The sequence below is a fragment of the Sciurus vulgaris genome (assembly GCF_902686455.1).
Source record: "Sciurus vulgaris genome assembly, chromosome: 16".
NCBI lineage: Eukaryota > Metazoa > Chordata > Mammalia > Rodentia > Sciuridae > Sciurus > Sciurus vulgaris.
The window spans coordinates 8,262,259-8,406,437 of NC_136477.1; the positions used below are offsets into that span (position 1 = coordinate 8,262,259).

At 39.9% G+C, this 144,179-nt stretch overlaps 4 protein-coding genes and 2 pseudogenes across 6 annotated transcripts in view; 5 read left to right on the forward strand and 1 right to left on the reverse strand.

Annotated features, from left to right (window-relative positions):
• Positions 1–11,063: 11,063 nt before the first annotated feature.
• On the forward strand, positions 11,064–11,993 carry LOC306646149 (olfactory receptor 7E24-like; annotated as a pseudogene). The gene has a single exon. The product of its transcript is annotated as an olfactory receptor 7E24-like (transcript).
• Positions 11,994–41,821: 29,828 nt separating this feature from the next.
• On the forward strand, positions 41,822–42,742 carry LOC306646384 (olfactory receptor 7E178-like; the record flags this gene model as incomplete). Its single annotated transcript, XM_079115033.1, has 1 exon — positions 41,822–42,742. The coding sequence occupies exon 1, from the start codon at positions 41,936–41,938 to the stop codon at positions 42,740–42,742; it is 807 nt and encodes a 268-aa protein (XP_078971159.1). The 5' UTR covers positions 41,822–41,935.
• Positions 42,743–49,464: 6,722 nt separating this feature from the next.
• LOC306646385 (olfactory receptor 7E178-like) lies at positions 49,465–55,163 on the forward strand (the record flags this gene model as incomplete). Its single annotated transcript, XM_079115034.1, has 2 exons — positions 49,465–49,597; positions 54,215–55,163. Exons 1-2 carry the CDS (start codon positions 49,569–49,571, stop codon positions 55,161–55,163), a joined length of 978 nt encoding a protein of 325 aa, XP_078971160.1. The 5' UTR covers positions 49,465–49,568.
• A 29,502-nt stretch (positions 55,164–84,665) lies between these two features.
• Positions 84,666–99,301, forward strand: LOC306646386 (uncharacterized protein). Its single transcript, XM_079115035.1, is given in 5 exon segments — positions 84,666–85,545; positions 85,716–85,808; positions 95,410–95,489; positions 97,290–97,556; positions 97,560–99,301. Coding segments are annotated over 5 exon segments (2,004 nt in total). The 5' UTR covers positions 84,666–84,680; the 3' UTR covers positions 98,259–99,301.
• A 4,828-nt stretch (positions 99,302–104,129) lies between these two features.
• LOC306646192 (olfactory receptor 7E24-like) lies at positions 104,130–105,041 on the forward strand (the record flags this gene model as incomplete). The annotated part of the gene is made up of 1 exon (XM_079114645.1): positions 104,130–105,041. The coding sequence occupies exon 1, from the start codon at positions 104,154–104,156 to the stop codon at positions 105,039–105,041; it is 888 nt and encodes a 295-aa protein (XP_078970771.1). The 5' UTR covers positions 104,130–104,153.
• A 28,091-nt stretch (positions 105,042–133,132) lies between these two features.
• Positions 133,133–144,179, reverse strand: part of LOC306646107 (olfactory receptor 7E24-like) — a 69,668-nt pseudogene continuing 58,621 nt past the window's right edge. The window contains exon 2 of the transcript in view: positions 133,133–134,767. The product of the transcript in view is annotated as an olfactory receptor 7E24-like (transcript). The remainder of the gene's footprint in view (positions 134,768–144,179) is intronic.

The following is a 144,179-nucleotide window of genomic DNA, read 5'->3' on the forward strand; positions in this document are numbered from 1 at the left end:
CTCTGGGGCACAGGGAGAGTTTGTGATCTGAGACCTTTGAGGATTCTACTGCTGTGAATGCCCTTTACTCAGAGACCACCAGGAGAACAATCTATAGTTAAAACAAATGGGGTTTATTTTGGCAGTGTGTCATGGGAGAGCACACCCCATGGGGACTCATGGTGCATCTTAGTTAAGAGGGCATTAGAAAGTCCCTATGACAGGATTTGGGGCTCTTTCTTTCATGATTCAGGAATGATTCTGTATAAGTGGGTTATATCAGTTCCTTGGGCCCCCTGTAATTGACAGTACCATAAATTCATAGCTAAGAAGTTCAGCAATTTCATCTTTTGTTTCTGGAGGCTGGGAGTATGAATTCAAAGTGTCAGCAGGGCTAAATTCTTCTAAAGATTCTAGGGAAAAAGTCCCTTCCTGTCCTCTTCCTAGCTTCGGGTGGTTGCTGGCAGCACTTGGTGTTCCTTGGTTTATAGATGGATCACTCAGTCCTCCACATCATCATCTCTTCCTGTGTTCCTATATCGTCTCTCTAATAGGAATGCTAGTCATTGGATTTAGTGCTCACTGTAATCCTAATAACCTCATTTGGACTTAACTTTTGTTTACAAAGACTGTTTTTCTATAAACTTACCTACATACCTACCTTTTCCCTTCTTCACTTTATTTACTCTTACAGCAGTTTCAGGTTTGCAGCAAAATTTACTAGAAGGTAGAGAGATTTCCATATAAACCTGTGTAGCCTCTTCCACTCTGAACACCACCAGAGTAAATTCGTTACAATAAACAAACCTACACTGACATATCATCATCACCTAGAGTCCATAGGATATGTCACTTGTGTGGTGTATCTTCTTTGGGTTTTGGGCCAATGCATTATAACATGTACCCACCATTGGTACATGTGGTATCCTTCAGAGTAATTTCATAGCTCTAAAAATCCTCTGTGCTCTACCTTTTTTAATCATTCATGCCCCTTAACCCTTTGGGAGCCTCTGATGTATAAATTCTCTCTAGTTTCATCTTTTGCAGGAAATCACAGAGTTGAAACTATATAGCATGCAACTTTTCAGATTGACTTCTTTCACTTAATAATATGCATTTATTTATTTATTTATTGGGGTACCGGGGATTGAACTCAGGGGCACTCGACCACTGAGCCACATCCACAGCCCTATTTTGTATTTTATTTAGAGACAGGTTCTCACTGAGTTGCTTAGTGTCTCACTTTTACTGAGGCTGGCTTTAAACTCACCATCCTTCTGCCTGAGCCTCCTGAGCCACTGGGATTACAAGCATATGCTACTGGGCCTGGCTACAATATGCATGTAAATTTCCTTCATGTCTTTTCATGACTTGATAGCTGATTTCTTTCTAGTGCTTAGTAATATCCCACAATCAGGATTTGCCACTGTTTATTTATTCATTCATCTACTGGTGACATCCTGATTGCTTCTACATTTGGGCAGTTATGAATACAGCTGTCAAAACATTCATGTGCAACTTTTGGGTGGATGTAAGTTTTCCACTCCTCTGGGTGGATTTTAAGTGGTACAGTTCCGTTGTTGGAAGGTGTGGTAAGAATATGTTTAATTTATAAGAAACCACCAAACTGTCTTCCAAAGTGGATGTCCCTTTTTGCCTCCCCACCAGCAACGAATGGGAGGGAGTTCCATGCTTGCCAGTATTTGGCATTGTCATTGTTGTGAATCTGGGCCATTCGAATAGATGTACAGTGGTATCTCATTGTATGAAATTGCATTTTCCTTATTCTTTATGATGCAGAACATGTTTTTACATACTTATTTGCCATTTGTGCATCTTCTTGGTGGGGTGTGTGTTTAAGTTCTTCAGCCAAAGTTTTTTTTTTTTTTTTTAAATAATTTTTATTTTTACAGACACATTTTGATTCATTGTATCCCAACCAAAGTTTTTATGAGGTTGTTTTCTTACTGTAGAGATTCAGAGTTGATTGTGTATTTTGGAAAAGTCCCTTATCAAATAAGTCTCGGAATTGTTTCTTCCATTCTGTGGCTTCTCTTTCCATTTTCTTGAAAATCTTTCACAAAGATTAAATTTTAATTTTGATGAAGTCTGATGTATCAATTTTTGTTCAAGACTCATTTATTTAGGGCATTTTGGCATTGTATCTAAAATGTCTTTGCCAAGCCAAGGTCAACTAGATTTTTCATACTATTTTCTAGGAATTATCTAGATGACATTTGTGTCATTTTGGGATGAAATTTGTGAAGATTTCACTTTGTTTACATGTGTGTTTCCAGTTATTCCAGCATAATTATAGGGAACCTATAATTTAAAAAAAATTGCCTTTGCTCCTTTGTCAAAGATCAGTAGACTGTACAGTTATCCTTTGGTACCCATAGGAAATTGGTTCTAAGACCCTCTCAGAGACCAACATCTGTGTGTGCACTGATTTCTTATTTAAAATGGCATGTGTTTGCATGCAAATTATTCATATTCTCCTATATACTTTAAATAATTTCTAGATGACTTCCAAAAGCTAGTACAATAGAAATATGTTAATATTGTTATACTGTGCTAATTAGCTAATGGTGACAAGGAAAAAAGTCTGTTCCTGTTCAGTGCACATGGCAAGTTGTCCCCCTAATATTTTCTGCTCATGATTGATTGAGTTCGTGGAACAGAAGCCAACTGAATTTGTGTGGATTTGTCTCTTGCCTTTCTATTCTGTTCCATCAATGTATTTGGACATGAATGGGGGTGCACAGTGTTCAACCTGAATATAAGTAGTCACTTTAGCTTGTATCTGGTAGAAAACAGAGGCTAATAGAGGTACGTATGAGTATTTTGTGAGGAGTATAGTGCCCTTTTTTTTTTTTTTTGTCTGCCCTTAGGTAGAATAAAGAAGTAGCCTATTTTGTTGTATTCTGGAAAAGTTTGTCCAGAGTTGTTATTCTGAGAATATTTATTCTCATCAGGAGAAAAATATCCTGGCTGTGTCTGACAAGTTTATGATATTGATACTCATGTGTAAATGTCAGATCAGTTAGGCACATCAGAGGCTGCTTTGATCTCCCCATCTCTGCTTTTTCTTTTCTTTTATTTTATCTTTTTTTTTTTTTTAATTAATTGTAGATAGACATGATATATGTAAGGGATCCCATGAAAACCACGCCGGACATGGGAAACCACATAAGTGAGTTTATTGAGCAAACAAAGTGTCTCCCTGCAGGGTAAGAGAGAAAATGAGAGGAAAAGAAAGGGAATGAGAAAGGGTGCATGTTAGAGAGAGTGGAAAAGTGAGGAGGATAGAGAAAGTGAGTAGGAGAGAGGGAAGCATGAGAAAAGATGGGGTAGCTACCGTGAAACAGTCGAATTCTGCCAGGCTAAAAGGGGACCAATAACTGAGAAGGATACTTGCAAGCTGACTGACTAACCAATAGCTAACTAGGATGTTCTCAGACTGACAGTAGTTGGGTGGCGGGGAAATGACTGCAATGGAAAGAGGGGGGAGCAGCTTCATACATTACATTCCCCCGTTTCTGTTTTTATAAGAAAATCTTTTGCTCTCCAGTTCTTTCTGAAGCCTTCTCTCCCCTTCCTGCCTAAGTGACTGGGGCTGGTTTTGCAGGTGAGATGTAAAAAGTCCATTCTCCTTCCTGACCTCCAAAGGCAGATGGTTTTCATGGTCTTCAATATCTTTATTTATTATTTTTATGTGGTGCTGAGGATCGAACCCAGTGCCTTGCACATGCATGGCAAATGGTGGAGCCCTCTCTGAGAACTTTCAGCTAAGTTGACAGGGTGAAAACATATGCAACTCACTGAAAATGTGCCTTTCATTGTTAAAAGTCATATGGTGGAGAATATCTATGAATTCACTGAAGAAAATCAAAGTGGACAAATCTGCTAAAGAGAACTACTGAAGTCAAATCCTTTGAATGCCATTGAAGCCAGAATTGGGGATAGGCAGTTAGTGTAGAAATAGAAGATCTTGTCAAATCAAGGAAAATGGAGGTCAAGAAAGCCATCTGCCTCTGGAAGTTGGAGACTGCCCCTGGGAGAATGTAATGTCAAGGATCTCCAGAGCCCATTGATTACCAAATTTACCTGTCCTTGTGAAGGACTACAGGCAGGAAACTGCTAATTAGTGCCCCCTGGGTCCTTACCTGCCTGAATCACTTTGGCCCTCCCCCTGCCATCTGCTGCTCACCATTTTGGCTGTCACCAGCAATTACTGGGCCTAGTCACATAGGAAGGACAGATAAGGGGGGGGGGAGAGAACAGAACAAAGGAGACCCTAACCCATACAAGATGTAGGGCAAGCTCACTTCTTGGGACATGTTCTAGAACATCAGCCATGGCCCCCTTCTCCTCTCGGGAGAGCGCCTGGAGAGGTCTCTGGCTGCCATGCCCTGGTCCCAGAGGCTGCTTGCAGGCCGGAGTTCACCGCTGGCTTGTGGACTTGTGGCTGGACTGTGTGGAAAGGCTATCACTCGGCGGTCGGCTCCGAGAAGCTAGCCTGGATAGGCGCTTCCCGCCGGAGGGGGCCCGGCGGTGGGCTGCTTGGGGGAAATCCCTGGCTGCCCTGTCCTGGTCCCTGAAGCAACCTGCGGGCAGGAACTCGCCTCCCTGGTTCAGGGAACTGAAGCTTAGTTCTGTGCAGAAGGGCTCTCACTGGGGGGCCTGCTCCGAGATGCTGGAGAATTTGGCCCTGTGGACGTTTTTTCTTAAAATAGGAAACATATCTTCAATTGTCCACTTATCTTAAATGAGTAGGCTATTTTACTGTGAATATGGACTTGTTGAGTGTCTGTAAGTTACATAAATTCAGTTGCAAGTGAATGACAGAGAAGCCAATAATGAAAGAGTTTCAGAAATATCTAGATGGTCAAAAATGAGAGATATTAGTAAAGGTATATGGATTTCAAGTATGAATGCTTGTGAATTCTTGAGTTCAAAATATAAAACAATGTTGAATGCTTGATTGTTTCATTTTTGCAATTCTCTTTTCTTTGCAAAAGGTGTGCAAGCAATATATAACTACAAAACCTAGCATGTGTCTCAGAATTCCATCTCCTGGGACTCTCAGAGGATATAGAGGGGCAGTGTGTCCCCTTGGAGAATTTTGTTCATGTACCTGGTCATTCTTCTTGGGAATCAGCTCCTCATCCTGGCGGTCAACTATGACTCCCACCTCCAAACCCCCATGTATAATTTCTCTCCAACCTGTCCTTGGCTGATGTTAGTGTCATCTCCACTACGGTTCAGGATGATTGTGGATCTCCAATATTACATCACAGACTCCTTGGCAGGCCGCCTGACACAGATCTCTCTCTCTCTCTTTCAGACCAGGGATTGAAACCCAGGCATGTTTAACCATTGAGCTACATACCCAGGCCACATTATATTTTTTAGACACAGGGTCCTGCTGAGTTACTCAGGGCCTCACTAAGCTGCTCAGGCTGGTTCTGCACCCCTCAGTCTACTCCTGAGTCACTGCACTGCAAGCACAGGATGTCTTTCTCTCTCTCTCTCTCTCTCTCTCTCTCTCTCTCTCCCTTCTTTGTCTCTCTCTCTCTCTCTGTCTTTTTTTTTTAATTAGAGAAGATTTGCATCTGATCGTGGTGAACTATGACCAGATGCCTCCATCTGTTACCCCCAATTACCCAGTCATCAGGAACCCTCACTCTATGGTTTCCTAATTTTTATGTACAATTTAGTTAGCCTCCTGGGTCTCTGCTGCACAATTGGCAGGCTTTACAACTTATCTCCTTCCTGGCTATGGAAATTTCTAGATTCTTCTGTTTCTCAAGTTAAGTTGTCCTGTTTGTCAACATCACCAGACACTAGTCATGTATTTTGTTGGTGGTGCAATTGTTTTAGTTGTTGGGTGTTTTTATTTTGTTGTTGTTCTTGGTTTTTTTTTTTTTTTAAGAATTTTTTTCTCTTATTATAGAGTATTCAAGTAATCTGAGAATCCCACTATCAGGTGAGATGAATAAGGTCTTATCTACCTGTGGATCTCAGTTGTCTATTGTCTGCTTATTTTATTGAACAAGTCTTGAAATGCATCTAGTTCAGCTGCATCACATTCTCCCAGAAAAAATTTGGTGGCTTCAGTGATGAATCCCTTCACCTAATTCCAAGGAACTGGGACATAAAACATGCCTGAGGAGGCATCACAGCAGAACAGTTCAATCTCAGGCTGTGTGACTTCCATTTCTAATGTAATGTAGGACATTAAAGTAGAAACTGAACATCTAGAATTATAAATCCTGCTTCCTTGGTCACATTGCTTTTTTAATATAAAGACCTTAATTTCCCTCAGTGGTGGTATCTAAGGTTAGGTTGGGAGAAATAGAAGTTTTTTAAATGCATACCAAACTTGGATTGAACAGATGAAAAATTTGTGAAGATGGTTGTTAGTGATGGTTGTATGATTATGTAAATGTAACTAATGTCATCAACTATGAACTTAACAATGGTTAAAAAGGTAACCATTGTTTTGCTTTTATATTTTACCAAACGAAAGTGGAAGTAAGAGAAAATGAAAAAAACCTAAATAAACTATATGAAGAGTGCACAGGATCTCTCTCCTGAGTATACGAAGAGCAGAGGAAGTTTTGGTAGACATTAATATTTCTCTTCTCTCTCTACTAAGATTAGGAAGTCCCTAGAGATTATGAAAGCATGGACCAATTTGACTAATTTTAGGTCTATGCACAGAGCTTCCAAGGTCATTTGTTAGTAAATAATGAGCCAGTGCTCCAGTCATTCAGTGTGTGCCAAGTCCAGTGGGCTCCATGCCTGTGTCTCCTCTCAATTGCTGTCTGCATGTGGAAGCTCCTACCTTACACTGTACTCATCCGAATCCTGAGGAAAGGCTGAGGTATCACTGGGCTGCAAGCAGAGACGGGTATTGGATTTGCAGTTCTTCATCACAACCTAGCAGAGAAGCAGCATGACCCTGTAAGTGCTGAGGGAGGGGATGGGTGGTAGAAGGACAATGGGAAGCATTGTGCCTCATCAAGTGGACATCATGATGATTTGTGCAGCCAGATGGTGTGATACCAATGCTCAAATTTTTAACTGTAAGATCTATGGAATTTGTGTTCTTGGTTTTAGTGGGGTGTTTCCCATAAATCTTATTCAACATTGTGCTTTCTTTCCACACTGGTCGGCTTCCAAGAGACATCTCACCATTGAGAGCAGTAAAGATTCTCTCTGAACTCCAAAATGCATGAGAAAGTGATGATAATGAGAAGGAAGTGACAGCAATCCCCATATCTTGGATCATTATGAGGGCTTCCTTAATGTGCAGCTTGGAGCTTTGTGGTCTATATGTCTTATTTTACTTCATCTATATGATCTCCTTGAATGTATAGGTTATTATAGTCCAAGAAAGGGAAAGAGCACAGCATTTTGTGTACCTTGTGCCAACTCGTTAGGAAGCAAAGTGTAACGCCTGGTTTAACTGGGCTGGCTAAGTATGGACACAGGGAATTTTGGTAGGAGAATCCTGAAAGGTTGTCCCCTTGGCCACACAACTAAGCACTTTGCTCTACAGTCTCTCTGTGAATACTTTTTGCTCACTGTGTTCTTCTCTTTGGGGGCTTCAGGTAGACCCCAGGGCAGAGCAGTGGTTTTCACCTCCACATCAATGATAGAAAGAGTGGCTAAGATTGCATGCTCAGGAGAGAGAAAGCAGGCATAGACCAGATATGGTTCACTAAACTGGCCATAATCAGTGTGGCTTCAGCATACTTGAAGATTCCCTGTCTGCACTTTTGTCCCTTTCAGGAATGTCCCATAAACCAGAGGCAAATAGCTCATGCTCCTGTCTATGTTATGGACGCATAACGCCTGCAATTCCAATCAGCAGATTCTACAACATCTTTAATGATTCAAAGACAATGGCAGAGATTTTCATGGGTTCCAAAAAGGAAATGAGGCAGACAGAGAAGGGACAGGCAAACCTTGTGTTTGTGCTGAAATATTTTTAAAGTTTCACATGATTCCAGGCTCTTGGTGCCCTTTACATTTGCATTAATCAGTAAACCTACTATTTGCACAACAATTGAATTATTTAATTTAAGACACCATAAACAACACATTTGTATTAATTTCTAGTCTTCCCTTAGGTGCCACATGTGCTATTGAGTGGGGTTTTATTCTCACTGTGCCTGATGTAGAATAAACACAGAAGTGCACAGATTTATACACATTCCACTCAGAGAAGCAGGTTAAACTCATGGGAATAAAATTTTCCTTCACCTTTCCTGTCTCAAGGTTCTGCCTCCTCTACTGTATCAATGGAAATATTATTACTATGCAAGATGAAATTTGTTTATGACTAGTCATGGAAGAATTATTACCAGATAGCCTCCAGGGATGTTTTGGTAGAAAGAATAAGAAGATAAGAAGAGATTGCAGCCAGGGGTGAGGGTGGTGTTGCACACACATAATCCCAGTGGCTCAGATGCTGGGGCAGGAAGACACCAAATTCATGGTCAGTTCCAGCAGGCCCTAAGAAACTTAGTGAGACCCCCATCTCTAAATAAAAAACCAAAAGCACTGGGGATGTGGCTCACTGGTACAATCCCTGATGTCAGAAAAAAAAAAAAAATTTAAAAGAGGAGGCAGACAATAATGATGAATTTTTTAAATTGGGACAACAAATATAGGTGCTTAATAGTAAACTGATTATGGATAATTTGTTGGAAATTGAACATCAATCCTCCATCCACATATTATGTGGAAATTCTTACCTGTGAGCTATGGAGAGAGGCACAAAAATTTAGAAAGGATTGTTGTAATAATAAATGAAAATTAAGCATAAATTACCCTCAGGTAATGCTGTACACAGCTAAAGCAATTTGATTAAATATGCATACGTAGACTGGAAATCACAGGTCAATGTAAATCAGTGTATTACAGGGCCAATTAGTGTTGTACTGTAGGATATTTATATGACTTCAAGGACTTTTTAGGTAAATGTTTTAAAATACTGTTTATGGATACAGAAGTCCATACTGACACGGGAATTCTGAAAGGAAGTTATAGCCACCAAATTCATGTCAGTAATTGCCTAGGGGGGACAGGTGTGCAGGAGAATAGAGTCATGCAGTGAGAGTAAACACTCAAAGATACTGGGTAATAATTCCAATCAATAAAATATTGATTATGAGGCAATATTGTGTTTGCATTTTCAAATTAGTTTTCAGATTTATTGACAGTAATAACTAGTACCATCAGTGCATCATTTCTAAGTGCCAGGAAATATTCTATCCACTGGTTCTCAACCTTGGTATAAGAAAAAATCCACCAGAAGTTCACTTGCAGGTTGCAAACAATCTGGATTTGCTTTGAGGTCAGAGTATCTGGGTAATTTGAATATCCACAGGTAAACATACTGGTGAATATTTCAATATATTGATGAACAATTTAAGACATTTTTAATATTTAAAAAATCATGTAAAGTAGGCCATTATTGTCCCCAGATGATAGATGACAAAACTCAGGTGCTTTTTCACATTGTTCCCTGAAATTTCTCCTTTGCATTGTTTCCTGATTAAATCATTAGTCAGCAAGAGCTTGACAAAACAATGAGCCCAAGTTTCCTTCAGGAGCTGATGTAAGAAAATGCCAACCCTTGTATCAGAAAAGATTGATTTAAAATCCTTTAAGTATCTGGATGCTGTGGAGCATACCTCTAATCCTAGAGACTTGAAATGTTGAGGCAGGAGGATGGCAAATTTGAAGCCAGCCTCAGCAATTTAGTGAGTCACTGAGCAACTGAATGTGACCCTGTGAAAAAATAAAAAATAAAAAAAGGGGCTGGGGGATATGGCTCCATGTGAAAGTGCACCTTGTTTTGATACCTGGACCAAAAAGAAAAACAAAAACAAAAACAAAACAACAAAAAAAAAAAACTGAATTGTACCTAAGAAGGATGGGACTCAAATCGGAACTTTCCCTGGTTCAAAAGTCCTCAGCTATAAATAAAGAGCCTTTATATTCAGAAAAACAATGAAACAATATTACTAGATATTACAAAAGGGGAAAAAAATTAAAGAGCAAAGAACTGTCTTCCATTACAGATAGTTTACTGAGGTTGAATGGATTTCGTAGAGGTAAACCTGGATAAAATTTGAATATTCAAAAGTGTTTCTTAAGGTTCCATGCTTTTAATCATAAACAGGTGAGGTGTACACTAATGTCACATTTGTGGTCATTGATGTTACATAGCTATAGCATTTCAATAAACCATATATTCCATATTTGAAGAGCACCAAAGCCAACGTTAGAAGGTATATGTTAAAAGTTTTTTGAAAGACAGACAATATTTCACTGAGTTCTACATTCAAAAGGGAGAATTCAGAACACCCAAGAATGATGAAAAACTCCTTGGAACTATTTGGAGCATATTTATTTTGTGAACTTTAAACTTTTAACTTAGTATTTAGATAATGCTAGGACTGCATTTATAAACACTCAAATCAAGGAAAATTGTAATACACTCCTAGAATAATGAATAATGTACACTTGACTGCTTCTCCATTTCCTTTAATTAGAATGACTTTTTTTTTTTTTTTTTTTTTTTTTTGTTAAAGGGAAGAGATATTTCTTAGCCTCTATTTGTTTTTCTTAAAAGAATGGGCTGTTGAGTTTGTAGCTCAGTGGGAGAGAGCTTGCCTGACCCATGTGAGGCCCCTGTTTCGATCCTTAGCACCACATAAAAATAAATAAATAAAATAAGGTATATGTAAAAAAGAATGTACTGTAATTCACTGTGATCATGGATTTGATTCCTCCATATTCTTTGTCTTATAACATTGTTCAGTTGAGGGCCTTTGAAGTAGGTGTTATATAAAGAGGTGAAGAGCAAATAAAAATAAAAATTCAAAGACATTTGTGTTTGCTCAATGTGAGTAATAGTGCTGAATATTTATGATACTGAAATGTGAATAATTTACTTGTGAATATTTTAATTCAAAGTATGCAGAGTGATGGACTGCCTTTTTCTTTTCTTTTTTTTCCCACTTTTCCAACCTTCTTTTCTTTTGCAAAAGTGTCCAAGCAACATGGACCTACACAATTTAACAGAAGTCTCAGAATTCCATCTCCTGGGACTCTCTGAGGATCCAGAACTGCAGCCCATTCTCTTTGGACTGTTCTGTCCATGTACCTGGTCACAGTGCTTGGGAACCTGCTCATCATCCTGGCTGTCAGCTCTGACTCCCACCTCCACACCCCCATGTACTTCTTCCTCTCCACTCTGTCTTTATCTGATATTGGTTTTATCTCTACCACAGTCCCAAAGATGGTTGTGGACATTCTAACTCATAGTAGAGTCATCTCCTATGGGGGCTGTCTGACACAGATGTCTGCTTTTCTTACTTTTGGATGTATGGATGATCTGCTTCTTGGTGTGATGGCCTATGACCGGTATGTGGCCATCTGTCACCCCCTGCATTACTTTGTCATCATGAAACCTCGCTTCTGTAGCTCCTTAGTATTGCTGTCTACTTTAGCTAGCCTTTTGGAAGCCCTCCTGCATATTGTGATTGTGTTACAACTTACCTGCTTCAAGGATGTAGACATTTTTCAACTTCTTCTGTGACCCTTCTCAGCTTCTCAACCTTTCCTCGTATGACACCTTTGCCAGCAACATCATTATGTATTTGGGTGCTGCTGTCTTTGGATTTTTTCCAATCTCAGGAATTCTTTTCTCTTATTATAAAATTGTTTCCTCCATTCTGAGGATCCCGTCACCAGGTGGGAAGTACAAAGCCTTCTCCACCTGTGGGTCTCACCTGGCAGTTGTTTGCTTATATTTTGGAACAGCAATTGGAGCATATCTGGGTACATCAGTGTCATCTTCTCCCAGTAAGAGTGCAGTGGCCTCGGTGATGTACATAGTGGTTGCCCCTATGTTGAACCCCTTCATCTACAGCCTGAGGAACCGATACATTAAAAGCACTCTGCTTAGGCTCCACAGCAGGACAATCTAGTCTCAGAATTAATGCCTCAATTTGGAATAGAGGCTGGAAAAGGCAGCAAAACTAATCATCAAGGTTGATAAACCCTGCCTCCTTGGTCACACTTCTTGTATAGGGTAATGGATTTAATTTCTCATCAGATTTTATAGTAGAATTGCCAGGTTGTAGGGAGAAATGGGAAAATTTAAACTAGTACCAAAGTTTCCATTCAAAAGATGAAGTTTCTAAAGATGAATGATACTGATGGTAATAAAATAACATGAATTAATTGATGCCACTGAGTTTTGCACCTAAGAAGGGTCAAGATGGGAATTTTTTGCTATGTTTATTTGAGCAGACAAAACAATGGGGAAAAAAAGCTGATGGATATTTATTAAAAAAAATCAAGGAAGAAAACTGAGGTGAATAATGTGAATAGTACATAGGCGTTCTTCCTGATAGAGGGAAGTATGAAAACCTTTGTGAACCTTCATTTCTCTTCTTCCTCCATAATATTAGGCAGTCCTTAGAGTTTGTGATAACATGGACCAAGTTGACTAATTATGACCTGTGTGCAGTGAGCCTCCAAAGTCATAAATAGTCAATATTTATCTTGTGCATCTAGCCTTCATTTGATGAGTCCAAAAAAGTGGCTCCATACCTGTTTTCTTCTTCCATAGTTTTCTACGCTGTGAAGGTTTTATCTGACACTATTCCCATCCGTTCTGAGGACAGAGCATCGATCCTGCACCCTCAGATGGAGAATCCATCACCATACCTGTAATGTACAAAGCTGCTCCCCCCAACCTTTCCGGTGCAGCCATTTTCCCCGCCTCCCAACCACTTGTCAATCTGTGAATATCCTAGCTAGCTATTGGTTCATCAGTCAGCTTGCAAGTATCCTTCTCTGATATTGGTCCCCTGTCAGCCCAGCGAATTCAATTGCTTTACTGTGGCTACCCCACCATCTTTCCTCATCTTTCTCTCCTACTCACTTTTTCTGGCAAAAATATAGCATTTAAGAAAAACAAAATCCTAGAAGAAAAATGGTAATGGTCATTAATTATAGCATCTCATCCTTCTGTCTAACCTCCCTCCCTTTCTCTATCCTCCTGGCCTTCACACTCTCTCTAGCGTGCACCCTTTCTCTTTCCTTTCTCTTTTCCTCTCATTTTCTCTCTTACCCGGCAGGAAGACACTCTATTTGCTTAATAAATTCCCTTATGTGATTTCCCGTGTCCGGCGTGGTTTCCGTGGGATCCCTTACAATACCAGAGTGCACTGCAAAGCTCCACCTTCGAATATGTTACCAAGTCTTGATTTTATTACTGACTTGTAAACTTGAATTTAAAATGTAACTCATTACATGCACCAGTGGATAGACTTCTCCATCTCTGATAAATGAAAAGAGCTTTATAATGTTGAAAACTTTCTGATGGTTGGGGAACAAGGAAAAAGTATAGCACATCAGATCCTGTTATAGTTTGGCCCATGTGTTGAAGGCTTGGTCTTGTCTGAGTGCCTTAATGAGAGACTTGGAACTTTTAGGAGGTGGGGCCTATTGGAAGAAAGTTGCTGAAGAGGACATAGGAATCTGGTGTCTTTCTCTCTCTTTGCTTCCCAGCTACCTTGAAGTGGGAAGCTACTCCCCATGCACTCTTGCCATGACACTGTGCTGCCCCAGGCCCAAATCAATGGAGTCCATGGGAATGGACTAAAACTCCAAAACCATGAGCCAAAACAAACTTTAAACCTTATAAGGTTTTAAAAATTTTTTTTTATTTTTACAGACTGCATTTTGATTCATTGTACACAAATGGGGTACATCTTTTCATTTCTATGGTTGTGCTTGATGTAGATTCACACCATTTGTGTAATCATACATGTACATAGGGTAAGGATGTCTGTTGCATTCCACCATTTTTCATACCCCCCTCCTCCCTCTAATTTCCCGCTATGTAATATAAAGTTCCTCCATTATTCTCTCACTCCTGATCCCCACCCCCATTATATATCATCACCCACTTATCAGGGAAAACATTCAACCTTTGCTTTTTTGAGATTGAGTTATTTCACGTAGCATGATATTCTCCAATACATCCATTTATCTGCAAATGCCATAATACTCTTCTTCTTTATGGCTGAATAATATTCCATTGTGTATTTATCTCAGGTATTTTGTTAGTGGTTGAAAGCTGACTCACACAGACCCAGAGATCAACCTGTTGAATTTTGAATCCTCTCAGTTCCACTTATTATTTGCATGATAGAGGGAAGTTTGTTGGTTGTCCATATTCAGCCTTGGCATCTGGGTTGATTTCTAGGTGATACATACACAAGCACCAGTAAGGATTAAGCAAAGTGGCACCTCTATGTGATGAATGTAGAAGGGAAAATAAAATTTAGATACGATTATAAAATCATGATAAGGTAACCTTCAAACCAAGAGCAGCACTAAGCTGCATCTCCCTGAGTCTCACATGCAGAGACATGAACAGTTTTGGGGACTTGGGGGTGGGTACTCCAGACCCCATTGCAAGGCTGACGCTGATGCAGGTCAAAGCTCTAGTCTGTAGCAGGGTCACACAGACCTCTGCCTAATGCTGGGGAAGGTCTAGGGCTCCATGTGGGGCTCTGGTCTCTACACAGAGCCATTGTTCTCCACCCAGTGTGGCACCTCACAGGTCAAAGGCCTGTGCTGGCTTTCATGCCCAGGTCCCCTGCAGGGGGCCCTTGCTCACTGATCTTAATCAGTGATGCCTGAGGTTGGGAGAGGGATTTGGAGGCAGTCTCTGCTGAAGGGCTAGCATAGTTTCAGTAGGTGGGCCCATGGTTTGTATGACAGTGGGGGGGTCTGACTACAACTCCACCTCCCTATCTTCTTCAATGCATCTTTTCTTTTTCTGATGCTGTTAAGCAAGAGCTAGTGTCCCCAGCTCTTTGAAACTGCTTTGGTGCATATACAGCTATTCAATTCACTGTACCTGTGAGGAGACAATCTCTGGAGGATCCTGGCCAACATTGTGGCCTGCACCTCCGGAGGACCTGTTCTTCTCTCTACCCTAATTCCCTGGGAACACTAGTGCTTCTTGATCCCTGGCGGGTAGCACTGGAGGCTCTGTCCTCCAGTGGCCTCCGTGGCAGCCCCACTCCAAGACCCAGCTCCCCAGGCCCCTGACCCTTCCCAGGCCCCTGACCCTTATGCCCTGTCAGCTCAGGACAGAGGCAGAAGTGCGTCTCTGGCACGCGCTCAGGGCCCTCACCTCCCGAGCCGCTCCTCAGTCGTCCTCCCGCTGTGCCCGCCTGTCCCCACCTGGTTCGGGAGGGAGGTGGGGCGCATCCCGGGCTGGTCCAGCCGCCCGGTTCTCCCCCAGCCGCGGGCCCCCGAGCCTCGTCGGCTCCGCCCACCGAGGGTCGGTCCGGATGACCACAGCGGGGACCCCGCGCTACGCCCATGTCCGCGGCTCCTGCGGGCTGGAGCTGGCGCGCCCCGCCGCGTTCCCGTCTCCACCGCAGAGGCCTCGGGGCGTCGGGCCGGGTCTCCGCTGCTCTGCGGATCCGGGCTGAGCCGGCCCGCCCGCCCCTGGTCGCCCGCCCCTGGTCGCCCGCGGAGAGCTCGGGTCTGACAGCCCCACCGCGGGCCTGCTCCGCGGGTCGCATTCAGGTACAGGAGCCACTGATTTTTAAATGTGCCAACCCGCCTTGTGGCAGGTGCATTTCCTCCTTGATAAAGTGACGCCTTTGAGCCGCGTGTCTGTGGGCGCTTTAACTCGCGGGAAAGTGCGCACCTGCCAGCTTCCACTTTTCCTCTCCGTTCCTCCTACTTCCCTCTTCAGTTGCTTTGCTGCGCTGGTGAGGCTTTGGAGTTCAGTGGAGAGTGGCGTTCAGGGTACATCCTGGCCTCCTTCTGATATCGGAGAACTGATCTGCCTTTTCACTATTATTAGGACGTTTGCTGTACACGCTTGTATTTTAGTCCTAATGAGACTTTTCCCTTCTAGTCCTCTAGTAGGCTAAATTATCACCACCCATGGGTATTGACACAGTCAATGTATCTTGTCTGAGGGAATGAGCCAAATCATCTTTTTCTATTTATGTCGTGAATGAATCAGATTGGATTTTTAAGCATCCTTGATTCCCAGGATGAAATGAATTTGGTTATGATTTATACTTAATTGTTCATTTCTCAAGTGTACTGATATTTTTATATTATTTGCACTTTGTGTATGAGATCTTGTTTCAGGTTGTACTCTTTTGGTCCTGGAAATACTCAGGAAAACAGTACCCCTACCCAACGTTGGGTTTATGAATTTCTTCCTTAATTGGTGAAACTTCCTGTAAAGGAATTTGCAACTTCTGTTTTCTTTGTGGGCATACATTAACCTGTTTGTTTGTTTGTTTTTTAATAACTGGTTACAACAAGGAATTTGTGTTTCTTTTAGATCATTGCTGGAAAATTGTAGTGCTTTCTAGAAATTCATTGATTACTTGCATTTCATGTCTATTTAATTTTTTATTCTTGCAGTGTATTGGCATCAGCTGCTGCCATTATTCTGTCCTCAACACCCCATTTTTCAACCCAGATCGTCAGTCTGCAAACATCCTAGCCAGCTATTGGTCTGCTTGTCAGCCTGGGGCAAAATTTGACTACTTAAGAACAGCTCCACCACCATTCTCTTTCCCTTGCTCTTGCATGTGCTCTTTTGTACTCTCTCTTTTCTCTCTCTCTCTCTTTTTTTTTGTTTATTTTTCATAGCTTTAATTTTTTAAATCTTTCAAATATATATGGATTATGTTTCCAAATATATGAATTCTGTCATTAACAAGAACTGACATCAATATGCAAAAAAAAAACTAGTTAATCAAAACTGCAACTAAAGATGCAAAACAAGTTCATGAAAATGAAATATAAGTGTTTTTTCTTTTTTTAACACTGGCAGAAGTTTATTGTTACATCTTTTTTTGGGGGCGTTTCTTTTTATTATTGTAAACAAATGGGATACATGTTTCTCTGTTCTCTCTCTCTTTAATATCTCTCTCACACTCTCTCTCTCTCTCTCTCGCTCTCTCTCTCTCTCACACACACACACACACACACACACACACCCTCACACCCTGCGGGTAGACACTCTGCCTGTCCACTTAATAAAATCTCTTGCTTGAGTTCCCAGGTCCGAAATGGTTTCTGGGTGCTTTCACAATGTATATAATTATGATTCATTCTTAGAACTATCATTTTGTTCTATTCTCTGTTGCTCAAAATTCCTGAGTTTGCCGTGTTATTAATTTTTCAAAGGATATTTCTTTAGATTTTCTGATTGTTAGGTTTTTTATACATTACTAATTTTGTCCTATTTCCTTTCTAAACTTTTATGCTGTTCTTTTTCCACCTCCTGAACCAATGGTTAGTTATTCCACGAATACTAATTTTTTTGTTCTCCTGGAAGTTGAAGCTCATACATGTATGCACTAAACCAGCTATGGATGTCTAGTTATTTTAATTTTCTGCTTCTACCCTGCAACATAAACAGTCCTGAGTCACTATATATAAATATGTGTCTCCTCAACCCTATACTGTGAGGTATTTCTATGGAGCATATACCACAACTTGATATGTTTTGTTTAACTATCTTCCCCCCAAAGATTTTAACATTCATGTTAAAATTTCTGTTCACTCTTCTATTTTATTCAGTGCTTCATTTCCCATGACTCTGTTTAGGGAAGTCAGGGTAAGTATGACTAAAATAAATATGAAATGAAGGAAGAGGAGATAAGGGCCTTGAGGGAAACATCCTGGCCTGAGACCTAGAACTTGGGGGAAGGAGTACAGAGAGGGCATATTTGAATGGAGTCTCTCAGTCTTCTCTCCAGAGTGCCCAATGGGATTTTGGGTCAAATGCCAGTAATACTAAGGAGTAATGGGTATAATAATAGCAACTAAATTGTAAGAAATGTTCAGAAATGTGCTCATTGGACATTTAGACTTTAAAAACAAATAGCCTTGCATTCATACCCTGCTGTAGCAACTTTGTAATGGGGTAACACGTGCATGTGGTTAATAATACTCCTCAACTCTAAACTGGTGGTCAAAATAGCTGATTTGCAGTGTTTCAATAAGAAATAATTAGCCTCAGGTGTAGACATCTCTGCACATTGACTCACATATCAGCATTACTCCAATGGCTTCTTTTATTATAAATTAGTAAAGAGTGTTAAAAATGTTTTATTGAGTTCTAAATACACTTCTTGTTCACTGCGGAAGGAACTGTTGAATTTTCATTGTTTGAAATGTGTGAAACAGCACATATCACTATTAGGAATGACACAAATCATTCCTCCTGCTACTAGTATACTGTCCAGGGAAACTTAGCATGTGAATCACATTAAAGCAGGAGTCTTTGCTACATCCGTATGGAATTCTGTGAACTGATGGTCACAAACTAGGTTTGAGAGGAACTGTGCAGTTCACTGGTGTGGAGGTGGTCAAAGGCAGTGTTGGAATGCTTGCTAGCTGGCCAGGGGCAGCTGAAATAGATGTGTGTGAAACTTGTAGAAGCCTGTCGTATAAATCAGTGTTTTCTTCAACTTGAAATAGGGAGGAGACATTCTTAGGGTTGAAGGCACTTGCTTAACAAATTTTATGCTTTTTGTTGTCATGGAGAAATTGACAGCCAAATTTTTTTAGACATCAGTTAACTTAATGTCGCTTTTAATCTCTATGATCAGCAAAGACAGGAGCACCCTTTTCTGGCTCTAAGGGAGAGGTAAGGTTATGTTGCCTTCATGTGTTTGCTTGGGCATCCTGGGTGTGTGTGCTTGGGTTTTCAGGGGAGTTGTGACATTGATGTACTGCAGCGCACAGGCACAGGGGCGTGGGGATTGTGGGGCGGTCTGGATTCCAGTGTCAGCTATTGCCTTTCCTGTAACTTCTCCACATCACGGAAGAAGAAAGAATAGCTGCTAAACCTCAGAAAGCAGTGATACAGGTAAGCCAAAGGCAATAATTCTCCAGAAGAATATTTCCATTCAACTAGGTGCCCTAGGTGCTTTTGAGCACAAGTTAGCAATCTGTTTCTTATTGGAAAGTATTTTAGGTTTTGAGGGCCATAGAGTTTCTGTTGTAAGGAAACTTTCATACAAAATCATCTATAGAGAGTACATAAACAAATGTTTTATTACGTTCCACTACTTCATTTACACAGGCAGGTGGCAGGCTGAGTTGGGTTCCTGTACTATAGTTTACTGAGTCCTCATCTAGAATACAAGAAACATGGCCAACTGTGGGGCTGGCATGGAAGAGGCACTTGTTTAGGGTTCTGGGCCTCTCAGGTTTGTGAGGAAAAAAAATGAGAAAAGTGCCTTTTCCCTCAGTATGTGGCAGGATGCTATCTCCAGCGAGAGAATCAGTGTTGTTCATGTTGTGATGATCACTATGATGGAAATAAGGTAGCAATATTATGGGGCGCAACTTAAGAACAGACCGATCACCACTGAGAAGTCCAAATTTGAGAGTCTTTATTAAGTTGGCTGGCTGACTGTCTCACACAATGCCCCCAAAAATGGCTATTGGGAAAACAGCCCTGATCACAGGGTTGTAGGGGTTCTTATACCAAAAATCACATCAATCATAAGTGTCTGTTGCTATGATTCACAATTGCAAACTAACATCATGAGATCATCGACAGGGGGAAGTGCATCAAACTGATCCTTACCTAGGTACAAACTAAAGATTGGTTGCTACAAACTAACATCATGAGATCATCAACAGAGGGAGAAGTGGGTCAAACTGACCCTTACCTAGGTGCAAACTAAAGAATGGTTGCTAACATCCACACAATTACCATTTACATGGTACATTGGTTAAGAGCAATAGAAGTCAAAGGAGAGCAATTTTTACTACATAGGAGTTGCCATTGTATATTATTAAACATATCATGCTAAGTAACTGATGATGAGCACAGAGGCAGGGTGTTCCCATGGGATAAACTTATTTCCTATATAACATGGAGTTTCAGAGCAAAATGGAGTCTGTTTAGTCATTTCCCTTAGAGTCTGGCCTATAACATTCTCATGGAGCCAGATCTGTCAGCCCATCACATTTGGAGCCAGATCTGTCAGCCCATCACATCAAGTGATTGTTTCTGTAACAAGGAAATTGACAGTGTCAGTGTGGAAATTATTTCATTTTAGTGCATTTCTCTCATTTCCGTCGTGTGCTGTGGACTGTTCTGGACCATTGCAGAACTGCACTGGATCACCATCTGTGATGATGGTCAGTATATGGTTGATTTTAGACCAATGTCCTTGGCATAGAGCTCCTGAAACCCGTGTGGCCTGCCTGAAGTGGTAAGAGTAACTTCGCATGCTAATAAGATTGGTAGAGCCTAAATAGCCTTGGGATGGTTGTTCTGGAAAGAGGCAGGTGTGATTGAAGAGATGGGACTTTTCACCCCACCCCCATCTCCAGAGGTGGGAGAGGACCTGTGGTTTAAGTTCATCACCAGTTGGTCAGCTGTTGAATCAGTTACACCTACTAGTGCAGCCTCCATAATATCCCAGTAAGAGTGGGTTTGGATGGTAGAACATGTGGAGGTTCCTGGGGAATGGTACCCCAGTAGGCATGGAAAGTCTGTACCGCTTCCTACCCACCTTGCTCTCTATCCATCCCTTCATCTGACTATTTCCGTGTACTTTGTAATACGCTTTATAATAAACATATAAATATAAGGAAACTTGTCTTGAATTCTGTGAGCTGTTCCAGTTGATTAATCAAACTCAAGGAAGGCTAATGGAAGCCTTGATTTTTAGCCACTTGATCAGAAGTATAGGTGACAACCCACTATTTGTGATTGACTTCTGAACTGGCCATTCTGTGGGACTGAGTCACCAACCTGTGGTGTGATACCATCGTTAGCTAGACAGTGTGATTATTTAATTGAATTGTAAGATAACCAGTTACTAAATCCCACACACATCGTATCAGAAGTGTTTTGTGCTGTGGGGAAAAACTGTGTAAGAGTGACTGTGTGATCTCATTACTATAAACTGCAAAGAGAGGAATTTGATGGTTTAGGATTATAAAGGTTATGAATCAGGATTCATTCAGTCACTAAGTATATGTGGGTGGAAAGGGAAAGAGATCCGCTGACTGGGTCCTAACATAGATTCTGGGAGACCACAGAGTCTTCTGAACTTCTCTGAATTGATTCTCAGGTCCCCAGTGCTGTCAGCCTCACCTATCCTCTTGCACACACTGGAGGAGTTGTACCTGTCTGAACAGAATTTGTGGCATCTTTTAGGACTTGGTGACCTTTGAGGATGTGGCTGTGAACTTCACCCAGCAGGAGTGGGCTTTGCTGGATCTTGCTCAGAGGAGACTCTACAGAGATGTGATGCTGGAAACCTTCCAGAGCCTGGCCTCACTAGGTAAGATGGGCAACATTAGTTCACATAGGGTTTAGGAAACAATTTATCTCACTGGTTGACCTTGTTCCAGGATTTGGGCTGAGGAATGGGCGTGTGTTGGTAAATAAGACAGACGTGGTCACAGACTGCAGGGTGCTTACAGTCTGGAGGCTTCGTCATGAAAATGAACCTCAGTATATTAAACTTGCTTTTTCTTTTTCTTATGGTTGAAAGCTTTAAGATGTATTAAGTGTTGTTAGTGTGGACATTCAGGGGTCACTCTGGGGCACAGGGAGAGTTTGTGATCTGAGACCTTTGAGGATTCTACTGCTGTGAATGCCCTTTACTCAGAGACCACCAGGAGAACATCTATAGTTAAACAAATGGGGTTTATTTTGCAGTGTGTCATGGGAGAGCACACCCCATGGGGACTCATGGTGCATCTTAGTAAGAGGGCATTAGAAAGTCCCTATGACAGGATTTGGGCTTTTCTTTCATGATTCAGGAATGATTCTGTATAAGTGGGTTATATCAGTTCCTTGGGCCCCCTGTAATGAAGTACCATAAATTCATAGCTAAGAAGTTCAGCAATTTAATCTTTTGTTTCTGGAGGCTGGGAGTATGAATTCAAAGTGTCAGCAGGGCTAAATTCTTTCTAAAGATTCTAGGGAAAAAGTCCCTTCCTGTCTCTTCCTAGCTTCGGGTGGTTGCTGGCAGCACTTGGTGTTCCTTGGTTTATAGATGGATCACTCAGTCTCCACATCCATCATCTTCTTCCTGTGTTCCTATATCTCTCTCCTAATAGGAATGCTAGTCATTGGATTTAGTGCTCACTGTAATCCTAATAACCTCATTTGGACTTAACTTTTATTTACAAAGACTGTTTTTCTATAAACTTACCTACATACCTACCTTCCTTCCCTTCTTCACTTTATTTACTCTTACAGCAGTTTCAGGTTTGCAGCAAAATTTACTAGAAGGTAGAGAGATTTCCATATAAACCTGTGTAGCCTCTTCCACTCTGAACATCCACCACCAGAATGGTAAATTCGTTACAATAAACAAACCTACACTGACATATCATCATCACCTAGAGTCCATAGGATATGTCACTTGTGTGGTGTATCTTCTTTGGGTTTTGGGCCAATGCATTATAACATGTACCCACCATTGGTACATGTGGTATCCTTCAGAGTAATTTCATAGCTCTAAAAATCCTCTGTGCTCTACCTTTTTTAATCATTCATGCCCCTTAACCCTTTGGGAGCCTCTGATGTATAAATTCTCTCTAGTTTCATCTTTTGCAGGAAATCACAGAGTTGAAACTATATAGCATGCAACTTTTTCAGATTGACTTCTTTCACTTAATAATATGCATTTATTTATTTATTTATTAGGGGTACCGGGGATTGAACTCAGGGGCACTCGACCACTGAGCCACATCCACAGCCCTATTTTGTATTTTATTTAGAGACAGGTTCTCACTGAGTTGCTTAGTGTCTCACTTTTACTGAGGCTGGCTTTAAACTCACCATCCTTCTGCCTGAGCCTCCTGAGCCACTGGGATTACAAGCATATGCTACTGGGCCTGGCTACAATATGCATGTAAATTTCCTTCATGTCTTTTCATGACTTGATAGCTGATTTCTTTCTAGTGCTTAGTAATATCCCACAATCAGGATTTGCCACTGTTTATTTATTCATTCATCTACTGGTGACATCCTGATTGCTTCTACATTTGGGCAGTTATGAATACAGCTGTCATAAACATTCATGTGCAACTTTTTGGGTGGATGTAAGTTTTCCACTCCTCTGGGTGGATTTTAAGTGGTACAGTTCCGTTGTTGGAAGGTGTGGTAAGAATATGTTTAATTTATAAGAAACCACCAAACTGTCTTCCAAAGTGGATGTCCCTTTTTGCCTCCCCACCAGCAACGAATGGGAGGGAGTTCCATGCTTGCCAGTATTTGGCATTGTCATTGTTGTGAATCTGGGCCATTCGAATAGATGTACAGTGGTATCTCATTGTATGAAATTGCATTTTCCTTATTCTTTATGATGCAGAACATGTTTTTACATACTTATTTGCCATTTGTGCATCTTCTTTGGTGGGGTGTGTGTTTAAGTTCTTCAGCCAAAGTTTTTTTTTTTTTTTTTAAATAATTTTTATTTTTACAGACACATTTTGATTCATTGTATCCCAACCAAAGTTTTTATGAGGTTGTTTTCTTACTGTAGAGATTCAGAGTTGATTGTGTATTTTGGAAAAGTCCCTTATCAAATAAGTCTCGGAATTGTTTCTTCCATTCTGTGGCTTCTCTTTCCATTTTCTTGAAAATCTTTCACAAAGATTAAATTTTAATTTTGATGAAGTCTGATGTATCAATTTTTGTTTCAAGACTCATTTATTTAGGGCATTTTGGCATTGTATCTAAAATGTCTTTGCCAAGCCAAGGTCAACTAGATTTTTCATACTATTTTCTAGGAATTATCTAGATGACATTTGTGTCATTTTGGGATGAAATTTGTGAAGATTTCACTTTGTTTACATGTGTGTTTCCAGTTATTCCAGCATAATTTATAGGGAACCTATAATTTAAAAAAAATTGCCTTTGCTCCTTTGTCAAAGATCAGTAGACTGTACAGTTATCCTTTGGTACCCATAGGAAATTGGTTCTAAGACCCTCTCAGAGACCAACATCTGTGTGTGCACTGATTTCTTATTTAAAATGGCATTGTGTTTGCATGCAAATTATTCATATTCTCCTATATACTTTAAATAATTTCTAGATGACTTCCAAAAGCTAGTACAATAGAAATATGTTAATACTTGTTATACTGTGCTAATTAGCTAATGGTGACAAGGAAAAAAGTCTGTTCCTGTTCAGTGCACATGGCAAGTTGTCCCCCTAATATTTTCTGCTCATGATTGATTGAGTTCGTGGACACAGAAGCCAACTGAATTTGTGTGGATTTGTCTCTTGCCTTTCTATTCTGTTCCATCAATGTATTTGGACATGAATGGGGGTGCACAGTGTTCAACCTGAATATAAGTAGTCACTTTAGCTTGTATCTGGTAGAAAACAGAGGCTAATGAGGTACTGAGTATTTTGTGAGGAGTATAGTGCCCTTTTTTTTTTTTTTTGTCTGCCCTTAGGTAGAATAAAGAAGTAGCCTATTTTGTTGTATTCTGGAAAAGTTTGTCCAGAGTTGTTATTCTGAGAATATTTATTCTCATCAGGAGAACAAAATATCCTGGCTGTGTCTGACAAGTTTATGATATTGATACTCATGTGTAAATGTCAGATCAGTTAGGCACATCAGAGGCTGCTTTGATCTCCCCATCTCTGCTTTTTCTTTTCTTTTATTTTATCTTTTTTTTTTTTTTTAATTAATTGTAGATAGACATGATATATGTAAGGGATCCCATGAAAACCACGCCGGACATGGGAAACCACATAAGTGAGTTTATTGAGCAAACAAAGTGTCTCCCTGCAGGGTAAGAGAGAAAATGAGAGGAAAAGAAAGGGAATGAGAAAGGGTGCATGTTAGAGAGAGTGGAAAAGTGAGGAGGATAGAGAAAGTGAGTAGGAGAGAGGGAAGCATGAGAAAAGATGGCGGGGTAGCTACCGTGAAACAGTCGAATTCTGCCAGGCTAAAAGGGGACCAATAACTGAGAAGGATACTTGCAAGCTGACTGACTAACCAATAGCTAACTAGGATGTTCTCAGACTGACAGTAGTTGGGTGGCGGGGAAATGACTGCAATGGAAAGAGGGGGGAGCAGCTTCATACATTACATTCCCCCGTTTCTGTTTTTATAAGAAAATCTTTTGCTCTCCAGTTCTTTCTGAAGCCTTCTCTCCCCTTCCTGCCTAAGTGACTGGGGCTGGTTTTGCAGGTGAGATGTAAAAAGTCCATTCTCCTTCCTGACCTCCAAAGGCAGATGGTTTTCATGGTCTTCAATATCTTTATTTATTTATTTTTATGTGGTGCTGAGGATCGAACCCAGTGCCTTGCACATGCATGGCAAATGGTGGAGCCCTCTCTGAGAACTTTCAGCTAAGTTGACAGGGTGAAACATATGCAACTCACTGAAAATGTGCCTTTCATTGTTAAAAGTCATATGGTGGAGAATATCTATGAATTCACTGAAGAAAATCAAAGTGGACAAATCTGCTAAAGAGAACTACTGAAGTCAAATCCTTTGAATGCCATTGAAGCCAGAATTGGGGATAGGCAGTTAGTGTAGAAATAGAAGATCTTGTCAAATCAAGGAAAATGGAGGTCAAGAAAGCCATCTGCCTCTGGAAGTTGGAGACTGCCCCTGGGAGAATGGAATGTCAAGGATCTCCAGAGCCCATTGATTACCAAATTTACCTGTCCTTGTGAAGGACTACAGGCAGGAAACTGCTAATTAGTGCCCCCTGGGTCCTTACCTGCCTGAATCACTTTGGCCCTCCCCCTGCCATCTGCTGCTCACCATTTTGGCTGTCACCAGCAATTACTGGGCCTAGTCACATAGGAAGGACAGATAAGGGGGGGGGGGGAGAGAACAGAACAAAGGAGACCCTAACCCATACAAGATGTAGGGCAAGCTCACTTCTTGGGACATGTTCTAGAACATCAGCCATGGCCCCCTTCTCCCTCTCGGGAGAGTCTATAGTATTACATTTCAATAAAACCTGCTTAATAAGCTTGCCTTGGTGTGCTTCTGTGATGTTATCCTTCAACTCCTGAGGAAGCAGAACTTGTCACTGGTAAACAGCTGTATCACCATGAGTGTGGAAGGCCTTCCTGTCCCATTCATCCTTTAAGAATCACAAAAGATCTCATGCTGGAAACAAACCTTATCAGTGTAAGGAATGTGGGAAAGCCTTCCATTTTCTTGCTTGTTTTAAGAAGCATGTGAAAACTCCCACTGAAGAGAAACCATATGAATGTAAGGTGTGTATGAAAGCCTTTAGTTGCTTCTCCTTGTTCAAGGCACACATGAAGATTCACAGTGAAAAGGCAAACTATGAATGTAAGGAATGTGGAAAGATCTTCAGTAGTTCTTCATACTGAAAGAATGGACATTTTTTTAAGCTGTCTGTTTTATCTCAACTCCCTAAGGTTTCCCTCCCAGTAATGGGAACAAAGCCCTTAAAGCTGTTCTCTGTTCCCAAACAGAGAGTAAAAGAGTAAATTGAGCCTGATAGCCAGATAGTGCTCAAACAGTAGGATTACCAGAAACTATTGACCAGAATCTACACCTGTTGTAAAACATTGTGAAACATGTTGTATGTTATCAGCAAACCCAGACCCCCTTTGAAATTTCCCGGCAGCTTTGTCCCCCTTTTCCCTTTCATGTGTGACCCCTCCCGATGTGTGGTTTCTGCCTTTATAAACCTACAAGATTTTCTGCTAGGGACTCGACTCCTGGAGTTGGGTCCCAGCGCGCTGGAATAAACACCTCTTGCGGTTTGCATCAAGTGACGCCTCCTGTGGTTGATTGGGGTTGCCGTGGATCCATGGGACAGAGTTGGGGTTTCCTTTTTGGGGGCCTTACATTTGGGGGCTCGTCCGGGATAAGATGGCCCCCCTCATCCGCGGAGTCGACCTTGGAGGTAAGAAGGGGTACCCCGAAGTTGTCTGTCTTTGTCTTGTGTTTTGTTAGTTGGTCTGGTTCTGTGAACATGCTTTCGGTTTCGGTGGCAGCCGTTCGGTGACTCGTGAGAGTGGCCAAACAGTGGCCGGTAGACGTGCCTGGGGGGCCACAGGTTGCAGCCCTGGGGGACGCCCTAAGGGTGGAAGGAGAGCCAGGGATGCCTGGTAGTCTCCGTCGGTAAGGGCGCTGATGGGGTTCAATTGGTGGATCAGAGATTGGCGCCCGTCTGTATCTGGTTCTGTTGTGTGTTTGTGGCGGAGGTGGAGGAAGGGTTGGAACAACTGCGGGGTTCTCGGCCCGGGCTACTCTCGGGTGGACCCCAAAGGTTCCTTCTCTGGACTCCGCCTCCCGACAGCCCTGAAGGGTAACTTAGCAAAGTAGCTTCAGTCTCAAAAATAATGAAAAAATAAAGTCTCATAATTCTCTTTAACATCCAACCTGTCCTGATGAGATGGCTAAAATGCCTTAGACACAAAGTTTCTGTTAAAACCTGTTAGATCCTTCCAGATCTCAGTCCAGGCTTGCATTGAAATATAAATAAAAGAAGCCTAAAGGCTCAGTAGGAGACCGGTCTCAAACCCAGGGAAAGAAAAGGTAAAAAGAGTCTTTAAAACTCCAGCAAAGTAAATTTTATGGTACTTTACTAAAGTAATTAATGGCTGTATGATATTTTTTCCAGGACTCTTGGTTTTTTTTAATTATATGTTTTTTTTTGAGCTCAAAACATGACCTATAAAGTTACAAGGCCTTGATTTTGTGTTATTTGTATGTTGTGCTGTCTGATGTCATGTTTTGTCTGTATCAAAACTGAGTGCTCCTAAAATTAAGATTTAAAAATGGATCCAGATACTTTTAATTCACATGATTTAAAAAAGTTTAAATTGGGTAAACTAATAAAAGCAAAATATCTTTGAAAATAACTCACAAGTCTCTAGGTGGTCAAGCTAATAAAATATTGATGTTAATAAAGTGTCTAGTATCAATTGTTTCTAGGACTTTTCTTCAATAGGAAAGAGACAGCAAATACTGTACAGGACACTTGTCTGATATCTTGGTTTTTCACAGAATAAGTGAATTAGAGTTAACATGTATGGGATTACTCTAATGTGTTTGTAGAGACATCTGATTAATTTACAAAGTTAAAATGCTAATTGTTAAATAACATCAAGTACTTTTAACTCCTTAAATTCCATGGGGTATCATACTTAAACATTATTGGTGTTTTCATAGGTTGGTAAATAAAAGGGTTTAAACTTGCTTTGTGTCATCACTAAACTAAAAACAAGGTTACTAAGAGTTATGTCCTAACAAGTGCAATTCTATATACAAAGGGTCCCAAAAGTTTCAACTGTGTTTCAATTAGAGTACTATAAACAACAGAATATTTAATCTTATTAAAATAGAGTAATTTATCTAAATTCAGAAATTTCATAAGAGTTGTTTCAGAATGTGAACAAAAAGGGGTCAACGAATAGGAAAGAGAAAATAAAAGGTTCTGGGTATGGAAATATATTTAGTAAAAGGAAAAAGGAAATGTTTCTGGGTAAGAAAGTGCTTGTGTGATGAAATACATGAGGGTCTAAGTAAGTGCTAAGAAAGTCTGTGTAAGTAAAGGGCAAGTTTCAACAAGTTTGTGTGTAACTAAGTTGGTTATATGTATGTGAGACAGCTAAAAGTATTGAAGGTTTTTCCTAAGGTGAAATACTAACGTTCTGATATAAACCAAAGTTTAATCTATATGGTAGAATGACATGTTAAAATGACAAGGATTTGAAACACTAATCTACTCTTAACTTTGTGTCTATTAAGTTTATTCTTTAGAACAATTAGTCTTAAAAATTGGGGTGTATACAATTATGGTTAAACAACTATTATAGAGTATTGTACTTTGTTACAGAGTATACATTTCTCTTTAAAAACTCAATTTGGTAAGATAAAAGTGTCAAGGTAATTGTGAAATGGTCACTAGTTTTATATTAAATGTGTTCATATTTTTCAGGACCACAAGTTTTTAAAGCAAGGAATTTATTAAGCTCTGCTATCCTCCAGATTAAACTTGTCTGTAATGGTAATCTTAAACTTATAAAGAGTAAATTTTATTGGGGATTTATTTCTATCATTTAATGTTCTATTATAGGACCTGCTATCAATAGGGTATGTGTAAAATTTGTTACTTTTTACACTGGGATAAAGAATTTCAAATGTAAATGTATTTCTAAACATTAGAGTCTGATTTGTTTAAAGGTTAATATTGTGAAACATGAAAGAAACATGAAAACATTTTACCATTTAATCACAAAAGGAAAGTTAAAAGCTCTCTCAGCCTTTCTTTGATTCATGTTTTAGATACTATGTTAAATTGTGTTAATTATAAAGTTTATATAGACTCAGGAAACAGTATATGTAAACTATTTAATGATATTTAAGGAAGAAGCAAAGATCAACATCAGAATTAGAACACTTAAGATCTGTAAAGAGCCCTGCCTTACCTGAGATAAGGCTCTGCCTCCCACCTTACTGCATGTTAGAGTGACTCCAAAATAAGTCAGACTTCAGCTTATTTAAAGTTATAGTCAAAAGATTGGTTCTTGTTGTAAAAGTACTGTGATCTCAAATAGGGGATAGAATGTAGTTCTCAATCAAAATTCAAGATAGCTATTATACAAGCTGAATATATTTTTACTCTTGCTAATTTCATTTTGTAAAACTGTTACCTGTTAATGTTTTGCAGAAGTAGCTGCTCCAAGAACACACAACCTAGGTAACTTATGATACTAAGCCATCACCTATAGAATAGATAGTGGTAACTTCCAGTACTAATGCAGACTCCAGTTAGACTTTATGACTGGTGAGACTGGCTTGCTGGATAATTAAGATCAAACTTAGAGATTGGAGTTAAATACAGAGGTCAAGAAAAGTCCATATTTGGGTCTTGCCCTCAACATTAGCCTGAACCCAGGGAATAAGAGGAGTTCTCTAAGGAGCGTTGCAACTCTGGGTCACACAACCTCCTGATCAAGGAGATTGTTGAGACTAGTGGATGAAAAATTATCCAGTGCATCTGCTGCAGAGGAGGGTCATGGAAAAGGGGAAACATCCCTTGATGCTTCTAAAGGAAGTCACCTCATCAAGAGACCCTGCCTAATCAAAGTCACTGGTGGAGCTAAGGAGCCGCTCTTAAGTTCTGTACGAGTGACCCCTGTGGGAACTCAGCTGACTCTTTAACAAGACAGGAATCAGGGCAATTTGACCAGCTTGATCTTAGATACCCAGCAAAACAGTTAAAACCAAAATATAGCGATTCTTGAGCATTTAAAGGAAATAATAATTAAATGTAACTTAAGATGTACACTTGTATTAGCCCACTAGAATAAAGGCTGGAAGCTACAAATGAAAGAAAGATTCTTCAGCAAATGTGCCTGATAACTATCAAGAGAAACTGCCAGAGTCAGAAGTTTTTAGTCAGCTTAAGACCTTCCTAAGCTACACACGTAGACTTAATCTATGTTTGCTAGTATGATTATCTATTCCTAAGTAACAGAAGTATAGAGATCTCTAGTAAACACAGGTTATACCAATAAAGGGATATTTTACAAAATCAGATGACATTAAGTAGCTTAACTATATTTTCTGGGGACATCTATGACAATGTTAAAGTCCCCAAATAAAGGCCTTGTTCTCTCCAGCCTTTGCTAGGCCTAGTTATGGGAACAATTTCTCAGTTCTTCCACCTCCTGGTGAGAGATTAACTTCTGTCATTTTCATGATACTCAGTGGCATATTTCAGATGCTGCAACATTTACTTTGTACTAATCTCATTTCAGTACTCATGTCTTTTTGTTCTTCTATCATAGAAGCACCCACCCCCAGATGACTTTACAACCTGCTCTACCCCAACCAGGCTTCTTCCTGGGACCCCTTGATTGACCCGATTTTTAGAAAAGGAACTCCAAGCTGCTTGCCCCACGCCACCCACTTCCAGCTCGAAGAAGCTAGAGCAGTCATCAACCTCCTTCCCCAGCAGCATGGAGTTCCTGAGATTAGAGGGGGAAATGAAGCCAGAATTGGGAACAGGTTGTTAGTGTAGATATAGGGGATCGGGTCAAATCGAGGAAATGGCCATAAAATCATCTGCCTCTGGAAGTTGGAGACTGCCCCTGGAAGAATGGAATGTCAAGGATCTCCGGAGCCCATTGATTACCAAATTTACCTACCTTTATCATGGACTGTTTATCAAGGACTGCAAACAAGGTGCTGCTAATTGGTGGCCTGCCCCCTGGGCTCTTGCCTGCCTGAAATCGCCTAGTCACCTTCATCAGGGAAAGAGTAAGTGCTGTATAGGTACTAATGCTCAGGCAACAATACCAGTCCCTCCGCCAAGGAAATAGCTTTGGAGAAGAGTATATAGAGACAGAAGTTCCATGATTAGAACTTACCAGAAAAGAAAATGGGAAAATGAAAGAATGGACATTTTTTTAAGCTGTCTGTTTTATCTCAACTCCCTAAGGTTTCCCTCCTAGTAATGGGAACAAAGCCCTTAAAGCTGTTCCAGGAAACAGCCCCAAACAGACAGTAAAAGAGTAAATTGAGCCTGATAGCCAGATAGTGCTCAAACAGTAGGATTACCAGAAACTATTGACCAGAATCTACTCCCTGTTGTAAAACATTGTGAAACATGTTGTATGTTATCAGCAAACCCAGACCCCCTTTGAAATTTCCTGGCAGCTTTGTCCTCCTTTTCCCTTTCATGTGCGACCCCTCCCGATGTATGGTTTCTGCCTTTATAAACCTACAAGATTTTCTGCTAGGGACTCGACTCCTGGAGTTGGGTCCCAGCGCGCTGGAATAAACACCTCTTGCGGTTTGCATCAAGTGACGCCTCCTGCGGTTGATTGGGGTTGCCGTGGATCCATGGGACAGAGTTGGGGTTTCCTTTTTGGGGGCCTTACAATACCTCACAGAACACGGAAGAATTCACAGTGGAGAAAAGCCCTATGAATGTAAGGAATGTGGGAAGGCCTTTAGCTCCTCCTCTCATCTTATAATACATCTAAGAATTCACACTGGAGAGAAGCCTTATGAATGTAAAGAGTGTGGGAAAGCCTTCAGTGAATCCTCAAAACTCACTGTACAAGTGAGGACACACACTGGAGAGAAACCTTATAAATGTAAGGAATGTGGGAAAGCCTGCAAGTGCCCCTCCACCCTAAGCATCCACATGAGAAAACACACTGGAGAGAAACCCTATGAATGTCTGGAAAGTGGAAAAGCCTTCTACCTTCCCACTTCCCTGAACACACATGTGAAAAATCAAAGTGGAGAGAAACCCTATGAATGTCAGGATTGTGGGAAGGCATTTCGACATTCTTCATACCTTACTGAACATGCAAGAATGCACACTGGAGAAAAACCCTTTGAATGTCTGGAGTGTGGAAAAGCCTTCAGCTGTCCCTCATCCTTTCAAAGGCATGTGAGAAGCCACACTGGACAGAAACCATATGAATGTAAGGACTGTGAAAAGCCTTTATTTGTGCAGCTTACCTTCAAAGGCATAGATATATATGTTCGTTAATAGTCTTTTGACCATGTAATTTTGTTTTTCATATGCGGGCAGAAGAGAGTGTTTGTTTTCTAAGAGAACCTACAGTTTTGGGGAATATCAGATTTTAATTTCAAAGAGTATCATATGTAATAATTTCAGCATAAATTCATAGGTACAAATGTCTTGAAAGAGGAAGGTCTCATCTGACATGTTATTTTCATGTTTTCTTCTTTATCTGTGCTTATGGCTAGAGTTTAGATTCAATGTTTTGAGTTAAAACATTATGTTGTGTTCACTTGGGTATGTCTATGGACTACTTCCCAGAAACATGTCTCTGTCCAGTTCCAGGTTAGAGTCGTCCTAAAAAAGAGGTTGCATGTGGTTTGGAAAGCTTAAGGGAAGGATCCCTATTATCTGTTTTTCAGGGCCATGAGACAGATGTATGAGGACCTGGCTGGTTCCAGTTTCCAGCTTATTTTCAGGAATATTAAACCAATTGATCCATACTTGCCCCAAAATGAACAGTAAGTGCTTGACTTCAGTCTCCTCAGAGGCAGCAGCACATTGACATTTCCATAAACTCCTCTAATGATCCCAGTAGGATGTGTAGTTGGGGTCCAGGTTCCTGGTGTCTTGAACTAAGAATTCAGCAAGCCATGAAGAAGTAACAGGCAGAGCACAGATGTAATAACGCTATGGAAGCATAGTGAAAGCAACACTCTAGCTAGGCAGTGATTTAAGACCCCTGTGGCGGGCAAGGCTTATCTTGCATGCTGTGCCTCAGTCCCCTCTGTTCTCAGACCTGATTAAAGACCTCGACCTGTTTGTTCCCATTGGTTACTTTGTTTTTGTCTAATTAGAATATGGAACCTGTGCTGGGACTTGCCATGGTGATAAACCCTCAATGGAGGGAATTGTCATGGTAATGGGACTCAATGTAAACAGGGACATGATGACTCATGCCCCTTTCTTGTATTCCAACAGGCATTTTTCTTTTATCCTGCTGCTACCATCTTGATGTCCCTAAACTCCTTGTATTATGGAAGAAGTGTAGTAACAAAGGAAGAAGGGAATCCAGTCAGAAAAGTATGAGAGACTACTGTTCTTTTTTCTTTAAGTCAAGACATATTACACTCTTTTTGTATAGTTGTGTGTGTGGGTGTATTCATAGATTCATTCAACCAAAATAGCTAAGGTTTATTGAATGATTACTCTGTATCAGACACTATTAGAAGCACTATTGCTATGATTCATTTAATGTTCACAAAATGTCTCAAGGGAATGCTGTCATTATCTACATTTTATTAAAAATGAGGCAGAGAAACTAAGGAGCTTGCCTAATGTCACACAGCTAGGGATTTCCCAAATCTGCTTGGATTTATAATTCTCTCTTTAAATAATCACAATATTATACAAGAGTAATTTGTGGAAATAGTATCTATGATTCATAGAAAATCCTTATACTCTGACTTAAAGTACAATTTGGAAAAGTAAGTTGTAGTAGCCAACATTTGTTACATATTTATTTTAGTCAGCTATTTTGCTGCTGTGACTAAATGATCTGACCAGCACAATTATAGAGGATGAAAGGTTTATTTGAGGGCTCACAGTTTCAGAAGTCTTAGTCCATAGAAGGCTGGCTCCATTCCTCTGGACTCAAGGTGAGGCAGAACATCATGGAGGAAGAGCATGGCAGAGGGAAGCAGCCCACATCATCAGGATGAAGACAGAGAGAAAGAGTCTCCACTCTCCAGATACAAAATATATACCCCAAAACCAAACCCAATTCCCACCTCCTGCAGCCATACCCCACCACTTCAATTAATCCCATCATACATTAATTCACTGATTGGGTTAAGACTCTTATAACCCAAACATTTCTCCTCTGAACCTTCCTACTTTGGGGAGACATCTCACATGTGAGCTTTTGGGGTACACCTCACATCCAAGCCGTAACAATATTTATGCATCAGACACTTACATATCATTCTATATATTTTTCATTTTATTTAGTCCTCACCACAAACACTGAAAGATGAGGACTACTATTCCCTGTGTGTGTGTGTGTGTGTGTGTGTGTGTGTGTGTGTGTGTGAGAGAGAGAGAGAGAGAGAGAGAGAGAGATATGCTGGGATTGACCCAAGGGACTTGTGCATGCAAGGCGAGCACTCTACCAACTGAGCTGTATCCAAAGCCCCATATTTTTAAAAACAGAAACAGAGTCACGGAATGAATAGAGAACTATCCCTGTAAAGGTGGAGCAGAATGGGCAACCATCTATCTGATTCAGGCGTATCCGCCTTTCACCCCTTAGCTATGTTTCCATCAAGATCAGCAAGATCTGAGAGACTACTCTGCTAACCGGTATAGTCCTGGTACTTGATCCTGGAAAAGATTTCCCTAAGAGGGCAAGAGACCATTCCAGTCACCAGCTAAGGCATCTCCCAGTGGTCTCTTGCAGTTCTAATTGACATTGGGAGAATGACCAAGTCCCATCTATTCTGGGACACTGGCTGGATTGTGTGTCTGTATTTTTACAAGGTTAAATCAGTCACTGACATGTTAATTCATCAAGGTCATGTTCCCTAGTGAGAGCTGTCAGTTGGTCACCAGACTTTCCTACAGGGGTAACCATTTCTGAGGCTTCAAAACACTATCACATGGGTTGATTATTACTAATTGATTAATACACTATGTGGAGAGGACTGGAAAGAAATATCCCTGACTGTCCATGGTGACTGCCTCTGAGTGGTAGGGCCGGGGCTGGTGTGGGAAAGGAGCACAGCGTGATGAAAGGGAATGTGCTTTAGCATCAAACCTGGACTCAATCCTGTGTCAACAAGTTATGGCGCCTTTGTTAAGTCGATTCACCTCTGACCCTCAGATATTCCTAACAACAGATGGTGATTAATTGCACTTAACTTCCAAGTAGGGCTACAAAAAGAAAAAAAGATGTCCAGTTAAATTAGAACTTCAGGCAAATACTTCATATATAGTATTCAGAACATAACTATACTAAGAAATTATTCATTGTTTATCCAAAATTCAATTTTTTATTTTTATTTTATTTTTATTTTTTTATTTTTTTGGGTGCTGGGGATTGAACCCAGGGCCTTGTGCTTACGAGGCAAGCACTCTACCAACTGAGCTATCTCCCCAGCCCCCAAAATTCAATTTTTTAAACAGAGATATTAGAGTTACCTGACAAAGGTTTAAAAGAAGGCATTCTATAAATGCTTCAACAGACAACTATCAACATGCTTCAATCCAATGGTAAAATAAAATGTTGCAACCAAAATTCAATTTTAAATGGGCATCTTGTCATCTCTTTTTGTAAATAAAATTTTATTAAAGCAGTCATTCTCATTTGGGTACCTGCTATGTTTCCTTTTGTACCATAATGATAGAGTTGAGTAGTTGCAAAAAAGAGCATAGCCTACCAGGCCAACAATATTTACTATAAAGCTCTTTATAGTGAAAAAACCTTGGTGACCCCTTCCCAACATAATTGAGTTAATAATTGTTTTATTTATAGGATAATTGTAGGAAGAAAATTGATTCTATGTAAAGTGCTTGGACAGTGTCTGGTATTTAGGAAAGCATTAACACGTGAAAGTTAGAGTCATCATACGTGTTACAATTTAGATTTAAATGTCCTCCAAAGGCCATATGCTAAAGCTTGGTCTCTACCCCTTGGTGCTGTTGGGAAGGGCTGTTTAGGAGGCGGGGCCTAGTGGAAGTGTGGTAGTTCACTGGGGGCCCTGGACGGGAGTGTGACTGGTCACAACCCCTCCTCTCTTTGCTTCCTAGCCCACACTTCCCCACACGCACCCGTCATGACATTTTGTCTAGCCATGCGCCCAAAAGCAATGGAGTCGAGTGGCCACGGACTGAACCTCTGAAACCATACGCCAAAACGAACTCTTTCATCCTTAGAAGTTGTTTATCTTAGGCATTTTGTCACAGCCTTGGAAAGCTTACTAAAACAATATTAATAGGTCAAAGAAGAAAATCATACAAAGTTTTTAGAGATGCTAAAATGGCATTTGGCAAATTAAATTTGAGATTGAAATTTTTGATAGAATAGAAAACGTACATTTTAAACCAACAGCCAGCATCAGGTTTACTAGTAGAACCCTAGAATAATTTTCATCATAGTAAGCATTTATGTTTCTAGAAGAGGTAGCTTGTGTATTTGGACATAAATAAAGTAAGGGCAACAAGCCCCACAATGATGAATATATCAGATAATACAATTCTACTAAAAAAAAGGCTAGAAAAATTCTTAGAATAAAGAACAGCACTAGGTAACATAAATCCTTTAACCATTTGAAATAGGTCAATAAATTAATTATTATAAATGAAGCCAATGATGACATTCAAATCAGCAATAAAAATTGCCAAGGGATGACCCCCACAAGACATGAGAAGGGCTTCTGCTAACAGAAGCATGAAGCTTTTCTTGAAGACATAAATATGTTTAAATACAGAAATGTTTGCAGGTTCTAGAAGGAAAAGTGTTAATCAAGAGGCTAATATTTCTAATATTTTTAAATCATCAGTGCAAATGCAGTGAACCAAAATCACAACTGAATTCTTAACAGAAAATAATATAATCTTTATGGGGAGAGTCTTCCTTTTGGATACGTGACTAGAGGAGGTCAAGTGAACTTCCCCTGGGAAAGAGTAGGGCCCAGAAATCACTGAGCTAGACCAAGGACACCCACTTTCTCCTGTGGTTTCCACAAGACTGTGGTGTTTGCAGGGAATGCAGCACAGGGACCTGTTTGCCTAATAATGATCTCTGTGCATTGCACTCTCAATGTTGCACAACTGAAACCACCAGCCTGTCTCCAGCCCCCTGACTGCTGGTCCCCATCCAGAGGGCTCCACACCTGTGTGCCTTCCCAGAGTTGTAACTTTCATCAGGGGGCTCCTGCCTGAGGTTGCTTTCCTGCCTTCCTGAGCAGAGCCCTGGCTTCCATTGCTTTTGGGGCAGAAGAGAAGCAGTGAATCAGCATCCTTGGTCATGCCCCAGCACAGAGGCAGCCCCATCCAGTGAGTGCTATGGGAGAGGCTGGATGCAGCAGGGACTGCTGGACAGTGTTTCCTGAGTCAGGACAAATGGGCAGTTGGGGATCATTAAACGGGAGGACTATGGAATGCAAAGTTTGAGCTTGCAGGTCTATAAAGTTTTATGTTCTTGATTCTGATGAGAATATGGGAACTCTCCTTCAGGGTTTCACTTTCCACCCACGCTGGTCCAGCTCCTGTAGGTGTATTCCCATGACAGCAGGAAATAGTTCTTCCTAATCTATCCCCTGAGCACCCAGCGTGGTCATGATGATGGTAAGGAGAGGATGAGGACGGCACGTCCACCAGCACGCACTGAAGGCTCCCTCAGTGCCAGACCCAGAGCTGAGGTTCTATGTAACTCGCTTCATTTCATCTGCATAGTCACCTCCCCAAAAGAGGAATGCACACTATCATCATTTTACAGGTGCAGAAAGGAGCACAGCATTTAAAACTTGCACTAGATCTTAGGATCAAATTAGGCTAAATACAGGTTTGAACCTAGGCATCCATGCTCCAGACACAAAGCACCTGGCAACTCTTCTCTCCTGACATCCCACCAGCCTTCACTTCCCAGGTCACTCCAGGTAGAGACACCTGCTCACTGCACTCTTCCCAGTGGGAGGGGCTTCTGACTGACCTCTGCAGAGACCAGTGGGTCTGCTTGCTGCATCAGCTCTAGGAAGGGTGGCTGGGCTCAAAGCAGGCATCACAGAAAGGTCAGATCTCTCTTGTCCTTGCTCCTAGATTTTGTTCGCCTGTCAGTTCCACCTTCATTGCCATAATTCAGCTACTCTCCATCTCTAAGGAGATATGAAATCAGGGTGTTGTGTTGCATTTCTAGTCAGGAAACTGAAATTAGTTAAAATATGTATTTTAGATGGGTGTTTGGTTAAGACCTCTGTACCTGTGTTAAAGTTTATAAAGTGTTAGAGAAAGAGCAAAGAAGTTTAGGATATAAATTTCTGAGGCCAACAGTTTCATCCCATGTCCTCCAATTATTTCTCGTGTGATCTGGAGCAAGCCTTTACTGTCTCTGAACCTGAGTATGTCAGTCAATCTCTTGGATTCCACTGCATTGTTACAAGGATGAAACAGAACACGCAAACTACTTTGGTCATTAAACATGATGGGGCATATAGAAAGGGCAAGATGCATTTTTGATATTATCCTTAGCAGGATACCTTTATACCATTTCATGAGAATATCCTGTGATCTTAAGCTAGAGGTTTCCTAAGATTCCAGAAAGAACATTTTATTTGTGCCCTGATGCAAGTAGGCCTTGCATTCAAAGAGAAATGACTGAATCTCATTCATTTCTGATTCCCTGGAGTCTGCAGCGTAAGCAACCAAAACTAAAACAAGAAAATCTATTTAAAAATGACTGGGCTCTTCCTTCATTTTCAGGAACACAACATGCACAATATTTTCCTTCCTCACTTCTGTCAGGATGTCCTTCCCGTAGGATGAGAAAAGAAGATACATTAGGGTTTATTGTTTTATGGAAAGGGATTTCTATCAACCCATTATCTTCCTACTAGAAACTCTCTATATTTTAGCTTTTAAAAGTTGCAGAGATTTTTCAAATAATAAAACAAATTACCAAGAAAGAGAAGAAGATAAATCTTACTTCAGATACTGATATATCTTTTAGGACTTCCCATCATTCCGTGCTCAAATTCTCTGGGACAAAAAAAAAAAAAAAAAAATGTGTTATCTCTCTGCCATATAATCAAGTAAAAGAACATCAAAACTGTATTGGATTGGATTGGATTTCATTGGTATAGGTGGAATAAATCCAAATAATAATTCAAATTCTGATTATAAAATGATGGACAAATGTTTGAGTTCCACTTCCTTTAGGTGCCTACCTCTGTAGAGATGAGTTTTATTCTCCCCATTACCAGATCAGAAAAGCTAGGAGAGAGAGTGGAGAGCTTTACACATACTTCACAGTGAGTGTTAGAAGATGTAGGACTCAGACCTGGGTCTACTGATTCTACTCTTAGGACTCTTTCACTCTTATAAAATTCATTTTTTTTTCCTGTGTAACCTATTTTGTCACAGATGGGCAAACCATGGCAGAACCATTGGTTCTTTCTTTTGGGATTCATCAAGTTCATTTGTGGACTCAGGGAAGAATCCAGTGGTGTATAGCGTATTATAACATGAATATTGTGGATTTAATGCTTTCCTATGAACCATAATGCATTTTGCAGCTAAGCAGAAACCTGAGATATGGAAATGTTATTCCCAATATAAGATGAGAATTTTTTTGCATGGAGTTACAAAAGATTGATTATTATAGGATAGACTTCAGGAATATTTCTCATTCAATATCTTAATAAGAGAATGTAGTTGATAGTAACTTTTTTTTGTATTTTGAAAACAAATGTAGACAATAAGTAGCAAAACTGAACATGCACTGGGTTTTACAACTCACACAACTATCCTCTGTGCACATATCATACACAAATTCTCACTTGTGTGATGAGAGAGAAGCATAAGAATTTTCATAGGGTTATTGTAATTAGAAACAAGTCCAATCTTCAGGTAATATGCATTAGTAAAAGTTATATCTACATGTGTATATTTTATAGAAAGACTTCAACTCAATGTTGTAGTAAATAGGAATGTGTAAGATGCAATATCTATATAGTGACATAATAGTTACATAAATTTTCAGGAAAACTTGTATATACATAAATCAATTCTAACATTATAGAATCACAGACAGAAAATACATTTACCAAATTCAGGATTTATTGCATTTGGGGGACAGATGTACAGAGCAACTGAATTATTCATGGATACAAGAAAACACAAATTTTATTGGAAATATCTCAAATCTCCATAAAATAGTAATTCTTAAGCAAATGTTATATGTTTATATTTTTAATACAGTAGTGGGTATTAATTATAGTTATGATAGAAAACATTAATGAAGCATTTTTCTAGTACATGGTAATATTATAAGACACTGATTCTTGACCCAGGCCCACCAAGAACTTTACATGTGGAGATCATGATTTAATTGGTTCTATGCTATGGCAGAGCATCAGTGTATTTTAACTGATAAATAAAATGATCAACTAGGATTGATAACCACTGATCTAAGCACTTTATATGTTTCATTTCATCTAATTTCATAAGCACACCACTGTAAGTTCAACTATAATCTTCATTTTACAATGTGGACACTCCCCAGGTGTTTGTTACATTGGCCTGTTTCTGTTTTTTTCTTTTGTATTTTCCCCCAAATTAAATCATACTCTGAAACACCAAGAGAAATGAGGACTATAGTTGCTCTCAGGGAACTGGTGAAAGAGAATTGAAATTCCAGTATTAGGAAAAATTGAAATGAACAGCTGTTAACTATGCATAGGAAAGTTGGATGTCAGGCCTGGATTTGGGGTACGCATGACCCTAAATTCCTCAATTGTCAGCAGGAGGGTTGAATTTGAATTGGACCCAACACTTGTAAATGTTTAGGAATAGTAATTCATGTAAGTTTGAACCTGATCATCCGATCACTCCATACTATATACACATATCTTAGTATTACTCTATAACCCCAAAATATGTGACTATAATTTGTCAATGAGTTAAAAAAATATATATATTTAAGTACTTTGACCAAGCCACCATGAAATGAGTGAGCATTTATTTCCATAAGGGAACAAAGTCAAGAAACCAAAAATGATGAAAATCTGTGAAGATAATTGGTACAAAAATGTTTTCTGATTCTGAACACTTGGCTTTAATTTAGAATTGAGATACTGTAATTTTAACAATTATAGAGGTTATTGATATTCTGTTATCTATTTTTGCATTGGATTTAAACAAAATAAAACTGCTTCTTACATTTTTAAAAATTAGAAAGAACTTTTAAAACATCATAGGAAAATTTTCCATATTTTCTTAAGAGACTATTTTAATGTGATCAAGATTTATCTCTACTGTTTTGTTTTTGCTTTTCAAACAACTTAATCAAGTATCTCAAAAAATAGGTGTGTATAGAAAGATAAATAACACAAAAATCAATGATCAAAGGGTTCTAAGATGTTTGAGCTTGTCCCAACTAAGAAATATTGCTGAGGACTTTACTAGTGAATTGCTTTCATTGAAAGTTACACAGTGCTTGTTGCTTGTTTGCTCATTTGCTTTTTCCAACATTTTTCTTATTTTCAAAAGGTGTCCAAGTAAAACAGAACCACAAAATGTAACACATTTCTCAGAATTTTTCCTCCTGGAACTCTCAGAAGATACAGACCTGCAGTCCATCCTCTTTGGACTGTTCCTGTCCATGTACATGGTCACAGTGCTTGGGAACCTGCTCATCATCCTGGCTGTCAGCTCTGACTCCCACCTCCACACCCCCATGTACTTCTTCCTCTCCAACCTCTCATTGGTTGACATCTGTTTTATCTCCACCATAGTCCCCAAGATGATCATAAACATCCAAACTCACAACAGAGCCATCTCCTATGTAGGCTGCCTGACACAGATGTCTCTTTTTCTCATTTTTGGAAGTGTGGATGATCTGCTTCTGGCTGTGATGGCCTATGACTGGTACGTGGCCATCTGTCACCCGCTGCATTATCCAGTCATTATGAACCCTTGCCTCTGTGGCTTCTTAGTTGTGATGTCCTTTTTGCTTAGTCTTTTGGAATCCCAACTGCACAATTTGATTGTTTTACAATTTACCCACATCAAGGATGTGGAAATTTCTAATTTCTTTTGTGACCCCTCTCAGCTCCTTAATCTTGACTGTTCTGAAACCTTTACCAAAAACATAGTCCTGTGTTTTGCAGGTGCTGTATTTGGTTTTCTTCCTATCTCAGGGATTCTCTTCTCTTACTGTAAAATTGTTTCCTCCATTCTGAGAGTCTCATCATCAGATGGGAAGTACAAAGCCTTCTCCACCTGTGGGTCCCACCTGTCAGTTGTTTGCTTATTTTATGGGACTGGCCTTGGGGTGTACCTCAGTTCAGGTGTCTCAGTTTCTCCCAGAAAGGGTGCAGTGGCCTCAGTAGTATACACTGTGGTCACCCCCATGCTCAACCCTTTCATATACAGCCTGAGAAACAGGGACATCAAGAGGGGTGTGTAGCAAGCCCTCAGAAAAGCCATTTAATCTCAGGCCCTGTGCCCTCCATTTGCAGTGTGAATTGAAAAGGCAGCAAAACCAAGCTTCTACCCCTGCAAATCTCACCTCTTTCATCTCACCATTTTGTGCCTCTCATGGGTTTCATCCCTCTCTATATTTCATATTTAAGTAATGCTTTTATGATCCATCTTTAGTGAGACTGTGGGAGTGGACTCCATCCTTTGTACACCTGAATCCCTGCATTCCTGTATCCTATCATATCTATGAAGCCTTCTGGAAGTTCTTTTTAATGATACAGGCATGTCAGAAAGATGAACAATGTTTTATACACTTAAAATTTATGTCTTTTCTAGAACTCATTTGTACTTTTCATGCAATGTTTACTTACAAAATTGACTTATGCAGGTTATCTCTAAGGATGCATATTGCTAGTCCTCAAGCTTGCCTTGGTGAAGTCTCCCAGGGTGCTTTAGGAATACTGATACCTGGGTCTCACCATCAGGAATTCTGATTTATTGAATTCATATGTGGTCTGAGCATTTGTAGTTTTAGGGGTACCCCAGGTTTCTGCTAATAATTTTAGGAGTTTCCTTGTATGGAATGAGTTACTTTTCTCATGTTGCTGTCAGGATTCTCTCTTCACTTGTGATTTTTGACTGTAAAATATCTCAGTGCAGGTGCCTTTGGATTTGTCATAGTTGGAGTTTATTGACCTTTTAAATGTTTTTGTTGTTGCCTTATAAGTAAACCTAATGGTGGGGTTCATTGTGATGTATTTATACGTGCATATAATATACATAATTTTTTCCATTTTATTCCCAAGTACTTCCATCTCTCCCTTCCTTGCCCCTATCCCTTCCTCTATCTCATTGGTCTCCCTTCTATTTATTTATTAACCGGTGTATTATAATTCTACATAAAAGTGAGATTCATTGTGAGACAGTCATACATGCACATAGCATAATTTGGCCAATTCCATTCCCCAGTAACTCCCTTTCCCTCCCCCACTCCCATTCTCTTCCTCTGTTTTCTTTTCTTTCTTCTGTTTTCATGATATCCCTTTTTTATTTTATTTTTTTTCTCTAGCTTCTGCAGATGAAAGAAATCATTCAACTCTTGTCTTTTTCAATCTGATCTGTTCCACTTATTATGAGGTTCTCTAGTTCCATTCATTTACCAGCAAATGAAAAAATTTCATTCTTCTTTTCAAACTACACTGAGACTGTGATTGAACTGTTTGAATGTGTATGTTTACTTTTTCAAATTAGGGCACTTTCAGTTTTCAATTTTCAAATTGGATCTCTGTCTCTCTTTACCTCTTTCCCACGTGGAACTTCCATAATGCTTAGTTGGTTGGCTTGATGGTGTCCCATAAGTCCCTGAGGCTCCCTTCTTCCTTCTTCATTTTTTTCTTTCGATTCTAGGATTCAATAATTTTAAGTGTTGAGGTCATGCCCCTGACCCAAATTGAGGACTATGCAGGAAAGTGGATGGATGTGACCTGGGTTTTAGGTACTTAGATCCCAAAGATCTGCTAGAAATTGAATTGGACAAGCAGCTAAAATGCTCCCAAGGGTGTCCACCTGGTTTTCTTGCCCTTGTGACTTCCTCTAACAGAATGTGGAATAAACTCAATGACCTTCCTCCAGGAATGAAAATGTGGAAGAAGTGATAGGAAATCACATCACCTCTGGCAACAGAGTGAAAAAAAAATCTGGCTTTTAACTGGAAAAACAGAGGGGTTTCTCAAAAACTAAAAAATGGCACTACCATATGATCTATGAATCCACTACTGGGTATATACACAAAGAAAATCAGTCTGTGGAAGGGACATCTGCTCTCTCATGTTTACTGTAGCACTATTCACAATAGTCAAGAAATGGAAACAATATATGTGTCCATCAATGAGCAAATAGATTAAAAATATATGGATATGTGGGACATGAAGACAATGGAACACTTCTGGGTTATAAGAAGGACGAAATCATATCATTTTTCGCAACATGAATGGAACCAGGGAGAGAAAGGAGTGAGGGATAGCATAAAGTTGATTAACATGTACTAAGTTAGAGTTGAATAATAAGAGCTAGAGGTTATGTGGTTCTGTTACACAGTGGGGCGACTACAGATAATGATTATGCATTGTATGTATTTACACATATAGATTTCATACATTTTTTAAAAGCTAGAAAAAGAATGTTGAATGATTTTGTCATAAAGAAGTACACCAGTTAAAAAATAATAGAAGGAAGATCAGTAGAGTAGAGAAAGGTGGTCAGAAGTAGGGACAAGGGGAGTAAAAGGGGTAGCACTGGGGATTGAAATGAAACAAATTGTTATATGTATTTATGAATATGTCAAAATGTATGCTAAAATTATGTAAAACTATAATGCACTAATAAAAACATTAAAATAGAAATGACAAATGCTTGAAGAATTAGATACTTACCTTGATTTGAACATTACACAATGTATATTTGCATCAAAACACCACAAGGTATCCCATAATTATATACAATTTTGTGTATCAGTTAAAAATTTAAAAACAATAAAAATATTTTAAAAATAAATTTATTTTTGGAAATGAATCTAGCTTTCTCTCTACTTCTCAAGTATTTAGGTAAAATGTTTAAGTCACCATATAAGTATGTAAGAATCAATAGTTTTGTAAGATATTATGGCTTAGTTATGTGGTGTCTTCCAAAAGCTCATGTGTGAGACCCTGTGAGAATGTTCAGAAACAGAGTGATTGGAATACGAGAGGTGTAGCTTAATCCACTGATATGGATTAACTGAATGTTAGCAGTAAGCAGCTACGGCATGGTTGGAGGATGTAGGTCACAAGGATGCATTTGGGTGTATATTTTGTCCTTGAAGAGCAGAGTTCTCTCTGCTTCCTGAGCTTCTTTCCTCCACCACACTCTTCTACCCTGATGTTCTGCTTCTCCTTATGCTCAGAGCGATGGGCTGGCTGTCTATGGACTGAGAGCTCTGAAACCATAAGCCAAATAAACTTTTCCTCCTCTAAATGTCTTAGCTGGGCCTTTTGGTCACAGGGATGAAAAAGTAGACTAAAACATATCAATGCAATTCAACTGGAGAGAAAAAACTTAGAATTGAACACACATTTAAATTAGTTTAAAATGCATACATCTCCAATGCAAAATGCCAATCCAAGAAAGGACTAAGGAAATGAAAATGAGATGTTCTCCTTAGAGACAAATACTCAAAAACAGAAATAGTATTTTTTTTTGTATAGAATATCTAATTCTACCTAGACATGATAGTAATATAATGGATTTCTAGATATCAAAATCCCACACCAAATTGTTAAATTGACTTAAAGCCTGAATTTTATGTACATATTGTACAACTTGGAAGTCAGAAGCAGGTACAGGTGAGTTTCCTCCTGCAAAGTTTTCAAGTACATGTTCTTTTCTCCTTTTCCCCTTCTATTGATATTAAGTCCTCAGAGACAGGGATAACATGGATCAGTTGACTAATTAGGAGCTATGTGCATTGAGCCTCCAAGGTCACAACAATTTAAATAATTAGTGGTTGCCTTCAGACCTTTCCTTTGCCAGTTCCAGTACAGTGACTACATCCCAGTGTCAACTTCCCTCCTGGTCACTGTATCAGAAGACCCAGCCTGAGTTTGTCTTCTTCAGAGTCTTCAGAATAGACCCTGAGACTTTACTGCCCATCAGATAGAATCATAGCAGTGGATCCACACTGTTTGGTAGGGCCCCAAGAGAGACAGCAAAGCCCAGTAAGTGCCAAGGGAGATGGTGGAAGGAGGTACTGTCAGGATATTACTTCCTCACAATCAGGACAAATGACAATTGACAAAGTATATGGATTCAGCTTTAAATGACCACAGCCATCTTGAGTTGTAACCAGCATAATTTCCTCTGAAATATCCTAGCTGGGATTTCCCACAAAGTTTGCAAGCAAACTGTAAATAGATAAAATCAGTATAGTCACCTGCAGGGTTTTAATATTGGAACTGGCTCCAGGGATGCACCTGACCCTTTGAATGTACATTAAGATAAACCAGGTACATTCCAGTCAAGATAAAGTCACTTTTGTCCTAACCCATAAATACACACCTCTTTCTGACCCTACATGTGGAGATTCAACTTGTCTTTCCACTCAGGACCACACTTCTGTCAGTGAGTCCCCTAATAAATTTTATTCTATGCAATCCTATATCTCTTTCTTTGGTCTCACCATACTTTGGGGTCCTTCCTAATATGTTAGGATCAGGCTTTTCTGGAACAGATTGATGGGAGAATATGAAAAATTTTACCTCAGACAACAAAATTTATAATTTGGTTCTGGAATGGTCTGGAATTCTTGTTCAGAGTTCTGCTGTCCTCTCACACTGGTCCTAGCTCCTGTAGGCATGTCTCTAAGCTGTCCCTTAAGCAATCCAATATTGTCATGCAAGAGATGATGAGATTGATGAGAAGAAGTGTATTGTCATGCAAGAGATGATGAGATTGATGAGAAGAAGTGTATTACTTGGGGCTCTCTAGAGGAACAATACCAACAGGATATGTATGATTTTAAAAAAAGGGATTTATTAGATCAGAAGCCGGATAGCTCTGCAATGACCATCTGCAGGCTGGAGAACTGGATTCCTTCAGTAGCTGCTTAGTCCCGAAGCTGGGGCCTCAGAACAAGAGGGATCAAGGATGCAGACCAGAAGGCCTGGAAACTCCCTGGGGAGCTGCCAGTCAGAGTCTGCTTTGGAAGAGTGAGGGAGCTAGAGTTTGATGTCCTCAGGCAATTGCAGGAGCATTCAAAACACTCTCTCAAGAAGAATCAAACTTTTTAAGGAAGTCAGATCCTAAGCTAACATGGTGAAGATTTGGGCCTACTTCTTCTTCTATTAGGCACAGGCTGTCTGTTCTAGTGCCTAAGTCTTTGATCCACTTTGAGTTGAGTTTCACGCAGGATAAGAGATAGGGGTTTAATTTCATCTCATTACATATTGATTTCCAATTTCCCCAGTGCCATTTGTTGAATAAACTATCTTTTCTCCAGTGAATGTTTTTGGCACCCTTGTCTAGCATGAGATAACTGTATTCACATGGGTTTGCCTCTGTGTCTTCTATTGTGTACCATTGGTCTACCTGTCTATTTTGGTGCCAATACCATGCCATTTTTGTTACTACGGCTCCATAGTATAGTTTAAGATCTGGTGTTGTGATGCCTCCTACTTCACTCTTCTTGCTAAGTGGTGCTTTGGCTATTCTGGGTCTCTTATTTTTCTAAATTAATTTCATGATTGTTTTTTCTGGTTCTTTTTATGGTTCTTTCAAGTTTGCATCTGCTTCCTCATTCTTCCATATTTCTTTTCATCCAGGCCCCTGTCTTATTGAACTGTGCTGCCTGCATTAAGGGAGGGTCCTCTCAGTTCATTGTCTTCCATGCAGCAACACCCTCACTGACACACCCAGAAGTCTCTTAATGTTAGGCATCTCTTAATCCAATCAAGTTGGCAAATCAGATGAATCATCACAAAGAAGACAACAGCAACCGTGACACCGTGAGTCTTTATGACGGACCTCCTAATTGCCAAGCTCTCAGCTTTGTATTCTGTGTAGCCTGTTTTATTTCATCTGCATAGTCTCCAAGTGATAACTCTTATCCTATTTTAAGGATGTGGAAATTTCTAATTTATTCTGTGATCTTTCTCAATTCCTTTGACTTGTCTTTCTCAAACCTTTACCAAAAGCATGGTCACATATTTTGTTGATGATGTATATGGTTTTCCTCCTTTTCCTGGTATAATTTTCTCTTACTATAAAGTTGTTTTTACTATTTTGAGAATCCCAACACCAGGTGGGAAGTATGAAGTCTTCACCTGTGGGTCTTACCTGTCAGTTGTTTGCTTACATTATGAAGCAGAAATTGGAGTGTCCCTTGCTTCAGCTGTATCACATTTTCCAAAAATGGCCCAAGTGGCCTCGGTGATATACACTGTGGTCACCCCCAGGCTGCATCCCTTCATCCATAGTCTGAGAAACAGGGACATGAGAAGTCCCTGAGAAGCCTCCCCTGCAGAACGGCTAATCTCTGGATCTGTAGCTTCCTTTTAGAAAATTGGTTGGGAAAGGCAACAAATCTATCTATACCTGTAAATCCTGCTGCCTTGGTCTTATTATTTTTGTAGTTTAATGTTTTTAACCTCCATCATCTTACATAGTAGGGAGATGGTTTCCAGGGTTGGTGGGAGGGAGGAATGGGAACTTTATAAAAGTAGGCACTGTTTCAATTTGAGAAAATGAAAAATTTCTGGAGATGGATAATAGTGATGGTTTCACAACAATGTAAATGAGGTTACTGCCACCAGGAGTGTATTTTTAAATGGTAAATGTTTGTTATGTGTATCTTAACACAGGACAAATAGAATAAATAAAAAAAAAAAAAAAACCAGATACAAACAAAGTGACTATTGCACATGAGCATCCTCCAGAGTACACGAAGGTTTAGAAACTTTGGTGGGCATTCTTTTCTCTTACACTTCTTTCTCCATTAACATTTATTAATCCATAGAGGTTGGGATAACACAGACCAATTTGTCTAATTATGAGCACTGTGCATTGAGGCTTCAAGGGCATATAATGGTAAACATTCACCTTGTGTCTCCAGCCTTCAGCATGATGATTCTAGTCCAGTGGCTCTATGCCTGTGTCTGCTCTCCCATGATTTCCTGCACCAGGAAGTTCCCGTCACTATATTCATATCAATCCTGAAGACAGAATCTGAAACTTCACTGGCTCCAGGCCGAGGAGGAGTGTTGGATCCATAGTTCTTGGTCATGATGCAGCAGACACAGAGTGTAATCAAGTAAGTGCCGAGGGAGTCAGGGATGGAGGAAGGACTGGCTATGGGAGCATTGTTCCTTTACTATTGAGACAAATACAACAATTGCATTTGGCAGCAGGGAGGATGAGTATATGAAAAAATCAGGTATGTTAACTTTAAATTCAATTTCAGTTGTGGTGAAGGTGCCAAAATTCTCATCCAAAATAACGCTTTTCCACACCAGTTCTCCTTCTTTAGACATCTCATGAATTTTAGCTAAAACTGGTCCCTGTAAATGGTTTCAGGAGTACTCCAAATTCTTTATGATGCAGACAATGGTGATGTGGAGGAGGGTGACAGTAGCCATAACATTAAGTACTTCTACTTGGAGCTTCCGAAGTGATAATCCTGATCTATGCATCCTATGCACTTTGTTTCATTTCATGAACATAGTTTTCCCCAGATATAGACTCCCACATTGTTAATCTGATTAGGACTTATGTCATTCTTGCCAATAGAATCCTGGTAAGTTGCGCTGTTGACAACTCAACCTGATGTCCACTTCCCTTTCACTCCAGGAGAGACCTTTTACTTCCTGGGGGTTCCAGCTAGATCACAGTGGAGAGCTGTGATTGGCACCTGCTGCATGAATTATAGGTAGGATAGCTTTGGTCACAGGCAGTGTTCACAAAGCAGTGACTTGTAATTCAGTACAGACCTCTCCCTCACCATTCTTACAATCCTCCATCATGCTTACAATCTGCCACTCAATCTCAAATGGGGGAATAAAGTTGGCACCTGGCATTCCTAGTCAGGTGTCTGGAGGCCTTGAATGCACTTTAGATGTATCTGTGGTTAACGCCTCTGGGCTTCTCCTTAAAACGGATGGTTGAGAAACATACATTTCAGTGTTCTAGATCCAGAGACTGACAACATAGTTTTGAATTCTGTTGACTTCACTTTTCCTTTTTTCCTTCCTCCCTTTGCTTTTCCCTCTTGTGTGTGCACGTTGTCTCTCTCTCCCCCTTTCCTTCTCTCTCTCTCTCTCTCTCTCTCTCTCTCTCTCTCTCTCTCTCTATCTCTCTCTCTCTCATGTTTCTTTGAATTACTATTGGGGATTGAACCAAAGGTCTCATGCTTGCTAGGCAAGTGCTGCACCAATGAGCTATATCCCCAATCCTCCATTTATTATTTCTGATAAGTAGGGCAAATGTTTAGTATCTCTGACACTCAGTATGGTCATCTGAATTGGATTATAGTTGATAGAACTTCACCATGTAAGGATTTCACAGATAAAACATGCTCTCTATGTGATTAATATAGAATGGATAAATGAATATAAAAATAAGTGCAAAATAAAATTTAGACAATATTATTAATAATGATGATTTTAACCTTCAAACCATTCAACAAAAAAGTCCTGTGACTTGAAGCAACTCTTTTTCTTTACCTGTTGTAGAGCATTTTATTTTTGCCATTATGTTAATATATACTATATATCTGGTGTGAAATGACTAACTCTCATTTCTGATTCCTAAGCACCTATTCCTTGTTCACTGAAAAGGAGATATCACAAAAACATCACTTATAAATATTCCATAGATCATTCTTTTGTTCACAGAAAATGACCATAATCAACATGAATTCAACAAAGTGACATTTCATTTCAAGAATGTCCTATAGAACTGGGATGACATAAAATAGCTCTTGTTTGTGTCTAATGTCATGGGTTCTATAATTCCAATTATCAGCATCTGTAATATTTAGTTTTTCACAGACTGTGGTAGAGATTTTCATGGATACAGAATGACAAAAAGATGCAGATAGAGAAGGAGGTAGAGAATTCTTATTGCTTGGAGTTTCCAGTCATCCCAGGAATGAGTACCCTTTGACAATTAATATCAATGAATTCACATTTCATAAGAATTGAGTTCTTTAGTTCTTTAAACACAATGACCAATATTTATTGGGTTCTAAATTTCCCTAATGTCTCTTAAGTGACATAAGTGTTATTCTTTCCATTTCCATTAAGTAGTATAAGCTCAGAGAGCTGTAAAAATTTATACATATTTTGCAGATTATAGCAGGTCAATGGTATGAAATCAAGATGTTCATTTTCTGTCTCCCAATGCAGGGTACTCTGAAGGAGATGAAATTTCTTAGTATGATACCATGGAAACATTATTATTAGGACCACTGCAGGGATATTTTGATGGTATATCTTAACAAGAGAGGATATATTGATAATAACTAATATTGTATTTGAATAATGTGGGTGATAATAGTAAAACTATACATGTCTCAATTATTGGAAGTCAACCATTATCTAATACACACATATTGCATAGAAATTCTCAGTTGTGTGATGTAGAGAGAATAAGAATTTTGAAAGCACTGTCATAATGATGAAAAATTACATAATATTCCTTCCCCAGGTAATTCTGAATGTACTTAAAGCATTTGAAGTTGTGCTATGTACTTCATAGAAAGACATAAATAAACATGTCAGTGAAAACTAATGTATCTCAGGAGAAATGGGTCTTAGTTCCCTTGAGGAGTTTTGTCAAATGCTGTTCATGGATACATAAATCAGTATGACATGGCGACAGTGAGAGGAAAATACGCTAACCAAATTCCTGTTACTAGTTGCTTTGGGGGGACAGGAGGGCAGAAAATGTAATCATGTGAGATGTGAAAACCTGAAGTTTCATAAGTAACCATCAAAATCTGTGTCAACTCTGATTTTTGAATATAGTATGAATACAGAATAGATATTTTTCTACCAAAAAGAAAAATATTATGTGCAATAAGCCAATCCCAAAAAACCCAAGGCTTAATGTTTTCCCTGATAAGTGGATGATGATATACAATGGGGGTGGGGAGTGGGGAGTGAAAGCAGAATGAAGGAACTTTAGATTAAGTGGAAGGAAATGAGAGGGAGGAGGTATAAAAAATGGTGGAATGAGATAGACATCACTACCTCATGTACATGTATGAGTACACGAATAGTATGAATCTACATTGTACACAACCATAGAAACTGAATGATGTATCCCATTTGTGTACAATGAATCAAAATGCAGTCTGTAAAAAATAAAATAAATAAATAAATAATTTTTAAAAAAAGAAAAATGAAGTTGGGTCATTTTCTGGAAATTTGGATGGAAATTCAAAGTATCATGTTAAGCCAAGTAAGACAGACTTTTAAAGATAAGTGTTTTATGGTTTCTCTTCTATGTGGAAGCTAGAGAGTAAAAGGGGTAACAGGGATCTCACAAAAACAGAAGGAAGGCCATTAGTGTAGAAGGGAATGGGGGAGGCAAGATGGGCAAGGGGAGGACTGGGGAGTGAAAGTGGTCAAATCATGTTCATGTGTGAAATGCCACAATGAAACCCACTATTCTGCACAATTATTATGCACCAATAAAACATTTAGGTATTACTTTCAAACCAATATCATTAATGTTTACATTTTAATATAGGTAGTGAATATTATTGACCTTAATAAAAATTACATAATTTTATGAGGTCTCAGGAAATGCACATGGGCAGTGATTCTCAACTCTAGTGTAAGAAACGGGCATGAGGAACTTAACATGCAGGTAGTATGATTGCACTGATTTTGACTTGTGGTCACTGAATCTGGATATTTTAAAAAGCTAACCAATAAACCTGTTGATAAAGGAAACTGAGAATTACTAATATATGCAATTCAAAATATTTTCTAAAATACTTTCTTATATGTCATTTTCACCTCCATTATGCAAATGAGGAAAACACCCAGGGGTGTCCTATTATCTTTTACAGATTTCCCCAATTGAATCAGAGTGTGAGTTGGCAAATTAATGAACTTGACTTGCCTTTGGGTAGCTGAAGTGAGACAATTGCAATCCATTTGTCAGGAAGATTTGATGTTAAAATCCAACTTAACATAAGAAGGTGAGGACTCAACCCTAGAGTTTGAAACTCTTACTGATGCTGAACTGCTAAGATGTAAGAAGTATTATGGCCAGCAAAACAATTAAAGAGATTGTAAGGCCATTTAAGGTAGAATTTACATATTAAATGATCTTTAGAAGATAAACTATACTTGATCAAGTATATTCTTGAAGGAGGGAAATCTGAAAAATTGAACAGTGTATTTATTTGCTAGCAGATAAATGGCAAGTTTTTTGATTATAAACAATCGACTTTTATTTTGTGTGAAGATTGATTTCTAGCATTTTGTTTATAAATATTCTCAGAATTGAACTTATATCATGGTTGTTGAATAAAATGAGATGTATTTCAGAGTCCAAATTTCTTTCAATTAGAATGATTTTTTTCCTACATAGAGAAGAATATGTCTTATTCTCTATTTTATCTTAAGCAAGTAGGTTGTTATTTAACTGTGACCATGAACTTGTGTGTAATGTGCTTGGTCATTGAACATTACTCAGTTGAGTGTCTCTAAAGTAGTTGTGAACAAGAGGTAAATAACACAGATGCAAAGAATGGAAGAGTTCTAGGAAAAATGGATATATCATACTCAGAAATGTTTCTCAAAGTCATGGAACACAAGTGTGGAAGCTTTACTTGGGAATACTTGAATTTAAGATATATACAGAATCCTTGATGACTCTTTAATTCTGTTTCCCACTGTCTTTTATTTCTCCATAGGTGTCCAAACAATAAAGAACCACAAAATGTAACACAGCTCTCAGAATTTCATCTCCTACAACTCTCAGAGGATCCAGAGCTACAACCCATCCTCTTTGGACTGTTCCTGTCCATGTACCTGGTCACAGTGCTTGGGAACCTACTCATCATCCTGGCTGTCAGCTCTGACTCCCACCTCCACACCCCCATGTACTTCTTCCTTGCCAACCTGTCCTTGACTGACATTTGTTTCATCTCCACCATGGTTCCAAAGATGATTGTGAACATCCAAACTCACAGCAGAGTCATCTCCTATGTGGGCTGCCTGACACAAATGTCTCTTTTTATCATTTTTGGATGCATGGATGATATGCTTTTGACTGTGATGGCTTATGACCGTTTTGTGGCCATCTGTCACCCCCTGCATTACTCAGTCATGTTGAACACTCGCCTCTGTGTCTCCTTAGTGTTGATGTCATTCTTAGTTAGCCTTTTGGACTCACTGTTGCACAATTTGATTGTCTTACAATTTCTCTACTTCAAGGGTGTGGAAATTGCTAATTTCTTCTGTGACCCTTCTCAGCTTCTTAATCTTTCCTGTTCTGATGCTTTTACCAATAATATAGTCATGTGTTTTGTGGTTACCATATCTGGTCTTCTTCCCATCTCAGGAATCTTTTTCTCTTATTATAAAATTATTTCCTCCATTCTGAGAATCCCATCTTCAGGTGGGAAGTACAAAGCCTTCTCCACCTGTGGGTCTCACCTGGCAGTTGTTTGTTTATTTTATGGAACAGGCTTTGGAGTGTACCTTGGATCAGCTGTGTCAACTTCTCCCAGAAAGGGTGCAGTGGCCTCAGTGATGTACACAGTGATTACTCCTATGCTGAATCCCTTCATCTACACCCTGAGGAACAAGGATATTAGAAGCACCCTGAGGAAACTCCATAACAGCAGTTTAATCTCATGACCTTTGGTTTCCTTCTTGGAATATAGTTTGGAAATACAGCCAAAGTAAACATGTAAATCACGTCTTCCGTGTTAAATTAGATTTGTACTTTGTGTACTTTATCATCATGTTTCATAGTAGAATGGAGGTAGTGTTATTTGGGAGAAGGAGAAATGGGAGAATTTTAAAATGGACATAAAGTTTCAGCTTAGAAAGATGAAAAATTTTTGAGAAGAAAGTGAATCTCCTCGTCGATGGATGGAATATTCTGTATATGTATATTAAGTCTATGTTATTGATTGTGTTATTAAGTTCTATGGTTTCTTTGTTCGATTTTTGTTTGGAAGATCTATTTAGTGGTGACAGCGGTGCGGTGCATTAAATTCAACCAGAATTATTCTGTTGTGGTCTATGTGATTCCTGAAATTGAGTAGGATTTGTTTGATGTACAGGGATGCACCATTGTTTGGGGCATAAGTATTTACTATCGTTATGTCTTCCTGATTTATGGTTCCCTTAAACAGTATGAAATGTCATTCCTTATCCCTTCTGACTAACTTTGGCTTGAAGTCCACTTTATCTGATATAAGGACGCAAACCCCTGCTTTTTTACTGAGTCCATGTACGTGGTAGGTTTTTTCCCATCCTTTCACCTTTAGTCTGTGGATGTCTTTTTCTATGAGATGAGTCTCTTGCAGGCAGCATATTGTTGGGTCTTTCTTTTTAATCCATTCTGCCAGTCTTTGTCTTTTGATTGGTGAGTTTAGGCCATTAAATTTCAGGGTTATTATTGAGAAATGATTTGTATTCCCAGTCACTTGGCTTATTTTTTTGTTTTTTTTGCTGGCTTGGTTTCTCCTTTGAGTGATTTTTCTCTAAGGTAGTTCCTCCCTTTGCTGACCTCCATTGTTGTTTTTCATTTCCTCCTCGTGGAATATTTTGTTGAGAATATTCTGTAGTGCAGGCTTTCTATTTGTAAATTCTTTTAACTTTTGTTTATCATGGAAGGATTTTATTTCATCTTCAAATCTGAAGGTTAGTTTTGCTAGGTATAGGATTCTTGGTTGGCAACCATGTTCTTTCAGAGCTTGAAATATGTTGTTCCAGACCCTTTAGCTTTTAGAGTCTGGGTTGAGAAGTCGGCTGCTATCTGTATTGGTCTCCCCCTATATGTAATCTGATGCTTTTCTCTCGTGGCCTTCAAAATCCTATCTTTAGTTTGAATGTTAGGCATTTTCATTATAATGTGCCTTGGTGTGTCCTGCTGTGATTTTGTGCATTTGGTGTTCTGTAAGCCTCTTGTATTTGATTTTCCATTTCATTCTTCAGGTTTGGGAAATTTTCTGATATCATTTCATTGAATAGGTTGTTCATTCTTTGGTTTGTATCTCTGTGCTTTCCTCAATCCCAATAATTCTTAAATTTGTTCTTTTCATGATGTCCAATAGTTCTTGGAGATTCTGTTCATAATTTCTTACCATCTTCTCTGTTTGGGTGACTTTATTTTCAAGATTAAATATTTTGTCTTCATTGTCTGAGGTTCTGTCCTCCAAGTGGTCTAGTCTTTTGCTGATGTTTTCCATTGAGTTTTTTAATTTCTTTTATTGTTTCTTCATTTCAAAGATTTCCATTTTTTTTTTTGAGAATCTCTATCTCTATGTTGAAATGATCTTTTGCTTCCTGCAGTAGTTCTGTCAGCTTATTGTTATTATCATTCATTGCTTGCATTTGCTCTCTTATCTCATCCTTTGCTTCATGAATCATTTTAATCATGTATAATCTGACGTCCTTTTCTGACATTTCTTCTAACATACTGTCATTGGATTCTATTAATATAGAATCTAGATTTGTTTGCATCGTTTTCTTCCCTTGTTTTTTCATGTTGTTCATGTATCTTCCCCTCTAGCAATGCAGATCTTGGGTATTGCAGATTTCCCCCTATAGGCTTATAGTGGCCCTATAGGTTTCCAAAACCCTTTCTTTAAGGGGAGATCAATATTAGCAGTGCCCAATTGAGACACTATGCAATCCTAGACCAAATAGCCCCTATGAGGACAATAACAAAATTATCATAATAAACAGAATGAGTTCAAATATTATCTTCAATTAAACAAACAGATTTGCAATAAGGTCTGCTGTTTCAAATGGAGGACAAAGAGGATGCAGAGGGATGTAGAATGTGGCTGTAATGGGAAAAGAAATAATTATATATAAGTTTTATATAATAGAAAGGGTGAGAGTATAATCAAAAGAAATTGGATGTTAGCCTGCAAAATAGTGAGAAAGAGACTCTGAGGGAATAGGTAAACAAAAGGAAAAGAGAGCGTGAAAAGTAAAGAAATAAAAATGTAATTGTTTTCTGTATGGAGAATAAAGAAAATCTGCAGTATAACAGTCATATACTAATGAAACCTCCCAGTGTTCTGTAGCCTGATGCTTGAGAGGTACCTGACTATGAGCTTCAAGCCTCCAGCAGGCGTCTCAGGATGGAATTTGCCCCACCTAAGGATCAGAGCTATGGCTTCCAGGATTATCAAAGATGGCTGCTCTGGCTTCGAAATGTGTTGGCAAATGGGGAGCTGCAGCTCAGGGTGTGAATGTGGTCAGCTGGAGGTCCTGAAGGTGGATGCGGTTGGTCAGGCAGGGGTCCTGGAGGTCTGGTGTGTTTGGTGTGGTTGTGGGAGCCTGTAGGCTGGGTGCAATCAGTTTGTCTGGGGTCCCGATGATAGGGTGCCATCAGTTGGTGAGGGCCCCGGAGGCAGGGAGTAATTGGTTGGGCTTAGTGATCCTGGAGACAGGGCTCAGTCCGGCCAGGGTTCCTACGGGGACTGGCTGTTGTCTCAAAATCCAGCAGCCACGTGTAATCAAACCTGCAGGTACTGTAACAGTGAATTTCCAGGCAACAGCAGGCAGCTGGTGCTCCACTGGTGGTTGGCGATCAGTTTGCTGACTGTTGTTGGACTATCAGGAGGTGAACCTCAAGTGTTGGGTGATGGATAGGTGTAAGACAGGTGATGGACAGGCGAGAGGCAGGCAAATGGCAGATGAGAGGTGCCTGACAGTGAGCAATCTGCACTCAAAAAAGACATCCATATGCTGGCAGACTGCAGGTGGTCACAGGAGACAAATGGGGTAAACAGCAGGGGATCGATAAGCAGCAAAACTGCCTCACAAAGAAACAGATGTCCTCTGCTTGAAATCGGAGTTATGGAGTGACAAGGAACACAGCTACCCTCTAGTCCGCCATCTTGGATCTGCCAGAAAGATTTTTAAATGTGTAGACATGTTCACTTTCAGAAGGTGAAGCCTGGGTGGAGGTGGGTGGTCTTGATAGCTGCACAACCCTTGATGCCACAGAAGTTTGAACATAAAAATGGTGAAAATGGTGCTTTTTAATGTCTACTTAACCATAATTAGCAATGCAATAAAATACCAGTAGATCTTTCAAAAAATAAGCCAAGAACAGAGAGACTAGTACTGCATATTCTCTCATATGGGCAAAATAAACAAAGTTTACCTGAAATTAAGTTAGTGATTATTAAGGACTAGGAAGAGTTTTGGGGGTGGGGCTGAGAGTTGAAAATTGATGGCTGAATATGAACAATATAAGCTTTATGCATGTTCGTATGTACCACACAGAATCCCTTTAACATGTGGAATTTAACATGTGTTAATACCAGGATCCGAGAGAAGGGAATATTACACACAAGCTTTCTGCTGAATGTAGGAAATGTCCATAACCTCTTGGGTATTTGTTACTCTTCTTCTTTTCCCTCCAGTAGTGTTGGGAAGTCCTTAGAGATTAGGAGAAAATGAACCAATGTAGCTCATCATGAACTCTAAGCATGGAGCTTCCAATGTCATATAATAGTTAAAACTCTGAGTCCAGCCCTTGAGCCTGATGGCTCCAGTCCAGTGGGTTCCACACATCTGATTTGTCCTACTGTGGTTTTCTGAACTGGGAAGTAGGTATCTTACACTGTATTCATAACAATACTGAGAACAGAGTCCAAGCCTCAGGCAGAGATTGGGCAGATGAGACATTTTGGATCCTCAGCCCTTGGTCATGACCCAGCAGAGACCCAGCATTACTCAGTAAGTGCTGAGGAAAGTGATGGGTGAAGTGATGGGTCCTCATCAGGACCAATAGGGAATGTTGTAGCCAGAGAAGAGGCACCAATGTGCAAGGTTTTAACTATGGGGGTGGTGAAGTTTGTGCTCTTGGTCATGGTCAGAAATCTTATTTAATGCTTTTATTTCTTCCTGCAGTGGTTCTGCATCCCATAGATGGCTCACTCACTGTCTAGGAGAAACTGGGTCCTTCCACACTGTTCTGTAAGCACTCCAAAATATTAGGAAGGAACCATAGGACCAAGGAGGAGGAAGATACCAACCACAATACCATGAAGCATTCCTCAGAGATCTTTAAATCCCAGGCACTAGTTATGCAGCTTGTTTACATTTCATCTGCAGAGCTTTTCCACTGTTATAAATGCCTGCATTATTATTTTACATACAAAGAAAGAGACACCATTGTTAGTAACTTGCCCACAATGATTTTGGGTAGTAAAGAATGAGTTCTGTTTTCACCAGCCTGTCTGATTACAGACAGGGGCATCTTGCTATGCAAAACAGGCAGGGTGTCCCCTTGACAAACCAAAGGTCCTTTTCACTTCCTGTCACTCCAGGGAGACACCCTTTGCTCACTACACTCTTCCTTTTTTGTTTACCTGCTAGATCACAGGGCAGAACAGTGGATGACACCAGCCATCTACCATGGGAAGCACAGGTACAGACCACAGGCAAAGATCACAGAGCAGACAGTGGTGGTTCAGCACAGAACTGACTCTTGCCCCAGTCCAGGAGGTCCTTGCAGCTGTTCATGCCCTCCTGGGAACTTCTACTCAGCCCACCCAACCCCGACATGAAGTCAGTACTTGATTTCATTCTTAGGAAACTAGAAACAGCTAAAAAATATACTCCTCAGATATATGTTTTTTAATTAAAGTTCTACATCTCTGCTTCAAACTTCTGATATTTAGAAAACAATGAAAATTTAGTGCATGAAACTGAGAGGCTAAAAAATTATTTTCTCTCCTCCAGGCACCCATTTATTTCTTAAACCTAAGGCAGATTGTTATTATCTCTAAATCAGCCTCATCATCTGAGGAGATGTCTAGTCCATAAAACTGCAATGACAATGGATTAAGCAGGTGCTCCTAATGTGGTCAGTCGATGGTGCAGACACAAGGAAGGGAAAATCTAGATATCAGTATTATAAATTTAATCTTCATACCACACAAGTGTAGTGTTCTTTAGTCTGAAGTGAACTTTCTCCTATTTCTGTAACAAGACATTTTATTTTTCCCCCTTTATAAATATTAGTTGTGTATTTGGAGAGGAATAAATAATTCATTTCTAATTCACCAGAGCCTATATCTTGTAAAGCACAGAAGAGGACTAAAAAATAAGAATCTCTTTAAATATTGTAGAAACCCTTTCTTGGTTCACAAACCTTGGCCATAATCAACTGCTGGATAGCTGCCACTTCAGAAGTCATATGTGCTGAAGTCATATGTGCTAAAGTCATACTAAAAGTTCTTTGAGTGATCTGGAATATATAGACAACACTCAGTACCAAACAAAAGCATAGACCTACTTGTGTTACTGTTAAAAATTAAGTGTCATGTGATTTGGTAATAATACTTCACATCAACTTCTTCATTGACTAGAGATAGGGCCTCCGTTGTTTGATTTAAGGCTCAGGCTATGTGCTCAGCCAAGGCAGTTACCTGCATTTCAGTCACCAAGAAGCCCCTATGGTAAAAAGCCAGGGTGTCTGTCATACTCTATATTGGGCTTGTACAGTCTCCTAGTTGGCAAGCCTCTTCAGCAAGATTTGGCATATTGTAGCAGGGAGGTATGTTGACTCCAAGTGCAATCCTCTATCCAGTTCCATGGGAGGTACAGCCACCCATGAGTTCCACAGAATGCCATGTGACACTGGAATAACCATCATACCTTTTCTATGATATCTCATTGGATAGTCCAACAGGAGCCTCTAGGTACCCAATACACAGTTTCTGTACCTTCCATTTTCTCCAAACATTGGGAAACCAGATCCATTAGTTCTAGAGTTTCATGTGGAAGTCAAACCATTCCATCATAGACAGAGTACCCCAACCGTGGGCAAGAAGCTCTGAGTCATGCCTAGACTGCTATCACAATGGCTGTTTTAGTTTCATCCCGTGTTGAGGTGGCAATAAAAGTCTTTCCCAGCTACATCCAATGGTCCAGAGAGATAGTCTGGATTCACCAGGGAAGTCATGCACCAGAATTCATAGTGTTAACAGCCTTGTACAGCTGGTCCATCACAATAGAGAGTGATTAAGACACCAATTTGACATGTCAGGATGTGCAGCCATGGGCAATTCAGCTACAGGTTCAGTGGGAGCTGCAAGTTCCACACCACCCACAGGCTGCAGGCAGAGAGAGATAATGGTCTGCTCCCACTTAGGACACCTCATCCATGATGGGGTGGGTGCAGGACCTGTTGGGAGTTGTGAGAGTTCTGAATAAGCATCCCTGATGAGGGGGACCAACTCCTGTGGGGGCTTTGCTGCACAACACATCACCTTCAGTACAGGTTCAGGTAAGGAAGGATGCTGTACTTAAGCCTGGATTTGGGCAGGGAATGTTCTCTTGCCTGTTCCCACTGGATTGAATTGGGACAAACTGTGCATTGGTGTGGCCCTGGACAATAATGGCCCCCCAACTTTATTGAGTAGCCCTGTTGGCCCCATGGAGGAAAAGTTTGAAGTGTGATCTCCTTGTGATACAATGAGGACTACTGAAGCCCCCTGCCCCCTAGGTACATGTGACTTGGCCAGGTCCTGCAGATAAGACACAGATGTTAAGAGGTACATTTGTTTTTCTCTTTGGCCCAGTATGAGTTCCTCAATGCTGATGCATACAAAGCATGCTGAAATTCAAAATCAAGTTGTACCAGTGTGGTATCACCACACAGGGAAGTCACCACACGGAGCCACTGATGTTTCTGGAACCAAAGCTGGCATGTATTCTCCCAGATGGATGTGATTTGCCTGTGTTAGTACCTATAACTACTTTGTCCTTTCATCTGTAGGTGTGTCCTTGCTAACACCACTGTGTTAGCAATTCCATGGGAGGCACAGACACCCATGAGTTTCATTGGGCTACCAGAGACCCAAATGTGGTGGCAGTAACATTTTGTAGAACCAAGTCCCTCTGCCTGTCTGTCAAGTATTTTCACAGTTGCATAATGCACTAGCCCTAAAATATGTTGGAGCTCATACAATAAAGAACTAATAGACAAAAGCCCTCCTATATTCCAAATACATACCTCACTTTCCTAGTTTAAGGCATCTGGGTTACACCCAACCTTGGGGTGACAGCCCAATTCCACACCCATCCTGCCATGGAATCTGTGGTGTATACAAGGCTCCTCCAGAACTGCAAGCTGTTTCTCTATCTGGCATAGTGAACCTCTGCACTCATCCATAATTGTGACCATATGCCTGCTGGTCTTCACAGCTGCTTATGCCACTGCCACAGGCCCCACCACCCAAACCCTCTTAGGTTCCATGGATCTCCAGCCCAAATGTGCGAGCTGACTCTACTACCTACAGGAACTGAACTTGATGAGTGGCCCTCTTAGTGATCTGAGAAACCTGTTTAGCTGCATCATTCCAGTCCCACTGTGACTAGAGCAGAGATGGGATGAACCAAGTGGGCCAAATGGGGAATAAAAACTCACTGATACCCCAATAAACCCACATAGGTCTGCAATCACCTAACTGTTGTTGGTTGTGGACATGCCTCGATTTTATCAGTAACAGCTTCTAGCACAACTTCCGTCTTACCTGACCAAGTCACACCCAAGACCTTGACTGACAAGTCAGGTTCCTGCACCCTGGCAATGTTTACTGCCCAAACATTTCCAAATAGATCACTAAAGTTGGACCAGCTCCTAATCTGCAAAAGAGTCAGAAGTCAACAACACACGTCATCAATACAATGAAATGTGTACAGTAGACAGCTGACTCCACCAGGCCAGCTCATGGGCCACCAGACCATGCCAGCAGTTGGGTTGTGTCAATAACCATGTGGCAACACTTGAGTGTACATTGTTGACCTTCCCATGTGAAGGCAAACTGCTCCTGACTTATGAGTCCAGAACAATAGCAAAGAAAGCATTAGCCATATCCAGCACATAACAATATCTCTGCAATTGAAAAGTCAATTGGCCCATGAGATCATGCACTGAGGGAACCCCTGCATTCAGAGAAGGAACCACTTTATTGAGTTCTCAAGAATCCAGAATTATCCTCTAAGTACTAGCAGATTTCTTCACTGGCCACACCAGAGAGTTAGAGGCCCATCAGGGGTCATATTATGCCCACTTTATTTAGTTGCAGGATAGTATCTTCAATTTCTGCGTGTCTCCTTGGAAGGCAGTCATCCTTCACCACCATGGTCCTCCCAGATTGTGGCAAAACCTGGGGTGGGTGTTTGTCATGTCCTATCAAAACCTCCTGCACAACTTACACGTGGAGATGGAACTCCCCCATTATGGTCTGCAGTCACAATCCCTGAAGCACATCTATACCGAAGATGCACTCTGGGATAGGAGACATGTGCACCATGTACACTAGAGTGATACCCAGTGATAAGGACACTGCCATTATTTTGATTGTTCCCAGTAGCCACCAATGTGGGCATATGAACCTGGGAACTTACCAAGTTGCAGTAATCTCCAGTATACTGTGGCTAACAGCCTCTGCATATTTTCCAGGGACCAATGAATAGCGAGTTCCACATGTGCCTTCAGGTCCCTACCTGCCTCTCACTTTGATAGGGACAGAGAGACAAAAGTGGTGGGGAAAAAATTAAAAGGAATAAATTTATAAAATGGGCCCACTGAACTGACACCCCCCCATGTTTTCTTTTCCAAGAAGCAATCTACCGTCACCCCTGCCTGGTTTAAATGGACAGAATATGTCACATTCCTCAGCAAACTATCTGTTATCTGCAGGAGAAGTGCAAGCCTGAAATAATGTCAGTTAGAGGAACCCAAGTTACCCGGAAGGGGGAGACTCTGGGAGCCTTTTCACAGACCAATCCTGAGACCCAGGAAGATAAGGATAATTCTCGAACCATAAACTCTGTAAGAATTTGTGCTTAAGAATCCAATTAGAATCAGTCTGTATGGACCAAAGTGACTTAGAGTTGTCATAGCAGTAGGTACTTGAAAGTCTGATGTCATCTTGGTGTTAGTAAAAGGTCAAGAGATGAACTTGGGCAGGACTTCCTGGAAATTTTTCAGGGATCCCCAATTAAACTGGAGTGCAGGAAAAGCATGTAGTCCCTCTTCTCTCTGAGGGGACCCACTCTCTCCCTTGAGAGTGTCCCCTTTCACTTTTCCTATTCCTTTGATAAACTCAGTGTCTGTTATTCTGAGTAACCCACCAGAAATCTTTCTGACTTGATCACAAGAATGGTCTTTGAGGAATGGGGAGCCTTTGTGCTGACTCAGTTTCCCAGAATTTCTCAACTCTGTAACATCAGCAGGGTGGGCACCTTGGCCAAGTTCTCAGTGGATATTTATGATCTTGAGTACCTTTGCCAAATCAGAGGGTTTATGACCTTGACTACATGCTGAAAAGATATCCCACCATAAACCTCGAAGAGGGCGTCTAACTGTAATCATCTTTGATATGCCCTGCAATCCCTGTGTCCCCTTCCCCTGGTTGTCCACATTGGGAAGCCCCTATCTCACACTGCATTCATATCAGTCTGAGGACAGAGCCCAAGCTTTCATTAGGCAAGGGGCATGGAAGGGAGGGCATCCATCATCCTCCTGCATGACCCAGCAGAGACACGGACCAGAAGTCCCATTACCATGACAAATCCTGCTCCATAACTGAGGAAGTGCTGAGGGTAAAGATATAAGGGAAAAGGACCATCAGTAGTGTTGTTTCCTCATCCTCAGAATAAAAGGACCATTTTGGGTAGCCTAGTGGTAGGATAAAAAAACTCAATCTAAGCTATATGGATTGTCAAGAGATTGTTCTTGGTTGTGGTGGGAGTGCAGGAATACCAATCAAATTTGTGCCTACCATGTTGATTCTCCTTGCTGTGGACATCTAATTCATGAGAGCAGAAGATGGGTCCCTCAACATGCTTCCTGAGCACTCCAAAAGGATTAAAGAGACAACACTCAGATGAAGTGGGATGACTGCATCAAAACATCATGCAGCGTTATTCAGGGCTTCTTTTTTTTTTTATTATTAATTTTTTATTTTATTTTTTTATTGTACACAAATGGGATACATGTTGTTTCTATGTTTGTACATGGCATAAAGGCATACCATTTGTGTAATCATAAATTTACATAGAGCAATGTTGTTTGATTCATTCTGTTATTTTTTCCTTTCCCCCCACCCCTCCGACCCCTCTTTACCCTCTATACAGTAGTTACTTCCTCCATACTTGCCCCACTCCCTAACCCTAACTCTAACCCTTCCCTCCCCCCCATTATGTGTCATCCTCCACTTATCAGCAATATCATTCGTCCTTTGGCTTTTTGAGATCGGCCTATCTCACTTAGCATGATATTCTCCAATTTCATCCATTTGCCTGCAAATGTCATAATTTTATCATTCTTTATGGCTGAGTAATATTCCATTGTATATATATACCACAGTTTCTTTACCACTCATCAATTGAAGGGCATCTAGGTTGGTTCCACAGTCTGGCTATTGTGAATTGAGCAGCTATGAACATTGATGTGGCTGTATTTCTGTAGTATGCAGATTTTAAGTCCTTTGGGTATAGGCCAAGGAGTGGGATAGCTGGGTCAAATGGTGGTTCCATTCCAAGTTTTCTAAGGAATCTCCACACTGCTTTCCAGAGTGGCTGCACTAATTTGCAGCCCCACCAGCAGTGTATGAGTGTACCTTTCTCCCCACATCCTCGCCAACACCTGTTGTTGCTCGTATTCTTGATAATCGCCATTCTAATTGGGGTGAGATGGAGTCTTAGGGTGGTTTTGATTTGCATTTCTCTTATTACTAGAGATGTTGAACATTTTTCCATATGTTTGTTGATTGCTTGTAGATCTTCCTCTGTGAAGTGTCTATTCATTCCCTTAGCCCATTTGTTGACTGGACTATTTGAATTCTTGGAGTAGAGATTTTTGAGTTCTTTATAGATTCTGGAGATTAGTGCTCTATCTGAAGTATGATTGGCAAAGATATTCTCCCACTCTGTAGGTACTTTCTTCGCATTGCTGATAGTTTCCTTTGCTGAGAGAAAGCTTTTTAGTTTGAATCTATCCCAGTGGTTGATTCTAGCTTTTATTTCTTGTGCTATGGGAGTCCTGTTAAGGAAGTCTGGTCCTAGACCAACAAGGTGAAGATTTGGACCTACTTTTTCTTCTATAATCTGCAGGGTCTCTGGTCTGATTCTGAGGTCCTTAATCCATTTTGAGTTTAGTTTCGTGCATGGTGAGAGATATGGGTTTAGTTTCATTCTGTTGCATATGGATTTCCAATTCTCCCAGCACCATTTGTTGAAGAGGCTATCTTTTCTCCATTGCATATTTTTGGCCCCTTTGTCTAGTATGAGAAAATTGTATTTATTTGGGTTTGTGTCCATGTCCTCTATTCTGTACCATTGATCTACCTTTCTATTTTCGTACCAATACCATGCCGTTTTTGTTACTATTGCTTTGTAGTAGAGTTGAAGATCTGGTATTGCAATACCCCCTGTTTCACTCTTCCTGCTAAGGATTGCTTTAGCTATTCTGGGTTTCTTATTCTTCCAGATGAATTTCATAATTGCTTGCTCTATTTCTGTAAGGTACACAATTGGGATTTTAATTGGAATTGCATTGAATTTGTATAGCACTTTAGGTAGTATGGCCATTTTGACAATATTAATTCTTCCTATCCAAGAACATGGAAGATCTTTCCATCTTCTAAGGTGTTCTTTAATTTCTTTCTTTAGTGTTGTATAGTTCTCATTGTAGAGGTCTTTCACCTCTTTTGTGAGATTGATTCCCAAGTATTTTATTTTTTTCGAGGCTATTGTGAATGGGGTAGTTTTCCTAATTTCTCTTTCTGAAGATTCATCACTTATATATAAAAATGCGTTGGATTTATGGGCATTGATCTTGTAACCTGCTACTTTACTGAAATCACTTATGAGTTCTAAGAGTTTTCTGGTGGAATTTCCTGGTTCCTCTAAATATATAATCATTTCATCAGCGAACAGGGATAGTTTGAGTTCTTCTTTTCCAATTCGTATCCCTTTAATTTCTTTGGTTTGTCTAATTGCTCTGGCCAGAGTCTCAAGAACGATGTTGAATAGAAGTGGTGAAAGAGGGCATCCCTGCCTTGTTCCAGTTTTTAGGGGGAATGCTTTCAGTTTTTCACCATTTAGAATGATATTAGCCATGGGCTTAGCATAAATGGCCTTTACAATGTTAAGGAATGTTCCCACTATCCCTATTTTTTCTAGTGTTTTGAGCATGAAGGGGTGCCGTATTTTATCAAATGCTTTTTCTGCATCTATTGAAATAATCATGTGATTCTTGACTTTAAGTCTATTAATATGGTGAATTACGTTTATTGATTTCCTGATGTTGAACCAACCTTGCATCCCTGGGATGAAACCCACTTGATCATGGTGCACTATCTTTTTAATATGTTTTTGCATGCGATTTGCTAAAATTTTGTTGAGAATTTTTGCATCGATGTTCATTAAGGATATTGGTCTGAAATTTTCTTTCCTTGATGAGTCTCTGTCTGGTTTAGGTATCAGTGTGATATTGGCTTCATAGAATGAGTTTGGGAGGGTTCCCTCCTCTTCTATTTTATGGAATACTTTGAGAAGTATTGGAATGAGCTCTTCCTTAAAGGTTTTGTAGAACTCGGCTGAGAACCCATCTGGTCCCGGACTTTTCTTTGTTGGTAGGCTTTTGATGACTTCTTCTATTTCAGTACTTGAAATTGGTCTATTTAAATTGTTTATGTCCTCCTCATTCAGTTTAGGCAATTCATATGTCTCTAGAAACCTGTTGATGTCTTCGAAATTTTCTATTTTGTTGGAGTATAGATTTTCAAAATAGCTTCTAATTATGTTTTGTATTTCCATCCTGTCTGTTGTGATATTTCCTTGTTCATTCCGAATTTTAGTGATTTGGGTTTTCTCTTGTCTTCTCTTTGTTAGTGTGGCTAAAGGTTTATCAATTTTGTTTATTTTTTCGAAGAATCAACTATTTATTTTGTCAATTTTTTGTACTGTTTCTTTTGTTTCAATTTCATTGATTTCAGCTCTGAGTTTAACTATTTCCTATCTTCTACTACTTTTGGTGCTTGTCTGTCCTTCTTTTTCTAGGCCTTTGAGCTGTAGTTTTAGGACATGTATTTGTTGAGTTTTACTTCTTTTATTAAATGCGCTCCATGAAATAAATTTCCCTCTAAGTACTGCTTTCATAGTGTCCCAGAGATTTTGATATGATGTTTCTTTGTTCTCATTTACCTCTAAGACTTTTTTAATTTCCTTCCTAATATCTTCTGCTATCCATTCATCATATAATAGCATATTGTTTAATCTCCAGATGTTGGAATAGTTTCTGTGTTTTACTCTTTCATTTATTTCTAACTTCAATCCATTATGATCTGATAGAATACATGCTAGTGTCTCTATCTTCTTGTATTTGCTAACATTAGCTTTGTGGCATAATATATGGTCTATTTTAGAGAAGGATCCATGTGCTGCTGAGAAGAAAGTGTATTCACTCTTGGTTGGATGGTATATTCTATAAATGTCCGTTAAGTCTAAGTTATTGATTGTGTTGTTGAGATCTATGGTTTCTTTGTTCAATTTTTTTCTGGAAGATCTGTCCAGTGGTGAGAGCGGCGTGTTAAAATCACCTAGTATTATTGTGTTGTGGTCTATTTGGTTTCTGAAATTGAGAAGGATTTGTTTGACATACATGGATGAGCCACTGTTTGGGGCATAGATGTTTATGATTGTTATATCTTGCTGATTTATGCTTCCCTTAAGCAGTATGAAATGACCTTCTTTATCCCTTCTGACTAACTTTGGCTTGAAGTCCACATTATCGGAAATGAGGATGGATACTCCAGCTTTTTTGCTGAGTCCATGTGCATGGTATGTTTTTCCCCATCCTTTCACCTTTAGTCTATGGGTATCTTTTTCTATGAGGTGAGTCTCTTGCAGGCAACTTATTGTTGGATCTTTCTTTTTAATCCAGTCTGCCAGTCTATGTCTTTTGATTGATGAATTCAGGCCATTAACGTTCAGGGTTATTATAGAGAAATGATTTGGTTTCCCGGTCATTTGGTTCATTTTTAAAATTTTGTTTATTTATTTGTTTGACACAACTTGTTTCCTCCTTTATTTGACAATTCCTTTAGGATAATTCCTCCCTTTGCTGATTTGCTTCTTTGTTTTTCATCTCTTCCTCATGGAATATTTTGTTGAGAATGTTCTGTAATGCTGGCTTTCTTTTTGTAAATTCTTTTAGCTTTTGTTTATCATGGAAGGATTTTATTTCATCGTCAAATTTGAAGGTAAGTTTTGCTGGGTATAAGATTCTTGGTTGGCATCCATTTTCTTTCAGTGCTTGAAAAATGTTGTTCCAGGACCTTCTAGCTTTTAGGGTCTGGATTGAAAAATCTGCTGATATGCGTATTGGTTTCCCCCTGAATGTAATTTGGTTCTTTTCTCTCACAGCCTTTAAAATTCTGTCTTTATTTTGTATGGTAGGTATTTTCATTATAATGTGCCTTGGTGTGGGTCTGTTGTAATTTTGTGTATTTGGAGTCCTGTAAGCCTCTTGAACTTGATTTTCCATTTCATTCTTCAGATTTGGGAAATTTTCTGATATTATTTCATTGAATAGGTTGTTCATTCCTTTGGCTTGTTTCTCTAGACCTTCCTCAATCCCAATAATTCTTAAATTTGGCCTTTTCATGATATCCCATAGTTCTTGTAGATTCTGTTCATGATTTCTTACCATCTTCTCTGTTTGTTCAACTTTGTTTTCAAGGTTAAATATTTTGTCTTCAATGTCTGAGGTTCTGTCTTCCAGGTGTTCTATCCTATTGGATATGCTTTCTATGGAGTTCTTAATTTGGTTTATTGTTTCCTTCATGTCAAGGATTTCTGTTTGGTTTTTTTTCAATATCTCTAACTCTTTATTGAAATGATCTTTTGCTTCCTGTATTTGCTCTTTTAACTGTCGATTGGTGCGATCATTCAATGCTTGCATTTGCTCTTTCATCTCATCGTTTGCTTCTCTGATCATTTTAATTATGTACATTCTGAACTCCTTTTCTGTCATTTCTTCTGCCATGCTGTCATTGGGTTTTATTGATGTAACATCTAGATTTGTTTGCAGCATTTTCTTTCCTTGTTTTCTCATATTGTTCAGGTATCAGTGGACCGCTGAGATATTGCAGATTTCCTCTGTTAATTTACAATGTCCCTGAAGATTTCTATATATATCCCCTCTTAGCCTTCAGTAGGCTGAAGTCTTGGAGGAAGTTGATAATGCGGTGCTCCACAAGGAAGCCGCCTCTCTAGGAGTGGTGGCCTTCAGGTGGGGTATATTCCCTGCTAGTGGGCAGAGGTGCCTCCACTTGTTGACCAATGGTTATCCAAAGGGGACCTAGGCTGTGGGCTGAGGCAAGGCCTGTTTGGGCCTGTGTCTCTGGTTTTACCGTCCTTGTGGGGAAACCTCACCAGGCAGGGAAGACTCACCCAATGGGGAGGTCTCGCTGGTCAGTTTCCTCCTAGAGGTTCCCCTCAATTTACAGCTACTGCCTGGGCTGGGCTGCCTTCCTCTGCAAAGTTTCCAGGGGCCCGGCCCTACCTCCTGGGCCTGGGAGCCTCACCCTTCGCAGATGAATCTCCTTAGGCTGCCCCTCCTCAGAGAATTTGCCCACAGGCCTGGAACCTTCGCTCCGCCCTAAGCCTGTCTCTGTGCGGCTCTTCCACCAAGAAGCCTCCTAGATCCTGGGACCCTGTTCTGCACCTAATCGCCTGGCTGCGTGGCCCCTCCTCTGAGCAGCCACCTGTGGCCCCGAACAATCGCTCTGAGTCCCAGAGACCCGCCACAGGCCTCTTCCTCCAGACAGCCGCCCAGTATGCCGGTGCGGTCACTAGGAGTCCAAGAAACTCACTTCGTGCCTCCTCCTCCCACCAACCACCCGTAGCCCGGGGCAATCAATCACTCTGAGTCGAAGTTCCTCCTCCTTCTCCAGATAACCCCCCGGGTGTTCAGGAGCAGTCCCTCTGAGTGGCTCTGAATCCACTTGACCCGCTGCACGGGTCCTGTGGGCACCGCCCGGAGCTCAGGTGCGGCCACTCAAGACCAAGCGTCCCACCACGCTTCTCCTCCAGGCAGCCCCCCTGTGTTCAGGAGCTGTCACTTTAAGACCAAACAACTCACCACTCGCCTTCTCCTCTGAGCAGCCGCCTGGAGTGCTAATGCAGTCACTGCGAGTCCAAAGGACCCGCCGCGCTCCTCCTCCTCCTTCTCCTACTCCTCCGGGCAGGCCCCGGGGTTCAGAAGTGGTCAGAGTCCAAACAGCTCGCCACGCAGCCCCTTCTCTGGCAACCGCCTGTAGCTCTGGTGTAGTCACCCGAATCCAAGCGGCCGCTCCTCTTCCTCCTCGTCCTCAGGGCAGGCCCCGGTGTTCAGAAGCGTCGTTCTGATTCCAAACAGCTCGCCGCGCAGCTTCTCCTCTGGCAACCGCCTGTAGCTCTGGTGCAGTCTCTCCGAATCCAAGTGGCCACGCTCCTCTCCTCCTCCTCAGGGCAGGCCCCGGTGTCCTGAATCCACACAGTTCTCCTCGCCACTCTTCCCCTGGGCAGCCGCCGGAGCCCCAGTGGCTGCTCCGAGTCCCAGCGCTGTGCCCAGCGGCCTCCTTTACGGCGCTCCCAGCTGTCCGAGTTCACTGCTCCAGCGGGGGGAGGGGCGTCTCGCCGGCAGTTCTACTTCACAAATTTTCCTGCGTTCCGGGACCCCCGTCCCATCCGGGATGCCCCCCCAGGGGGTGAGAGTCACCCGGCTGCTATGAGGTGGTCCCAAGCGTCTCAATATCTCCTCTTTTGAATCCTGAGTCCTGGAGCAACATGAAATGCAGCCACCCTCTAGGCCGCCATCTTGAAAACCGTCCTATTCAGAGCTTCTAATGACAGCCTCCAAGCTATATATTCTATGGAGCTTGTTTTATTACATCTACAAAGTGTTCCTTCAGATATAAGTGGTAAATTATTATTATTATACAGAAAAAAGAGCAAAGTTTTAAAATTAAATATACTACATGACCAGGTAGACAAGACTGAAGCCATGCTTGAATTTTGCTGTTTGATTAGAGAGACTGAGCATCATATTAAAAAATCTTGGCAGGCTTACCTTTGGTGACCAAAGCAGCTATTCTTTTTCCATTTCACTCTTGGAGGAGACCACTTGTTCACTCTGTTGTTTCCTTTTGAGGTTCCTGTAGATAACAGGAGAGCATGGTAGTTGACACTTGCTGCCTCCGATGGAGAATGAATGACTACAGGTAGCGGGCAGAGATCACAGACAGTGTAAGTGCATAGTAATTCATCCTGACAATGCAAATCTCTCTTTTGTCCCTAGTTCAGAACACCTTAGGAGTCCTCTCCATTCTTCTCCTTGAATCTCAAAAGGAGATTGAAAATCGAAAGGTGAGGTTCAGCCCTTCTTAGATATAGTTGTATAGTATGCCCAGGATGTTCCTGGGATAAAGACTCCAGTACCTCTACTTAAATCTTTGTGATGGTTAAGAAACAGTTAAAATGTTCCCTGCACTGAATCCAGAGAGCAACCATCTAAGTTGAGTTCCTATGTCCCCACCTATTTCTGAGACTATGGAAGTTTGTAAATATGTCTTAGACTCAGCATTGCCATGTGTCTGGATTTCCACTTGATATAATTGCATTGAATATAGATTAAAAAGGTACTAGATGCTCCCTGTGATTAATACATGATCAATACTTCACATAATAGGGAAATATGACATATCGTTATTATTGCCATCAAGACTTAGGCTAATCACTGTGTTTCTTGACTTAAATATCCTCCCATCTCAAGTTAAAGCTTTCCCAGTTCCCTATAGGACATTGCATTTTTGTTCTTCTGAGAGTAGTGTTGAATGTTTGGGGAAAAATTACAGTTTGTTATTTTGTTTTCCCAAAGCCTATGCCTTATTTAGCACATTACAGACAATAAGAATTAAAATCTCTGTTAAATACTGGTAGAGCCTTCCTTCCTTCAGAGAAACAGAGCATGGAGTATGGATACCCACCCTGGGGCCATTCATGCCTGTACTTTCCTCTATGTAGGCATGTCTCAGAGGAACAGAGATGAGAGAAAACAATATTAATTATTTCTATGCCATGGAAACAAGAAACTCACTATTATTTTTAAAATTCAACAATGTTAAATTATTCAAAAGTCATGAAGGAGAATTTTATGAACATAAAATGTAAAGGACAGAGAAAAAACTGCATTGCTTGGGATCAGATACATTTGAAGTTCCCCAAGTATTCCATATTCTTTTGACCTTAGATAAGAGATAATGACTGTTCATTGATAAATTGCCTATTTGCACAATGATTGAATTGTGCATTAAAAAATGAACATTTAATTATTAAGGTTCAAAGTTGCATTAGATGCTGCACATGTCCTTGATATGGGTGTTATTATCCCTATTTCCTGTAGGAAACATGAACACAAAGAGGTGGAGAGATGAAAGTTCAGGGTCAGTTCTGTCCAGTGGAGCCAATTGGGCATATTAATCTTTTTATAAGTTGGTGAAATTTCTTTTTGAGCTATCATGGAATGACAAGATGTACTTCAAGGATATGCACTTAAGTGCATATGTTCATAATGAGGATATGGCTTATAGTAACTGATTTTTGTATTTCTCCACAAGTGTAGATGATAAGTAGAAAAACTGAATGTGTATCAACTGCTAAATTCAAACAACTATAATGTATATGTCATTAAAGATTTATCTTTTTAAGTTGTTACAATTTTTTTAAAAAATTGACATATGTATGCTGCCATAGTGTTCTTAGGTAAGAGTTCATGGATGCCAAGATGGCGGAGACAGGACATAAGAAATGTTCCAGAGGAGGACAAGATGGGGAGATGATCACATCTGTTGACCAGAAGTCCCATTACCATGACAACTCCGGTCACTGAAGACTTATCACCATGACAATTCATGCCACAAGTTAGGTAGTTTTAAATAATCAATGCCAGTAAAGAGGGTAGTATTCTAATTAGTTTCCTAAAAGTAACTGATGGGGGGGAAATTAGACACTATCCTAATCAGGTATCATAAGGCACGCAGTGGGAGCAAATGGAGTAAGGGCTTCCACCCAAGCCCTATGGGAAAGAGAACATCTTACAGCTCAGCACATAAGACACTGATTATCCAGACATTCTGACCATGAGCATGTCTCTCACTCAGTCCGCTCTGCTCTGTCCTAGGGAGTCCCACCTACTCTCACCTTTGCTTTCAGTGAATGTGGACTTTGCCTGTTATGTGTGTGGGTCTTGCTCAATTCCTTGTGTGGGACATCAAGAACCTGGAACCAAACTGTGATGGCAAAAACAGACCTGGTTGTGAAATGAAATTATAAAAAGTTTATGGGTAAGAAATCAATGTCTGGGGAAAGTGTCAGTTCCCTTCCCCTCTCTCAACCTTTCTCCAGGAAGCCTAATTCACCTTGGGTCCCTACCCTTTGGATTGTAAATGGCTGCCCTAGGAGTCTGACTACTCCTTGAAAGGTAACAGATTACTGTGGAAAGAGCCCTTTCTTCTTATCTGTTTCCCTGAGCATGCTTTATGTTAGCAATCCTGCATAAGGCCTTCAGCTGCAGGGTAGATTAGGATTTGTTTTTTAAAAGAAGAGAAAGTCCCAGTGGTAGGATGGGTCTAAGATGACACCAAATAACCTATAAATGTTGAGAGGAACTGTGGATCAGGGCTCAGAATTTGTTTTCCTGTGTGTCTGCTGGTGTAAAATGATGTTCGGAGTTCTCAAAGCGCTACTTGCTGCTTATCAACCATCTGCCTGCAACACAACTGGACACCCCAATGATAACACTGGGATATTTCAAACATGTAACAATGTGGAATGATCATATCAAAAAACTCTGTACCCATCACTGAAGGTTATGGAAATGATAACCCCCAAAACAGTGTGGCCTGGGAAGAGCGGGGGAGGAAAAAGGAAAATATTGGTGACATTGATCCTTTACCAGCTCTTCCTTTCCCAGTGACAAGACAATCCCTGGAAAGAAGATAAGCTTTGATCCTTTCCCGATACGTCCTTTCTCAGTGACAGTACAGTGGACCCTGGGGGAAGAGTTAAGCAAGGGACGCTAAATCTGGACCCTCCATCCTTGCCTGGTAAAAACACAGCTAAGTAAAAACAAATTTCTAGTTTTTGCAACCTTATTCCTGAATGCTCACATCCTGCTAAAATCTTTGGTAGCTGTCACCTCCCGGTGTGTAACCGGTATAAACCCAGACCCCTCCTGTAATCAGGGACCATTTACTACCCAGAAAGTGTTCCCATCCGATGCCTGACTCTGCTGCTGAATAAAGGCTTGGCTGAATTTGTGAGCTCTGCACCCGTCTTGGTCATTTTGTGCTTATCATTTTAATGTATAAAGCTGCTCCCCCGCCCTTTCTGGTGCAGCCATTTTCCCCACTTCCCAACCACTTGTCAATCTGTGAACATCCTAACTAGCTATTGGTTCATCATTCAGCTTGCAAGTATCCTTCTCTGTTATTGGTCCCCTGTTAGCCAGTAGAATTCAACTGTCATCTTTCCTCTCTTGCTTCTCTCTCCTACACACTTGCTTTTCCTCCTCCTCGCTTTCCACTCTCTCTAGCGTGCATCCTTTCTCTTTCCATTCTCTTTTCCTCTCATTTTCTCTCTTACCCTGCATGGAGACACTCTGTTTGCTTAATAAATTCCCTTATGTGATTTCCCGCGTCTGGCGTGGTTTCGTGGGATTTCCCTACATTGGTGCCATGAATTGGGATGGGATCTTCCACTGTCTCTTAAGTGAGTGGAACCCCATTTAAGCCCCAGTGCCCCTGGACATGGCCCCACCTTCCATTCTGCCCAGACGCTCTGCTCTGCATTCATCACAGGACTTCAGGTTGGTGAGTCTTCCGGGCTGGTTCCCCTAGGCCGATTTATCTGGGACCCTCAAGGCGGCTGAGGGGTGGGGGTACACCCAGCCACAACTTTTATAGTTACGGCTGGCCCCTATAGTCAGTCTTATCTGCCGGGTGGACTCCTGATTTTATGGTGCAGATTCTCAAGGTTGATGCTCATCTCGTGCTCACGCTCTCGTACTCAAAACCCTGGTATCAGGTCCTCAAACCCTTCTCGGCTTTTAATGACCATTGTCATTTTTCTTCTAGGACTTTTGTTTTTCTTAAATGCTATATTTTTGAGCTCACAATATTGATCCTACATACCTAGGTTAATAATTTTTGATCAGTTCTTTTTATCCAACTCTACAGTTATTTTTGGACATCCATTACATTGCAATGGAGATAAATATTACAAGTCCTTTGCTTTTGTGTTAAATATAAGCATGCATAAAAATTAAAAATTTAAATATGGATCCAAATATTTTTTAATTCACGTGATTTAAAGAGGTTCAATTTAAATTCGGTAAACTAATAGAAGTAAAATGTTTTTAAAATTAACTCACAAGTCTCTAGGTGGTCACACTAATAAAATATTGATGTTTATAAAATGTCTAACATCAGTTTTTCTAGGACTTTTCTTCAACAGGAAAGAGATGGCAAATACTGTTTACACTTGTATAACATCTTATTTTTTTATACTTGTCTGATATCTTGGTTTGTTTTACAATAAGATGAGTGAATTAGAGTTGACATGTATGTGATTACTCAAACATGTTTGTTAGAGACATCTAATTAATTTACAAAGTTATTCCATGGAGTAACATACTTAAAAACATTATTCTTTATATATTAAATGTGTTCATATTTTCCAGATATACAAGCCTTTAAAGCAGAAAATTTATCAAGCTGCTATTCTCCAAATTAAACTTGTCTGTAATGGTATACCTATCATTTAATGTTCTGTTATAGGACCTGTCATAAATAGGGTATATGCAAAATTTGTTAAATGTATTTTTAAAAGTTATTGAGAGCCTGATTTGTTTAAAGGTTAAGCATGAAAACATTTTACCACTTTGCCACTCAAAAGGAAACTTAAAAGCTCTCTCAGGCTTTCTTTAATTCATGTTTTAGATATAATCTTAAATTGTGTTAACTAATGTTCATATAGACTCAGGAGTCAATATATGTAAAATTCTTAAAATGATATTTAAGAAAGAGTGTAATGTGCAGTAGCAAAAATGGGACAACTGTGACTGAGATTGGGGTCTCTGATGACCTCATGGCTGTGGCATGCCTGGTGCCTGGGAGTGCTCTTGTGCAGGGGCACAAGATGCCTAACTGCTGTGGCAGTACATTGATCTCAGACACACAGCTCTTGGGCAGGAAGGAATTCTTTTGCTAGATAACCAGTGTTTCATCAGCACCCTTCTCTGGTTCCTGCCCACCTTACAGTAACTTTGGAACCTAACATTGCATATATATGAAGATTGCTGACATAACTCTTTAGATCTGCATTTTCATCAGATAACAGAGCTCCCTCTGATCTCAGCTTAATCATCAAAATCTGTGTTTATAAACCTTTATTTTCTAATACTCCTTGCCCCTCATTGAACTTGAGAATTTGGTCATGCTGATCATGGCAAAAGAGGAAAAATTAGCTTCAGGATTAGAACATTTTACCTAAGATTTGTGAAAAGTCCCACCTTACCTTAGATAAGGCTCTGCCTCACAACCCTGCTGCACTTCAGAATGGCTCCAAAGTAAGCCAGACTTTAAGAATTTAACTCGTTTAAAGTTGTGTTCAAAAGTTTGAAGTTTGTTGTAAAGATTACTGTGATCTCATACAGGAACTCAGCCAAAATTCAAGATAGCTATTGCACAAACTGAATGTTTTACTGTTGCTGATTCCATTTTGTATTTTCCTTGTAAACTCTAATTGTTGCCTGATCAATATTTTGCAGAAGTACTGCTTCAAGAGCAAACACTGTAAATTAACTTGGAATAGTAAGCCATCACCTATAGGACAGATAATGTAAACCCCTATTAGATAAAAGAGGGTAAATAACTGTAAAGTCATAGACATTGAAGTTAAATCCAGTACTTTTGCTTTATGACTGGTGAGGTTGACTTGCTTGATGGTTAAGATCAAACTTAGAGATTGAGATTAATTACAGAGGTCAAGGAAAGTCCATATTTGGGTCCTGTCCTCAAAGTCAGCCTGAACCTAGGGAACAAGAGGACTTCTCTTAGGAGGTTTGCAACTGTGGGTCACACAACCTCCTGATCAAGGAGATTAATGAGGCCACTAGAGGAAAAGACACTCAGTGCACCTGCTGCAGAGGAGGGTCAAGGAAACTCCAATTAGATAAAAAGGGAGACATTCCTGGTGCTTTCAAGGGAAGCCACCTCATTGAGGAGACACTGCCTAACCAATGGCACTAATGGAGCTAAGAAGCTGCTCTTAAGTTCTCTATGAGTGACCCCTGTGGAAACTCAGCTGACTCTTTAACAGACAGGTACATGTCATTTTGACCAACTTGATCTTAAACACCCAGCAAAATAGTTAAAACCAAAATATAGCCATTCTTGGGCATTTAAAAGAAATAATACTTAAATGTAACTTAAGAGGTACGCTTGTGTTAGCCTACTAAAATAAAGACTAAAAGCTACAAAAGAGATTCTTAGGCAAATGTGCCTGATACCTATCAAGAGAAGCTGCCAGAGTCAGAAGTTTTAGTCAGTTTAAAGCCTACAGACACAGGTAGGCTTAATCTATGTTTGCTAGTAACAGAAGTATAGAGATCGCTACTAAATGTTGTGTTTACATTCCTGATAACCTGAACAATGTTAAAGTTCCCAAATAAAGGCCTTATCCTCTCCAGCCTTTGCCAGGCCTTGTTATTGGAACATCTTCTCAGTTATTCCACCCCTTGGTGAGGAATTATTGACTACTATTATCTTCGTGATATTCATTGGCATGTTCCAGATTCTGCAACATTTATATTGTATCAATCTCATTTCAGTACTCATTTCTTTTTGTTCTTTTCTTATAGAAGCACCCATCCCCAGATGCCTTTACAACCTGCTCTTCCCAAATGGACTTCTACCATGGACCCCCTCAATTGACCCGATTTCTAAAAAGGGAACTCCAAACTGCTTGCCCCACGCTGCCCCTTTTTGGCTCGAAGAAGCCAGATTGATCATCACCCCTCTCCCTACAGCAATGAAGGAGTTCCTAGAATTAGAGGGGTAAATGAAGTCAGAATTGGGGACAGGCAGTTAGTGTAGAAATAGGGGATCAGTCAAACCGAGGAAATGAAGTCCATGAAAACCATCTGCCTTTGGAAGTCTGGAAGGAGAATGGACTTTTTACATCTCACCTGCAAAACCAACCCCAGTCACTTAGGCAGAAAGGAGAGAGAAGGCTTCAGAAAGAACTGGAGAGCAAAGTATTTTCTTATAAAAACAGAAACGGGGGATTGTAATGCATAAAGCTGCTCCCCCACCCTTTCTGCTGCAGTCATTTTCCCCGCCTCCCAACCACTTGTCAATCTGTGAACATACTTGATGCCATCCAGTGGAGTCAATTTGGCATGGGAGACAAACAAGTAGCGAGCCTCTTGAATTCAGAATGTTTTTTTTGTAGATTTAGGAAACCCGGGAACCCTGGCGCTTGAGGAGAGCTAGTTTATATCCCCTCCAGTAGGTGAAGGGTAGGGCTGATGCCAATTATACAAAGATTAGGCGAGGAGCTAGCTGTCTAATCATGGTAAAGGTCAGAATGAGCAGGCACGATCAGGAGCACTTGGGAACACCTGTGCACGCATTGTGTGTGTGGACTTAATTGAATACAGCCAATGACAAACCACTTGGGTGTGCTTATGCTAACCGGCTTCCTCACTGCCAATGTGATCAAAACAACTTCTGGCTGGCTGCCAGGTGCCATCTTGGTGTAGTCCGTATGGCATAGCCCCCAACAATTCCCTCTTCCTTATATAAAATGAAAATGAAACTGGCAGGTATCGTGTCTGTCTTAGGTCCCGGGAATCAACATCCTGTCTTTACCCATCATCAAAGGATACCAAAGCAGGGTTGGCCCTTCTGTTTTAGGTTGGTACAGTGTTTTCCCATGGTTTCCCATCTTTGACTACCAATCCAGCATACCAAGCCATATACTGGGAAATTGTCCTGCTCCAAGGGCGGCCATGGCCTGTTTTATGATCACATTATGAGCCTGTTAACTGGCTTTGAGGTGTTTGTAAATGTAGAATAGAATTAACACAAGCACACCCAAGCTTATTAGTGTGAGACTTAAGAGTCCCCCAAATTTGGTGCCAAATTGTGCTAGCACTTCTAATGCTCCTGTGATAAGTCCTCCTGGTTTGACTTCCACCGTAGTGACATTTATGGTGAGGATTTATTGTCAAAACCCTGTTACTAGCTCTTTGAATCTATCTGTCCATTGTTGTGTGATCTATGAAGATAACTGTCAGGAGATGTTCTTATTAGAAGTCACAAAAAGGAAAGGGAGAGCTAGGCACACAGGAATATATAAAAAAAAAATTGTTTCACTCTCTCTATATATTTCAGTATTAACTCCATTAACCTTTTGATCAGTGCACTTCCCTTTACTTATAGACCCTCCTTAAAGGTGAGGCACCAACATGAGGGACTAGAAAGTGAATTACACAGGATGAAAATAAGCAGCTTGCCTTACTGAGAAAAAGATGAAAACATCTGAGTGGTTAAATCAGCTTATGAGGGACTATGGGTCCAGCCAATTCTAATTTGGGAATCGCCCTAGTGATGCTATCACTATCAGCAAAAAGATCATATTTCTCCTTAAACTCTACAAGGGCTATGACAGCTGCTCCCATTTCTACCAACTGAGCTGATATTTGAGATGTAATCTGAATAATAGTATCTTGTTGAGTAACTACTGCAGCAGTACCATTAGAAGAAACATTTATGGCCTTAGGAATGGATTGTGTCGAGGAACCACCTGAATTCGTGATCTGACATTGTTCCCCTCTAAAGCTCCGTATATTTGTGAGCCTTGAGTCGAAGAGCCCTGTGCCCCATTTCTTAAATGATTTGGTAACATCTTGCCCTGAACATCAGTAACTAATTTGTACTCATTAGCCCAAAGTTTTCCTTTTCTTCACTTTGAGCAAATACCTGGAGCACGAGGTGTAACAGATTTTACTGAAGTATCTCTTGTCTTTTGTTAGGTCATTGTCTCTTTGCCGCTGTATATATCTGTGCATACACTCCAAGATCATATTGATTTTGAGTATCTGTTCAAGTGTATTGGCCTTCTCCTATTAGCATATCAACACTTCTACCAGGAAACCTTGCTACTGCATTTCTGCAAGCAGTTTCAACAGCCATTTCCTGCCACTGAGCTCTCCAATTCAGATATTGTCCTTCAGATAACACTGCTCTGCATAGCTGTTTCCAATCAGTCATAACTGCCTCTTTAAAGTTTTTCTATTGGTTGATGGTATCCTTATTTTGGTGCTCAAATAGGGGCTGGTTCCACGAATTTTGAAGTTCTTTGTATTAGGTTTAGCTTTCTCCTACCTTTTTCCCTTGTTCTTAAATTTTCTGAGTAATTGTTTTCTAGGTTACTACCACTCAATTCTTCCTCACTTTGTTCTCTTTCCCATTGTGGCACCTTGAGCAGCCTTTCCTCTCTAAACCCTGGACTTATTATTTTCTAGTTCCTCCCCAGTGTCTCCTTCTTCCTCAAAACTCTCTTCCTGTTTTTGGCCATTCCAGCCAACCTGCTCTTTAATCTCTTCTAGCACTTCTCCCTCCTGTAATATATTTTTTATGTCTCCTTTTTGAATCATCCTTTCAGACTGATTCTGTGATATTTACGAACCCATCTTTTACTACTAAATAAGTTTGATACAGGACAAACAAAGACCACACTAACAGTAGTACAAACACACAAACAATACAAGATACATGCACTCCAGAACTCCTTTATCATCCTCTTCATATTTCATCACCTGGCCAGCTATCCTGAGTGCCTAACAAAAGCAATAGATATATTGACACAACTAACACTTTAAACAGGATGTCCTTTTGCTGTCTTTTGGGACAGCCTTCTGTTAAGTTCCCTCACTAGGGGAGCCTTCCGTTAAACCTTAAGGCCACTGTTTCCTCAAATAGGGAAACCTAGTTAATTACGCTAGTGAAACTGTCTTTTAGTTACCTTATCCTTGTGGTGGTGATAGCTGTGTAAAATGTTACGGGTCCCCGTATGGGCCACCATTTGATGCCATCCAGCAGAGTCAATTTGGCATGGGAAACAAAGGAGTAGCGAGGCTCTTGAATTTGGAATGTTTTTTTGTAGATTCAGGAAACTCGGGAACCCCAGCACTCGAGGAGAGCTGGTTTATATCCCCTCCAGGAGTTGAAGGGTAGGGCTGATGCCAATTATGCAAAGATTAGGTGAGGAGTTAGCTGTCTAATCACGGTAAAGTTCAAAACAAGCAGGCACGATCAGGAGCACTCGGGAACACCTGTGCACGCATTGTGTGCATGGACTTAATTGAATACGGCCAATGACAAAACACCTGGGTGTGCTTATGCTAACTGGCTTCTTACTGCCGACGTGATCAAAACAACTTCTGGCTGGCTGCCAGGCGCCATCTTGGCGTAGTCTGTATGGCATAGCCCCCAACACATCCTAGCTAGCTATTGGTTCATCATTCAGCTTGCAAGTATCCTTCTCTGTTATTGGTCCCCTGTTAGCCTGGCGGAATTCAACTGCCATCTTTCCTCTCTTGCTTCTCTCTCCTACACACTTGCTTTTCCTCCTCCTCACTTTCCACTCTTTCTAGCACGTGCCCTTTCTCTTTTCCTCTCATTTTCTCTCTTACCCTGCAGGGAGACACTCTGTTTGCTTAATAAATTCCCTTATGTGATTTCCCGTGTCTGGCGTGGTTTTGTGGGATTTCCTTAGAATCATCACCTCATGGATTCATCATTACTTTGTTTGGGGAACATTGGAAATCCGTTCTTCTAGCTGTTTGAAAGTACACAGCAAATTACTGGGAACGATAGTCACCCTCCTGTGCTGTAGATGCCAGATATTCTTCTTCTTTTTTTTCCTCTCTCCCTCCTTCTACCTACTTCTCTCTCTCTCTCTCTCTCTCTCTCTCTCTCTCTCTCTCTCTCTCTTCCTCTCTCTCTTTTCCTCTTTTATCACACTTGGAATAAAACCCAGAAGAGCTTTGCCATCCCCATTCCCTTTTATTTATTTTTTCTTTTCTTTTGAGATAGGGACTTACTAAACTGGTCAATCTGACCTTGAACTTGTGACCCTCCTGCCTCAACCCCCTGAGTAGCTGGGATTAAAGGCTTGCACCCACATGACAGGCTCTTTTTAAACATGGATTGAAAACATGGACTGGAATGAAAAGCCAAGAAACCACACAAAGAATGATTCTAAGAAGGAGGATCTACAGGTCTGGATGAATACTTTTTTCCAAACCAAATTAGAAATGTAGCTGTGGTCCAGCTCATGCTTTGAATACAGACCCTGTTGCTCTGCCTCTGAGGCTTATTGTGAAAGGGGCTTGTTTCCTTCCTCTTCTTCTCTCCCTTCTCTAACCTGGGGGAACAGATGGCCTTCCTTCCCCTCCTAGTGAGTTCATGACGAAGGTCAGCAGTCAGCTTAGATGATAGATGATGGGACCAGGAAGATGGGGGCTGATTCAGGAGGAAAGAAGATGCTGATACCTCCAGTGCACTTCTCCCTCCTCACAATGGGTTCCCCAGGTTACTTGACCTCCAGGGAATTTCTCCTCCCAACACAAAGAGTTCCTGGGAACATGGACTTGTTATGTGCAATGCTTTTGATCTTCTAATGCTGCTTTGCTCAGTACCACTAAAGTAGGTGTATACATAATGTGGTGAATAATAGCCACCAATAATGGGAAAGTTCTGAGAACACTGGGTTTGTTAAAAGTCAGACAAATTTCTGAAGGTACATGGAAAATCTATGTGAATATTTCAGTTGTGAATTCTGAAATTCAAAACAAGTACAGAGTGCTAGGTGCTGACTCTTTTGTTTCCTTAATCTAATCTATAATTATTCTAATGCTTTATTTTCCAATTCAAAAGATGTCCAAGCAAAGGTGTCCAAAACCTAACATCTGTATCAGAATTCCTCCTCCTGAGCCTCTCAGAGGACCCAGACTTGCAGCCCATCCTCTTTGGACTGTTCCTGTCCATGTACCTGGTCACAGAGCTTGGGAACCTGTTCATCATCCTGGCTGTCAGCTCTGACTCCCACCTCCACACCCCCATGTATTTCTTCCTCTCCAACCTGTCCTTGACTGACATTGGTTTTATCTCCACCGTGGTCCCACAGATGCTAACAGACATCCAAACCCACAGCACAATCATCTCCTATGTGGGCTGCCTGTCACAGATGTCTATTTTTATGCTTTTTGGTTGTATGGATAGTCTGCTTCTGACTGTGATGGCCTATGACCGGTATGTGGCAATTTGTCACCCTCTGCACTACCCAGTTATCATGAACCCCTGCCTCCGTGCCACCTTGATTTTGATGTCATTGTTAATTAGCTTTTTGGACTCCCAGATACATAATTTAATTGCATTACAGTTTACCTATTTCAAGGATGTGGAAATTTCCAGTTACTTCTGTCACCCTTCTCGAGTTCTTAATCTGGCCTGTTTTGATTCCTTTAACAGGAACATAGTCATTTATTTTATTGGTGCCATATTTGGTTTTCTTCCTGTCTCAGGAATACTTCTCTCTTACGCTCAGATATTTTCATTGATTCTGAAAATTCCATCCTCAAGTGGGAAGCACAAAGCCTTCTCCACCTGTGGGTCTCACCTGTCAGTTGTTTGTCTATTTTATGGAGAAGGAATGGTAGAGTACCTTGGTTCAGTTGTGTCACCTTCTCCTAAAAACAGAGTGGTGGCCTCAGTGATGTACACTGTGGTCAGCCCCATGCTGAACCCCTTCATCTACAGCCTAAGGAACAGGGATATTCAAAGTGCCCTGAGGAGGCTGCCCAGCAGAGTAGTCTTAACTCAGGAGCCGTGGCATCCACGTAGAGGACAAGGTGGGAAATAAACAAAAGCACACTTAAAGACTCCCGAGTCCAGGGTCCTGGGTCACATTATGTTTTATTCTGTGTGCTGTAAGTCCTCAGCAGCTTTCTTAGTAGAATGGTTTTCAGATTTACGAAACAGGCACAAAGTGTGCTTTTAAGAAATGTGTTCAAAATTTTAGTTTCGGAATTGAAAAATCTTCTGAAGCTTCATGATGGTGATGATTGTCCACCTGTGTTTGTGATTAATGCCCCTGGAATGTGCAGTAAAAGTGGTAATTATTTTATGTGCTTTTTTGTTTTTTTACCCTTTTTTACCTTTGTGCAATGGAATATAATGAAGTTGACTCTTTAAAAATACAGAAAATAATTCAATTCAGATGCTTCCTGCTCAGTAATAGAGGAATCTAAAATCTGTGTGGACATTCATTTACTCTTCTTCTTGCTCCACTGCTATTAGGAAGTCCCTAGAGACTTGCATATTGTGGATCCATTTTGGCTAAGTGTGAGCTCTGTGTGTGGAGACTCCAATGTAGTCTGATAGTCACTCATCAGCCTGAGCTTCTAGGCTTTGTGCAATGTCCCTGGGCCACTGGACTCCAGCCCCCTGTCCTCCTTCCATGGTTGTCTGTGCTGGAAAGCCCACCTCACACTGCACTCATATCAGTCCTGAGGACAGAGCCCAAGCTGTCACTAGACACAGGGCATGGTGGATATGAGTCCTTATCCTCCTGCATGACTCAGCAGAAGCACAGCACCACTCAGGAAGTGGTGAGGGCCAGGATATATGGGAAAAGGACCATCAGGTGTTGTTTCCTCATCCTCAGGACATACCTAGCATTTTGGGAAGCCTGGTGGTAGGATGAAAATACTCCAAACTGAAGCTGTGAAGAATGTCGAGTTTTTGTGCCTGGCCATGGGGCAAGTCCTGTAATGCTATGCAAATTTCTGCTTTCCTTCCATGCTGACTCTCCTTTCTGGGGACATCTTGCTTTTGATCACAGAAGATGTGTCCTCCAACCTGCCTCCTAAGTACTCCAAAAGGATAATGAAGGAGCAGACACAGAAGTGGGATACCTGTGTCCAAACACCACGCCTGTAATTAAGGGCTTCTAATACTAGCCCTTAACCCTCTGACCTGAGTGTCCTGTGGAGTCTGTTTCACTTCATCTGTATTTTTCCCTCAGGTACAATCAGTAAATTGTAATTATTATACAGAAAAAGAAAGGGCAACAATTTTTTTTTTTTTGTTAAACATACTACATAGTTGGGTAAAGACTATGAAGCCATGTTTAAATTTTGCTGTTTGATTAGAGAAACTGAGCACCATATCAGAAAAATGCTGGCAGACAGACTTTTAACAAAGAAGCCAGATGTTTTTCTACCAGTTCACCCTAGGAAGACACCCTTATTCACTGTGCTTTTCCCTTCTGAGGTTCCTGTGGCTCTCAGGGGAGAATGGTTCTTGGCACTTGCTGTCTCTGCTGTGGAAAGGATGACTAGGGTGGTGGGCAGAGGTCACAGATGGTGTAGGTGCATAATAATTCTTCCTGACAATTCACGTCTCTCTTTTTTCTCTAGTTCAGAATCCCTAAGCAGGTCTCTGCATCCTCCTCTTTGTAAACTGAGCACTGAATATCAAGAGGAGTCAGAAGTTGGTTGTGGTGGTGGATCACACCTGTAATTCCAGTGGCTTGGAAGTGCAGGTTGAGGCAGGAGGATCACAAGTTCAAGGCCAACCTCAGCTACTTAGTGAGCACTAAGCAACTTAGTGAGACCCTGTCTCAAAATAAAACAAAATAAATAAATAAAAGAAAATGGAGACTGTGGATTTGGCTCAGTGGTGAAGAGAATCTGTTTTAGTTTTCAGTATAAGAAAAAAATCAAAAGGAGATAGAAAATCAGATGATGATTTTATTTGTGCTCAAGAACATGAAAATAGTCAGATAGTCTGCCCAGGATGTCCCTGGGGTAAAGTCCTCAGGACCTCTACTAAAATCTTTGTATGGTTGAGAAACAATTAAAATGTTTGTGCATTAGATCCAGAGAGAAATCATATAAGTTTGAGTCCCTATATCTCCACCTGTTTCTGAGATGTCTGGAAGTTTGTTAATATGTCTAAGACTTAGCACATTCTCATTTGTCTGGATTTCCACATGATACAACTGCATTGAGTGTAGATTAAAAGGATACTGGATGCTCCCTATGTGATTGATAGGTGATGGACCCATAAAAAAGGGAAAATAGGAGATATCATTATTATTGCCATGAAGAAGTAGGCTAATCAGTGTATTTTGACTTATATATCCTCTGACCTCTAATTAAGGCTTTCCCAGTTCCCTGTAGGACTTTGCATTTTTGTCCTCCTGTGAATAAATGCTGAATTTTTTGGGAGAAATTACCGAATCTGTCATTCTGGTTTCCCGGAGTCTATACCTTACTTGGCACAGAACAGGCATCAAGGGTTAAAATCCTGGTCCATACTGTTATCTTCTTCCTTGGTTCAGAGGAACTGAGCTGGGGTGTGGCTGCCTCCCCTGGGGCATTCATGTCTGTGCTCTCCTCCTTCCAGGGGAATCTCACAGACCAGAGATGAGATCAAATAATGCTTTTGTCTATGTCATGGAAACAGGAGACTCATTTAAAAACAATCAACAACATTGAATTATTCAAAAGTCATGGACAAAAATTTCATAAACGTAAAAAGTAGAGGTGGAAAGAGAAAAGACAGGTAAACCTTATTGCTCGGGCTCAGAGTCACTGGAGGATTTCAAGTCATCCCATGCTCTCAGGAACTGCACCAAGAGAATGTGACTGCGTTCATGGATAAACTGGCTATTCCCACAATGATGAATTCTTCATTAAAATGACCACTTCATTATTAAACCTCCATGTCCTCGATGTGGGTGCTTTTAATCCCTATTTCCAGTAGGGAACTTGAACACAGAGAGGTGGAGAGAAGAAAGATCAGGGCCCGCTAATGATCTCCTGATCCCAGTACCAGGGGCCTGTTCTCTCCAGAGGAGCCAAATGGATTTATTGTTCCTTATACAGAAAATAAAATTTCTTTGTGCTGTATCATGATTATGGATTACATACTACCTTAATAATGGGAGAATGTTTTATAGTAACACATTTTTGTATTTCACCACAAGTGCAGGTAATTGATGGGTACATTGAACATGCACAAACTGTCAAATTCAGGTAACTATGATGTACATGTCATGGAGAATGTCTCTTTCTAAAGCTTTTTGTAATGAATTTAATTGGCAGATTTATGTTGTATGGTGTGACATTGCAAAACATGTCTACATGTGGATTATCAAGTGAGAAAAATTTGGTACCCATCACCTTAAACATTCATCTTTTCTTCATGTTGGAAACGTTCAAAATTCATTCTTTGAGCTGTTTTGAAGCACAGAATAAATTATTGTGAACTATAGTCCCCAACCTGTGCTATAGACACCAGATTCAATACCTTTCCTTTATATTTTTTCTTTCCTTCCTTTCTTCCCTTTCTTCTCCTTTTCCTGTTCTTCCTTCCTTCTTTTCCTTCCTTCCTTCTTTTCTTCCTTCTTTTCTTCCTCCCTCCCCCTCTCCCTCTCTCTCCTTCTCTTCCTTCCTTATTTTCTTCCTTCCTTCTCTCTCTCTTTCTCTCTCCCTCTCTCTCTCTTTCTTTCTTTCTTTCTTTCTTTCTTTCTTTCTTTCTTTCTTTCTTTCTTTCTTTCTTTCTTTCTTTCTTTCTTCTTTCCTTCCTCCCTCCCTCCCTCCCTTCCTTCTTTTCTTCCTTCCTTTCTTTTTTCCTTTCCTTTCATACTTGGGATTAATCCCAGAGGAACTCTGCCACTGAGTTACATTCCCATCCCGTTTTACTTTTTTCTACTGAGATAGTATTTCATTAAGTTGTTGAGGCTGACCTTGAGCTTGTGATCCTCCTGTCTTAGCCTCCTATGTAGCTGTGATTAAAGACTTGCACCACCATGACTCACAATTCTCTATAAAGATATTTTCACACTTAATAAGCAACCTATCTCTATGCCCCCACTCCCCTTGCTTCCCAGCCTTGACAGTAATTATGCTATTCTCTGCTTCTTTGACATCCACATTTTTATCTTCACATCTTCTATGTGTGAGAACACATGGATATTCCTTTCTGTGATTTATTTCATTTATATGATATCCACTAGTCAAATCTAAAAGATGAAGAATGTATAATGTGCCAAAATTATTCATCTTTTTACAACTGAATAATGCTCTATTGAGTATATGAACCAAATTTTCTTTATTCATCCATCCATTGATGGAAACCTTGACTGATTTCCTATCTTAACTATTAGGAGTTGAGTCAAAAATGAAGACACATAGAATTTTGAAGATAACGTTGCAAAATAAACTGAAGAATTTAGTGATGTTCCTTTGTTGCATAATGACATATCTGTAAAAGAGTTTGAAGTAGATGTTCACTGAAAGACCTAAAATGTTGAAGTAAATCAGTTTTCTTCAGGAACAATAGGCATTATATACCACTTAAACAAGACTTGGCTACCTTTTAGGCAAACTTTTAGGAACTGTTCTAAATTTATTGGATATATATTGAAGCAGAATTCTAAAATCACCAACTGGAAAATTATGTACTCCCTGCAGGTGATGCTGTGCACCAGTTAAAACACTTGAAATAGATATGCATACTTTGCCGCGAGACCCAAATACAGTCTTGTGGTCACAAGGTCACTTCGGGGAAGCGTGCGCATGATGCTGTTCAGGTGTTAGTGCTGTGGCCTCTGCTTGCAGTTTCTGTGCAGGGGGGCAGGTTTCAGTGCCTTCCACACTCACTGCCCTATGAGTTCATTTCTGGTTGATCCATGTGCACTCGATAAGCTTTATGCAGAGAAACCATGCTCTTTATAAAATGAATATGTGAAAAATGCATAAAATGAATAAAATACAATTTTGATAACCTTCCAATACTTAGGTTACTCTTCATGCCGTTGCACATGATCATCCTGTGATCTGAAGCTGCCTCTTCCCTGCTTCTGTCCTGGTGCATCTTATTTCCCCCATGAACACACTTTAAGTATTTACCGAGGAAGACGCCCTTTCATTTCTGACTGCCCAGAACTCATCCTATCCTGCGAAGAGATCAACATCAACAATAAAACTTATTTTGATCCTTGAATAAGCTTCTCCTCGGTTCACAGACACTGGGCACGCTTAGTGTGGCTCCACCACTCTTGGTACTTTTCTGTCTGCACTATTTTTTCACTTTTTATTGTTTCTTTTTACTTACACATAATCTTAGGATTCATTTTGACATAAAGGCATGGAATAAAATTTGATCTAATTCAGTCCCTTTTCCTCCTCTTTGCCCTCAGCCTGTTCCCTTTGAAAAGAAAATGCGATGCAGATGAGCAACGCAGAAAGCAGGCAAGGAGATCTGCACATAGATCAGGAAAAGCCAGAAAGGCAGGAAGAAGTTAACTCTGTTTTTTTTTTTTTTTTTTAAATGTTTTTTCCAGTTGCCAATGGACCTTTATTTAATTAATTTACTTATACGTGGTGCTGAGAATCAAACCCAGTGCCTCACACATGCTAGGCAACTGCTCTACCACTGAGCCATGGCCACAGCCCAGCTCTGGGGTGTTTTATGGAGCAGTTTGGATGGCTTGTGTACAATCACATGAACTCCTATGAGCTGCCTGGAAAGAACTTATGATGTGCTGATGGGACAAGCAAGGGATGTTCCAGCGGGGTGGCTAATGAGAGGCGGGAAGGGGAAGTTACATTTTAACTCTTGTTTTCTCTGTAAGTACCCCTCTAGGGCAGAAAGCAACTTTTGGTAAGAATTTAAAATGGCTGCATAGGTGCTAAGCCTTGGACCTAATACCCTTCCCTCCACTCTACTGATATTTCTGCTATTTACTTTTAGTTTTGTTTTTGTTGTTTTTGTGTTTTAGTGTCCTGTGGATATACTCTCACTCCTTTAAGGAATGTCTTCAAAATTAGAGAGAAGATACAATTGCTCTCTGTTGAGTCTGTGTCATAGACTCTCGGGTCCTGTGACGTCCTTTAGTATTATCTACGACCTCTAATTATTCTAAAATCATTGCAGAGATTTTCACAAGTAGAAAAAGGCAAAAAGAAGAAGAAAGTTTTGGATGGGGGACATAAAACTTGGGCTGTGACACATTTTGCACTTTTACTTCTCTGCATTAGCCAGCTTCCCATTACTATAGCAAATGCCTGAATCGACGTATAAACAGAACACTTGCTTTTTCTCACAAGCTGGGAGTGTTCCTTCCAGTTTCACCTGGTCCCATTGTTGGGTTTGTAGTGAGGCTGGATATGATGGTGGAGCACATAGAAGAGCCAAACTGCTCACTCAATTGCCAAGGGGAAAGGAGAGGGAGAGGAGGGGCTGGGGTCCCTCTCTCACTTACAAGAACACATGTGGAATGACCCAAAGCCCACCCACAAGATTCCACCCCTTGAAGGTCCCAGTCCTTCTGATGATGAACCTGGGGATTGAGCTATTAGCACAGGGGTGTTCTGGGGACATGCAACATCCTGATGATAGCAGTCTCTAATATATGTGTTTAGAAACAGGTGAATAACTCCAAAATTAATGAAGCAGGAAATCTAAGAGAAATGGGTTTTCCACAGATGAGAAATGTTGCAATAGGTGTTTGTTCCTCAAATGTGAGGACTTTCCTAGTGAATTGCTTCAGTTTAAAACACAGGTAATTCCCAAATGCTGATATATTTGTTTCCCTGCTTAAAAACCTTTTTTAAAATTTCAATAGGTGTCCTAACAATACAACTAAAAATACAGCTAAAAAATACAACTTGTGTTTCAGAATTCTATCTCATGGATCCCTAAGGTAATCTAGGACTGTAGGATGACCTCTTTGGATTGTATCTTCTCTTGGTGCTTGGGAACCTGCTCATCATCCTGGCCGTCAGCCCTGACTCCCACCTCCACACCCCCATGTGCTTCTTTTTCTCCAACATGTGCTTAGCTGACATCTGCTTCATCTCCACTGAGTCCTCAAGATGATTGTGGACATCCAGTTTCACAAGAGACCTCTCCTATGTGGACTGCCTAACACAGCTACCTTTGTCATTTCTGGAAGTATGGATGGTATGCTTCTGCTCTGATGTCCTATGCTAGTCTGTGGCCATCTGTCACCCATGCCTTATTACCCAGTCACCATTTCAGCATTACCCCTCACCACTATCCCCAACATGTCTTCTCAATTCTGTTTTCTTTTCTTTTTTCCCAGTCCTTTGATCTTCCAGCTGTCAATCTGATTGTCTTGCACTTTAAACACTTCAAAGAAAAGGGGATCACTGATTTCTCCTGTGACACTTTCAACTCTTGATCTTGTGTGTGCTGACATTTTTACTAATAATGCACTGATAAACTTTATTGGTGCCATATTTGGATTTCTTCCTCCCTCAGGGATCCTTTCACCTTGGTATAAAATTGTTTCCTTCATTCTTTGAAACCCAGCATCCGGTGGGAAATCAAAAGCCTTCACCACCTGTGGGTCTCAATTTTCAGTTGTTTGTTTATTTTGTGGATCATGCAAGGAACTTCCCCTCAGTTTAGCTGTATCACATTTGCCCTCAAATATGAGTTGGCTTCAGTGATGTGCACTGTGTGACCCTAGTGCTGAATCCCTAAATCCACAGCCTGAGGAACAGGAAAATTAAAAACACCTTAAGGAGGTGAACAGGAAAACAGTGCAATGTTAGAACATGAGACATCCACAGCACAACAAATTAATGTAATTAATGTCACCAAACTGTTCTTAAAAATGGCTAAAATGGTAATTTTTTATGTGTGCTAACATAATAATATATGGAAATAAAAAGCAGATAGATCTTAGAAAAAATGAAAGAAATTAATAGCTTACGTGATATTTCCTCTGCGGAGAGGAGAACCCCAGATCTTATTGAGGGCATTCGTTTTCCATTTTTATTCCTCCATTATTGTTAGGAGACCCTTAGGGATTTGTGTGCTGAGGACAAATTTGAGTAATTATTGGCTCTGTGCCCTGAGCCTCCAAGGTCTTGATGTAGTAAATACCCAGCCCATGCCGCCAGCCTTTCATCTGGTGTCTTCTGTCAGGTGGCACCACACCTGTGTCTGTTCCTGCCCTGCTTCTCTGCACAAGGCAGCTCCTGTCTGTCACAAGGTTCAGATGGGTCTTAAGGAGCAAGGTTGAGCCTTACTTACCAACAGGAAGGGGAGATTCATCATAACTGCCGTCCATGGTCATGACCAAGCAGACACTGGGCACACCCGAGTAAGTGCTGAGGGAAACAGGGATGGAGGAAGAACTGACAGAAGGATTACTTGTTATCATTGGGAAAAATATGACAGTTGGGTCAATCAGATGGGAGAAAGAGAGAGTAAAGTTTCAGGTATGTGGACTGTGAATTTTATGTCCTTGGTTGTGATGGAAGTTCCAACAATCTTATTCAAAATTTCACTTTCTGCCCACAGTGGTTCTAGTTGCCAGGGACATCACATCACACCTACAAGAGCAGGAGAAGGGTCTGTGGGACCTGTGTCATAAGTACTCCAAGGCACTGATGTGGGGGTGGGGGAGGATAATGATGGTGGCCCTGATGTCATGCACCAGTGCTGAGGGCTTCCAGGTGCCAGGCTCGGAGTTGGGAGTTGAGTTCTGGGTTCTATGTAGCCTGTTTCATTTCCTGTGCACAGTCTACTCCAAGTTGTGTGTTCCCACCCTATTATCCACTTACAGGAAGGAAGCAGCCCAGCACTTTTGTGTAACACAGGGAAGGAAAAGGTGGTCAGAGTGAAGCCTGGCTTGAGTTGATCTGCATGATAATGACACAGGGCACTCCTGCTGGTAGGAGCCTGGCAGCTGGGGCTGTTGACAACACACTCAAACATTTCACTCTCTTTTCACACCAGGAGAGATTTCTTCAGTATCCTGTTCTTTCCTTTTGTGAGATCCCAGGTAGATCACAGTGGTGGAGATCCATGATCGGCACCTGGTGCCTGAACTATAGGTAGGATAGCTGTGCAAAATAATCAGGGATTAAAAAAATAAAAGAAAAAGAAAAGAGTAAGCACAAAATAATTCCATTCCATTCAAATATTTCTCTTTCCTCAGGTCCAGGTTATCCTTGAAAGCTGTTCACATCTCCCTCCAGTGTTGCAATGAGCCCACTTGATCTCAAACAGAGAAATAAAAGTCAGGTCCTGGTATCATTTCTTCTCAGAAATCTGGAGGGAGTATAAGCATGTAACTCAGATGGTCCTGTGGTTATGACCTCTGGAAGTCTTCTTAAATTTCCTGGTGGTTTGGAAACAATAAGACAGTTTATTGTTCTATTCCCAGAGACTGGCAATTTAATTTTGAATGTTGTTGGCTCCATGTATTATTTCTGTGACATTGGGCAGGCGGTTAGTGTCTCTGAGTCTGAGCACTGTCGTGTGAGTTGATTTCCAGGGAAGGGGACACTGAGTAAGGATTGCAGAGGTAAATCTGTAAGCTCATAGCCCACAGACAGGAGATGTGAAGCCAACCTCAGATCAGCAAGCTTTCTTTTATTCTGCAGTGAAGTCAATCAATCAGGCTCAGGAGGGCCCATATTCTGGGCATGGAGATGACCTGCTGGGTAACAGAAGGAGTCTGGGTTTCATCATTTCATTGGAGACTGCAGACATTCAGTTTGGACAGTCAGGGGCTAGTTAAACTTTAACTTAGGAAGGTAGTTGTAAAAAGTTCACAACTCATTGTCACTGGGAAAAGCTCACAACTTGGAGTTCCCTGCTTATCTTCTTCCTCTGGGACCCATTGTTACCTAGAGCTTCACTATTTGCTTTTCTCCTTCCAGGACTCATCTGCAATGGGGGAGGGTCAAAGTCCAGGGCCCAGCTTCTCAGAATTTGCCGCCTTCCTTCAAGATCCAGTGGGGTTGGAAAGGGGTAAATGTTTGCTTTTGGTGGAGATGCTGGGGGTTAACCCAGAAAGGAATGGAAGATTGCTTTCTCCCCTCAGGGCCCATTGTTACTGGGAAATGACTACTGGAAGAGGTTTAATGTTTGGCTAATTCCCCTCCCTTCTCCTGGATCACACTGTCCCTCCATTTTTCTTGGGGTGCTGTCTTGTAGGAATATTATTTTCTATAAGCCTTCAAAATCATGTCACAAATGTGAAGAATGTAAACATTGATATACAAAATTAAATGTCCCTCTTTTGTAGCGAAGATCTTCTTCTACTTTGTGGATTTTCTTTTCATACTCTTCATTGTTTCCTTTGTTGTGCAAAAGCTTTCTAGTTTTATGCCATCCCACCTGGTTCCTGGTTCTATTTCTGAACTCCAGGGATCTTGTTATTGCTTGCATCCTAGGTTGGAGTGTTGAGTCTGTTTTCTTCTAGCAGTAGCAAGTTTCTAGTCCAATTCTCAGGTTTTTTAAATTTTTTAATTCACTTTGAATGGATTGTTTTTGTGGGACAAGAGATAGGAATAGAGTTTCATTCTTCTACGTATGGATACCATATTCCCAGCACCGTTTGATAAAGAAGGCTACCTATAAATCTGACCAAGGAAGTGAAAGGCCTCTACAACTAAATTATAGAACACTGAAGAAAGAAATTGAAGAAGACCTTAGAAGATGGAGAGACATCCGTGTTCTTGATTAGGCAGAATAAATATTGTCAACATGGCAATATTACCAAAAGCATTATACAGATTCAATACAATCACTATCAAAATATCAGTGGCATGCTTCATAGAGAAAAAAGAGTCCTAAAATTCATATGAAAAAATAAAAATAACCAAAGCAATCCTGAGCAATATAAGCAATGCTGGAGGCATTATTATACCTGATCTCAAATTATACTATCCAGCTAGAGTAAAAACAACAGCATGGTATTGACATAAAACAGACTTTAAGACAAATGGAATAGAACAGATGATACAGAGGCAAATCTGTATAAACAGAGTCATCTGATCTTTGACAAAAGTGCCAATGACAGTCATTAGTTTTTAATCATTGACTGCTACTTTGATCCATGACACATTTATGGTAAAGGATATCATATGACTAAATGGATTTAACTAAACTGTATTTACCAAAATTTGAGTTTCAGTCTGCCTAGAATAGGAGTTATTCTGTTACATGATTTCTAAACTCCACAATTGAATGAAGCATTATAGCTACAAAAGAGGAATATAATAAAAATCAGTGACAGTAAAAACCCTGGAAAATAACTAGCAAATAACAATGCTTGTACTTATAAACAATTAAATGTAGTATGTAGATAATTTGCTTGTTCTTACATAGAGTTTAAAATACTCTAAGTAAAAGGACTTTAGGCAATTGCCTTTGAATAAAATAAGAATTGTGTCTTAACATTCATAAGTAGAATGACTTTATTTATAAAGGTAGAAGGCTATTGCTACTTAATTTTTTTCTCAAAAGTGTTGGATTTATTTTACAGTAATAATGGAGTGACTATCTGTAATTTCCTTGGTCTTCTAACATTGTTCCTTTGGATGTCTCTAAAATAGATACACATAGAATGAAGCCAACACAGAAGTCAGCACTGAAGGAGGTTTATGATGACTGAGTGGATCACAGCTGAGAGTATTAGAAAAGCACCTTGATGTTGAAGTGTGAACAAATACTCTGTATACTTAAATTCAAACTATATGGAGACAGCTCTATGCCTGGAGTTGTCTTTTTCTAACCTTCATCTCTTTTTTTAAAGATGGTCACCAATTCGGAATCACAAAATCTGACATCCATATCAGAATTCCATCTCATGGAACTCACAGAGGATCCAGAACTACAGCCTGTGCTTGTGGGACTCTTCCTGTCCATGTACCTGGTCACGGTGCTTGGGAACCTGCTCATCATCCTGGCTGTCAGCTCTGACTCCCACCTCCACACCCCCATGTACTTCTACCTCGCCAACCTGTCCTTGGCTGACATCTGCTTCATCTCCACCATGGTCCCAAAACTGATTATGAACACCTAAAGTCACAGCAGAGTCATCTCCTATGTGGACTGCCTGATGCAGATGTCCCTTTTTATCTTTTCTGGATGTATGGATGACATGCTTCTGACCGTGATGGCCTATGACCGGTTTGTGGCCATCTGCCACCCACTGAATTACTCAGTTATCATGAACCCTCACCTCTGTGGATTCTTAGTTTTGATGTCCTTTTTGATCAGTCTTTTTGATTCTCAGCTGCATAACTTGATTGTCTTAAACTGTAGGTACTTCAAGGATGTGGAAATTGCTAATTTCTCCTGTGACCCTTCTCAACTACTTAATCTTGCCTGTTCCGATACTTTAACAAATAACATCATCATGTATTTTGTTGTTACTCTGTCTGGCTTTCTTCCCATCTCCGGGATTCTTTTCTCTTACTATAAAATTGTTTCCTCCATTCTGAGGATCCCTTCCTCAGGGGGGAGATACAAAGCCTTCTCCACCTGTGGGTCTCACCTGGCAGTTGTTTGCTTATTTTATGGGACAGGTCTTGCAGTGTATCTTGGTTCCGCTGTATCACTTTCTCCCAGAACAAGTGCAGTGTTCTCTGTAATGTACACAGTGGTCAGCCCCATGCTGAACCCTTTCATCTACAGCCTGAGGAACAGGGACATTAAAACAGCCCTGAGAAAGATGCACAGCAATGCATACAATCCCAGAGCCCAAGGCATCTGTTTTTAAGGGAGGCTAGAATTGGCAGCAAAACTAAATGTGCAGACCTGTAAGCAGTCTGTCTTGCTCACATTTTTTTTGGGGGGGTTTAATTCCTCATCATGTTTCATGAAGGAATGGTCATTGCCATGTTTGAGAGAGGGAGGAAGCCGGGCATGGTGAGGCAGGCTTGTAACCTCAGCAATGTGGGAGGCTGAGGCAGGAGGATGGCAAGTTCCAGGTCATCCTCAGCAACTCAGTGAGGCCCTAAGCAACTCAGTGAGACCCTGTCTCTCAATAAAGAATAAAGGGCTGGGGTTGTGGTTCAGTGATTAAGGACCCCTGGGTTAAATACTCAGTATCAAGGAAAAACACAAAAAAGAGGGAGGAATAAATTTTTTAAATGGTTACAAAATTTAAATTTGTGAAGAGAAAATATTTCTGGAAATAGGTGTTGGTGATAACTGTATAAAAAAGTGAATGTGATTAATTCCACTGAATGGTTCACATAAAATTGTAATTTTGTCATATATTTTACCACACCAATTGAGGGAAATATACAAATAGATCTTTAAAAATGGGCAAGGAAAGACAGGAAACAAATTAAGTGAACAGTACCTGGGACTTCTCCCAGAGAGGAAGAGCCTAGGACTTTGGCGGACATTCACTTCCTCTTTCTTGTTCTTCTACTAATGAAGAAGTCTTCAGAGAATGGGATTGCATGGGCCAATTTAGCTAATTGTGGGCTCTGTGAACTGAACCTTTGTGGTTGTTTTATAATAAATAACTAGGCTTCAGAGAGAGGGCTTCAGCCCCATGTGCCGCACACCTGCATCTGCTCTCCCCCTGGCTGCCTGTCCCAGGATCTTTGCCTCATCCAGTCCATTCATTCTGAGCCAGAGTGGGGTGCTGAAACCTTTGTGGGATTTGCACTGGACCCTCACTGCTGGGTCATGACCCAGAAGAGAAGCAGCTTAAGCCAGTAAGTGCTGAGGGAGAAGATGGGTGGGGGAAGCTGACAGAAGCACTGTCTGCTCACCCTAAGGATGAACTTGAGAGGTGAGACAGGCAGTGGTGGGAGAGCACCATGCAAGTCTTCAGCTGCTCTATGGGATGCTCTTGCTCTGTGCAGAGCTGGGGTCCTGCTGACTTGTGTGAGTTTTTTTTCTTCCCCCACTTGTCAATACATCTCACCCATGCATGAAAGCATTACTGCACCCCCACACTGACCGCTAAGCACACCCAAAGTATAAAGAAGGGATCAGGAGGAGGAGGAGGAGGAGGAGGAGAGTAACCATCACACCCTGAACTGTATTTGAGGGATTCTCGAGTTCAGACTCTGAGGTATGAGCAGCTTGTTTCATTCCATTTAATATGCATGGTTCTCTGCAAACTACTGCTAGTTATTTTCCCAAAAGGGAGGGAGAACTGGATTTTAAGGTAACAGCTATCAGTTGTTAGGTAGAAAGGACTGAAGGGATTTTGAATTGGTCTGTCTGAGTACAGACACAGGGCATCTGCCAGGAGCATCCTGCTGGGTTTCTCCGACAACCCAACTGACAGCTGCAATTCCCTGTCACTCCAGGAAGACACCCCTTGCTCACTGTGTCCTTCCTGGGATCTCTGTTAGCCCATAGGGCAGAGCAATGGTTGGCACCTGCTGTATCAAGTATAAGAGGGATAGCTAAGATCCCAGGCAAGGATCCCAGGAAAGGTAGACTCCTCACAGGTCAGCACAGATCACCTCTTGCCCCAATGCAGATGTCATGGCAACTGTCTGTTGGGACTAATGACACATTAACTAACTCAGGCTGACTCCTTACACCCTGGCGAGTGAACAAGATCAAGGCCTCAAAGGCGGTTTCAATAGTTAATGACGATAAATCGGACCACTGTCAGGGATTGGTTAACAACAGTTCCATGAACATGATCAGCTAGTGCTTGCCATATAGTCCTATGGGACTCTTTCCTGTGTGGAACGCCGCCCCATGCCTTGCTGACCTTTAAGCTGATTGGTTCCCACCTAGCCTCCACCCTACATAAAAGCTGTGTGATTTCCTCAATAAATGAGTTCCTGCTGTGAGTGGTCTCCCTGAGGCGTCTGATTGTCCTCCTCCTGGAGGGCTGGGAGCGGGCAGTCAGTAGGCCCTACCTATCCCAGCCTGGCCTTGTTGGGGAGTGTCCCCTTCCCTTGTTGCTGGTCAAGAAGAGCAAGAGGACTTAAGACCCTGACAACTATCAGCAGCCACCTGCATTCTTGTTATTTGCAAAGCCAGTTTCTAAAGGAGACCGAAATTATGGTCTTGGTTTCATTTCTACACAAGAAACTGGAAAGAGTTTTTTAAAGTTCCTCATGTGACTCTGTCATTGGGACCTCTGGTTTTCTGCTTAAAACCTTCTGATCTTTGGAAGACAATTAAAAGTGTAGGGTTTCAGACACAGAGACTGATGATTTAATTTTTGAATCCAACCCTCACACTTGTTACGTCAGTGACAAGCAGGTTATTGGAACCCGTGAGCCTCAGCATTGTCATCTGAGTTGATTTCTAATTGATACAAATGTGTTGAGTACAGATTAAACATATATGAAGGCTCCCCATGTGACTAACCTGTGAGGAGCATATCAAACAATTGTGTAATGCAATTTATGTATTATTATTATTATTATTATAAGGATGATGTTAATCTTTGTACAAGTCAGCTAAAATATCATGTTATTTGTAGTTACTGTGTGCCTGTTTCTACAATGGGGAAATTGAGTTTTTGTTCCTATATAAATAATGTGATGTGTATTTGGAAAGCAATCTAATCCTTGTTCATCTATGATTCCTCAGATTCCATACCTTGTTTGATAAAAAGGAGGCATCAAATATAAAAGGAATCTGCTTAAAACCTAGAATAACCATGTCTTGGTTCACAAAACCCAGTGTGGCTTCAATACACTTAGTGCTTTCAGGTCTACACTTTTATCTTTTTTATCTTTTCATTGTGCCTATACAACGAACACACAGATCTTAAAGTTTAGTTTCACAGCATTTACACTGTTCTGTTATTCAAAGGTAATAGCACAGGTATTTATGAGTATTAAAGACAAAAGAGGGAGAAAGAGAAGTGGACAAGTATTCCTCCTTCATGAGCTCATTTGTGTTTTGATTACATCATTTCAGGCTTCACTGGTTTTTGAAAATTGTTTGCATCAATAAATTCACTATTGGTATAAGGAATGAGTTCTTGAAAAAGTGATTTAAGGACCAAAAGTTTACTGGTTTCCAAACTTAACTTACATATCTTATATGTGGAAGTTATGGGTGTGTATGACTGTGGGTTAATGAACCAGGACTGAGTACCTGAGTCCCATCACAGGGGACTGTGTCCTCTACTGAAGCCAAATGGAACTACTAAATTCCCTATATGAGATGATATTTATTCATTAATCCTGCAGGAACACCTACCACATATGGATCAGTAATAATTTTTGGCAGTATAAACTAACAGATGTAGATTTTTTTAATAGAAATGATTTTTATTGTGATACCAAATATAAATGACTGATAGTAAAATGGAACATGTATCAATTATTGAAATTCAAATAACTATCTCACACATGTATATGTATATATATATATAGATATACATATACATGTATATATTTTCATTTGTGCAATATGGAGAGAGACACAGGATTTTGAAAATATTAGGGTTATAGTTAACTCAGTAAGGAAATGATGTTCCTTGCTTGGGACATGTTCTGCATCATCTGAATCATTTGACCTAGCTGCAGATACTGCATAGAGACTTAAATCCAAGACTTTACAAAGTGGTCATTTCAGGCCCAATGTGCGTGTTGTAGACTAGACTAGCTTTACATACTATTTAGGTAAACCTTAAAGAAACCCAATCATGAATACACAAAGCAATCCTGACATGTCTATATCAACACACAAAATCCATAGAAACATGACAGTATTTTTTAGTGGAACAGGTGTGCAGAATGGAATTATTCAGAGACACCAAGAATTCAAATTTCATAGATTTAAAATGAAATCCCTCTAAAATATTAGGTTCTGAAGCACATTTTGCTTAAAGTTTGTTTTTAATATGAGCGGTGGGTATTATTGCCAGTAACAGTAGATAACATTAATGGTGGTGGCCAGTCCTGGTGGTTCTCAATCCTGGTGCAGGAAAGGATCATGAAGAACTTCACATGAGGATACTTTAAGTTGGATTTTGTCCAAAGCGTGGTATGTTGATATTTTAAAATATTTAAAATATTTGAGTAAATATATGTGATAAACAAATCACATACACTGATAACATTATGAGAAGTATATTGGTAAATGAAACTAAAACCACTAGTTGAATTTTTAAAAATCTTCTAATAACACTATAAGCCAGGTAATTATTATATCAATTTAAGGCATAAATCAATGTACAGATGTGTTTACTAAGGTAAACCCCTAAATATTTTCTTTTGCACATTTTTTGTAATTATATCATGGTGTGACCTCACCAAATAATAACCCAGAGAGGCTTTTAAGTGCTGAGGAAGTATTTATGTGAAGTTCTGTTAAGTAGCACAGAAGGGTGTGACTTTGCTGGTTCTAAAATCCTCAACAACATGTAGAAGGATTTATGATCAGAAAAGCAATGAAGATTATTCCAAAGTCATTAGAGAATAAGAAATGAAAAAAGGTGGGGGGGGGGCAAGGAACCCTCTTCTTCACTTCATATTTTACTGAGATTATATCAGATCGATACACATGAACCCTAATAAAATATACAATTTCAAAAGTTTTTAGCATTTCATTATTGTTTCATCATTGACACATTGACAGGTGCAGTCCAAAAAATAAATTTATGGTTAGTGATAACAATGGTTTTGTGCCTCTAAAGTAAATATGAATATCACAATTTGAAGTCCAGAAAGAGAGAAGTTCTATACTTTATACAATTTTTTGAATAGAAACAAAAATTGAGTGAGGACTTCATCCACAGAAGAGTGTAGAGAAAAAAGGAGCCTTGTTTAAGAGTGCTTTCAAAAAGTGAAATCAGAGCAAGGAGTAAACAACTTGCATGATAAACTTAGTGGTCTGGCAGTGGCCCTGTTCAAGGACAGATAAGCTCTCCATCCAAGAACATTAAAAAATTTAAAGACATCTGGTTTCTGCTCTCAAGGCCTGGCTTCTGGCCAGATCCATGTCTGAGACCAAACGTACTAATGGCACTGAGTTCCGTGGCTCCAGACAATAACTTCATATGTTTATTCCAGTGTGTTTAAGAGAGATGAGAAGCACTCAAAGGTGATAAGACTGCTTTCTTTGGTTATGTATGCTGTGAAATGCCCATGATATCCCTCTGGTGCTGAGTTGGTATGCTACCTGCAATGGTTTTCCTTTCATATATACTTTATATGTGTTAATAAATACTACCTTTTCCTATATGGCTTGTGGTGGCACATTCAGCAGATCGACTCATATAAATTATAAGTCTTTGCACAGCAATGTGAAATACGTTCCAAAGAGGTAATCAGAAAAACACAAGAAGCTGAAAATATTCTGGAAGGTAAGTGGCACATAACGTTCTCTGATATGGACTCTCAACTCTAGTATTCAAATAATGCAGTCCTAATTTTACACAGTGTTTGGGTATTCTAAGTCAAAATAATGCATACTGTTGTTTATGTGGTAATTGATTATTGGGTATTTTTTCTAAACCTCTTTTCTTTCTTTCTTTCTTTCTTTTTTTTTTTTTTTTTTCTTTTTTTTTTTTGTGATGCTGGGGACTTAAACCCAGGGCCTTGTGCTTATGAGGCAAGCACTCTCCCAACTGAGCTATATCCCCAGCCCTAAACCTCTTTTCTGTTTCAAAAGGTGTCCAAACAAAAGTGAACAAGGAAATATAACACACGCTTCAGAATTCCATCTCATGGGACTCCCAGAGGACCCAGACCTGCAGCCTGTCCTCTTTGGACTGTTCCTGTCCCTGTACCTGGTCACAGTGCTTGGGAACCTGCTCATCATCCTGGCTGTCAGCTCTGACCCCCACCTCCACACTCCCATGTACTTCTTCCTCTCTAACCTGTCCTTGGCTGACATTGGTTTCATCTCCACCACGGTCCCAAAGATGATTGTGGACATCCAAACTCACAGCAGAGCCATCTCCTATGGGGGTTGCCTGAGTCAGATGTCCCTTTTTATTATTTTTGGATGTATGGATGAAATGCTGCTGACCGTGATGGCCTATGACCGCTTTGTGGCCATCTGTCACCCCCTGCATTACTCAGTTATCATGAATCCTCGTCTCTGTGGCTTCTTAGTTTTGGTGTCTTTTGGTTTTAGCATTTTGGAATCCCAGTTGCACAATTTGATTGCCTTACAGTCTATATACTTCAAGGACATGAACATTTCTAATTTCTTCTGTGACCCTTCTCAGATCCTTAGTCTTTCTTGTTCTGATACCCTTACCAAAGATATAGTCATGTATTTTGTTGGCCTGGTCTATGGTTTTCTTCCTCTCTCGGGGACATTTTTCTCTTATCATAAAATTGTTTCTTCTATTCTGCGAATCCCATCATTAGGCAGCAAGTACAAAGCCTTCTCCACCTGTGGGTCTCACCTCTCAGTTGTTTGCTTATTTTATGGAACAGCCATTGGAGTGTACCTTTCTTCAGATCAGTTATCATTCACCAGGAAAGGTGTCGTGTCCTCAGTGATGTACACTGTGGTCACCCCCATGCTGAACCCCTTCGTCTACAGCCTGAGTAACAGGGACATTAGAAGTGCCCTGAGGAGGCTGCCCGGGAGAACAGTGTGATCTCAGGTGTGTGGCATCCATTTGGAATGTATGCCGGAAACTCAGCAAAACTAAACATCTAGACATTAAATTTGCTTTCTTGATCACATTATTTGAGTTTGATGTCTTTATGTCCACATCGTGCTTCATGGTGGAATAGTGGCTTGCAGAGGCTGGAAAGGAGGAATTGGAAGTGTCTTAATGGGTATAAAGTCTGTTTGGGGAGATGAAATTCTCCTGGAGATGGGAGATGGTGATGGGTGCACAAGGACTTGACTGTAATTACTGCTACTGAGCTGTGCACTTGATCACGGCAAAAGTGGCTGCATTGTCATCTGTATTTTGACAATATTACTTATGAATCAGAAAAACCAGTGGAATTTTAGGGAAAAACCAAAAGAGAAATAAAGCGTACGTACAAGATTTCTCCTCTGTGAGAAGAGCTGTGAAAGTACAGGAGACATTCACTTTCTTCTCTTCTTCCTCCTCTGACATGAGGATATCCTTTGTGACTGAGATGGTGTGGATAAATTTGACCAAGTATGAACTCCGTACTTGGGCCTCCAAAGTCATGTGAGAGTAAATAAGACTCTTACTCCCCATCCCTTCCGTTTGAAGCCCAGTCCCGTGTGCTCCATACCTGTGTCTACTCCTCCCATGGTTTTCTTCACTGGGAAACTCCTATATGGTTTTATGTTAAACTTTAGGACAGAGGCTCAGCCTTCACTGGGCACCAGTCCTTGTGTTGAGGGGTCCAGTTATCAATGCCTAGTGAGACCACCGGAGACTAAAGTAGGAAAAAAATTTATTTGGAGCAAAGATAAAAAAAAAACACTAATGCGTCAGGACCAGTACTCCAAGTAAGGGAAGCGGTAGGGGGAGTGACTTCAGCAAGCTGGTTTTGAAAGTGACAACCATAAAACAATCCTGGCAGGCTTACAATAGGTGCTTTTTTCCATTTTTTTTTTCTTTTTTCCCCAAGGAGTGCAAGCAGCCAGGTCCAGCTTATCTATTTCAGGTTGCACCTGGCGAGTTAGCAGGGCGAGCTAGGTGGCAGGGAGCTAGAGCACCCATATCTGAAACCGGCAGCTTCTGGGGCCTCTGAAGGGATGGGTTGCTTCACACAAATGGTCACAATGTCCTTAATTCATGGCCACATTATTTTCTCTTGGGTACTGTCCTTGTATTTACCGCAGTCAGCACTACTCAAAGATTTTATTCACATTCATTTTGGTTTGGTCAATCTTAACTAGATGTATTTGTTTTATATCAGAGGGTCTCTACCTTTTCTTTTCATAAGGGGTCTCCACTCTTCCACACTTGGAGGGATGTTGTAACTCCATTCCTTATCCATAACCCAGCAGAGAAGGAGCACGACCCACTAAGTGTGAGGATGTTGGTGGATGGAGAAAGGCCCCTCAGAATCTTCATTTCCCTTCAAGAGAACAGACATGAAAGTCTGGATGTCAAGACACCCAGACATGAAAGTCTGGGTGTCAAGACAGGAGGATATCAATATTAAAAGTTCAGCTATAAACTTTATGTGGAATTCACGTTTCTGGTTATGACAGGGGTGCAGGAAACTCACATGAGATTGTGATTTCCTCCCACGTTGATTCTGGTTCCCTCAGATATTTCATCCATAAGAGCACAATGTTGACAAAAACGGTTACCTGTGTACTCCAAAAAGATGATGAAGAAGAGGATGACAATATCCATAATGTCATGGACTGATCTTGATGGATTCCTAATTGCTGGGATCTGACTTCTGTGCTCTGCTCTGTATAACTCATTTCATTGCATCTTCATTATCTTTCCACAGTGTAAACAACTATATTATTATTGTTGTTGTTTAGAAAAGGGAGGAACGTTGTATTTTTATGTTGGTCTGGGTCTAGGTGTGGAGCCTCATGAGGGAACCCCTGAATGTTGACTGCTCAGCAACACCACCAGAGCTTTCACTGGCCTGTCTCTCCAGAAAGGGGCGCCTTTCCCACTGTGCTGGTCCTTCGTGCAGTGACTGACACACCACAGGGAGAGGCATGGTTGAAACCCCCTAGGTCAATGTAGGGCGGACCGTTCTAGATGACAGGCTAAGGTCACAGTCAGAGCAGACCAACAATGAGCAGCTCTGGCCTCACTTTCCCCCAATCCAGGGTGTCCCCCAGCTGTCCACAGCCTCCCCTGACCTTATACCAGCCTACTCAATCTCAAAAGAAGACATTCAAGCCAGGATTTTATACCATAACTACTTGGAACTGGCCCGCGTTTGAATCTGTACCTGTGATTTAGAAATTTGGACCTCTGCTTAAAATTTTATGATGTTATAAAACAATGAAAATCTAGGTGCATCTGATCCACTCACTGAGTGGATTTATGGTTGATACAACTGCATTAAGTAAGATTAAATTTATGTGTGTTTCCTGTGTGACTAGAAATTGATGTAAATATGAAATTAGGGCAAAATAAAATTTAGGTATTATAAATGTTCCTTTATCCTCATATTTTCTCTGCATTTATTATTATTTATTTTCTTGATTAAAATTCTGTCAAGGGTTAGATGAAATTTCAGTATAGTTTTCATTTGAATTTTCTGGATTAATAAGAAACATGAAATTTATTTTTTGTATATTTATTAACCATTTGCATTTCTTGATTTGATGAATATCTGTTTAGTTCATCTGTTCATTTTTAGATTGGGTTTTCTGGTGTGAAGTTGTTCGAGTTGCATATATAACTTATGTGATGTGGAAGATACAGCAGTATTGCAAGATAATTTTTATGATAATAAACTCAAAAAATTGCCTTTTGCTTTTTTAGAAAAATAAACTAGTATTCAAAAAATGAAAAAAGAAACTAAAAAAAAATGGACTCTCCCTCAGGTAATGCTATTTAAAGTAGTTCTACATACCCCACCAAGGAACAAAGCTGCATGTCTACAGGAAGTAGTACATTTCAGAGGTAATAGGTGTTGTGTTGTAGACTGCTTAGACGAACTTTGGCATTTTTAGGTAAATTTTAAGAATCCATTTTCTGGATCAGTAAGTCAATACTGATATGGAGACATTCAGCAAGGAAATATACCTGCCAATATTCTGATATTGTTTGTCTTTCAGGAACATAACTGCATCTGAATGGAATCAGGCAGAGATGCCCAGAACTTAAATTTCATAGATAATAAATCAAATCTCTACAAAATATTAGACATAAACACACATCATCAATGTTTATATATTAATATAAGAAATAGGTATTATTTGTAGTACTAAGAGATAATACTAATGGGTTATTACCCAAATGCCAGAACACATTCTCAGGTGAACAATACAAAAAATTAATAAGAAGCAAGATCTAAGAAGGTAGAGTTTGTCAAAGTGAAAAGAATTCTTGAAGAGGGTGGACCTCAGCTGTGAGCATTCCACTTGGGAACACTTGAACTCAGTTCAAATGTTCACCATGCTGGGTGCTATTTTTTGGTTTCATTTTTTCCAACCCTCTTTTCTGTTTTAAAAATTGTCCAAGTTATAGAGAACCATGAAGTCTAACACACACCTCAGAATTTCATCTCCTGGGTCAGTATGAGGACACAGACCTGCAGCCCATCCCCTTTCTACCTTTCTGTTCTGTCTCTGTACCTGGCCACAGAGATTGGTAACCTGCTCATCATCCTGACCATCAGCTCAATTACCAACATCAATTCCCATAAACTTCTTCCTCTCCAATCTGCCCTAGGTTGACATCGGTCACATCTCCTCCATAGCCCCAAAGACGATTGTGGACATCCAAACTCACAGAAGGATCATTTTCTATGTTGGATGCCGGATACAGATGCCCCAGGTTCTTATTTTTGGATATTTGATTGGTATGCTTCTGACTATGATGGTTCATTGCCGGGGACCAGCCCTAGCAGCAGAGTCCAAGGGTCCTTGATGGCCTGAAATGTAAAAGCCCCGAGTGATTAGGCGGCGCAGCGTCGGCGATGGACAGCAACCACACAGACTCAGGTCAGTGTTAGGTTGCTGACAAGTTTATTGAATTCACCAGCAATTTTTATACCCTTTACAAACTTACTAAGAATAAAGGAGGGAGTTTCAAGGGCATAGATAACAGAAGAAGGATTTGGGCATTTAGCCAACAGGCGCCATCTGGTAATATCTTATCTTACTTGACATTTTCCCACAATGAAGTATCCTTGACTCGAAACTTACAAAAGCAAGTTATTGTATACCACTTGTTTTTCCTTGAAGTTTAACTTCTATTTGATTTCTTACTGCTAAGATTAATTATAACTTCTAGTAATTTGTTATTAATTTTTCATGACTATAATTACATGTCTATGCTATGTTAAATCATATTATACTATTAAGAACCAAGTTATTATCTTCAGAGTAAAAAATCTTCATCTAAAAGAACTAAAACTTTTCTTTTGAACTAAATATAATGTATTTCTGTGGGAGGCTCATTACTTTGCAGAAGAAACCAGATGTAATAAATATGTTGATCACTGAAGCTAAGAGAATCACTTATATGCAACTAGATGTCTGGGAATCTTGTAAAAGTTAGTAAAAACATCACAAGACATATTGCTTCAGAATGTCCACCATTCCCTATAGGAATATTAGTGCTTTGTGTAAACAAATGAACTTTATTTTACTGGAATTGAGTTGACTCATATGAACTGTTTGTGTTCCCATCATCCTTCAACCGAAGAACTTTATTAAACATGATTAATCCACGTAATATTGTGAGTTCTGGTGAAAAACAAAAAGGGAAGAGAGATTAACACTCTGAGGAAGGGGCTCCAGCTTTACTCAACTTACGACGAGTCCTTGCTATCGTCTTCCAGGGAAGGCCTTGGCAGCACCCAACTTATGACGAGTCCTTGCTATCATCCTCCAGAGGAAGATTACCAACCTCTGGCATGGGTCTTTATGCGCCAGGCACACTTCCCTGGCATGAGTTTTATGTGCTAGGCGCCCCCGCAGTTCCCCCTTTTTTGTTTTGAAGATCAAAAAGACCTTTTTGAATTTGAAGGCCCTTAAAAACCTTTGTTAAGAGTCGAAGGATAACTGGAAGACAAAAAATTAACATAAAGAGACAAAATCCAATTAGAGCAAATTGTAAAATAGTGTTAAAAAGGGTACTATTAGTAATTGTTTTTTAAATATTATTAAAAATATCCATTGGAAGGTTGGCATCTGGAGCAATAGCGAGGTGTGCTTGGCTTATTATCACAAGTTACCTAGGTTGTATGTTCTTGAAGCAGCTACTTCTGCAAAACAGTAACAAGCAACAATTTTACAAAATGAAATTAGCAAGAGTAAAAACATATTCAGCTTGTTTAATAGCTATCTTGAATTTTGATTGAGAACTACATTATATCCCCAATTTGAGATCATAGTAATTCTACAACAAAAACCAATCTTTTGACTATAACTTTAAATAAGCTGAAGTCTGACTTATTTTGGAGTCACTCTAACATGCAGTAAGGTGGAAGGCACAGCCTTATCTCAGGTAAGGTGTGGCTCTTTACAGATCTTAAGTGTTCTAATTCTGATGTTGATCTTTGCTTCTTCCTTAAAAATCATTAAATAGTTGATAGGTCCCATAATAGAACAATAAATGATAAAAATAAATCCTCAATAAAATGTACTCCTTAAGTTTAAGATTACCATTACAGACAAGTTTATTCTGGAGAATAGCAGCGCTTGATAAATTCCCTGCTTTAAAAACTTGTATACCTGGAAAATATGAACACATTTAATATACAACTAGTGACCATATCACAATTACCTTGACACTTTTTTTTTGTCTTACCAAATTTAGTTTTTAAAGAAAAATGTAGACTCTGTAATATAGTACAATACTCTACAACAGTTGTTCAACCACAATTGTATACACCCCAATCTTTAAGACTAATTGTTTTAAAGAATAAAACTTAATAGACACAAAGTTAAGAGAAAATTAGTGTTTCAAATCCTTGTTATTTTACCATGTCATTTTACCATATAGATTAGATTTCAGTTTATATCAGAACATTAGTATTTTACCTTAGGAAAAACCTTAAATAGCTTTAACTGATTGTCTCACATACTTGTAACCAACTTAGTTACACACAAACTTGCTCAAACTTTCTCTTCACTTACACAGACTTTCTTAGCACTTACTTAGACCTTCATGTATTTCATCACACAATCACTTTCTTACCCCAAAAACATTTTCTTTTTCTTTCTACTAAATATATATCCATACCCAGAATCTTTTATTTTCTCTTTCCTTTCTGTCGACACCTTTTTGTTCACATTCTGAAACAACTCTCATGAAATTTCTGAATTTAGATAAATTACCCCATTTTAGCAAGATAAAATACCTTGTTGTTTATAGTACTCTAACTGAAACACAGTGAGAGGGGAGATGGTAACTCTAAATCCAAACCTAAGAGCTCCTTGGAGCTTTGCAGACCTGGAGGGGGAGCAGGGGCAGTGATAAGGAAGCAGATGGAATGCTTATCCTCCGGGTTGGGGTTTTACCTGTTAGGATATAACTCTTAATAACCTTGTTTTTAGTAATGACATAAAGCAATTTTAAACACTTTTTAGTTTACCAACCTATGAAAACACCAATAATGTTTAGGTATGATACCCCATGGAATTTAAGGAGTTAAAAGTACTTAATGTTATTTAACAATTAGCATTTTAACTTTGCAAATTAATCAGATGTCTTTACAAACACATTTGAGTAGTCCTATACATGTTAAATTTAATTTACTTATTCTGCAAAAACCAAGATATCAGACAAGTGTCCTGAACAGTATTTGCTGTCTCTTTCCTGTTGAAGAAAAGTCCTAGAAACAATTGATATTAGACATTGTTTAACATCAACATTGCATTAGTTTGACTACTTAGAGACTTGCGAATTATTTCTGAAGACATTTCACTTTTATTAGTTTACCCAACTTAAACTGAACCCTTTTAAATCACGTGAATAAAAGTATTTGGATCCATTTTTAAATTTTAATTTTAGGAGCGCTCAGTTTTGATACAGACAAAACATGACATCAGACACAAAAACAAATAACATAAAATCAAAGGCCTTGTAACTGTGAAGAACTTACTGTAACACCTCTTTTCTTTAATAAATGCTTTGCTATATCAAGAAATAAAGTTCTCTCCTTAGATGCTGTATTATCCATTTTTTCCAATCCCTGCCCTTTCTTTCTCAGTCTCTGTTACTGAGGGGACCGCGGCTCCCCGGGCAGTATCCTAGCTGCCAACCGCCTGAAAAAGAAAAGAAAAGAATAAGATACTTACCAATCAGGTCCCTGTTCGGGCGCCAAACTGCCGGGGACCAGCCCTAGCAGCAGAGTCCAAGGGTCCTTGATGGCCTGAAATGTAAAAGCCCCGAGTGATTAGGCGGCGCAGCGTCAGCGATGGACAGCAACCACACAGACTCAGGTCAGTGTTAGGTTGCTGACAAGTTTATTGAATTCACCAGCAATTTTTAAACCCTTTACAAACTTACTAAGAATAAAGGAGGGAGTTTCAAGGGCATAGATAACAGAAGAAGGATTTGGGCATTTAGCCAACAGGCGCCATCTGGTAATATCTTATCTTACTTGACATTTTCCCACAATGAAGTATCCTTGACTCGAAACTTACAAAAGCAAGTTATTGTATACCACTTGTTTTTCCTTGAAGTTTAACTTCTATTTGATTTCTTACTGCTAAGATTAATTATAACTTCTAGTAATTTGTTATTAATTTTTCATGACTATAATTACATGTCTATGCTATGTTAAATCATATTATACTATTAAGAACCAAGTTATTATCTTCAGAGTAAAAAATCTTCATCTAAAAGAACTAAAACTTTTCTTTTGAACTAAATATAATGTATTTCTGTGGGAGGCTCATTACTTTGCAGAAGAAACCAGATGTAATAAATATGTTGATCACTGAAGCTAAGAGAATCACTTATATGCAACTAGATGTCTGGGAATCTTGTAAAAGTTAGCAAAAACATCACAAGACATATTGCTTCAGAATGTCCACCATTCCCTATAGGAATATTAGTGCTTTGTGTAAACAAATGAACTTTATTTTACTGGAATTGAGTTGACTCATATGAACTGTTTGTGTTCCCATCATCCTTCAACCGAAGAACTTTATTAAACATGATTAATCCGCGTAATATTGTGAGTTCTGGTGAAAAACAAAAAAGGAAGAGAGATTAACACTCTGAGGAAGGGGCTCCAGCTTTACTCAACTTACGACGAGTCCTTGCTATCGTCTTCCAGGGAAGGCCTTGGCAGCACCCAACTTATGACGAGTCCTTGCTATCATCCTCCAGAGGAAGATTACCAACCTCTGGCATGGGTCTTTATGCGCCAGGCACACTTCCCTGGCATGAGTTTTATGTGCTAGGCGCCCCCGCAGTTCATGACTGTCACCCCCTGCCTTTGTCCGTCATCATGAACCTTCAACTAAGTCTTCTTGGCTTGATGAACTTTATGATCAGTCTGTGAACTCCCAGATGCACAGTTCAATTGTTTTGTAATTAACATACTTCAAGGATGTGCAATTTTCTAATTTCTGAACCTTCTCAACTCCTTAATCTTGTCAGGTCTTATTTTCTAAAAGTATAGAAAGTATATTTTGTTGATTCCCTTTCAGGTTTCTCCCTCTCTTGAATTTCATTTTGTCTTACTCTAAAATTGTTTTTCCCATCCTGAGAATCCCATCATCAGGTTGAAAGTATAAAGATTCTCCTCCCCTAGGGTCTCCATAATGCCATTGGTCTGTGCATTTAACACGGGTCAATTTTTGTTATGTGTATTTTACCCTAGTATGCAATTGAAATTAAAAGGAGATGAATCTTTTTTAAAAAGAAACATTTGAAGAGAACTCACAAATTTCATCCTGAGAAAAAGACAGCCCCAAAACTTTTTGGACATTCTTTTTCTCTTTTCCTACTTCTTCCACTAACATCAGGAAGTTCTTGGAGGTTTGAATGACATGGACCAGTTTGGCTAATTATGAGCTCTGGGCTTGGTCGATGCCTCCAGTCCAGTCAGTCCCATACCTGCGACTGCCTCTCCCATACTTTTCTGCCTCAGGAAGCTCTCCTATCACCTTACTCATATCAGTGCAGAGCCTGAGACCTCACTGGGCACCAGGCAGAGGAGGGGCATTGGATCCTCAGCTCTTGGTCATGACCCAGGAAAGAGGCAACTTTTCCCAGTAAGAGCTGAGGGAGAGGAGAGATAATGGAAGGACTGGTGGAAGCAGTCATCAGCAGGATGCACAGTTAAGGATGCATTGATCATAAGTGTGGATATAAACATGCTGAATACCAGCTGCTGTGACTTTGAAGTGTAGGTATTTGGTGGTGGTGGATGTGCCAAATGGTTTGTTCAAACCTTTTATTTCTTCCCACCCTGGTTCTACTTTACCGTAGGCATCTTATCCATGTTGTTGGAAAATGGGTCCCTGATAGCTATTCAATAAGGTTTGTGAAGTTAATGAGGATGAGAACAGTAACCATAAATCCTGAACCAATATTGAGGGCTTCCTAAATGGGAGGTGCTAACCTATATGTTTCATGTGGCTTCTTGTATTTAATGTTCATAGTTTTCCTAGTTATGTGCCCCCACAATATTATTCTTTTACTGAAAGAGGACAGTATTTTTATGTAACTTGAACTAAGTTGTGAGGTAGAAAAAGTGAGGCAGTGGTTGGAGTGAGCTGTCTGATTACAGAATCAGAGCATCTCACCGTCAGGATCCTGGCAGGTTCCCCCTTTCACACCCCACCCAGACACTCCCCCCGGTCATTCCAGGAAAAGACCCCAGGCTCACCGTGCTCTTCTAGTTGGGATTCCAGACGGGTCACACAGGGGAGCGGTGGGTGGTGCCCCCTGAGTCATTATAGGACAGCTGAGATCACAGGCAAAGATCACAGGAAGAGAAGGCACACCACCTCCAGCACAGTTCCCTCCCTTTCCCCGCGACAGGGTATCCATCCAGCTGTTCTCTCTTCAAAGGAGAGACACAGTCTGGTGTTCATTTCAGTCCTCCTCAGGAAACCGATCAGAGGTTTAAAGTGAGCTTCAGATATACCTGGTTTACCTGGTTTAAAGGACCAACCTCTACTTCAAATCTTCTGGCAATATTTTAATGGACCTTAGCAACTTAGTGCATCAGATTCAGAGACAATCTATCTGTCCCCTTGGAATGTCTGTGACATAGAGCAGATTATTAATTTCTATGATACAACATTATCATCATTTTAGTTGACTTATCATTGATAAAGATGAATTGAATAATGGATAACAGATACAGATGCTCCACATTTAACATTATGTACATATCAAATGAGAGTGAAATAAAATTTAAGTAATATTATTCTTTTTTTATTGTAAGCAACTGGGATACATGTTATTTCTCTGTTTGTACATGGTGTAAAGGATACCATTTGTGTAATAATAAATTTACATAGGATAATGTTGTTTGATTCATTCTGTTATTTTTTCCCTTCCCCCCACCCCTCCCACCCCTCTTTTCCCTCTATACAGTCCTTCCTTCCTCCATTCGTGCCCCCTCCCTAACCCTAACTCTAACCCTAACACTAACCCCTCCCACCCCCCATTATGTGTCATCCTCCACATATTAGCAATATCATTCATCCTTTGGTTTTTTGAGATTGGCTTATCTCACTTAGCATGATATTCTTCAATTTCATCCATTTGCCTGCAAATGCCATAATTTTATCACTTTTATGGCTGAGTAATATTCCATTGTATATATATACCACAGTTTCAAAATCCATTCATCAATTGAAGTACATCTAGGTTGGTTCCACAATCTATACTGAATTGAGCAGCCATGAACATTGATGTGGCTGTATCTCTGTAGTATGCTGATTTTATGTCCTTTGGGTATAGGCCAAGGAATGGGATAGTTGGGTCAAATGGTGGTTCCATTCCAAGTTTTCTAAGGACTCTCCACACTGCTTTCCAGAGTGGCTGCACTAATTTGCAGCCCTACCAGCAATCTATGAGTGTACCTTTCTCCCCACATCCTCGCCAACACCTGTTGTTGCACATATTCTTGATAATCACCATTCTAATTGGGGTGAGATGGAATCTTAGGGTGGTTTTGATTTGCATTTCCCTTATTACTAGAGATGTTGAATATTTTTCCATATGTTTGTTGATTGCTTGTAGATCATCTATTCATTTCCTTAGCCCATTTGTTGATTGGAGTATTTGCATTATTGGTGTAGAGTTTTTTGAGTTCTTTATAGATTCTGGAGATTAGTGCTCTATCTGAAGTATGATTGGCAAAGATTTTGTCCCACTCTGTAGGCTCTCTCTTCACATTGCTGATAGTTTCCTTCACTGACAGAAAGCTTTTTAGTTTGAATTTATCCCAGTTATTGATTCTTGCTTTTATTTCTTGTGCTATGGGAGTCCTGTTGAGGAAGTCCGGTCCTAAGCTGACATGTTGAAGATATGGTCCTACTTTTTCTTCTATAATCTGCAGGGTCTCTGGTCTGATTCCAAGGTCCTTAATGCATTTTGAGTTTAGTTCCATGTATGGTGAGAGATATGGGTTTAACTTCATTCTCTTGCATATGGATTTCCAATTCTCCCAGCACCATTTGTTGAAGAGGCTATCTTTTCTCCATTGCATATTTTTGGCCCCTTTGTCTAGTATGAGAAAATTGTGTTTATTTGTGTTTGTGTCCGTGTCCTCTATTCTGTACCATTGATCTACCTTTCTATTTTGGTACCAATAACATGCTGTTTTTCTTACTATTGCTTTGTAGTAGAGTTGATGATCTGGTATTGCGATACCCCCTGCTTCACTCATTCTGCTGAGGATTGCTTTAGCTATTCTGGTTTTCTAATTCTTCCAGATGAATTTCATAATTGTTTGCTCTATTTCTGTAAGGTATGTCATTGGGATTTTAATTGGAATTGCATTGAATCTGTATAGAACTTTTGGTAGTATGGCCATTTTGACAATATTAATTCTTCCTACCCAAGAACATGGGAGATCTTTCCATCTTCTAAGGTTTTCTTTGATTTCTTTCTTTAGTGTTCTGTAGTTCTCATTGTAGAGGTCTTTCACCTCTTTTGTGAGATTGATTCCCATGTATTTTATTTTCTTTGAGGCTATTTCAAATGGGGTAGTTTTCCTAATTCTTCTTTCGAAAGATTCATCAGTTATGTATAAAAATGCATTAGATTTATTTGTATTGATCTTATACATCGCTACTTTACTGAATTCACTTATGAGTTCTAAAAGTTTTCTGATGAAATTTCCTGGTTCCTTTTAGTATATAATCATATCATCAGCAAATAGGGATAGTTTGAGTTCTTCTTTTCCTATTTGAATCCATTTAATTTCTTTGGTCTGTCTAATAGCTCTGGCTAGAGTTTCAAGGACGATATTGAATAGAAGTGGTGAAGGAGGGCATCCCTGTCTTGTTCCAGTTTTTAGGGGGAATGCTGTCAGTTTTTCAACATTTAGAATGATATTAGCCATGGGCTTAGAATAGATGGCCCTTACAATGTTAAGGAATGTTCCCACTATCCCTATTTTTTCTAGTGTTTTGAGCATGAAGGGGCGCTGTATTTTATCAAGTGCTTTTTCTGTATCTATTGAAATAATCATGTGATTCTTGACTTTAAGTCTATTGATATGGTGAATTACATTTATTGATTTCCGGATTTTGAACCAACCTTGCATCCTTGGGATGAAACCCACTTGATCATGGTGCACTATCATTTTAATATGTTTTTGTATGCGATTTGCTATAATTTTGTTGAGAATTTTTGCATCGATGTTCATTAAGGATATTGGTCTGAAATTTTCTTTCCTTGATGTGTCTCTCTCTGGTTTAGGTATCAGTGTGATATTGGCTTCATAGAATGAGTTTGGGAGGGTTCCCTCCTCTTCTATTTTATGGAATACTTTGAGAAGTATTGGAATGAGCTCTTCTTTAAAGGTTTTGTAGAACTCGGCTGAGAACCCATCTGGTCCCGGACTTTTCTTTGTTGGTAGGCTTTTGATGACTTCTTCTATTCCAGTACTTGAAATCGATTGATTTAAATTGTGTATGTCCTCCTCGTTCAGTTTAGACAATTCATATGTCTCTAGAACCCTGTTGATGTCTTCGAAATTTTCTATTTTGTTGGAGTATAGATTTTCAAAATAGCTTCTAATTATGTTTTGTATTTCAATCCTGTCTGTTGTGACATTTCCTTGTTCATCCCGAATTTTAGTGATTTGGGTTTTCTCTCGTCTTCTCTTTGTTAGTGTGGCTAAAGGTTTATCAACTTTGTTTATTTTTTTTGAAGAACCAACTATTTATTTGTCAATATTTTGTATTGTTTCTTTTGTTTCAATTTTGTTGATTTCAGCTCTGAGTTTAACTATTTCCTATCTTCTACTACTTTTGGTGCTTGTCTGTCCTTCTTTTTCTAGGCCTTTGAGCTGTCGTTTTAGGACATGTATTGGTTGAGTTTTACTTCTTTTATTAAATGCGCTCCATGAAATAAATTTCCCTCTAAGTACTGCTTTCATAGTGTCCCAGAGATTTTGATATGATGTTTCTTTGTTCTCATTTACCTCTATGAATTTTTCAATTTCCTTCCTAATCTCTTCAGTTATCCATTCATCATATAATAGCTTATTTTTAATCTCCAGGTGTTGGAGTAGTTTCTGTTTCTTACTCTTTCATTTATTTCTAACTGTAATCCATTATGATCTGATGGAATACAAGGTAGTGTCTCTATCTTCTTGTATTTGCTAACATTAGCTTTGTGGCATAATATATGGTCTATTTTAGAGAAGGATCCATGTCCTTCTGAGAAGAAAGTGTATTCGCTCTTGGTTGGATGGTATATTCTATAAATGTCTGTTAAGTCTAAATTATTGATCGTTTTATTGAGATCTATGGTTTCTTTGTTCAATTTTTGTTTGGAAGTTCTGTCCAGTGGTGAGAGAGGCATGTTAAAATCACCTAGTATTCTTGTGTTGTGGTCCATTTGATTTCTGGAATTGAAAAGGATTTGTTTGACATACATGGATGAGCCACTGTTTGGGGCATAGATATTTATGATTGTTATATCTTGCTGATTTATGCTTCCCTTAAGCAGTATGAAATGTTCTTCTTTATCCCTTCTGACTAACTTTTGCTTGAAGTCCACATTATCTGAAATGAGGGTGGATACTCCAGGTTTTTTGCTGAGTCCATGTGCATGGTATGTTTTTCCACATTCTTTCACCTTTAGTCTGTGGGTATCTTTTTCTATGAGGTGAGTCTCTTGCAGGCAACATATTGCTGGATCTTTCTTTTTAATCCAATCTGCCAGTCTATGTCTTTTGATTGATGAATTCAGACCATTAACATTCAGGGTTATTATTGAGCTATGACTTGTGTTCCTGGTCATTTGGTTCATTTATTTTATTTTATTTATATATTTATTTATTTATTTGACACGACTTGATTCCTCCTTTTTGACAATTCCCTTATGATAATTCCTCCCTTTGCTGATTTGCTTCTTTGTTTTTCATCTCTTCCTCATGGAATATTTTGCTGAGAATGTTCTGTAATGCCGGCTTTCTTTTTGTAAATTCTTTTAGCTTTTGTTTATCATGGAAGGATTTTATTTCATCGTCAAATTGGAAAGTAGGTTTTACTGGGAAGAAGATTCTTGGCTGGCATCCATTTTCTTTCAGGGCTTGAAAAATGTTGTTCCAGGCCCTTCTAGCTTTTAGGGTCTTTATTGAAAAATCTGCTGATATCCATATTGGTTTTCTCCTGAATGAAATTTGGTTCTTTTCTCTCACAGCCTTTAAAATTCTGTCTTTATTTTGTATGTTAGGTATTTTCATTATAATGTGCCTTGGTGTGGGTCTGTTGTAATTTTGTGAATTTGGAGTCCTATAAGTCTCTTGAACTTGATTTTTCCATTTCATTCTTCAGATTTGGGAAAATTTCTGATATTATTTCATTGAATAATTGTTCATTTCTTTGGTTTGTTTCTCTAAGCCTTCCTCAATCCCAATAATTCTTAAATTTGGCCTTTTCAGGATGTCCCATAGTTCTTGGAGATTCTGTTCATGATTTCTTACCATCTTCTCTGTTTGTTCAACTTTGTTTTCAAGGTTAAATATTTTGTCTTCAATATCTGAGGTTCTGTCTTCCAGATGTTCTATCCTATTTGTTATGCTTTCTAGGACGTGCTTTATTTGGAGTTCTTAATTTGGTTTATTGTTTCCTTTATTTCAAGTATTTCTGTTTGTTTTTTTTTTCAATGTCTCTAACTCTTTATTGAAATGCTCTTTTGCTTCCTGTATTTGCTCTTTTAACTGTCGATTGGTGCGATCATTCAATGCCTGCATTTGCTCTTTCATCTCATCATTTGCTTCCCTGATCATTTTAAACATATACATTCTGAACTCCCTTTCTGTCATTTCTTCTGCCATGCTATCATTGGGTTTTATTGATGTAACATCTAGATATGTTTCGGGCATTTTCTTCCCTTGTTTTCTCATATTGTTCAGGTATCAGTGGACCGCTAAGATATTGCAGATTTCCTCTATTGACTTATAATGTCCCTGAAGATTTCTAATATATCCCCTCTTAGTCTTCAGTAGCCTGAAGTCTTGGAGGAAGTTGATAGTGCGGTGCTCCACAAGGAAGCTGCCTCTCTAGGTGTGGTGGCCTTCAGGTGGGGTATGTTCCCTGCTAGTGAGCAGAGGTGCCTCCCCTTTTTGACCAATGGTCATCCATTGGGGAACTGGGCTGCAGACTGAGGCAAGGCCTGTTTGGGCCTGTGTCTCTGGTTTTACCATCCTTGTGGTAAAACCTCACCTCACAGGGAAGACTCACCTGGGCGGGTGAATTCGCTGGTCAGTTCCCCTCCTGGAGTTTCCCCTTAATCTACAACTACCACCTGATCTCGGCTGCCTTCCTCTGCAATGTTTCCAGTGGCCCGGACCTACATCCTGGGCCTGGGAGCCTCACCCTTCGCAGACGAGTCTCCTTAGGCTGCCTCTCCTCAGAGAATCTGCCTGCAGTCCTGGAACCTTTGCTCCACCCCTAAGAGTGTCTCTGTGTGGCTCTTCCACCATGAAGCCTCCTAGGTCCTGGGACCCTGCTCTGCACCTAATTGTCTGGCTATGTGGCCCCTCCTCTGAGCAGCCACCTTGAACCCCATACAGTTGCTCCAAGTCCCAGCGACCCGCTGCATGCCTATTCCTCTGAATAGCCGCCGGTGTTCTGGTGTGGTCACTAGGAGTCTAAGCAACACACTGCGTCCCTCCTCCTCCCGCCAACCGCCCGTAGCCCTGGGCAGTCACTCTGAGTCCAAGTGACCCACTCCATTCCACCTCCTCCGGGTAGCCCCCTGGGTGTTCAGGAGTGGTCACTCTGAGTTCAAGCGACCCACTGTGCGCCTCCTCCAGGCAGCCGTCTGGAGCTCTGGTGCGGCTGCTTGGAGACCAAGGGACCCACCACGCTCCTCCTCCGGGCAGGCCCCTGGTGTCTAGGAGCGGTTGCTTTGAGTCCAAACAACTCACCACTCACCTCTTCCTCTGAGCAGCCACCCGGAGCTCTGATGTAGTCACTCCGATTCCAAGCGACCCACCACACTCCTCCTCCACCTCCGGGCAGGCCCCGGTGTTCAGAAGCAGTCTCTCTGACTCCAAACAGCTCACTGCGCAGCTCCTCTGGGCAGCTGCCCAGAACCCCAGTGGTGGCTCCGAGTCCAAGCGCTGTGCTGAGCGGCCTCCTCTACGATGCTCCCAATTGTCCAAGTTCACTGCTCCAGCGGGGGGAAAGGGTGTGTCGTTGGGCAGCTCTACTTCACAGAGTTCCCTGCATTCCAGGACTACCGCCCCATCTGGGAAGCTGCCCCAATGGGAGAGACTCACTTGGCTGCTTTGAGTTGGTCCCAAGTCTCTCAATATTTCCTCTTTTGAATCCTGAGTCCTGGAGCAACATGAAATGCAGCCACCCTCTAGTCTGCCATCTTGAAACCCCCAGTAATATTATTCTTAAAGATAAGATTAATCTTCATACGATTTAACTAGAAGATACTATTGCTGAAATTTACCATATCCAATTTCAATAGCAGGACATGGTTTTTTTGTCCTCATGTGAGTAGATGCTACATTTGTGGAAAGAAATGCCCAAGCCTATCTTATCTTGGAATCCCTATTTCCCATAACCTGCCTGCCCCACAAGAAGAATTAATAATGAAAACCTGTGTTAAGCACTGAATAATCTTGTTTGGTTTGCGAAAATGGTGTGCCACCAGCATTTGCCCAATGCTCCAGGCGCCCTTCTGTTTGCAGTGTCCTCTCTTTGAGGAACGTCCCAATAAAAGGAGATTGAAGAAACAATGGCTCTTTTTTCCTTCATCTATCATGGTCACATAGTCTGTAAAATTTTATTTAATTGCAACTAAATCATTGATTGATTCAAAGATCGTGGCAGACGTTCTCCCGGGAATGAAGAAGCACAAAGAGAAGGGGGCGGGTGAAACTTCTGGGTTGGGCTGACCCATTTTGAGGTTTCACATCATTCCAAGCTCCACTGACTTTGATAATTGTTTTTGGAAGGAACATGCTATTTCCATAATGACAGAATTCTTTATTTGATAAAATGAGCAAATGACCAAATGTTTACTAATTTCTTTTAGGTGCTATCCATGCTGGGGAGATGGGCATTTTTCTCCTGATTTCTATTAAACATTCTGAGTGCAGTGATGGAGAGATTTATGTACATTCTCCATACAGTAACAGGTCAATGAGATGGAATTAAAATTTGGATTTCCTGACTCATATCATAGGGTAATGTCTCCTATACAGCATCACAACAAAAATGTCATTCCCTATTCAATATGAAATAATCATGAAAGGATTGCTGTTGGATATATTTCAGAAATATATTTGACAATACATCCTTAAAGAAATAGGTTGATTATCATTAGGATTATTATTATATTTTTTTTATGCTTAGTTATCCCAGCAGATTATTCTAAAGCTTGATAAATAACTTGTTGGTCTGTGTTGTGTAAGTTAATAAGTACTCTTAATATTTTTTTAATTGAGCCCAAAATGTAGGTGATTAGTAATTAAAGTGAAATATGTCAGTCATTGAAATGCAAAGAATTATCCCCATTCACATATTGTGTGCAAATCTCACTTGAGTGATATGGACACAAGCTCAAGATTTTGGAAAGTTGGTTCTAAAAATAATCTGATGAGTGTCATTGGGATTTTAATTGGAATTGCATTGAATCTGTATAGCACTTTTGGTAGTATGGCCATTTTGTCAATATGAATTCTGACTATCGTGGAACATGGGAGATCTTTCCATCCTCTAAGATTTTCTTCAATTTCTTTCTTTAGTGTTCTGTAGTTTTCATTGTAGAGGTCTTTCACCTCTTTTGTTAGATTGATTCCCAAGTATTTTCTTATTTTCTTTTTCTTTTTTTTTTTTTTTTTTGAGGCTATTGTGAATGAAGTAGTTTTTCCTAATTTCTCTTTCAGAGGATTCATCACTTATTTATAGAAATTCATTAGACCTATGCATATTGATTTTATATCCTGCTACTTTGCTGAATTCATTTATTGGTTCTAGAAGTTTTCTCGTGGAGTTTTTTGGATCCTGTAAATATAGAATCATGTCATTGGTAAATAGTGACAGCTTGAGTTCTTCTTTTCCTATTTGTATCCCTTTAAATTTTTTGGTCTGTCTAATTGCTCTGGCTGGTGTTTCAAGGATGATGTTAAACAGAAATGGTGAAAGAGGTCATCCCTGTCTTGTTCCAGTTTTTAGAGGAAATGCTTTCATGGTGTTGCCCATGGGCTTAGCATAAATAGCCTTTGCAATGTTGAGGAATGCTTCTACTATTTCTAATGTTGTAGTTAAAGACATTTCCTCGCTCAAATATTGGCTTATGAAACAGAGAATTTGGACAACTTTCAGCTCCTGAGCCTCGGATTTCTCAGGAGCAAGTGAACTGCAAGAGTACAGTTTTTCAAACACCTTCAAATAATTGTATTTACGTATGTCATGAGCCAATTCAAATAATAGTTTCCCATTAATGATAGCTCCTCTTATTAAGGGATGTATTTTCAAATGTGTATTCCTAGAATGCATAAGTAATCTGGTATTAGAAATTCAGGTAGAATTTTCACAAAAAGTAGTATATTCAGAGATCATCAAGGAAGGAAGGAAGGAAGGAAGGAAGGAAGGAAGGAAGGAAGGAAGGAAGGAAGGAAGGAAGGAAGAGAGGAAGGAAGGAAGGAAGAGAGGAAGGAAGGAACACAAGTAATACAGCAATATTTCACAGACATTAAGTCACTCATTATATCACCATGAATCAAAAGGACAAACTCACTTTCAAAGCTGGATTTCAGGTTTCATGTTGAAAATGCAATCTTTCTTAAAAAAAAAAGGAGGCTTGGCAAGGAGTGTGGGCTCAGTGCCATGTTCCAGGTAGTTACCACCTGAATATATCACCCTTCTATTTGATCCTGGCAAACACAGTGAGTCCCTCCATGGAGTGGTAGCTCAATTCTCATTTAAATTTATGTAATCAGCCACACTTCCTTTAATGTAGCATAACTTCTGTCTACACCAACTGGCCTGTTTTAATACTTCCTTTTGAATTTATGGACATCAACTAATTTTATATTTTATAAAGCCATTCCAAAATAACCAAAGACATTCCATGTATTTTCCTTGATGATTTCTGAATATACTACTTTTTGTGAAAATTCTACACTAGTCATTAACTGTGGACTTGCAACATAAAGAACCATCTTTCTATGATTTGACACTTGATTGCAAAGTGACACTTCACTCTCAGTGTCTTAATTTTCTTTCTTTTAAAAATGAGGTTATTATTGTTACATTGTTGGTATTGTTTAAAAATGCCTCTCTTCATGCTAGGAATTTCAATAAATGATAGCTATTATTATTATTATCATTTCCATTATCTTCATCATCCTATTAATTATGATTTTTTTGATATACAAATTCCAAAGGTACAGTACAGAGTTCTCACTTATTGGGTTCTTGAGATGGATTTCTTTTTTTTTAATTATTTATTTATTTACTTTTTTATTTTTTACAGACTGCATTTTGATTAATTGTACACAAATGGGGTACATCATTTTGTTTCTATGGTTGTACACGGTGTAGATTTATACCATTCGTGTATCTACATGTACATGGGGTAATGATGTCTGTCTCATTCCATGATTTCTCATAGCCCGCCTCATTTTCTTCTACATAATCTAAAGTTCCTCCATTCTTTCACTCCCCATCCCTCTGGGGTGCTGGAATTCTAAGAGTTGAATTTTGGTCCACCTCTGTGACCTCATACCTCTGTGACCTCATACCACCTCTGTGATCCTGAAAAGTTTAAACCCTCTTAGAAGCAAATATCTCACCTTTGCTGTAGGAGAAATAAATGCTCACTGTATGGTAGGATTGATATTGAAATTATAAACAATGATATAACTATTCTCCTGTGGTCTCTGTGACATGCATGAACTTTCATAAATGTAAAATTCTGTTCTTAGGACCTCAATAAATCTTTCTTGCAGGTCTATCAGGAATCAATACCCCCTTAAACTGTGGTTATCATCTGTATGCAATTCTGATCATTATCAATTCATCATTAACTGTTTGCTATAAAACATTTCTAATAAATGAAGATCCTTGTAGCTCCTTTCTTCAAAGAATAGTTGTCCAGTGAATTCTCACAAAAAGAGGAAAAAGAATGTGGACTAAGTCAATAAGAGAAGGAAATAAAAGGCACCATCATTAAAACCAAATATAAGGCAGAATAAGGTCTCCGTGATTGAGTGGGTATGGACTGGGGCAAAATCACAGAGCTAATGGCCAAATTAGATGATAGATGGAATGGACAAAAATATTCAAAAACTAAAAAATCCTGTAAATATTAAGTGGAAAATCATGAGTTAAAAATAATTGATTACATTCTCCATGACACAAAATCTCAGGGGTATGAATGCCCAGAGATTGCTAGTTAACTAAAGCCAGGGAAACATCTCCAAAGACGAATTTAGTATGTGAAGGTGAGTAGAAGAGTCTTTTCTGAAATAGGAATATCCACACCAAGAGAGGAAGGAGGGGTCATCGTTAATCACTGGAGGTGAGGAAGGAGGCAATGTTCAGGCTGAGCAGAGAGAACGTGTAGTCACCCTGTGGTATGGCGGACTCCACACACGAGGGGCTTTGAGAGGCCTGTGTGATGGAGAACTGGGGATAAGGCTCAAAAGGGACCAAGCGTGTGAGGCTGACTAAAGCTTCCATTAGGCTGCTTTAAGTTCCTATCACACTGGCAGGTTCACAGTCATCTGAGGTCTGGAGGTTGTGATGGTTTGGCTTACCATTTATCTTTCAGGGACTCACTTGCTTCACCAGCCACATTTCCAGTGCGGAGCGAGTAGCAATGTTGGACACATATTTAAATACAAATGTGTTCTCTAACACACAGGAGAAGTCATCATGCCTGTGACATGCCTGAAGATTCGCCGACAGGAGTAGTGAGGGTGATGTAGTGCATTCCTGTCTATTTTAAAAGAGAAACACAAGATTAGAGGGAACAACTATTCTGTGACTTGAGCCTGTTCACCATAAGGAAGTTTGTTAACATAATCCAAGCAAAAGTAGATCAATGAATATGAATCCTAGATATAATCACAGTTGAAAACCGCATTTGAAAAGCAACATCAGGTATTTGTGTGGTTACCATCCAGGGCTGAGACTGCCCACAAACAGAAACCATGGACATTTTCCTGACCCAGTAAAAAATGATTGTTTTCAAACAACAGGCAACAGGAAATGTTACCTTAAAATGCAACAGTATTCATGCCAAATTCATGAACATAGCAAGACAGTCTCTTCCAACTTCCGTCATTTGATATTTTCCTAAACTTTCAAAGGAATTGGAAATAGGAGTAAAGGAATTTGGATTAATAAACATCAGAAACAATGTTACTCATTGGGAGATGCTGCTGTGGACACTAAAGAGAAGTAATAATGATAAAATACAGAAATAATAAGAGCTTTCAAATAACTACAGACAAATTTGGAAATAGGGAGAAAAAAAAATAGAAAACTCCAGTTACATTTGGAAGAAAGTAGATAGTACTCCATGTGTAACAGACCTCTGGTGATTTGATAGTAAACAAAAGATCAGAGGCAGAAAATTTGACAGGAGGCTGCAGTTCATAAGGAAGCCTGGAGAAGAGTTAGGGACTCTGTGGAAACAAAACAAAACAAAACCCAAAACAAACAAACAAAACAAAAGCTGGTGCTGAGGTGGATCCAAAGAGTGAAAAGGGAAGCAGAAGAACAGCTGGAAGAGACATCTCAACGGAAACCTCCTGAAGGTCCTTCAAAGAGACCTCCCCTTCCTAGCCTGAAGGAATAGGGGGCTTTCTCAGCAAGACGTCTTAGAGGCAAAGCCCAGTGCCACCTTCTTTCCTCCTGCTCTGTCGCCTCCCTGGGACACCAGCTGTCATGAGTGGTTGTCACTGAAGTGTTCTCTTTTCACCATCTGTCTGAAGGAAGGGTGCAGGATTTTTAAGCCTGATGTGATTGGAGAACTCCACGTAAGGGGCACCAGGAGCATCATTAAATTTTCTACTGCCTCAGAGTCTGAATTCTCAGAGGTCCTCAGTAAGTACAGCTCCCTTGGGGTACAAAGAAGAGAGCAGACTGGAAACATTTCAGTGAATTTTGTGTCCATTTCGACGGAATTGAATGTAATTTATTTTTTATTCCAAGGAAAATCTCTTTTCCCTGCCTCGGTTTGATTTCAAAGTCATGAGGTTTACTCTTAGGGATGTTTAATTTCTACAAAGAATCAATCCTAGGAGCAATCTCTCTGTGATAATACCTCCTTAGAGGAACGATTTGAGATGTTTTGGATAGTATATTTCCATAATGTTATGAAGAAAAAGATGTCCTTTCTTTTCAATGTTTCCCAATTTTTAAAAACATTTTTCAGATGTATTTTTCTCTTTTTAACCTATTTTTAATGTATTTTTTCTATCTTAAAGTTTATGTTCAACTTCTACAACATGTTTATGAGTATTGTATTTTGTGAAATGGCTAAATCTAGACAATTAACATAAGCATACTCTCACATAGGTATTTTTGTGGCGAGAGCACTTAACACATACTCAATATTTTCCAGTACACTATACCCTCATTAACTATGGCCACCACTGTACAGTCACCATGCTGTACATCTTTTGAAGTCATTCCTTATATCTAGTTAGAATTTTGTGTCCTTTGCCCAACCTTTTCCAACAATGCTCCCAACTGTCCCAGCCTCAGGAAATCTCTGTTCTGTTATCTATTTCTATGAGCTCCACTTCATAAAAATACACATAGGAATGAGATCATGGAGATGTCATCTCCCTGTGTGTAGTTTTTCACATAATAACTTCAGGTTCATATTCATTGATGTAAATGACAGGATTTTCTCCCTTTTGTGCCTCTTTAATTGACATATGTGGGATTTTGGAAAACTACTGATGTTTTGCCCTTACTTACAACTCCATACTTCCCTTAAATGATTCAGAGCATCACACCAGTCTGTAATCAAGGTGTTAATGAGGGTGGCCTCACCACAAGGTTCTACAGTTGGAGGAGGATCTACTGGGTGCATTTTCTGCTTACAGGCTCACTCACTGGGCTGGTGCTAGGATTTAGTTTCTTTCATGCTGTTGAACAGAGGATCACTCCCTTGGTCCTTGACACTTGAGTCTGTCAAGGACATCTCTCAACATGGATGTTGGTTTCCATAAGACCTAGTAAGAAAGTAACAGAGTAATAGGCAGCCATGAATCTAAAATCCAGAGTTTAATTCTCTAATCTCACAAGTGACATGTCACCATTTTTCCAACTTCTGTTAGTCAGTTTGGTTGCTGCTAGTCCTGGGACCAAAATGTCCTGGAAGAACAAGCTAGAGGAAGGAAAGCTTATTTAGGCTCATGGGTCCAGCGGTTTGGCCCATGGTCAGTTGAGTCCATTGCTCTGGCCCAAGTGACACTGGACATCATGGTGGAAGGGGAGGTGAGGGAGCACTGCTCCATTCATGGATGACCAAGAAATAGAGAGAGGGAAGGGAGAAGGGGCTTCATGGAAGAAGAACCAATCCAGGGCACACCCCAGTGACCCACCTCCTCCAGCCTCACCTCCCTGCCTATACTTACCATCCAGTCAGTTCTTTCAAAATAGAATGGACTAATTAGGTTATAGCTCTCATAACCTGAGCATTTTACCTCTTAATGTTCCTTCAGTAACATAGGAGCTTTGGAGGGACAATTCATCCAAACTGCAGTGTTATTGATTAGATGGAAAAGAGTGGTTCCTAGCCACACTCGAGGGGATGGGTCTGGGCAATGGTATGAATACCAGAAGCGAGTGCATGTGAAAACTGCTCACTTCACTCTTGAGATCCAAGCAGAAACGAACAAGATTCTAGAGATGTTACTCTGCAGTCCAACATAGTCCAGAACTCATCACACCAACAAAACCTCAATCAAATTTCCTCCAGAATTGGGAAGGGGATAAAAATTGGCTCCAATATTTGTCTTTCTTAAGACTCTACCATGCCATTCCAGGCCCTGTAGTCAGTTCCAGTAGTGCTGTCACACCACACATTCAACAAATGTCCCCACTGGTTTCTGATTTCCACTTCTCTAGAAAGAGCTCAACTTGTTGCAGAATATATTTGTTCAGAATAATTTGTGTTCATGGTTTCTGAAGGTTTAAGTAAATGTGTTTCATCCCTCTGTTCTTTTCTAGTTGATGAGTTGGATGAGAATAGAGGTACTTGGCTACCTTCCATATCCTATGCATGCAGTCAATATTAATAGGTGTGCATGTCATAATTGATGTGAAGGACTCTTACCAATATGTCTACTTACAGTGGATACTAAAGAAAGGATGGTATGTAGCTGTATGTGGAAAAGTAAAAGACTGTAACTTTGGTGAAATCAAATGATCAATGGCAGGCATCATGGTACAATTTCAGGTCAGGAGAGTAGATTTTGAGAGCTTTTAGAATGCTTGAAGAGGAGCAAAAATGGGATATGATAGTGAACTCATTTCACAGAAGACAAAAGTGATCAGATGCTAGCATTGCTGTCAATGATGAGGGTAGAAGACAACAGTGTGAGAAAAACAAGACATTTCTGCTTGTTTAATCAAATGAGTGAGCTCATTCTCAAGTCATTTATGTTCTCAAATTAATGGGTACAATGGTAACATCTCACATTCCATTCATTATTCTTGCAAAACCTATCTCTACCCTTTTTGTCTTATCCCTTTCTTATGTGCAGAACACTCAAATCCTATCTATTCATTTTTTGTGTTAATTCTGTTGTTACTATTTGAACAAAATTATATGTTATTGAATGTTCAAGATAATATAAAAATAAATGGAGATTCTTCTCTCAGGACATCTTAGACAAATGGACTTGTACAGAAGGTGCACGACTCCAAGTAAAGTTGAAAATACTGGATTTATGAAAGAGAAAGTTTCTTTGTGCTTTCTAGGACAGTTGTAATTTACTCTATGGTATACAAGTACAGATGTGCCAATAATTACCATCCTTATGCTATGTTTTGATATATAGATGAATGGTATTCATTCTATTTGCTTAACCTGGTGAAGATATCATTGTAAACATAAAATTGTACCTATAAGGTATCCAGGGTAAGGCACACTGAAGTCCAAAAAATTTATTGGAATTGCATCAATCTGGGAATAGAGGATAAGGATATATCTCCTTCAGGATTCTTACCATGTTCACACATTTCCTGTTTAATCCTAGGGGACTACAAACAAATATCATTAAAAATAAAAATACTGATAGTTTCATAGTTAAGTACCAAGTTCTGGCCCACACAACTGTAAAATTCAGAAGCTAATATTAAATCATATTTTCTGTCTGCCAAGTCATTAGTTGAATCTATTAATGTGAGAATAGAAGTTTAAAATTATCAGTTTGTTTTAGTACACTAAAGACTGTCTTGATCAATACATTTAACTACATTCTCTAAAGCACCCTCTTCATTAAGTCTTTTTTTCCCCCACAAATAAACACTTGAGGAAGTTTAACAGAATGAATTTTGTATCATATTCAAATCACATTATTTATGTAAGGTTACTTTTAAATTCCTGGAATGCTCAGTTTTCAAAATGGACTTATTTAAAATGAGAAGAGAAATATTTTTCAATAGGAAACCCTTTGCCTGGTCTTCAACAAAATTAACTACAATAATGACAAAGCCTCAGTAATAAGCACTGTGGCATTTAACCTGCTCCTGTAGGATCTGAGCATTAGAGAGGAGCCTGCAGCAATGTCTGGAAGACAGAGCAACATGGCAGCCAAGGTCCTCCAGGAACCAACTCCCCAGAGATACACCAATTTGAGCAGTTATTTGCACACGAGGTGCCCTCAGTGGAGATGAGGATGTCAGGTGAGAACATAGGACCATTTTGACCATAGTATGACTCTTACCTACCAAAGGTCTCAAATACTGAGCTGATTTTTTATAGTTAAAGACATTTAAATCCCACACTTTTCTACTCCCTGTATAGCTCATTCAATCATGGATTGCCACAGCACTCCTAATTTAACTTCCTGAGATATTTCCCATAGTCTTTCCACATATTTAGATTTCTTTGTGTTTTCAGCTCTTAGACATTTTAATGTAGATGTTTCCTGGTTGCAATTTTTCTCATGTATAAAGTAAGATTTATGTGAATAGTGCTCAGTTTCAATCTTGTGTATTCTGTCCATGGCGCTTTCTCCCTGAAAACTCTCTGTGCTATGGAGGTGAGATTTATTTATCCTTTACTTAGATGAAGAACATCATGGTATATACATAATTGGTTACATATAGAGGAAAGAATAAGGTTAGCAATACTTGCTAACCTGTGAGTGGATAAATCATGGGGGTGTGTGGGAGACCAAATGGCAGGTACGGAGAATGGACAGGGATGGAAGTATCAGTGCTGAGTCATTTGGAGTGATTAGGTCATAGCAAAAGTGTTTTTATTTTGAAGACATGACATTGTGGGTGGCAGGGATAACATATGGAGTCTATTGCCAAAGCAGAAAGAATTTACAGGGTATGGTATGAAAAAAAAAAATAAAACAACAACAACAAAAACAAAGGTAACTATGTTGGTATAATAAAATGTTATATATATTTTGTTTTGATTTCATTCTGCTTCCTCTGATGACTATCCTGAAGAAAAAGTGAACCCAGAACTTCTGACATTCTTTGAATATTGATTAAAAAATTGTGTCTTCATTATTTTATACTTTGTTCTTATAGAAAAGATCAAAATCTATTTTTCATTCTGTAACTCTTAAATTTGGGGAAAATTAATTCCCTCAAGTTATTTGATAATAAAAATAAAAACTTCCACATGTCTTTTCTGAGGAATTTATGGAGTAGAAAGTCAAGCAGTCTGATGAAGTATGGAAATATTAGATATACATGTTTCTTGTGAGGTAGTGTGGAATTTAGAGGACTCTTGATGAATCATGACTACCCAGATATTTGGGTATGTGTGTTTGAAAGGGTTTAATATTTATTAGTTGAGATTAACTCTTGAATTGATAGATTGATTAAAACATATTGCCCTTTTGTATTACTATGTTTTCTGTTGCTATAACAAAATACCTGAGGTTGTGAAAATTGTGAGGAAAAAAGTTTTTTAGCTTGCAATTTTAGAGTCAGACATTCAAAGAAAACATGGTGTAAACTCTAATGAGGGACTCATGACAAATGAGTATATTATGAGTTAACACATGTGGGAGGAAGAGAACACAGGGCAAGGCAGGAAGCTACAGAGAAGGGAAGGACCAATTTTATTCTTTCAAGGGAAAATATGTAAAATGATATCACTCCTGAAACTTCACTCACTTGAACACCATGAACAAGAATTTTATTTATTTCCTAATCACATTTTAAAATATTGCAATTTCAGACAATTTACAACATAAATTTTCCCCATGTCACAATTTATCACTCAGGGTGCTATAAAAATAAAAACAAATATAAATATTTTGATGGAGAGGGAGGGAAAAGGGACTAGTGAAATGTAATAGGTTTTCTAGATAGAGTAGTGACCATGGTGAAAATTGTGTAGCAACTAAACAAGGTGGAAAATGTAGAAGTGATTCCAAGAGCCCCCAGTCAGCATGAGGATATAACTACAGAAGGGTGAGGCTGCAGAAGAAAGACACTCACTTTAAACCAGTGCACAAGAAGCTACATGGGGTTGATGGGCAGTGTGTTGAAAGAGGAGATTTGATAGGCTTAGCTCTAACTTACCCATTTGAGCCTGATTCCTTTAAGAACCAACATATGAACCTTCTTAGAAGGTTCTAAACATTTAATTAGTCAGATCCATATAAATGGGCATCCATAGGCATGAGACCTACTCAAAAATGTTTTTAACTTCTCAGGTGCTTACAATGAAATCTAAGCTGGAGACCCAGCGATCTCACCCTGAGATGTAGCATGCCTCAATACATATCACAGGTGCAATTCTTAAAGAAAATTGGTAAGAACTTTAAAGGACACCAATTTTAACTACATAAAAATAGAGTTTAGCATTTCACCTGGAGTCCAGGGTACTGCTGAGAAGTGACAGAGGTTGCCAGTCATGATGTTTACAATGAAAAGGGATCTCAGAAAAATCATGAGATTGAATTAAAGACACTCCCATAAAACAGTGTTCAGTCATGAAACATGCTGTGGAATAAAAATGAAGGCAAAACAAAAATAATGATTCCAAAATGAAGCATCAGAAGTTCTAGATGATTGATTTTCTAATAAACAGTAAGAGAAGGATGGAGAATGATGAAATAGACCATCCTGCTGTGCAGCCTCCATAGGGCACTTTTAATGTCCCTGTTCCTCAGGCTGTAGATGAAGGGGTTCAGCATGGGGGTGACCACAGTGTACATCACTGAGGCCACCATACCTTTCTTGGGGGAGGATGACACAGCTGAACCAAGGTATACTGTAAGCCCTGTTCCATAAAATAAGCAAACAACTGAGAGATGAGACCCACAGGTAGAGAAGGCTTTGTACATCCCACCTGAGGATGGGATCCTTAGAATGGAGGAAACAGTTTTATAGTAAGAGAAAAGGATTCCTGAGACAGGAAAAAAATCCAAAGATGGCACCAGTAAAATACGTGACAACATTATTGGTTAATGTATTGATACAGGAAAGATCAAATAACTGAGATGGATCACAGAAGAAATTAGCTATTTCCACATTGCTGAAGTAGATGAATTGTAAAGCAATCAAATTGTGCAGCTGGGAGTCCAAAAGGCTAACCAGAAAACACACAGAAACTAAGAAGCCACAGAGGCGAGTGTTCATGATGACCGCATATTGCAAGGGATGACAGATGGCCACATACTGGTCATAGGCCATCACAGTCAGAAGCACATTATCCATAGATCCAAAAATGCTAAATAGAGACATCTGTGTCATGCAGTCCCATAGGAGATGACTCTGCTGTGAGTTTGGATGTTTATAAGCATCTTTGGGACTGTGGTAGAGATAAAACCAATGTCAGCCAAGGAGAGGTTGGAGAGGAAGAAGTACATGGGGGTGTGGAGGTGGGGGTCAGAGCTGACAGTCAGGATGATGAGCAGGTTTCCAAACACTGTGACCAGGTAAATGGACAGGAACAGTCCAAAGAGGACGGGCTGCTCTTCTGAGTCCTCTAAGTGTCCCATGAGATGAAACTCTAACACCTGTTAGATTCATTCTTCCGTATTCCTTGTACATCTTTGGAACAAGAAAATGATTGAAGAGAAAACAAAGTTACTCAGAAATCTATCTATTTTCAATTCACCTTTGAAATTTATAAACTCTTTGCAATATTTCTCAGTTGTAATGAACCCAGTCTTTTTGAACTCTTTCATTATTGGTTTCTGTTTTATTTGCCTCCTTCTGTATAGAACTACTTTAGAGATGTTCAACTGAACAGTTCTCAAAGATAAACAATATTAGAGATAACAAATACACATCTCAGTAAAATAAAACCTACTCATTTAAGAAAAGATAACAATATTTATCTCCATTTAAAAATTATTTTTTAATAAAGAAAATTAAGAAGCACTACAGCACCTCTCAAAAGAGGAAATACAAATGACCAAAAAATATCTGAAAACATGTTCACCATCCCTGATATAGCAATCAGGGAAATGCAAAACAAAACTACATTGAAATTTCACCTCACTGGAGTTAGAATGGATAGTTATCAATAAGACAAAAACTAATAAATGCTGGCAAGTATGTGGGGGAAAATTTTCCCTTATGTATTGTTTTTGGGACTGAAAATTAGTATAACCACTATGAAAAGTGGGGAGAGCTTCCTCAAAAGATTAGACATGAGGCTGGGAAATGGCTTAGTGATAGAGTGCTTGTGTAGCATGCATGAAGCTCAGGGTTCAATACCAAGCACCTCAAAACAAACAAACAAACAAAAAGACTGAGAATGAAATCACCATATGACCCAGCTATCCCACTCCTTGGTTCTTATCAGCCTACTGTCATGATATAGCCACATCAGTGTTTAAAGGAATGCAATTCACAATAGCCAGGTGATGGAACAAGCCCATCTGTACTACTTAAGGGACCCGTTTTCTGCTACTTCAGGTGAGATACCTATGGCAAGTAGAAGCAGTTTGGGTGGACAGCAAATTTTGAGTAAGATTTCTGGTACCCTTGCCACAACCAAGAACATAAACTCCACAGTCTTTTTAGCAAAAACTTTAAATATTGATAATCCCACCTGGCCCAATACCAAAGATTTCAAGATACTAAAGATATCTGGTCAGGTGAGATTAAGGAGGACAGTTTAAAAGACAAATGGACATGATTGTACTCATTATGAGGGAACAGCACTTCCAAGGGTCTTTCCCACAACCAAGGATTCCCTTTGTATTTACCTGATTGCTGTGCTTCTCTGTTGGGTCATGACCAAGGAATGCAGATCTGAAGATGGTCCCATGTCCAACAAAGACTCAGACTTTATCCCCAGGATAAATATATGTATCCAGCATCTGACAAGCATACAGCATCAGATAGGAGCTTCCTGATGCAGGCCAGCTTCTTGATGAAAATGCGCAGGCATGGAGCCCTTGATACTGGAGTCATCCAGCTGTGACCAGAGGGACAGGCTGACTCTTGACTATTAAATGACTGTGGAATGGGCAATGCACAGGACTCGTAATTTGTCAAATTGCTCCATGTTACTCCAATCTCTAAGGACTTCCTAACACTAATGACAGAAGAAGACAAAGAGAAGATTAATGCCCACAGTTGGTTTTGAATATATTCTTCAACTTGGTAGGAAATATGTGTATCCTGCTCACTTCTTTCATTTCTGTCATTTCTGCAAGTCTTTAAAAGACATTTGTCTACATTTAAAAAGGAATTTATGTGAGAAACAGAGTAAAACATGACATAACACTTTATAAATCACTTTATACAATAAACTAGGCAATAATAAGTCATTTTTGTAAGTATGAGGAACCAGGTATAGGAATAACAGTGACTTAAGTACAACAGCTAAAATGAGGTGAAACTGAAGGGTGTAGGTGTATGTCACTAGAGTTGGTGATTGTGTGGAGCCCGCTTGATAACTATGGTGATCTGAAACACCATGGCAGACAACCTGAGTCTCTTGACAAGACTGATCAACAAGCAAACTGGGTTACCTTTGCACATCTAGTCACCTAAAAAGCAAAGATCTCAAGGAATTTTATCTTGAACAAATATAGATGTTCATGGAAGTTGTCACTCCACTGACTACCTTTCAATGTTTGTACATGTGTGACACAATGTTAATGTTATGATAATGCACTTTTGTGGAATATAATTTGCAGAATGATCCATCCCCTATTTATTTCCACTATCATGGAAATAACAGGCTTATGACAGGACCTATCATTTCAACTATTTTAAGTACACATTTTGGTGACATTTTCTTCACATTGTTGTGTAAATATTGTCTACCTTCAGAAATTCTTCTTCCCAAACCTTCAATATGCACCTATTTAAAAAACCCTCTACTTGCTGCACCCCAAATCCCTCCAACCACCATTCTACTGTGACAAGTGATGAATTCAAGTCTGAATCACCAAGGCAAAGAAGGAAGGATTTACAGGTCATGATGTTTGGTTTTGCTGCCTTTTCCAACAAATATTCCAAAAGGGATTGATATTTAGTATATTACTCAAAAACAACACCATAAAGCAAATAACCCAGTTAATAAAGGGACGAGAGAGCAAAACAGATACTTTTCAAAGGGAGAAATACAAAATGACCAAGAGATATATGAAAAAATCTTCAGCTCCTCTAACAATTAGGAAGACACAAATCATAATTACCTGAGATTTCACCTTACTCCAGTCAGGAGGGCAATTCTCAAGAATATAAATAATAAGTGCTGGCAAGGACATGGGGAAAAGTAAGACGTTTTGGTGGGACTTCAAAGCAGTATACCCATTCTGGAATTGGATGTGGAGCTTCTTCAAAAGACTAAGAAAGGAATTATTCCCACTCCTGGGTATTTATCCAAAGAAACTAAAATGATATGCTGAAGGGATACAGGTACATCAAGCAGGGCAGTTCACAACAGCCAAGTTATGGAACCAGCACATGTGCCCGTCAACAGATACATGGATAAAGAAAATGTGGTATAAATACATAGTAGAGTTTTAAATAAGTTTATTTCTATCAAAGCCATGCAATCTCAGTAAAATATCTGGTAAGGAAATCTGTCTTTGATTTTGTTAATTTTTATTCTGTATTATATGTTGATTGTTGAGACCATCTTATTGTTTATCTAATCCCAGAACTTCCATTTTATAGTTAAGAACTTTAGCAATATGGGAGAGTTCTAAAGTTTGGATTTCAGTTCCAAACTTTGTAATCCTCATTAACAGACTTTCTTGTCAATTCTTTCTGATACGTGCATTACAATAAGAGTGTCTTATGTCTGAATGAAGGAAACTCAGATTCATTATTTCATTAGTTCTCACAAATATCTAGTTTTTACAAACAATGCACAGAGAAAAAATGCACGAGAAATAGTGTCAGAAACACTCAGGCAGTTTGGACATTTATAATATGGGGACATAATTACTTACTGTATATAATAACTTTTTAAGTTTTTAAAATAGTTAAATCTAATAGAATAGTTTGTCCATTCATTAACATCTGTGAATGTTTCAAAATATACCCTGGTCTCAGGTTAAAAAAAAAATCAGAATATCTGCAAGTGAAATGCTTGGTGGTCATTGTTTTTGTTGTTTTTAGTTACACCTGAGAGTAGAATGTATTGTGACATATTACACATACATGGAGGAAAGTTCCCATTTTTGTGGTTGTGCATGTTGTGGAGCTAGACTGGCCGTTTATTCCTGTATGAACATAGGAAGGTCATGTCTGACTCAACCTGCTGTCCTTCCTATTCCCATCCACCCTCCCTCCCTTTAGTCCCCTTTGTCTAATCCAGTGGATTTCTCTCCTCCCTGTCCCCTTATTTTGTGTTAGCATCTGCACATCAGAGAAAACACTTGGCCTTTGCATTGTCGGATTAGCTTATTTCACTTAGCATGACAGTCTCCAGTTCCATTTTGGTGGTTTTTTTTTGACCCAGGTTGAGAACTTCTGCCTTTGATACCTCCAGACATTTAAAATGGTGCACTAATATTACTTGTTATTACTGTGAATAAAAATACCAGTTTGAAAAATAAACACTTAACTGAAAAATAAACATTAAATAGCATATGCTTCTTATGTAACACTCTATCATGGTTTGATTTATGTACAAATTTAAGATCTTGATGTAGTTAACTGCCTCTCTCTCTCTCTCTCATAACATTCATACACACACACACACACACACACACACACACACAGCACACACAGTTTCAGAATGTCATGAGGGAGCAGATTTCCTCACCATGCCTCCTCAGCCTGGTGTTCTGCCTCACCACAGGGCTGCTGGCCATGCATTGAAATCTCTCAATCTGTGAGCCAAAATAAGTACTTCCTCCTTTCAAACTGTTGAATTGTTCTTCTCGGGTATTTTGTCACAAGGATAGAAAGTAACACACACAGAGGCATTCACATTTACTCACATATATCTATATTCAGGATATTTTTGTAGCCTGATATCTTTAATTTCTTCATCATGTTTCACACTAGGTGGAGATACCCAGGTCATTGGGGAAAGGAATGGGGAGATTTTGAATGCAGTGCAACTTTTCAGTTCAAGAGGATGAAAAGTTTCTGGGGACTGGTGGCATGGCAGATTGCACCACAATGTAAGAACGACATGGAACTGTGCTCACTGAAAATGGTGGAAAGCACACTTTGGGTATATTTTACCACAATGAACGACAGAAGCAAAAGGAAACTGGGTACTTCAAAAAATAAGCCAAAAAAACAAACAAACAAACAAACAAAAGAACCCAAAAAACAAAACAAGACACAGCAAGACTAGTACGCATAATCTCTCTGATATCTGGAAGGTGACCAAAGTCAACCTGCATGTGGAGTGTGATTGCTAGGAACTGGGGAGGGTGCCCAGGCACGGGAGACCAGACTGAGGGTTGGATGAGGATCATCGTGCACTGTGAACATGGAGAGAAATACCACGCTGTGCTCCAAAAATGTGAATAAAATTGATGTGGAATAAGTAAAATTTTACATATAAGTTTCCAACTTAGTAGATGAAGAGACAATACTCTTTAAGGGACATTCATTTCCTCTATAAGCTGTCATATTTAATAGTGTTCAAATAATGGATTGCTGGCTCTAGCACAGTACTTGTAAATATTCTAATGAAGAACATTTGTGGGAGGTTTTCAAGATGGCGGCCTAGAGGGTGGCTGCATTACGTGTTGCTCCAGAACTCAGGATTCAAGAGAGGAGATATTGAGACGCTTGGGACCAACTCAAAGTAGCCGGGTGACTCTCACCCCCTGGGGGGGCATCCCGGATGGGACGGGGGTCCCGGAACGCAGGAAACTTTGTGAAGTAGAACTGCCGGCGAGACGCCCCTCCCCCCGCTGGAGCGCCATAGAGGAGGCCGGTCGGCACAGCGCTGGGACTCGGAGCAGCCACTGGGGCTCCGGCGGCTGCCCGGGGGAGGAGAGGCGGGGAGAACTGTGTGGACTCAGGACACCAGGGCCTGCCCTGAGGAGGAGGAGAGGAGCGTGGCCACTTGGATTCGGAGAGACTGCGCCAGAGCTGCAGGCGGTTGCCAGAGGAGAAGCCGCGCGGCGAGCTGTTTGGAATCAGAACGACGCTTCTGAACCCCGGGGCCTGCCCTGAGGACGAGGAGGAAGAGGAGCAGCCGCTTGGATTCGGGCGACTATAGGGAACTACAGGCGGTTGCCAGAGAAGGGGCTGCGTGGCGAGCTGTTTGGACCCTGACCACTTCTGAACCCCGGGGCCTGCCCGGAGGAGTAGGAGAAGGAGGAGAAGGAGCGCGGCGGGTCCTTTGGACTCGCAGTGACTGCATTAGCGCTCCAGGCGGCTGCTCAGAGGAGAAGGCGAGTGGTGAGGTATTTGGTCTTAAAGTGACAGCTCCTGAACACAGGGGGGCTGCCTGGAGGAGAAGCGTGGTGGGACGCTTGGTCTTGAGGGACCACACCAGAGCTCCGGGCGGTGGCCCAGAGGACCCGTGCAGCGGGTCACGTGGATTCAGAGCCACTCAGAGGGACTGCTCCTGAACACCCGGGGGGTTATCTGGAGAAGGAGGAGGAACGGGCAGGGTCACTTCGACTCGGAGTGATTGATTGCCCCGGGCTACGGGTGGTTGGTGGGAGGAGGAGGCACGAAGTGAGTTTCTTGGACTCCTAGTGACCGCACCGGCATACTGGGCAGCTGTCTGGAGGAAGAGGCCTGTGGCGGGTCTCTGGGACTCAGAGCGATTGTTCGGGGGCCACAGGTGGCTGCTCAGAGGAGGGGCCACGCAGCCAGGCGATTAGGTGCAGAACAGGGTCCCAGGATCTAGGAGGCTTCTGGGTGGAAGAGCCGCACAGAGACAGGCTTAGGGCGGAGCGAAGGTTCCAGGCCTATGGGCAAATTCTCTGAGGAGGGGCAGCCTAAGGAGATTCATCTGCGAAGGGTGAGGCTCCCAGGCCCAGGAGGTAGGGCCGGGCCCCTGGAAACTTTGCAGAGGAAGGCAGCCCAGCCCAGGCAGTAGATGTAAATTGAGGGGAACCTCTAGGAGGAAACTGACCAGCGAGACCTCCCCACCGGGTGAGTCTTCCCTGCTGGGTGAGGTTTCCCACAAGGACGGTAAAACCAGAGGCTCAGGCCCAAACAGGCCTTGCCTCAGCCCACAGCCTAGGTCCCCTTTGGATGACCATTGGTCAACAAGTGGAGGCACCTCTGCCCACTAGCAGGGAATATACCCCACCTGAAGGCCACCACTCCTAGAGAGGCAGCTTCCTTGTGGAGCACCGCATTATCAACCTCCTCCAAGACTTCAGCCTACTGAAGGCTAAGAGGGGATATATATAGAAATCTTCAGGGTCATTGTAAATCAACAGAGGAAATCTGCAATATCTCAGCGGTCCACTGATATCTGAACAACATGAGAAAACAAGGAAAGAAAATGCTGCAAACAAATCTAGATGTTACATCAATAAAACCCAATGACAGCATGGCAGAAGAAATGACAGAAAAGGAGTTCAGAATGTACATAATTAAAATGATCAGAGAAGCAAACGAGGAGATGAAAGAGCAAATGCAAGCATTGAATGATGAGATGAAAGAGCAAATGCAAGCATTGATTGATCGCACCAATCGACAGTTAAAAGAGCAAATACAGGAAGCAAAAGATCATTTCAATAAAGAGTTAGAGATATTGAAAAAAAACCAAACAGAAATCCTTGACATGAAGGAAACAATAAACCAAATTAAGAACTCCATAGAAAGCATATCCAATAGGATAGAACACCTGGAAGACAGAACCTCAGACATTGAAGACAAAATATTTAACCTTGAAAACAAAGCTGAACAAACAGAGAAGATGGTAAGAAATCATGAACAGAATCTACAAGAACTATGGGATATCATGAAAAGGCCAAATTTAAGAATTATTGGGATTGAGGAAGGCCTAGAGAAACAAGCCAAAGGAATGAACAACCTATTCAATGAAATAATATCAGAAAATTTCCCAAATCTGAAGAATGAAATGGAAAATCAAGTTCAAGAGGCTTACAGGACTCCAAATACACAAATTACAACAGACCCACACCAAGGCAAATTATAATGAAAATACCTAACATACAAAATAAAGACAGAATTTTAAAGGCTGTGAGAGAAAAGAACCAAATTACATTCAGGGGGAAACCAATACGCATATCAGCAGATTTTTCAATCCAGACCCTAAAAGCTAGAAGGTCCTGGAACAACATTTTTCAAGCCCTGAAAGAAAATGGATGCCAACCAAGAATCTTATACCCAGCAAAACTTACCTTCAAATTTGACGATGAAATAAAATCCTTCCATGATAAACAAAAGCTAAAAGAATTTACAAAAAGAAAACCAGCATTACAGAACATTCTCAACAAAATATTCCATGAGGAAGAGATGAAAAACAAAGAAGCAAATCAGCAAAGGGAGGAATTATCCTAAAGGAATTGTCAAATAAAGGAGGAAACAAGTTGTGTCATACAAATAAATAAACAAAATTTTAAAAATGAACCAAATGACCGGGAAACCAAATCATTTCTCTATAATAACCCTGAACGTTAATGGCCTGAATTCATCAATCAAAAGACATAGACTGGCAGACTGGATTAAAAAGAAAGATCCAACAATATGTTGCCTGCAAGAGACTCACCTCATAGAAAAAGATACCCATAGATTAAAGGTGAAAGGATGGGGAAAAACATACCATGCACATGGACTCAGCAAAAAAGCTGGAGTATCCATCCTCATTTCCGATAATGTGGACTTCAAGCCAAAGTTAGTCAGAAGGGATAAAGAAGGTTATTTCATACTGCTTAAGGGAAGCATAAATCAGCAAGATATAACAATCATAAACATCTATGCCCCAAACAGTGGCTCATCTATGTATGTCAAACAAATCCTTCTCAATTTCAGAAACCAAATAGACCACAACACAATAATACTAGGTGATTTTAACACGCCGCTCTCACCACTGGACAGATCTTCCAGACAAAAATTGAGCAAAGAAACCATAGATCTCAACAACACAATCAATAATTTAGACTTAACGGACATTTATAGAATATTCCATCCAACCAAGAGTGAATACACTTTCTTCTCAGCAGCACATGGATCCTTCTCTAAAATAGACCATATATTATGCCACAAAGCTAATGTTAGCAAATACAAGAAGATAGAGACACTAGCATGTATTCTATCAGATCATAATGGATTGAAGTTAGAAATAAATGAAAGAGTAAAACACAGAAACTATGCCAACATCTGGAGGTTAAACAATATGCTATTATATGATGAATGGATAACAGAAGATATTAAGAAGGAAATTAAAAAATTCTTAGAGGTAAATGAGAACAAAGAAACATCATATCAAAACCTCTGGGACACTATGAAAGCAGTACTTAGAGGGAAATTTATTTCATGGAGCGCATTTAATAAAAGAAGTAAAACTCAACAAATAAACAACCTAACACTACAGCTCAAAGCCTTAGAAAAAGAAGAACAGAACAGCACCAAAAGTAGTAGAAGACAGGAAATTGTTAAACTCAGAGCTGAAATCAATGAAATTGAAACAAAAGAAACAATACAAAAAATTGACAAAATCAATAGTTGGTTCTTCGAAAAAATAAACAAAATTGATAAACCTTTAGCCACACTAACAAAGAGAAGACGAGAGAAAACCCAAATCACTAAAATTCGGAATGAACAAGGAAATATCACTACAGACAGGATGGAAATACAAAACATAATTAGAAGCTATTTTGAAAATCTATACTCCAACAAAATAGAAAATTTCGAAGACATCAACAGGTTTCTA